The 128,107-nt window shown below is 38.3% G+C and overlaps 3 protein-coding genes and 2 long non-coding RNA genes across 13 annotated transcripts; 2 read left to right on the top strand and 3 right to left on the bottom strand.

The window, feature by feature from the left end:
* The first annotated feature begins 21,584 nt into the window (after positions 1-21,584).
* TEX9 (testis expressed 9) lies at positions 21,585-46,437 on the top strand. The gene is made up of 12 exons (XM_032123442.1): positions 21,585-21,665; positions 21,753-21,838; positions 22,656-22,719; positions 23,895-23,965; positions 27,735-27,783; positions 28,723-28,808; positions 30,302-30,480; positions 34,245-34,327; positions 36,631-36,804; positions 40,623-40,757; positions 41,246-41,380; positions 43,027-46,437. The coding sequence occupies exons 1-12, from the start codon at positions 21,621-21,623 to the stop codon at positions 43,102-43,104; spliced, it is 1,185 nt and encodes a 394-aa protein (XP_031979333.1). The 5' UTR covers positions 21,585-21,620; the 3' UTR covers positions 43,105-46,437.
* MNS1 (meiosis specific nuclear structural 1) lies at positions 41,839-52,199 on the bottom strand. 2 transcript variants are annotated; one of them, XM_032123444.1, is made up of 10 exons: positions 52,039-52,199; positions 51,513-51,602; positions 51,184-51,311; positions 50,600-50,702; positions 49,552-49,781; positions 48,613-48,829; positions 48,427-48,534; positions 47,313-47,570; positions 46,289-46,414; positions 41,839-44,668 (listed from the first exon to the last, which is right to left on the bottom strand). In XM_032123444.1, the coding sequence occupies exons 1-10, from the start codon at positions 52,039-52,041 to the stop codon at positions 44,570-44,572; spliced, it is 1,362 nt and encodes a 453-aa protein (XP_031979335.1). In that variant the 5' UTR covers positions 52,042-52,199; the 3' UTR covers positions 41,839-44,569. The 2 variants fall into 2 exon arrangements, with proteins under 2 accessions (XP_031979335.1, XP_031979334.1); XM_032123443.1 differs by lacking the exon at positions 52,039-52,199 and having other exon boundaries at positions 51,184-51,307.
* LOC116450710 lies at positions 51,197-60,052 on the top strand. The gene is made up of 4 exons (XR_004242924.1): positions 51,197-51,397; positions 52,330-52,433; positions 58,988-59,086; positions 59,959-60,052. It is a non-coding gene; the product is annotated as an uncharacterized LOC116450710 (long non-coding RNA).
* On the bottom strand, positions 54,483-60,063 carry LOC116450711. Its single transcript, XR_004242925.1, has 3 exons — positions 59,979-60,063; positions 58,959-59,186; positions 54,483-57,777 (listed from the first exon to the last, which is right to left on the bottom strand). It is a non-coding gene; the product is annotated as an uncharacterized LOC116450711 (long non-coding RNA).
* Positions 60,064-77,550: 17,487 nt separating this feature from the next.
* ZNF280D (zinc finger protein 280D) lies at positions 77,551-127,577 on the bottom strand. Of its 8 annotated transcripts, none has more exons than XM_032123433.1 (17): positions 122,634-122,709; positions 121,926-122,010; positions 118,810-118,875; positions 118,331-118,704; positions 112,398-112,515; positions 105,256-105,365; positions 104,150-104,379; positions 101,923-102,080; positions 101,373-101,473; positions 101,132-101,278; positions 100,427-100,561; positions 98,654-98,898; positions 97,332-97,472; positions 95,593-95,655; positions 94,917-95,035; positions 94,702-94,738; positions 77,551-80,056 (listed from the first exon to the last, which is right to left on the bottom strand). In XM_032123433.1, exons 1-17 carry the CDS (start codon positions 122,700-122,702, stop codon positions 79,420-79,422), a joined length of 2,835 nt encoding a protein of 944 aa, XP_031979324.1. In that variant the 5' UTR covers positions 122,703-122,709; the 3' UTR covers positions 77,551-79,419. The 8 variants fall into 8 exon arrangements, with proteins under 8 accessions (XP_031979324.1, XP_031979329.1, XP_031979326.1 ...); XM_032123438.1 differs by lacking the exon at positions 121,926-122,010 and adding an exon at positions 127,497-127,577 and having other exon boundaries at positions 79,420-80,056; positions 118,331-118,701; positions 122,634-122,785; XM_032123435.1 differs by lacking the exon at positions 121,926-122,010 and adding an exon at positions 127,497-127,577 and having other exon boundaries at positions 79,420-80,056; positions 122,634-122,785.
* Positions 127,578-128,107: the final 530 nt, after the last annotated feature.

Consider the following 128,107-nt stretch of genomic DNA (forward strand, 5'->3'; position numbering starts at 1 on the left):
AAGCTCAGGGAAAAATATTTTCAGTCAGACCCCTATGTAGATGCCTGATCTTGTAAGTTGTCTCTTGTGCTGACCCAGAGACTCAGTTCTGGGGAGATTTTGACTGAATAATGGCCAAGGAGGGAGAAATATATGCAAGTGACATGTAACAAAGCAACCAACACTTCAGTCTTCCTGGGATTTCTTTCCTTTTGAGATCCAGTAGTAAACTGGAGAGGTACAAGCAAAAAAAAAAAAAAAATCCAACATTGCCTACCTGCAGAACAGTTGGAGTGCAAGGAAGGGGTCAGCTACAGTTCACAGGGGCCTTGCCACCTGCACAAAATCATCACCCAAATTAGCCTGACACAGTAAAGCAGTGGCTCCAGGTATCTGATGGCAGGAAATGGGAGAGCACCAAATCCCCAAACACAGAGCCACGTGGCATGGGAACCATGAATTTTAGCTACATTGGTTCAGTATTTGAATCCCCAGATAAACTATGGATGTCCTCAATCTTACTGACGCCTGAAGGATTTCTGGAAGATTTCCAAGTCATACAGCCTCCTGAGAAACTTGTTTGCATTTTCTCCTGTATGCAAATTGCCAAGGCAGCAATCCAGCAATACTCAAGTGCTTGCGATTATGGCATTGCCCTTTGATTCCCCATCCTGAGAGCAGGTAGCATCTTGAAAGATCAAACCCAGCCTGAGGACATATTAAGGATATTTGTTCTGAGAGAAGTTGCCCCCAGAAATGGGGGAAAGGAAAATGCTCCCTGCATATTTTGACTACAGAGCAGACGGGTAAACCCACACCACAGTAAAGCCTTCCATTCGGACCTTCTTCTTTCAGCTCTCTCCCTGACAAGACAGTGGCGTGCCCTGTCAAAGATCAAAGCAATCACATCTCTTCACTACTGGTTTATGCCCATCTCGTTTTAACACTTCAGTTCCTCTTGGTCAAAAGTCCAGTCCTTCCCCTGCTCATCTTCTGGCTGACAGCTCCACCACTTCTGAGCACCACTTCAGGACCCTCTTTTCCACAAATGCTTTTGCCCCAGGGGCTGCTTCATGGACTCTTCACAACTCTTCTGTCAGCAGCGCCTGCTCTCCAGCCTCGGTGGCTGCTGAAGGCATCAGTGCTGTGCCTGGGAGCGGTGCTATCAGTGCCTCGTCAGGACTCAGCAGGAAACGTCTGGCCTCCTCTCCACGACCATCTGCTAAAACCAGGCCTCCTCTGGCGGGAGTCCAACACAAAGTAAACAGAGTTTCACAGCCAGATTTCAAACAGCAAAATAACTGAGAAATATGGCTCGCTGCTTCTGGTTTTCAAATTCAAAACACTGAAGTCCCTAGAAGCAAAAATCCTTTATGGATCCTAAGACCTCCTGGTTGCCAAATGGATCCATTGCAGCTAACACTACAGAGAAAGTGCAGTGATGTAGCAATTTTAGTTAGTTACACCTAATTAGTTCAATTTATGCATTTGGTAATTTTTAAGATGATTTCTTTCTCAAGATCAGCGATGGAGAAAAATAAATTTGTTAAACTGGAGATTTCAGCTTGAAATATTTGTATGGGTAACAGTACAGAGAGAAGAGTTCTGAATCTTGCTACTGTACAATATTTTTCATGGTATAGGAGAGAGAGGAGGACTCAATGAAGTGTGAAAGATTTTTTAAAAGAACAGATTGCCATGTCTTTTAAAATAGGTCAAGTTTTTGGCCTAGTTTCCTTTAGAGCATCCCTTAAAGCAATGGGGTTGGAATATCCATGATAGTGCCATTGCTTTTTTTTGTTTTTAGCCATGTCTGTGTGTGGGTCTAGTTGTAACACAGAAATGTTCCAGTGTAAAACTCTGATGGCAAAGACCACATATCTCCAGGAGTATTTGTGAACAAGTTACACTGAACAATAAAATCTCAGCAGTGGCTGCATTTCATCCTTATGGGTAATGTTATTCTGAAACAAGCGACTGAGAAAAAACAAACTGTTAAATAAGATCATGGCCAGTGAAGCCAAAACCTGCAGACACAAATCCTGTCAAACCTAATCTATTAACCCTCCAAATTTCAGGAGGGTTTGCAGTGTTGTTTGCTTTCCATCTTTAAATTGATTAAATCAATTGATTAACTTGATTTAAGCAGAACGGAGAACTATAATAATGACAGGCAGACTGAAGATACACAAGATAGCACTTGTAAGAACAAACCAAGGCCACCTATGTTGAATGGAGATAAAATACAACAGTCAGCTGTCAAAACAAAAAGAATCTGTATGTGTACATTTAAATTCTGAAAAAGGATGTTCAAGATATTTAAAGAGGGAGGAAATTCTGCAAGCAATATTAATTAATATGGAATAAATACCATCTGTCTTCTTTGTACAGAGCAGTCTGGTGTGTATTTTAATGGCTGCGTCTTTGCTCTATGAACATAACAGGTATAATACATATGTATTTATTATGTTACATAGACTTAATTATTCCACATAATACACATACCAGTAATTGCAGGTGGCCTTAGTGCAGCTATATGGAGTGAGGCAGGACATGAGGAGGATTTCCTCCACCACAGAGACCTGAAAAAAGGCCAGATACAAATCAAGAGTGGTTGTGTTTGGAGACTACAAGGACAGGACTTGTCACTTTACCTGCTCTCCCCTGAGGCTGAGACGGGTGCTCAGCACATCCCTACTAAGATGCACATTTTTCTCCCCACTAAGCTGATCCATAAGGGATAGTGCCCTTCAGGCACAGCCATTTAGAATGTACCTTGTTGTGGTGAAACTCTGGATTGACCTACTGCACAGCCAATAGTAAACATCAGTTGGCTTACAGTGTTGTACAGTAATAAACACACTGAAGAGCTTGTCAATGCACACTTTGGGAAAGAAGTACAGTCTGGAACAACAGGGCCTGTGCACACACTTGGAATACAAAATTTTTGCAGGCTGTATACTTCATTATGAAAACTGTTTGTGATTCCAGTTAAGCTGTGAGTGAAGGCAATGCAAAGGCTTCTCTGGTATTCATCTCACTATAGTGTGGAAAGATAAATCAACCTTTAATAATGGAGACAGTTTTAAGAATACCTTTCTTTTAATGATTATCATTATTTTGCACAGAGATTTGTAGTTGTAACCACCATCATGAGTGGAACCTTTGTTTTGTACCTGATCCTACTCTACATCCTTTGCTGAGCAACCAGTATGAGCTGTTACACACATGCCTTTGTGTGCACAGTTTGTGACATAAAAAGGCTCAAGAAGGAGAAAGAGGAACTTTCTCCTAGCAGAATATCACAAAATGCAGGAAAAGTCATCTAGAGAGCTCCTAAGGATTCTGACTTGTGAACAACTTTTTTTTCACATACTACTCCCACTACTTCCTGTGAGACAAGAATATTACACACACAGGTTTGGTTTGAGTTTTCACACTGGCAGTTCCTCCCAATGCTGTTCATATATCAAAATCACTTTCACTTCATAAGAAAGCATAAATTCTTCCAATAATAATTCTAAGAATATTATTTTTGTCTGCTACACTTTAAATGATTGACAAAGATGCTGGGCAGATTTGTGATGCACTTGATATAGAGCAGGAAAATGTTAGTGGCTCTGCAATGATTGCACTTCCACTAGCTGGCAAAGACTTATCTTGAAAAGAATCTCACTGAAAAGTTTTCCTCAGCATGAATATGTGACAGCAGAATTACTCAGTAAGGAGTGGTGGACTAAATCTCATTAATTTATAATCTGGATCAAGGTGGGGAAAAGTCATATTATTTATTTGCATGAATTTATAAGCTTCACACAGAGTTTTACTCACCAGCATAGAGCTCAGTGGAGCAGAGACATTATACTCTCTTATCAGGGTGAAATGTAAGAAATGAAAGATGGTTTATTTAGGATACTGTACAAAGGTCCAGATTTTTCATGCCTTCATCTGCCCTCATAAAGCACTGTGGGGTCCTGATGTCAGCAGCACATTCAGATTCCAGGTGCAAAACAGAAGCTGTGAGTGGAATGCCTGTTCTGTGGAAAATGCAGAATAATTACACTGCATGCTAAAGTGAGGGAATTGGCTCAGCTCTCTGAAGGATGGGACTTTATTCTGTTGGGCTAAAGCAATCATCTGTGGGGTTGGAGCCAAGAACGTTGAAAAGAAAATGTTGTTCATAATCCATCTGGCTGAAATCTTATCCTATCTAAGCACTAGATGTAGTTCAGAGCCAAAATTAGACTATCAAGAGAGGTACCAGTCAGATGGGGATGAAGCCAGAAAGCTGTTGAGAGAACCCGGTCCCTGGGCAGATAAGAACATGTGAACAGGGTGACAGGAAAAGGCTGGGGAGCAGCTCCCATGTCAGATGAGCATGGCAGTGAATGAGTCAGCAGTGGTGGTTATGGTCTTCTCAGTACCTGTGGTCTTAACTGTGTTTGGGTTGGATGCTCAACCCAGCAAGAAACCCAGTATCAAATCAGTTCAGATAAGAGAATGGCATCCTTTATCAAGATGCTTTATCAATGTCTTAATTAGTGGAACAGTTCTGTATCACTGCTCTTACAAATCAATACCGCATACAGCCAAGAAAGAAGCTGCTCCCACACTATCAGGTTTCTAACATTGCCCTAACAATTCAAAAGAAGAAAGAAAAAAAGGTATAAAGTTCAATACAAGAAGCACTTCATGTCCTCTGCTGTTTTTAAGTGAACCTAAGGGATGACTCATGTATTTAAATAACTTTTTAAGAAATATGTGTGAAATTATGGAAATTTACATAAAAAGCTGCCACTTTACAACTTATATGATCTGGGGATAGGAGGAAAGTGTGTAGCTTATAATTAATAAAATACTGGACTTTACTATTTGGGATGGTGCTCCGGGTTCTTCAGCATTTCTAATCTGAACAATTTCTAGTGGAGTGGCCCAGTTTACAAACCAGTACACTTTGCAGCTGGATCTTTTATACCACCATGCAAAGAGTAAAATAAATAAATTGGTAGGTCACCTTTAACTTGATTTTCCTGACACAAATAATTTTCTTTCCTTCATGAAGCAAGGAACAAATCTCTTTCAGCATTAAGAAAAAGGATGTAGGGGCAGCTTTCCCTCTGCTCACTTGCCTTAACTTTGAGAATGAATTGATCACATTTTGTTCATAAAAATTTCTCATGTTGGGGCATTTCTTTGTTCACTTCTTTTCTTAGATTTTCCCCTTTCAGTTTTTCAAAAGTCCTCTCCTCAAATTCTAGCAGAACCCAAGCTCAAAAATTTCAACCACAGTTTTAGAATATTGCTATTTACACAATGTTGTAAGGGCCAATTAGCCAAGTGTGACATCAGCCCAGAAGTAAGGCTTGTCTCAGATACAGGCTGTGTTCTGTCCACATGCAGGATGTAGGAAAAATACTGTTTAGTCCTTTTATTAACTTAGCAGGCACCCAACTTAGAGCTGTGCCTGTTCAGGCGTCTAAAAACAGTTTGCACTAACCGTGCCCTCTGGCTTCCTGGCAGGGCTACTCCCATACCAGTAACTTGATACGTTCACTCATGGTCACCATAACACCAGCCAAGCACATGGAAAGAAGATCTTTAGAAAATACTTCAATGGGTTAAAAAAACCAGCAGGTCTCAGCTACCAAAGCCATGTCTGGGATTCTTCCCTCTGCAACACAGAGAGATGGCTTGATACCTTCTGGCTGTTTGCTGCTTGAAGAGGAAAAGGATGATTGTGCAGATGGCAAGTTTGTGCACAGAAAATCTGTTTTCAGATTTGCACAATTGACTAGTTTGAGTTGCTTTATTCCTCCAGCACCAAGGTAAGGGAGGGGGTAGAAAGGTATCAGCTCTCCTAATGGCACATAGTTTGATTAACTAAACGTTACAGGCCTAGATTCTGCCCTCACCGCTGGTGCAGCTTAGAGGAGGTGATGCAGTTGCACAGCCATGTTAGAGGACAAACACTGTCATGGCACAGTTACAGAGCTTTATTACTAGTAATTTAACTGTCAAAAAGGAAACAATATACTGCATAAATGCCTGGTAGGTGGTTAGAAAAGATTCTGGTTTTAACCTTATCCACAGTGTATTTAATCTCAAATTATAGATGTAGATATAGAACACACTGGTGTTACTTTTAAACATTGCAGACCTGCATCTCTGTAAGAGAGTGGGGTTTTTTTTCTGATTTTGTGTTCATTTTGAGGGATTTCTTGAATAGAAATTTCAACAATCACAGCACACAGTTGTCTGTTGCAAAAAAATATTATTCTGCTTTTCAGCAATCTCCTCTCTTTCTGAAAGCATAGACAAATTAATGAAGGATAATCATAGCTTAGTCATAAAAACAATCTGTCAATATTTACATGGTGCTCTTTCATTTCTTGGTCTTTCTTTGCTGGTTTGATACTTCAGCTAAGCCCAGCATGCATCACCAAGCCCTGGATCTAATAACTTGGGAAGATGGTATTTTGAGATGCATTTGCATCAGCAAGAGAAAATCCAAAGGGAGTAAGGAGAAGTGTCCTCAGCATGATTCAAAATAATTGCTGAATGAGAGGTCAGGATATAATAGGATGAAAAAAAAATGCAAAGGAAAATAAAGCAGGCAGCCAGAATCCAACTGGTGAGTCTGGTGAGTTGAGCTGCTATGTGCAGCAATGAGAAGGTCTGTGGGTGCACTGGCAACTTCCTCAGACACTGACTGTAAAACTTTAAATTGATTTATACTTCTTTTCAAAAAAGATGCAGCTAATACATAGCTATGTCAGGTCCATTTAAAACTCCTCTGCTCATCTGGGGTTTTGGTATCACTCTTTAGGGGCCTAAAGAAATTCTCCTGAGAAAGAAAAGGATTGGACCTTGAAAACTCCCAGCTACAACAGCTGGTGCCACAGGCATTGTCTGGAAGAAGAGCAGTTTAAGAGCTATCAGATGGCTTTTCCATCTCACCGGCATTACAGCTTCATAGTTCTGACTTATTAGGGATCAAACACAGATATTGATAGCTATTTGAGCATAAGCATGACTTCTCAGACCAGAAGTGGGGGCTTTCAGTGCGATAGGAGCGGGCCCACTGCTTTAGCAGGGCACTGAAGCAAGGCGAGTGAACGCTCAGACTCTTTTTCGTGGCAAGTACCTGAGTGCTGCTGCTGCTTCTGAAACCCAGCTGCTGTAGTATTGCAAAGAAAACTCAGAGCAAGTATGAAACCAAAAGTACTGCCACACAGACACGGCATATTTCTTTCAGAAGGTTTTTACCCAGAAGTATGGTTGTTAGCTATAAAAGTCTTTCTCATTCATGCTTTTTAGTTTTGGTTGGGGTTTTTTTTTCCATCATTCTTGCAAACCTGCTGCTTGGAGACTAAGCAAATAAATTTTATACATGGAACAGTTTTATCACAACTGATTAAATGAACATCCTCTTTCTTTCTTCACATTGAAAATACTTCTAAAAATTTTTACAGTTACTGGGGCTGGCAATAATTCACAGTCAGAGAAGGCTCTGGAACACAGCATGATGGGGGTGCTTTCAGGGACAGCATACCTGAATTCACTTACTGAACTGGTGTCTGAATCCTCCAGTTCAGGGAACAAAAATATGACACACAGCTTCAAAGATCCCATAAATGGTTCCAAATAGTTTGTTTTCCAAATATTTCCAAGTGGTTTGCTTATTTTGAATTTCTGAGACACTTATGGATGACACAATCTTAGCATCAAATTATTGCCAAGTGTGCACAAGCCTCTTCCCAGAAGATCTGGCCCGGGGGTGAATAATGTGTTTGGTGCATTTGCAACACAATTACAAGGCAGAGGACAGAGCATGCATTGCCCTGCTCTGCAGTTTGCCTCAATTCAGACACTCTCAACTTGAGCTACTCGGGTAGAAGAAGCAGCTTTACAATTTTTCCCACAGTACACTTCCCTCCTAAAAATCTCCCACACAAGCATTCTTACTCCTGCAGCCCCATCAATGCTGGTGCCTGTGGGAGGGCTGGCACTTTTGGTACACGAACATTTGGACCCTCTATAGTGTCTGCTCTGCTCCCTTGAATACATTTGCACTTAATCAGAGCAACGTATGACAAAGGGTGGTCTGCTGTGAAAGGTACCCAGTGCACTTGGACTTAATATCCCCTCATTTCATGTGGATAATGATGCTCTTTCTTCCCCCCAGATTCTCTCTTTTCCTCAAAACTGCTGAGCGAGAAAGACTGGAAGTTCTGTCTGAGGAAACTGAAAACAATAAAAGCTATGGTCTACTTAGGAAAAGTGCTGTAAGAGAGCCAGGCTCTATATTATTATACTGTCCAATATATTGTAATAAAACATCATTAAAACTGAAACAGTTGAGTTCATTTTCAAATGGATAATGTGTGGAGATAAACGTTCTTCAGATTATTCTCATTACTATTTTCACATACACTATACTGGTTTTCATATAAACACTGTATGATCTTATGTAGTATGTAGTCAAATAGCTGGAATCCATTAAAAGCATGCTCCAGTTGTGCAATCACTGTCCTCAAAAAGATGCATTTTTTACGTGTGGTTAATGCCAGAAAGAATCTACAGCTTCAATTATGAGAACATCAAAATATGTTGTTTATTGCAGAAAAAAAGCATTTGCGGCAATTTAAAATATCCAGTCAACACCACACTGCTAAGTCTAGATAATAGAAATCCCAGAGAAATTTGAGCTAAATCTGTCTGGATTATAGCCATGGGATTATCTGAATGCTAAATTACTGTATATGTTTAACTCACAAACATGAGCACAGACAGTATAGGAATATGGATGACTATGCAGATCGCAATAAAACCCATCCCCACGGGACTTTTTCATACACTAGGTAAACAACTCCTCTCAATTTATCAAGCATTCTGGATTGAATTAACGCTGTCATTTACTTTGCTGTTGCTGTGTAGAGGAATATGGTTTAACAGGAACAGCTTTAGCACTAGAAAAATAACAAAGGTTTTCTCTGTGCACCCTTCACAACATAGAGAGAGCAAGAATATTAATTGGCTGTGTTTGTATAACTGAATTAAAGAAAATACAACGGCTGTTTAGTGTATAATCAGAAAACCAAATTATATGCAATATTGAAAGAAAAGATTAACCCTGATTGTCTTATTAAACCTTCCTTTCCCCTCCCCCCTTGTTTACACACCAGTGTTTCTGGCTTTCTAAGGATAAACGGTGAATGAACCTGGACTGACCTGACACACAGCATCTCTCAAACTTTCCCCCGGATGATTCACACATATGTGAGCTGGGACCAAAAAAAGCAAAGAGGAAAAAGGCAGGGTACTGTACAGGCTGAGCAAATTTGGAAGAGGTGAGACTGTCCAAGTGTGCCATGCCCAATTCCCTCCTCCACTGCAAGCGCACAGCTACTGATTACAAACACACGTTCCTTCCCTTGCCAGTTTAGCTCGGTTTGACAACTGCAAGTGAAATTAGCTTCAGTCCTGTTCATGCAGGAATTATTGTCATCCTTATTAATCTATCCCAATGTAGTAGTTTTTCTTGCTCTGTGGTGCTTTATTTGCTATTTTGTGTGGCCATGCTGTGTGCCAATGCACGGTGCAGCTCCGTGGTACGGGAAGCAGTCAGGAGGCCTTTCCTGGGGAAGAAGGCTAGACAGTAATTGCTGCTTCCTGTGAACAGCTACCAGCTGATGTAGATATGGCCACTTTCATTTCCCTCTTTCTCATTCAAATAATATTTGTAGCTCTGTAAACAGATTAAATGTAATTTTGGATCCTGGGAAACCATCAATATAATCCTTTGGTCAAAGTACGAACAAACAAACAGATCAGTCTTAGCCAGGGAGTTCAGTTGAATCCAGATTTTAAGATACATAGTTTTTGGCAGAAAACAAATTCTGGTAAGTCACCAAAACCTCGCTTTTTTACTGAGAAAGAGGGATTATTATGAATAAATGCCATGGAAATTTGGGCATGATAGCTGTTATTGTCAAACCATGCGCATGTGCCAACACATCGCAGTGTCAGCACTCTGGTGTTTGAGATAATGAAACGCCCGTTCCATTCTTCAGTTTTTCTCCCTCTACCAAAGGAGCAATTTCTCACTATTTCTGCCACTATTTTGTCTGCTTTAGTGATGAATGTCTGAAAACCAGCTGACCTACAACACAAAAGTTTGGTTGTTACATGAACTGTCTGTGGACTAAAGCTCTCATGAAGCTGAACCAGCGGTGGCAACAATGAGATATTTTAAGAGTAAAAGCTTAAAGTCACCTGGACACAAATATCACAGCATGACTGCAAAGCTGAGTTAATGAGCTCAGGTCTACCCTGTCTCAATGACTGCAATATGCATTGCAAAGACTCCAGATCACACAGCACCAGTCCCAAAGTGGGTCTCTGCATCTTAGCCTCCGCCACAAAAATTACATACAGAATAGAAAAACTTGACAAATAGATAAGGCAAGTGAAGGAATGCAGGTAGAAAACAGTTAACATAAACACTTTTTTACAAATTGAGCTAAACTCATGTAAAAAAGTAAATTCTAAAAGAACTTGGAAAGAGACCGTACTGTTTCATACTATGTTACTAACTCAAAGGATAAATAATTTGACAAACTGAAACATTACAAACAGATTTAAAGCAAAATAAGAAATATTTTTTAATTTCAAACAGTACAGCATAGCCGTAGTTAAAACAATAAAATAGGGTGCCTCATATTACTTGCAGGAACTAGATATGCTTCTCAGATCTCTTACATATTCATTACGAAATTTGTTCTACTGTAGCCCAGACACAATTTAAACTATTCCCTCTGCCAGGAGAAACCAAACTTTAAAGGCAAATATTAACTCAACTAGCATGGCTTTCTGGAAAAATAAATATATTTTGATTAGCGTGAGCAGTATTTCAGAAGATGGATCAATTTCCAGTCAAAAAGAAATGAAACAAATCTGATTCAGCAACCTAGTTAGGTAACAGCTCACATGCTTATTACTATATAGGAGCTTAACCACTTTCCTGAAACAGAGTTCCAACATTAGAATGAATCTCCAACAAAACTCAAATCTTTGTTAGATGAAATCTAAAAAATATTATGCAAGTTGGGAAAACTATATTTTCAGGTTTACACAAGTATTTCTTTCTTCAGCATAGCCCCTTCAGGTGGACAAATGCCCTTGTCACTCGGGTAGCTTTGTAAAACTCTGCTGACATAAACCTGGGCGCTGCTCTGTGAAACACTGAATGCTCAGACACACAAGCGGTCGGCACTTATCAAAAAGTTGTTCAACACAGCCCAGAAATGAGGAAGTTAATTTTCATTTCCTGTTGGACAGCTGACCACTTAAAGAAAAACATAATTATACATAGCATGGAATAACATTACATGCAGCTTCATGGTTAATGTCAACACAGTCGGAAAGGCTGGAAATTAAACTACAGCCTTAGTGGAGGTGGTTTCTCTCCTACAGGCCAGCACTTGCTCATGGTGCTAGAGGAGCACAGAGAAAGGATGCATGATTGCTGTTAATGCTGTACTGACTTCAAAAATAAAAAGGAAAAATGAACTTATTTTTTACTGCCATTACCTGCTTTTTTCTTCTTTCACAAGCAATACGTTACAAAGATTTTTGAAGGCCTTAATTTTCCACTATGTGCTGGTTAAGTGATTTCTTCTCTTCATGTGCTTGATTTGAAAGAGTCATCAAGCAAACTTCCACTAACTCTGCTCATTGCTACTCACAACTTGGGTGCTCAACTCTTAACAGCTCTCTCTTTGCTGTCCCAGCCTGGCTTTGGAGACCCTTTCTTTAGATCATTCACCAAGGCTAAATGAGCTCTGACAACCCTTTCTGGGGATCTGTTTTCCTTTTGCTCAGTTCGTGTGATCTCTAGCATCATCTCCCAAATCAGCCAGAGAAAGTTCGTTCTCTGATTTCCTCTGCACATGGGACAGACAGTATTGTACGGTGCCTCAGGCCAGTGAATGGAGCAGAAGAACACAGGAGTAACTCAGGCCTGCTGCAGAGTTGTTAGACAGCAAGAGAACAGAAACCAGGCACACTGTGAGCAAGCCCCTGAGAGTCTGATACTGTCTCAGAAACTCCTCTGCTAGACTGGGTTGTACAAAATAATACGATGATTTTATTGTATTCAGTATCTCCTTAACCTGATTTTAGTTTAAAACTACTCCACTTCTACTTGAACTACTAATCTTCTAATATTTAAAAAGAGGAGAAAGATTAATTAATAGACTTCAGCAACTTTCCATGACCAGCATCACACTTTTAACACATTACTTTTAACTAGATAGTTCCTAGGAAAAGTCTTGATGTTTGTTGCCACTGAATGCATTAAAATTCATGTCAGAGATAATGACTTCCTCTATAAACAGTGCATTTACAGTGAGTACAGTAGCTTTTCATGCTTCACAGTATCAGCTGTGGGGGTTTTTAGTGCACTTTTGGACTAATTTTGCATTAAGGCTATCTTCTGCTATACAGCTGTTAGTTCAGCCTGGTTAAGAAATGATAGGCAGGTGATCCTCACAGAAGTGAAATCGTCATTCTGGAGGTATCAGTTTATGACAATCTCAGTCCAGAATTTATAATTTTAAGTTTTAATTCTACTTAAGTATCTTTTAAGACTCATTTTACAATGAAAATATGTACTACAGAATTATGCTTATAACCAGAGCTGTTCAATATGCATTAAAAATTATTAAATGCAACTTTACACTTAATGCCAAGTGTCAATTTTTCAATTTATTGATACTAGCAATAATTTTGCAATTAATATTTTCACTCTTCAAGCTATCTCTTTACAGTAAGAATTCAACTTTTCTTTTATCGCAAACATTTGCTTTTATCTCTACATTCCCCTTGCTGCTTCTTATGCAATGGCATGATCTTGCAAAATCTGAGCTGCCAACACTGAAGCAGAATGTCCAAATCTAAGTAAACAAAATAGCTGTTCCAATGGATCTTTTTATTTTCATCAGGTTTTAGGGAAAAGAACCCACCACCTAGTCTTTGAACTTCAACACCTTTGGAGTGCTCTTTTTACTCAGGACAGCAAAAGGTGTAAGAGTTGAATTCATTCAAAATTAACTTCAGCCAGTGTTTTATTCTCTCCTACCTTCTTATCTAAAGGTTCAGAACACTTGAACACAGACATTCACTTAATAATGCTAATAAACCAGCTGACAACAAATTTTAAAGGATTGAAGAGTCATTTATCTGTTACTACAATGTTTGTATATCTGTCCTAAAACACTCAATGAATATACAACACCTAAATTAAGCAGGGATTAATCTTTGTTTGAGAAAGAAAACAGTAAGGAGTGATGGGATGGAAGCAAGGGAATTTTCCCATTTTATTTGCATATGCAACTAATACATTTTGTATTTATGCACTTGTTTTTGTTACAGATTTGAAATCTTAAATACTTTGGTTTTGTTTGGTTTTTTTTCACAGAAGACTTTCTCCATTAACTGTTACCTCATGAGGCACAAATCCTGGGAAAACCTGAGTTGCAATAAGGGAAAAAAACCATTTTGACCACACAACAGAAATCTTTAAAGCTCTGTCAGATAGGTCTAGCCTCGGAATTGAGCTCAATGTTCAGTCTGGGGTTATTTTTGCCATAGATAGTTTCTTCATAGGACAGATGTTTCCCTGTGCCTGAGTGTCCCATAGTGGTTATACTGCAATCTTACCTCTGCATTCCATCCCACAAAGCAATTCCCATTAGAGAAATTCTGCTCTAGTGTAAGCTAACTTGCACCTTACTAAGGCTGACTGCTGAGATGATAACCCGGCAAGTTTAATGAACACATTCAATATATGCATCTCCCAAAAGACTCAGTCCAATTTGTGTTCATGTATAGAAAACAAAGCCTCTGTGCTTTTCCTGGTGACTGTGCTCACATCACAGATGTTCCCTAATGCTGTACTTGGATCTTGAATCTGAGGGACTTCTTAGAGTGCTCTGGGGCATCTGCAGCAAGAGCTGACTTCAATAGAAATTATGGGGCTCAGCATGCCTAAAAACTAGGCCTTGTATTTTTAAAAGCTATCAAACATTCTGTTGTTAAAATAACATCTCTTTTTAGTGTGGCAGTACAACAAAAAGAAACCTCCTATGAATTTCTGCTGGCTCTGCAAAAACAACAATTGCTGTCGGCATTTGTTTATGAAAACAGGCAAAAGATAACAAGCCAGCCTTCTCCCCCAAGCTGACAGGGAGCTGCACATCTTTTCCTCCAGCTAGCGAAAAAGTTCCTACCTCCCATAAGCCAAAAAACTTTTCAGTGCAGTTTAATACACAAACAAGTCATGTGTATGCATACTGGGGGTTTACACAGGGGCACAGTGCTTGACTTTTAATTCCTTTTCTTATACTGGCACAAGTTTTCTCACAGAGAGCAGGCATTATCAGGGACGCCAAGGCCTGAACTGGCACTACAGACTCAACGAGCACTTCTTTTATCAAGCAACACAGTATGCACAAAAACATGTGTGATTCTAGTTTAAGGCTAACATTGGATGCTAACATTGGCACATTGAAAATGTTAGAACTTGTTTGTACTTGATACATAATATTAATTTGCTTGGCCATAGCCCACTATAGTCACTGAATATTTCAGAATATTTCACTGAACGAAAAATTAATAAAAACATGCAATTTGATAGTAAAGGCCAGATCTGTTGTGGTGTTGTCAACACAGCAAAGTAACTTTGAAAGCCCTCACCTGCATTCACCCTTGATATACATACTCAAATATATAACGTGGCAAATCCCATGAAAGCAACAGTATAAAATGCTTTTTCCAAATGAATTTACGCTGTGTAGCAGAACATAATCTTCCAAGTGGAGAGGAACTGGATGCAGGTGATGACACACCTATGCAGATAAAATATTCATAATGAGCACAAGAGTATTTGGCTCTTTCAGTCTCTGGGGTTTTGGTTCTAAATACTCAGTTGAGTTTCTTACTGACAACAGCAGGGACAGAAACAATAAATGCAGCCCAGCAATGAACGCTGTAATGAACAGGAATAGCATGGAGAGATTTGCACTTGCTACTGTTATAACCGCAGGGCCCTGCATCTAGGTGACAAGATTGTTTCTTTTTCCAAATCTACCCTGTTAATTGAAAGCCTCTCTGTTGAAAATCAGTGATTTCTTAAAAGCACCTTGGTAGCTCTCTTTAAGTCAGGAGGGGTTGTCTTCCTTAGACAGAGATCTAAGATGTAAAGTGACAGTCTTTTGGAATTTCAGTGATCAAATATAGTGGGAAAAATTCAGTTTAATTTTGTTTCTAGTTTGCAATAAGTAAAATTAAATTTGTGGAGGAGTCACTGATCTGTTTCAACTCATGTTGCCTTTGTTTAAAACAGGATGAGGAAATGATCTCATTTAGGGAAAAACTGTATACTTCCAGAGCAGACCAATGAACAAAAACTGTCTGGTAGGAGGGTCTAAGAAGTAGATTTTGGTCCATGAGTGACATACAAAATTCTTTCCTTTTTTCTATGTAACTTCACACATGACAGTGTTTCAGGCAGGAAATGGCATAAGATTTCCATTTGCAGTGAAATGAAAGGTCACTCTGTAGCTTTGGGAACAAGCTTGGAAAAGCCTTAGCATATGTTGCAGCAGCCCTCTAAGGGTACCCTCCATTAGAAAGGTTGCCTCTTACACAGTAGGAGGAATTTCCATCATCAGTGAAAGGTATTTCTCCTTTACTTTGACATTGCCACGTTCTCAAATCCTCTGAACCTCTATACTGGAGGACCATCTGCTTTTTTAAAAATTTTCCACGTGGCAGACCATCGCATTGATAAACTAACTTTTTTTTTTTTCCAAAAATACCAGCTACCACAACAACAAAAAAATCATACAATTGTCACAACAACCTGATAATATTACAGTGGCCACTTTGAAGAGTGGTCTGAAGAGTATTTGCCAAACCTTTTGATCCCTAGTAATCAGAACAGAAGTGCCCAAAATCCAGAGATTAAAGGATTAGGCCTCAAGAAAGACTTGTGGTATTTCAAGAAAATGTGACTGATGCTCACCACTTATTTTTTACAGTACTGATGAGATTTAGTGTTTAAGGTCCTTTCCTGTTCAGACATAAAAGCTGCTGTAATCAGAGTATTACTAGGGAAAACTACTCTGGTTGGGGATTCAATATGTTTAAATTGTTGAGCCAAGGTTATTGTTTGGATTAGGTTAGGAAGGATGACACTGAAATAAGTAAGCCCCCATAGTGCAGTGAAGCAGAGAAGAACAAAGAAAAATGTTTATATTTTTAAATAGGAATCTGGATAGCACAAGTATGCTGGTTATAGTTATATAAAAAAAAACCCAAAACATTAGACCAGCCTAGAAACTAGGTATTGTATATGTCTACACAAGTACTAGAAATAGAAAAAAAAAACCCAAACATTTCCATGGCACTGAAATCTATATGAAAGCAAAACTGGAGACACTGGAGATGGAAGAGACTTAATAGGTCAGCCGGCCCATCCCCCAGCTCTGTTGTCCCTCAAAATCTGTGTACCTGGTTCCCACATACCTCCCTGACTTCTGCCACACAAAACTTGGCATACACCACTGACATCCATCAGGGTTATCCTGCCAGGAAACAAAAGATACCAGGGTATAGTGGTGCTAAACCAGCTTAGTGTCTGTAAGTAAGGGCTAAAAAACTTGCACGGACTTCATGTATTCAAACAGCAGCTTTTTTACAGGAGATCCATGCCTATGAATAATACTTGGTCTTCTTCATATTTTAGGGAGCCATTAGAGACGCATGAGAAAATATCAGCACAAAAATATGTTCCAATATATAATCACGCCATTTCAAACACCATTGGATTATTATTACTGATTAGGGGGAAATATCCAACAGCTGTCTGGGGAATTCCCTCGACATCTGGATTATTGATTTAATAGCTATATATTGTCTAGATCCTACCATTCCACTAATGTTTGAAAATACTGTACACAAGTTTTTGGGTTTTTTCCCCTATGATTGCACAATAATAATGTATTTTAGTCTGATTTTTAGGTGAATTCGAGATTAGTTATTATACACTCCACACAACAGAAATATGAAATCGCAATTTTATCTTTTAAAGTAAAAACCAAGATAAGTATTTAAAGCTAACAAGAAAAAAATAATCAAAAAGCAAAACAAACAAACAAACAAAAAACCAACCGCAAACCAAACCAAACCAACCAAAACCCATCCAGGTTTCCAGAAATCTGTTAAGTATTAAATTCCACTTACAATTCATTCCAAAATTCTGCTCTTCCCTCTCTCCCCTCCCGGAAATTGGAACTAGAAAAATGAAGGAGAAATTTAAGGTAGGGAAACTATTCAAGGGTGAAGTGGCTGTAATGGTTACAGTTGCTTAGGTTACAGTGATATGCTTTGGATTTGACATCCTCTGTTGCACACTCAGAATAAATAAGTAAACAAACAACTGCCTGCTAGCTTGACATTATTTGCCTTCATGTGCGAGTGCTGCAGTCAGCCTGTCTCTGGTTTCCTTCCTTGTGGCTGGGCTGAGCCTGCACAGGCTGTGGGGTTTGTGCAGTGTGAAGCTCCCTGTGCATGCCCTTCTTGGAGGAGGATGCTGTGAAGAGCAGCTCACGTCACGCCGACCAGAGACGTGGCAGCGATGCAATGGAGCAGCCCCGTGGCAACACACACCCCTGCGAGGGCTCAGCGCTCTGCTCTGGAGCCCCGTGCCTGGAAACAGGGCTGCTCACTGAGGCAAGCACCAGTGCTCGGGCCTGAGAGAGGAAATATGGTGTGGGAAACAGTCCTTCTGGGGCTGCCTGGCCCGGAGCAGGGTAATCTAAGCAGTAAAAACGGTCCTGGGCAAACAAACTTGCTGACAAGGAAGCATGGAACATTTTGAGTCATACTGCCTCGGTGAAGCATCCCTCTTCCCTAGGATGGAGGTACAGCAGGCAGCAGCAAGTCCTATGAAAGACTTTTTCTTCTAGAAGTGGAATCAACAGTTGTACAAATGAGAGAGGCCTGTAGTAACAGAAGGTTAATCAAATTTAGCTCTACCACATACCAAAGACAATATATAGCCCTTAATGTGATTCGTGGTCTAAAAATAGTATGCATTTGTAGCATCTATATGTGCTATTTATTTGTTTACAACGGGCCTTAAAATAAAAAAAACCACAAAAACAAAGAGCTTGCGCCAGGGTATCAGCTGTTATCTCTTTGGCCTGATACATTTGCAACGATTTTTATGGAAGAAAACACTGTGCCAAACCACTACTGTTCCTCTGTTTCTGACAAGTAAGGTGATATACAGTGAAATCCTGTCATTGTCCCTCCCCATTGATAGTTTTCTAGGTCTCTACTAAGTATCACAACTTTTATGAAAAGAAAGGAAAATTCTGTGTAATGAATCTCTAAGCCAATAAGAAGATATTATGAAGAAAAATTGTGTCTAAAAGCATGAAGATAATAGGCTCATATAAAAATTTCATGCCTTTGTATTTTTGTTGAAGGAGGAAAGAGAGATCACAAAAAGTGTGCCTGTGGAAGGAAGAGGGCCATGGGTAACAACTGAATAATGCATGTGCTGTGGTTTAATCAAAAGTAAACACTGTATATTGATCCTCAGCAGTCCTCTGCAGTAAACTATTCTAACATCCCAGCAGCTACACACACCCTTCTGTCCCAAACCACTCCTAGCAGCTTTACTTTTCTTCTGTTCTCTATCCTATCTCCTCCTTTGCTGGAAGAAAAACAAAGGCAACATAGTGAACAACTTCATTTTGAATCTAACGTTTCTGTTGGAGAAATTTAATTCTGGGATCTTATAATCCTCAGAAAATAAAAATTGAAACACTTGAAAAATACGGAATGATGATGTACTACTCTATGATGTACTACTCTAATCACTACTGTAATCACGAGGTCCCTAGAAAGAGGTCCCAAGTACAGCTCGTTATGATCACAAATATCACTCTGGTCAAAACCTGTCTCTAACCTGCTGTACACTTCACCTCAAAATGACAAAAACATTTTCATTTTACAGTCACTATGTTTGAGTCAACCCTTAAAAATGATTAAACGGAAAATGGGAATTTGCTAACAAATATTGTTGGCTAAATCTAATACCATTTACCAATGCTATGCTTTCAAATGCCTTTTTTTTTTCCCTCCAAATAAATACTGAGATAAATTTTCCTATCTCCGCATGTATCTTCCTATTGGTTGGGGTCTCTAATATAAGCCTATTCTCTACCCAGTTACCAACTATGTATTAGAGAATTAACCACAACTGTTAAGGTTACATCAGGTCAACTTTAAAGTGATAAAACCTTAATGGAGTAAGGGATCAAGAATGTAACGAAATCTCTTATTTTTTCTAATTTTGTTTTCTACATCTCTGGAGAAATGCTTCAAAGTTCACTAAGAAATACATATCCAAATATACTGATCTTATAATATTATTTCAAATATAGGTAGTTGAATTCTAAATCCAATTGATATAATATTTCCAAAAATAAATCATATTAAATAAATCATGCTGTGGATCTTAGAAATATTGTGCAAATCTGCAATCCTAAAATGTACATATGTTATTAATCCCAGGGGGTTTTAAACAAGAAGAACCTTGTTTGCTGTGTTTGTTAACATATTTAATAATTTATGATATAATAAATTACCCCTCTTTTGTTTATTAAGTCTTAGTTAAAAGCTGGCTAGAAAACCTGTTGCTCTAATCCCTCTAATCTCAACCAGTGATTTTGTTTCCTCAGTATCTAACTAGCAGAGATCTTCTAGCTAATACTTTTGGCATTTTAAGGTGTCATGCTTTTGTAGCTATTTCGTACAAGAACTTTAAAACCAGTAAAGACATTAATAAGACAATATTTTAGTTCTGCAAAAAGAAATAGTACTTTTGGGGAAAAAAAGTTCCTGTTTGGAAAGAGCATATTTCTCCTCTTAGCTTTCATCCTGCCAACCTTTGTTTCCTTCTCTAGTTCCCCTGTTTCTCTTAAAATCCCCCAGGATGTCACTAGAGAGGTTTCTAAAATGTGGCTTTGGTTATGATGTGTTAATGTCTCATAGAATCTACAATTTATTTCTTAACAAAATCTGTCTTTTCCCTGTGGAGGTTAAATCTCTACTATTGACCTCATCCTTTTTGTTTTTCCAAACCAAAAGCACAAATTATGGAGTTTAATTCTGGTTTTTTTTTTTTTTTTTTTTAAATGCCACCATTATCCTCTTGCTATTCTTTTTAGTAAAAACACAAAAATTATGGAAATGGACTGACTTCTTGATAGATCACTTTTTTTCAAAATCCCCATAACATTTTTCATAGGCTCACTGTTTTCCCCATGTGTCAATACTTTTGATTCAACATTAGTGTTAAACACTTTCATTTTCTATATTGGTATTTCTATTTTTTGCCTTCCACTAATCACATTTGTCCTTTCATTTCACCTTATTTATCCCATAACATTGCCTGTCTCAATGCTCAAAATCTCCAAGTATTTCTTCTGTCTCGCAAGTAATACTTCTGCAGAAATCCTTCAGCACAGACCTTTTATTTCCAGCCAGCTAAGCCCTTCTGATTTCCCTTGTGCAAATCTCTTAATTAAAATCATATACAGCCCACGTAACTCAGTATTGAACTATGTTATTCTTGCTCTATAGATATCTCGTGCAGGACAGTTGGCCTGCTGTCACATGGAGTAGCACAATCCGCTAGGAACTTGGGAAAGGACATGGCAGTGAATGAGCAGATGAGTGGGCAAGTAACCTGCAACCTCCTTCGTGGTGCTGAGCAATGGGACACGAGGCAACGGGCAGAAACTGACACACAGAAAGTTCCAGCTGAACTGAGGAAGAACTTCTCCGCTGCGCAGTGAGAGAGCACTGGAATAGGCTGCCCAGAGAGGGCGTGGAGTCTCCCTCACTGGAGATATTCCAGAACCATCTGGACTCAATCCTGTGCCACGCGCTCAGGGATGACCCCACTGTGGTCCCTTCCAACCTGACCTGTTCTGTGTCTCTCAGACTTTGTGACAGACCAGAGTGGAAACAGGCTCATGGGTGATTGGAGGAGAAATGTAGCACAATCAAGCTCTGTGGGGGTGAGGGACAAAAATAATGGAGGGATTCAAACCAGTGGTGGAGGACGAGACTAAAACCAGGCGACAATCACAGAAAAGTGGGTACAGGAAATGCAGAGGCATGACAGCACCGTAGAACTATAGAGAGGGTGGCACAGTTGCCGTCATGCCGCAAACAGGAGTTTAATGCACTGAAATGAGGGGACGCTGGCAGGACAACGTCTAGCAAGTCCAGAAGGGCTGTAATAAATATTTATTACACTAACAATCGTAATGGCCCCTCAGCCCTTTTCACCTGCCCCTCACCTGAATCCGTGGCAGCCCAGCACCATGCCGGGTGCCAGCCGGTCCCTGCGCACGATCCTGTCCCCGCGGCTGTCGCTGGGACCCTGATACGGAGGGAAGGGAGGAGAGAGGGAAAGAAGGAGGGAAGGAGCGGGGGAGGGCGGCCGCCGGTTGCCCGGGAGAAGGCGACGCCATAGCGGCTTCAGCGCGGACAAAATGTCGGCGGTCGGCGCGGCCCGGCGGGGCGGGGATTTGCCCGGGGTAAGGCGGCAGCTCGGGCTGGGCTCGGACTCGGGGCAGCGGCGCCGTGCCCGGCCCGCCCCGCTCACTATCGCATCCTCCCCGCAGGTGCGGAGAGCGGCCGGCAGCCCCCCGGCGTTCGCGGGGCTCGGCGCGCTGAGCGGAGCATGGCTGGCCAAGGAGGAGCAGTACAAGTAAGGAGGCCCTGCCCCGCTGGGACCAGCGCACAGTCGGTCCCCTGTACCCGGGTGCCGCGGCTCGGGTCCCGCAGAGGGCGGATGGCACTGCCCGGGGCCGCGGCACAGCGCCCAGCGCCGCTGGACACCGCCGCCCCAGGCAGGCTCTAGGCCCGGACATGAGGTTCTTCTGCACTTTGAACACTGACTTGAGTTCTAAATTATGACTATATAAAAGCTTAAGCCTGTTAAAAACAGCTTAAAAGCATGGAAGCTCTGGCCCTGTTACCTGTTAGTGCTCAGCCCCTGTGAATGGTGAGGGTGTACAGAGAGCTACGTCTCAAACTCTGGCAGTCACAGCACCAGGGGCTGTGTGTGAACATGCAGGAACACCACACTACTGTAATCTGTACATCCATATAGCAACACCTCTTTAATTACATGATAAGCAATGTCATACATGAGTCCTTCCCCAACCCCTGCTGCTGGGTATACTGAAGGGAAGGATTGTGTTAAACGCGGAAAACCTTTAGGAAATAAAGACATACAATGTGTATTAAGAAATGGCATGTCCAAAACCAAAGACATCCTTCACCTCCCACAATTATAGTCTAAACCTTGCTGTTTAATGGGTATATGTTTTATTACTACTGATTTGGCTGAAACACAGGAAATTGTTGAAACATAACTTTGCTAATACCCTGAAGTGTATTTCGGCATTCCTTTGTAGGAATCATTAAAATTTCACTTAGTTCAGGCAAAAATACTGTCATGCTCATATTTATTCCTTTTAAATCTTTCAAAAACTTAGTGACAAACATTCTTACTCTTTCAGGCGACTGAATGCAGAATTAGAAGCCAAAACAGAAAAACTGGTGCGTCAGGCTGAAGAACTAATGGTGAGTAGATTATGCAGACTGTTACATAATTTAGTCTGGATTCGCATGCACACAGGGCTGAGCTTCAAAAGAAATTTAGACCATGACTACTAAAAGCATGTTGCTTTCAAATGCAAGGTAAGCTTTACTTTATTTCTTTTCAAAGTTGTAAACTTCTATTGAAAACACATTCAAAAATAGTTTCTATATAATTTCATCAGGTAGGTATTCACACAGCTGCCTACAGCATTTGTGCAGATACATACATAAAACCTCATAAAAAACTTGTTTAGTTGCTTAAGAAAAGTATCTGTAGGTGGTTTTATGCCTTAAATACTAAAAATTAGTATTTGAAAACCAGATACTGTTACAGTAACCTCCTAGTGAAATAGGATGTACATTGTTCAAGCTGAAAGAGATACAAAGAATAAGCAACATAAATAGGTAACATGAACTTTGTAAGAAGGAAACTTTCTCAAAACAGAAAAAGTTCCTGCTTATTATCAGTATTATCGTTTAACATTGGTGTGGCTGTGTACCAGAGAGAGTCAAGACTTTATATGAAAGTTGGAAAAATGAATAAAAAGGGAACGGGGAAGTTACGGTTTATACCCAAAACAGTTTGGAGAAGGTGTTCTGCATATTAGAAATATTCATTGTAAGTACATTCATTCAAATAAACAAGGCTTAAAAAGCAAATTAGTAAGTATTCTGGAAAGCTGTACTTGTATGTACTTCTCCTACTGTTGAAACTTCAATTTTATGGCCTGTGAAAACATATTCTTCTCTTGAGCAGTGACAAGCTGAGCCTAAATGCTTGGCATTTGTACAGGAGCGGATGAAACAGCCAAAATAGCATCTAGTCTCTTTCCTTTAGAAAACAGCAACAACAAAACCACTGGTTTTTTCTTCTCTAAATATAGCAGAAGATGAAATATTCTTAGGACACTTAATATACCACATGGCACTGCCAGATTGCACAGATATACATTTAACAACAAAATAGCAACAGCATTTTCATTTTTAGACATCTTTTCCTGTGTTTCAAAAGTTCTTTTCCACAGTAGACTATAGCTTCCATTCTTTTCCATAGTAGACTGTAGTTACTGTGATTTGTGATTTACAAATAGGTAATTCATCTTTAATAGATTATATTCCCCCAAAATCAACCAGATTTTTTTCTTTTCATAATGAAGAAAGGCCAACAGAAGATACTATCCCAGCCAGTTTCAGTACAGAGTAAGTCACCTGAAGATGACAGACAAAGGTATGTGCTTTACAACTGCTGTGCATAATTGGTGAGGAACCTCACACTGATTCTGCACACCCTAAATTGTGTCCTAATCATGCTCCTGTTTTATCTGTCTTTGCTGCATACTGCATTGGTGAAGTCTTAAATTTTTTCCTATTATTTAAAAAAAAGTGATCCTAAGCAAGTGTTGTTCCTTGTTATTTCATGGAAGGCTTAATTTTGCTGGAATGTTCTATCTAAGATACTAAGATACTTACTACTTGTAAAAGAGCAAGGTAAGGTAACAGGTTTCACTGCAGTACCAAACAGTAGGCACTTGGCAGTGGATGGTTTTTAACAATTCAGCTGACAAAGTGAAGGAATAGATCCTGGTTCACATTTAACTTGGCCTAAGTGTTCCTGGGACAGGAAATGCCTGATGAATACAAACACAAAACCCTAAGACCCGAAAACATTGAGCTGCCACCCTCTGGAATGTGGATACCATTACAGTGCTGGGGCCCGCATGCCTTTGGCCTGGATGATCACAACCTGAGTGTTCAAACCCCTCAGCTCAGGAGTGGGGACATGGCTGTATTCTCTTAGTCATTCAGGGGCATTATTATTTCTTAGTTGTTCAAGGGTTTGTATATTGGTAGTGTGGGAAATGGGTGAATTTAAGATAGATTAATACACAGTTTATCAAGGATCTGATCTGTAGGTTCCTAAATTTATGATGCCACTAATCGGGATAAGAAGGATACAGGAACAGACTACAAAATGCTTCAAATGTTAAGCTGCAGTTGGGAAACTTTTCAAATAGTGTATATGAAAGTCTGATAAAGATGATCAAATAGTTACTGTTGTGTAGAATAAAAGCAAAGACATTTTTTCTGAAAGTAAAAGGAGTTTTCCGTACACAAAAAGGTGTGACAGCAAGTCAGCTTCTATGATAGAAGCCTGACTACCAGCAAAAGTTTGTTACTACAATTAAAATTATTCCTGACCTATTTTAAAGCCATAGCCGAGGGAGTGATGGGCAAGAAACTTAATGTGTTATCCATCAGTATAATCATGCTCTTTAAACAAATTCTGGATCTCACTTTATGTTCTGTTAGATAGATTTTGAACATTAGACGGAGAATTTTTAAGAACTTCAAACTGGAGTTGAGTTTTAGGGCTGCTTTATTAAGTAATGTGATTGGAAGATTCAGCCGCACAAAGGGAATTACTAGCTTTGATGGTACACATTAGAAATTAAAGTGTTGGAAGAATTTAAAAAAAGAAACAAGAAGGGCAATTAGCATGTCAGAGTATCAACTGGCCTACCAATTACGAACTTAAATTAAAACACCTTAAAACAACCACAGTCTGGTAAACATAGTGTTCTGGTAAACATTTACATGAGAGAAGATTGGAAATCGCATGCTGTTGTGAAAAAAACTGGAAATGTGTGCTAGGAATTAGGCACACTGATTATCCATGAGTGAACACTGAGGCCATTCAATTAGATTAGTTCCAAGCATTTAATATTTAATTAAAAATTCTTTTCTTTCTAAAGTGTGCAAGCAGATGGGCCTTAAATCTAAAGGAAGCACTTGAGGTATTTTTGAAATATCTCCTTGAAATTTCTATTGATTCCTTTAAGGAGAATGAACACTAAAGCAACTGGAAAGAAAGGGAGGAACTGAAGCAAAGAAAGAGGTGGTATCGAGGGGAAAAAAATGACAGGTTGAAAGGAAAAAACAAATGAGTAAGCGAAGTAGAAAAAAAGACAACAAATACTTGAGTCACTCTCCAAGTCAGCGTGTATTTTAAATGAAGTTGTTCTGGAGTTCTTACAGGATATTTTTTGCAGGGAAATTTGATTTACGTAGCAACACAGCAGCGCCGGTGAGAGCGCACTGCACTGAGCTTTTGTTTACACTTTCCCTCTCCAGCCATCGCCCGGCGGGCGCTGGGCCGGGCCGCGCATGGGCAGCCACGGCCCGGGCTGGGGGCTGGGGCGGGCCGGGAGCAGGCGGCGGAAAGGGCTGGATCGGGATGGAGCGGGAGCAGCAGCGCGTGACCCCGGCTGCCAGGGCCTCGGGCTGCTCATCTGTGCGCTTCTGCGGGATTTACACAGCCCGGGCTGCTTGTCTGTGTGCCTCTGTGGGATTTACACAGTCATTTCACCGACCGTACAGCCACACAGCTGGAAAGCAGGCTTTCAAAATGGGGTGTCAGGAGTGGGGAACAGGAAAGAAACCATTAGGGTTAAACAAGCTAGAGGATTTGACAGATACAGTGAGGCTGGGTTTTTTGTTTTGCTTTGTTCGTGTTTGGGTTTTTTCTATTTTGTATTTTTTGAGGCGACCCTAAGACAACAGATACAGTATGAAAAAATTAGTCTATTGGGGGAAAGAACATACTTGTTTTCTTGAGTATAGAGCATGTTGTATTTTCAGGTTTTTTCAGAATAACATATAACTGCTATTTCTGTGGCAGCAAATCCTCACCTTCTGCATGCTCCTAGAGCTAACCAATAGGGAGGAAGCATGAGGAAAATAGGGTAAATAGAGAAAAACTAATCATCCTATTCTTGAAGTCTGTTGCCAGCTACACACAGATGATTTCTCCAGGTTTTTTTTTTTCGGGGGGGGAGGGGTTGGTTTTTGGGGTTTTTTTTTTTTTTTTTTTTTTTTTTTTTTTGGATTAATAAAATATGGAGCTTTGTGCAGATAATTCTTGTTGATGAATGTCTGTGAAATTTTTAAAGGCAAGATCTAAACATTTGCTCAAATCAGCCTGGCAAAAAAATTAGGTGATTTGATGAGCCAGAAATTAAAATTTTATTCAAAATCTTTTATAAGCCAGCATTTTAATTGAAGTAAAAAATTTATAAAGGGTAGTTAAAAAATAGCCTTTCATTGCAATAATATACATTCACGTAACTCATTTTGAAAGCAAAATTTAATGTATTTATCTACATATATATATATATCTATCTATATCTGACAAGGTATTTGACCTGACTAGTAGACAGCATGCTCAATCTTTCTACTTAATTTCAATAGACTTGAAAAATAATAATTTAACCTGAAATTCAGTTACTAAGAAGCACAGTTTTCAGCCAAATAAGCAGATAAGAAAGCTGCTTTTTTTATTCCTGGTTTTATTCCGTGCCTGTAAAATGCATACCATATTTATAATACTTATTTCAGAGAAAATTCTGTGAGGCTTTATTTATAACTTGCTCCACCTCATATTCGTTTGACAGTCCCTGTCAATTGACCTGACAACAGTCAGTCTGACCCTGCTAGGACAGGTGGAGCTACCTGCTCACAGGACGTAGAGGATGCTGGTTTATCTTCACTTCGTTTGTATGAGTTTAGGGGTTTGTGTGTCAGGTAGGTGTTACTCAGTGAGCTGCTGGCAATTTTTGGTACTGGATTGTCCTGGGGAAGCTGTAACTCTCTGCTTCCTGGCTGAGTACTCCCTGGTACAGGGAATCATTGATCTAACAAGCCAGTAGCCTGAATTCCAAGAGACAAGATCAGGATTCTGGTAAATAAGTACTGTTGTATTAGATACCATAGACTCACCAGGTGATTTGGGTCGCAGATGAGGTAGACTGGGCAGACAGCGAATGAGACTGAATTTATGCTTGACCTCAGTATGTTCCTACCTTAGCTGTATTGTTTATTCTAGACATATAAAATGTTATTCTCCTGATTCTGAGAGGGGGGGTTGTATTTTAACTGCAAAGTGTTTTTACAGTATTATAGATGTTCAGTGAATTAATTTTTTTTTTTTTTTAATGCAGAGATCCACTCTGTCCCACAGTTTCATCTCTTACACACTCACTTGCCAAGGTACCAAAACTATCCTGGTTAATTTATTTTCTAGCATAATTTCAATATATAATAACTAGTGATTTTGAGGCTACACTGGGGCTTATGTGGGTGGCAAGACAAAGGGAAGTGATGCAGGGACAATGTTACCAGGGCTCCTCACTGCCACTGGTGGTCAAGGGAACTTACATCATGCTTAATGTTTATATTTTGTTGTCTCTTCAGCTGAGAGAGAAATACTGTGTTTTGAACATCAGATTAAGAATTCCAAGTGCAAAATATTCGAATATAATTAATTTCTTGCTTTCTTTCCTCCCTCACTTGTATACTACTAAAGGCAGTACTAGTGTCTTCTAGATGTAATAATAAACAGTCAGAGTAACTGAATTTAGAAAATATAATGGAAAAATGAGATTAGGAACAATCTCAATAGTCTCTAACTACAACTATATTGAAGCTTTCATGAGGTGAGCTGAAGCTTCTAAAATACCGTCTGCAGTTATTTATCAGAATACAGTAGAAAACCCTTTTATTTCTTAAGAATATTTGGGTGAAAGTAACAGAAATATTGTTAAGTCTTCCTTCAATGGGGACATTATAAGATTAAAATAATTCATAAAATACCATATTTTTGAAGGTATAATGACGTCCAGTAATTAATACCTTGATAAAAGCTCAGAGCCTTGCTTGTGCATAGATTTATTATGAGTATGTGTGGAAAAACTCTCACAAGCCAATGACTATTGGGTATACTACATTTAGGGCATAGAGACATAGAAGTTGCAAGCTAAAGATGAGTGCAAATAAAACTGAGACGTCATTTTGAAAGTTTGAAAAGCATACTTGGAAAACTATTCTTGAGTATGGATATATGAAGAAGGAAAAAAAACCATAAAAAAACCCTAGAAAAAAGTATTTCAGTAATAATAATGCCCCACTTATTTCTGAAAAAACTTTTAGGTAGAAAACAAGAAGAAATTTCCTTCTGCGCCCACAGCTCAGAACAGACCATGGTCTGCAAGTAAGGGAAAAAGAACAACTTCAAGGTATACCAAACATCTCATTTGGTTTGTCATGAAATCTTGTAGTTGCTATTTTTGTCTATCAAGTTATTTTATACATGTATGCTTTTATATTTATACAAATAAATGTATCAAACTTTTGGTCCTCCTCAGTCAGCTCCACCATGTGGCTATCTTTGTTTACTTGCACCAAAAATTATCAGTGAACGTATGTGATTAATAATACACCAATGAAACTGTTGCTTTCTGCTTTAGCACTTCTCAAGGCTGACAGCTAAATTCTGTAAACTCCTTCAATGAAAGGAAGTCCAACGAGCAAAAATAGAGCACCTGAGGCAACCTGGGAGAGCACACTTGGGTGCTACAGCCTGATTTGTGATCAGACTGGTGCTGGGAAACATGAGGCCTTGAAGGGCCTCCTCTATTGTAGTGAATCTTGGGCTCACAGGACAAGAGGCTCAGTAATACAACACAGCTGTCAGGGGCTCCAAGCTGAGAAGCTTCAGCTCTGTAGGTAGCAAATTCAAGGTTGTAAAACCAAAAAATGGAGATCTGGACAAAGAGAGAAGAGTCAAAAAATCCATAAGATCCTGGGAGCAAATTAAAACTCCCATGGGATATGGCATAATACCAAAATAGGATGAAAATTGTCTTCAAGGTGGCAGGACATGGAATTGACAGAGGCCGAGACTGTCTTACAGGAGTTGGAAATCCCTGGAGGCCCTTCAGACCTCCTTTGGGCAGTTCAGGGGAGGCTGTCATGCTGGCACCCCCCATCATGAGATTTAGAAGTGGAATTGTGCAGATGAAGAGCCTGTGGGGCAACCCCAAATTTGTGGGAGAAAGTTAGGAGCTAGAAGGAGTTTGGAGGCTGCACTGGAATGAGCATATGTTGGAATAAGAAGTTAGGAGCTTCAGATCCTGTGAGAACTAAGATTACCTTTCTATAGGAGAAAGCAGAGGAGATACCCTGTGTAGGTGATGTGTTACCCTGTGTTCTGGTTTTATGAAAATATTGATATGCAACCTCTAGGATCAGTGAAGTTTCCTAGGCTGGGCATAATGATGCAGAAATTGTGGTAGGGTAGGAGTACATCCAGGGGCAACAGAGTTCTACAAGATTATGTGGTGGGGGGTGGAAAGAGCAGAAATTAAAACAGAGGATAGTATCCAAAGCCAATAGAACATTCCTCTGTTTCTTTGCTTTACTCTGATTTAGTTACAGATTTGTTGAGACGAGAAGACCATGCCAGAATCTTCTCAGTTGAAAATGGTAGTGGTTTCTGTGTCTTCTACATTACAGTATGTAAGAATCCTATAATTATTTATGTGGAATATGGTAAAGGTATCTTACAGAAAGAAAATGAGAAATTGCCATTGATGCATCTTTCATATGAATGCAGGTAATGAAATTGCACTATGTAAATAACTTTACACTCTTAAAAATAGCAAATACAAAAAAAATTACAAGAATATAATGTATTATAAATTTAAAATCTAGATTTTTCATTTTTTAGTTCAAAAATAAGAAACATGGAAGTACAAAGTGCTGATGGTGTTGCAGTACTGGAAGACTGCATAGGTTTTTCTTTAACAAAAACAATAAGCAAAGTTGAAGAAAAACTAAAGAAAGGAGTCTTACCAGACTGTCAAGATGATGATATTATTCCAAGGGTTGGAAATGAAATGGGAATGGGTAAGTTTCCTTCCATGGTTACTACCTTTATTCTTGCTTCGTGACTGTTAGAAATGGGTTTTCCTGGGGAGAGACAAAAGGAGTTTCTGTAAAAATTACAGAAATTCTAAAGCCCTTAACTTAAAGGGAAAGAAGGTTTTTCCTCTTTACATAGTCCTAGAGGAAGATCAGGTCACATATGAATGATTATGTGGAAAAGTGAATTATTATCTTCCTTTTCACCTTTGTAGGGGGGTGTTTGGATGGTTATGTATGTTGAATAAATGCATAACATTTGATTTGTTTCACTGGGGAAACAGAAGTACATGATGCTAAGCTTGTATTTCCAAAAAGATGAGCTTCAGTCTCTGCACAGACTCTGCCTTTAGAGGCAAAAGCCTTTCCTCAGACCAGTGCTGTGGATCTTAGCAAGTGGCTGAAACGAGGTAATGTTTCAGCTACAGTGCTTGAATTCGAATCCTCCAGATATTTTCTCACTCCCAATGGTGTGTTAATGTCTGTCCTAGAAACAGAGCAGGGAAGGGATTGCAGCATTTGCCAGCAAGGCTAAAGGCATGACACACATCTGTCTTTGTGGCTCCGGTGTGATAAAAGTGAGTTTGTGTAGTTCCTTACAATGCTAAAGTGAGCATGAAGTCAGAGACTCACTGCAGTAGCACGAAGTGCCCGAGCCCTCTCCTTTTAATCTAACAGCTTGATGTCAACAAGCATGCCAACACAGAGGTAGCTTGGTTTCTAACCTCATATAATTCTGTGCATATCTTCTGTTACCAAGTCTCCCTAACCATACCCTCAGATAACTTTTTTATCGTTCTCTTCCTGAACCAAAAAACAATCATTTTGCCTTGCATTGGAAACTTAAACCAAATTAATTCAAGGCAACTCAAGAAGAGTTATTGCTAGTGCCTTGTAATCAGGGACCAAGGGTATGTATTGGAGTATTGAGGATTGTTTCTGTAACTTTAATGATTAAATAAAAATCCTCTGGATTAATTTTTGCATTTTGAATTTGATATTGACTGTTTAGAACACTCTGAATGTCTCCTTAATGTGATGAATAAGCTATTACAGAGCATTCCAGCAGTGCCAGACTCCTCGAGCAGTTAGAGTGTTCACAAGGAAGCAGACACAGGTATTAACCAGGCCCTGTTACAGAGAGGTATAATCCATAATGGATTCCTTAGGCCTGTGTGCCTGTGCCCATCTATTTAGGCCAACGTGCTGATAAGATTTCATAGCACTGTCCTTTCCCTGAGTTTCTTGCAGCACTCCTCCTAGAATTGGGTTCCCTGTATTTCATGATCACAGGTTAGCACAGTGCAGCCATTTTTCTGCCAACACAGTAGCTCAGACATCATTTTAGTCTGGGACTGTTTTTGTGGGTTATAATTCAAGTCTGCAGTAACCAGCAATGATAGAAGCACACAGACATAAAGAAGGCTGAAACATGAAAGTCTATTTTTATCTAATGATAAAACACGTATGAATAACTATCTGAATTGTTGCACTTCATGTTAATCTTCAGCTTATCTCAAGAATTCAAGACAGCGATTCTTTTTTGTAGGGTATCAGAGTCTCTCAGATGTCCTTTTCTTCTTTACCAGTCCCTAAATCATTGGTTACTTTATAACCTAAGACCATCCTATGAAGTGATACTCCCCCTTATCAGCCTCATCAGGTGATTAAAATTGACCAGTTAGGAAGCTAATTGTTTAATTATCTTTACCCCTTGTCAGAATTCAAATTATCTGGATTATAGGCACCTCCCAAGAGTGATCTGGTTCTAGTTGTGCCCTTGAATTTTCACAAGTTTTACTACGAAGTGCTCTTAATGACACACAGCTGGATAAGACAGTTTTCTGTGGACTAATAGCTGAGTAAAAGAGGAAACAAAATGGTGAAAAACAACCAGTTTTTACAGGTAGTGGTATAGCCCTAGAGGAATCTGTCATGGAGCTTACATTGAGAGCTGGTAAAGAAATTTGTCTGTGAAACAATGATTTTAGGGTAGTTAAAACTGATGCTGAAGTATTGCAAAAGAATCTCATGGTACTGAGTGAGGTGATGGAGTACAAGTTTGTATTCTGTATTAAAGAGTGCTGAGTAACACTGACAGAAAACACAGCTATCCAATCCCACCTACTACACAGCTCCAGTTACACCTACTACTGAGTGGATTTACCTTAATTAGTGATAACTAAACAATCTCCAAAAGCATAAACTTATTGCCTGTTCCCAGTGGAAAAGGCAAATTAAGTTTTAGAAGTCCTTCAGAAGATAACAGAAAACAATATTGTACTGTTACCATTATGCTATTATATAATTGATGCTACCCCATCTTGAGAATGGCACAGAGTTCTGCACACCCCATCTCAAATCCAGGATGTAGAACTAGCAAAGATACAGTTCAGAGTGTACAGTGCAATTAGAAGTGTAGAACAGCTTGAATTTGAATCTTTAGTTTGAAAACAAAACAATTAAAGGCAATATGAAAGATCTGTAATGAAAACAGTAATGGTAAAGGGAAAGCTGTCTTTCTCTAGTGCAAACACTAGTAAATGCCACATTAAATTGGATTTAAAGGGAGCTATACTAAGTGTTTCACATAATGCATAATTAAATTAGCCAGCTCATTGCCAAAGGATATTGTAAATGCCAAACTACAGTATGTTTTATGAAGTAAATCAAACAATTGTATAGAAGTACGTGAAAGGAGATTGTGGGAACATGAAGGCTTCATTATAGTCTCCATCTTGATAGCCACTAGTTACCAGAAGCTAGCAAGGATACAATGGGAGGAACAAAAGTCAGTCTGTATCGTATTTTTTCATGGTGTTTTCCTAAATTGTACTTACTACTGTCCTCTGCAGAGTTAGAGCTTAAGCTGCAATTGATGAGGGAAGGTGAGGGAAAGTAAATGAATTCCTGTTACAGCAAATGAACACATGTACCCATCCATTTCTCCACTCTTAGATCCAGATATTCCTCCTCCACTTTAATCTTTTCCCCTTGTAGCGACTGTGAATAATGGTTATTCCTGTGTTAGTCAACTTGATCCTCAGACTGTTTCCATGCTTTATGCCTGTGGAAGTTCCTTGTGAATGATCTGGGGAATAGGAAGTATGAGAACAGACTGTTCATATACAGCTTGTTTCATCATGCCAGTCCATTTCTTAGCTGTCCAGGAGCAAGAAAGTATTTCATTTGAAAAAACCATCTGATTAAATGGATTTAATTTTAAACTATTAGTTGAAGAATGTTAGCAGTGTACTTTAAAAAAGCATAGACTACTGTGTGGGAGGGATATTTACCTGTTAAGAGGGGTTTGCAGTCTACATCGAGTTCCTTGTTGTGCAGAGTTTAAAATTACTTTGGTTGTAACTACAGAAGTTGCAGCTCCAGCTGGATTGCAAGGTAGGCATGCCCTACAATATAGTTTTGTTGACTTCAAACTCAGTAAGTTCTGTCATGTACAGCATGGTACGATGCAAGTTTCAATTTTGAGAATTATGAGTCTTTTAAAGATGTCAAGTTCAGTCATTAAAAGAAAAAAATCTGTACAAAGCTCTGCCTAAGAGTGAGAAACCCACAACACCTTTTTAGAAATCTGAGTTTTTGTCTATTTCTCTTCAATAATTATAAACAATGTATTGTGTTTTTAAATACAAGATGAAAGTGAGTTCTTGCATCAGTTTTGGTTCTTTTCTGCATTGAATAATGAGTACTTGTATAAATATATTAAATGTAACTTTTTATGTTCACAGAAGCCCAAATCAGATTTCTTAAGGCAAAGTTACGTGTGACACAGGAAGACCTGGCAAGTGTAGTGTTTGAATGCAGAAAAAAGGTAAGAGATGAATTTTTTAATGTAGAAATGGAATAGGTTCCTCTTTAACAAATAAACACAAAACAGAATTCTCTCAACCTTTCCTTTTCAAATATTAAGAGTTAAAAGTTCTATTTTTTTTTAAATACCCTATGAATTTAGGGTCAGGGGTGGTAGTTTCTGTATGTGATCTTGGGCTAAAAGCTTGCAAAAGGCACTTAATGGAAAATAATTTGGGGCCAGAAAGAACCACTGGGAATGAAGATATGCCCCAGCTGTAGGGCCAGTATGGTGCTGCAAAGTCCTAAACCATCACTGCTGGGAAGGAGAGCAGAGCCTGAGAAAAAGAAGGAAGAAACAGTAGCAGTGAAATGCAGAGTGTGGTATGCAGAGAGAAAGAGAGTGGTGCCCAGAGCCAGCTGCTGGGATGAGATGGATGTTTAGGGTAGAATGAGAAATAGAACAACTTGAGAAATACAAAAGCTTGAAAAATACAGTTGGGTGCTTTCGGTGTATTCAGTGGATCAAGTGTGGAAAGAGCTTCCATTTTAAGTGGAGTATTGTAATCAAAACAGAGATGAGTCTCTGTTCTCAAGAGTAGTACAGTTGATGCAGAGGACAATATTTGGAATTACATATTTGGGCAGATTAGACTGAACTTAAGGCATTGTGAAGCTACACATATTTCACAGTTAGAATGTACAAGTGAGTTTTATGATCTGCACTGTCTGGCAATATATTTTAAAGTGATGCTCAAACAGCTCTTGAGCTGTAAAACCTTAAGTAGTTCATATCTGTCTGCCAGAGAGATCACTTCTTATTCATGTATTTGTAATCAAGCAAGGTTTTTGAACAAACTTTCCATTTTACATAACTGGATTATTTTTAGTTGTGGTCTCTTAACTTCAGAATGTTTTTTTCCACCTATTCCCCAGGCCCAAATGTGATTATGACATTAAGAACATATGGCAAAACACCTATATGTTTTCTTACAAGCTTTTAATTTAGCATTAAGGAGCAGGATGATATTAAATGAGTTTTTTGAGATAAGTACATGAAGAAGATCTTCAGAAGTAATTAGATTTTGATATTTTATATCTGTACTTTATTTTTATCAACACAGGTGCTTCTGCATTTCAATACTTTTATGCTGTGATCGGAAGAAAGTTGTTACACTAGATTTTAAAGACATCTTCATTTTCAAATCAAGTATAATTTTGTCAGTAGCTATTGAACTTCATCATTCCATGCCAAAACCACTACAGAATTCAGTTACTGTAGCAGATGACAGACAACCTTGTACTTATTCTTGTCCTGCTCCCTTAGCACTTTGTATGTAAATGTATCATTTTGGGTTCTAGTTTCTCTGGTGTGAAAGTAACTTTATTACATAGAAGGTCTCAAAAATTTCATTTTGACAAAGCCTTGAGATAGATTCTGAGTTTGGTTCCAATTCACAGTCCAGTTGTTATAAGGAAGCAGTAATTCTGTTTAAATATAAAGAGGTGGGAGTTTCTGAGGTGCATGAAGTCATGAGAAGCTTAGGATAAAGCACAGATTTCCCAGGTGGGAAGCTTGTATTCCAAGGGGCTGAGAGAACAGCAGAGACTTTTTTCACATAAGTTCCATTTCTGTACGTGCCTGGTTTCTTTTTCTTAAAGAAAAGCAGGGCATAATGTGTCTCTGAAATAATCTAAATTAGTATTCACTTATAAAGTTTGAAAGGTTATAAAAGAAAAATGCCTTGAATTATAATGCTTAATGTGGGATGTAATTGCCAGTAGGTCATGAATCTAGTACGGGATTCACTTCATGTTAAGAGAATCTTAAATTTGAATACTTGATGTAGCCTGGATCATTAGCTTGCTTTTAAGTCAAAACCAGATAATATCCTAAAACATAATGGATTGGTTTATCAGTAATTACATTCTCTTCCTTTTCCCATAATTTTTCCTAATGTGTGCATTTAGCTATTCTCATGAAATTGCCACAAAATACCTATGTGCCACTGTTATTCATATTACTCTATAACATTTTGATTATTTGCAAAACCTTTGGGCCTATGAGAAATGTTTTACATAGTGCTACAAGACACTTTCAAGTAAAAGACTGCAGAAAATTAAATGAGACAAGTGTTACTGGTTTTTAAAGTATTAGCTTGGTACAACAGTGTTTTGTTTCCTTAGTCTTACTTGTTGCTATTTCTAGATCTACAGCATATATATTCTTACTACCTTTTATTTACAAGACATTATTACTGCATTACCCTTCTGCTTCCTTGCAATAATTTAGCTGGGTTTTTTTTGCTAATTACTGCCATACAGGATGATGAAAATCAGAATTTAGAAACTCGGCTTAAAGATACTGAAGAAGAAAACACAAGACTGCAACGAACAATCAGCCTGCAGCAGTCTCAGACTGAGAAGTACAAAATGTTGTCACAAGAAGCAAACAAAAAAAATGAAGGGTTACAACAAGAGGTCACTGCACTAGAAAAGGTATTGTAGATATTAGTCTCATTTATCTCAAATAAGGGAAAAACCCACATCAAGTTACCCTCTGTTCCCTGATGGATTGGTAAGAGCTGTATCCAATGACCTGATTAGCGTCTCAATGTCTGTTAATAGCTTTATAAATTGTATTTTTAAATGGCCTAATAATTTTTTTTAAAAGGAAGAAATAATATATTTTGCTAACTGCTCATCTTCTGCTTCTACCATCATATATTTCTTTGTTTTAAAATTAAATTCCTGTGTAAAAGACCCACAAGAGACAAAACTACCTTTTCAGAAACTGCTGTCAAATATAAAAAGGAATCCTGAAAAGTGCAAGGAAATTCCATTTTTCGGGTTTTAATTATAATTTTTTAAAAATTGCTTCTGTAAGTTCTATTGTAAGCTGTAGAACCTAATGAACATTTTCTTAAAAAACACCTGCAGCTTATAATAGTATCTTCTGCAGGTAAAGGAAGGGATGTCTTTGTTGTTGCAAATGGACTGTTGGACAAGCAGGCACTCCAGAGTGGCTGAGGCCAAGTGAGCGTGGCTGCTGCTGTCCCACACACGCACAGTGGTGCCCATGCCTGGCACAGCAGATGGCTGCATACACAGCTTTGTTTGTTTGGAACTTAATCTTAAGGACAGCACATATTTTTCTTTAATTCCTCAGAGCTAGAGGGGTTGACTTCAAAACCACGTAATACACATAATGTTGTGTAGTACATGTAATAGAACCAGGAGAATGTTTCAGTTAAAAATTTGGGGGAAATAGAACTCAACTCAGCCCATCAAAGTCTCATACTTCCATTAAATCATATTATGGATTTGTGTGGGTATGCTTGTATCTTACTGTTCCTTAGTTCTGGCATTTTAACACTAACATGGTCTTCGTGTTCTTTTTGTGCAGATACTTGGAGGTTTTAAGTTCCCTTACACTGATTGTGATTCTGTCAGAAAAAATATTCAGTACCAGTATTTATCCTACTCATCAGCTCACAGCAAATAGGGCCTAGAGATTTACAGTCCTTTAGTCCCTTATCTTAAAGCAAGACAGAACAAATTATATTCAAACCATCCTGGACATAAGATTGTTTAACCTGTACTTAAAGCCTTCTGGAATGGCAATTTCAACCATTTCCTTGCACACAGTCACAAAGTATTTAGGAAATGGGATGAAAAGTTTATTCACTTCCAGTGTACTGGTACCATATCCAGAATATGGCCACTTCCCTCACTGGTCTTTGCTTTGGATTTACCATCCTCAGTTGCTTCAATTATTCCTCATAGGTTGTGTTTTCTAGAATTCACCAAAGTTACCCATCAGTCATGATCATGAAAAATAGTGGTAATTCTTTAAAATACTAAGACAGCAAAAAACCCAAATGGATGTAATGAAAGGTTCTCTAATTCAGAAGTTATTTTACATAGTTTTTCTGCTATAATAAATTATCTAACTGCAAAGACCATGCATGTAAAAATAATTTTGCAGTAACTGCTTTTATCTCTTGTGGACTTAGGAGTCTGAAAACTGCTCTATTTTTTAGATATGAAGTATTATTCAACCCTACTTAATTAATGTAGTGTAGTTCAATTCTAGACATTTAAAAGCAATTTCCTGTGAACACAGGCTTGAAATGGTGCTACTGTGCTGCTAAACTCTCACAAATCTTACTTGCGGTCTAAAGAAAGTTTTCTGTATAGCTGAGAGAGCACAAATGTAACCTCTGATTTTGGGGCTTTTATTGCTATTTCTGTTGTTGCAATGTAGATGATAGTAGACCTACACTGTGACACATACGTCCCCATACTCCCTAGATTATCAAGTTTTTGTAACTTCATTAATGCCCCAGGTACTTTTTGTATGTGCCTAAGCAAAGATTCTCACCTGCTTTTCACAATTTACCTGAAACATGGTAACTACTTTGTTATTTTTACATCTCATTTTTTTGGTGTTTGGTCTCTGTAAACATTTCTGCTGCAGCACTCACCTAAGGCAGCAGCTGAATTCTGATGCTCCCAGAAACTTTCATCCATTTCTTTCCAGCATTCAAATTTTTTTCTATCTAGTTGACCTAATAAATGCTATCACCTCTCCCATCTCTTTTTCACCACTGGTCTACAAGAACATTCCTTCCTTTGTGTGTTCAGCTCAGCTCTAACATTAGATAGCAGTCAGGGGAACACCAAAGTTGTTCTCTTACTCTTTTTAGGCCTTTGTGCAGGGGTTTATCACTTGCCTTGAAGAAAGGCTTGATGTTAAGTACATGTTCTCTCTCAACTGTTTTTTGGGGAGGCGTTGGAGAACTTCCTAAAGGTAGCAGTGCTGCCTGCACTGCTGCTGGGAGGATGGACGGCCTGGTGAGGGTTACTCATAGGCCCTGCTGATGTCCCATGATGTGCCTCAGCCCTGTCAGAACAGTGGGGAAAATACAGCAACTGAAATGGGATACAAATTTAAAACAAAGTAGTTTATTCTCTCCCCTCTTAGAGAAACATTATGTGAGAAAACTAATCCAGCTTTGACTTAGGCAGAAACCTTGCCTAGTTACAAAATAAGACACTTATTTCAGGCATTTTTAAGATTAAAAACTTGGAGTTGACTATATTTAACAAGATACCTTCACTGGATGACTTGCAGAAAAGTCCTTGATAAGGTGTTACGTGTGACAGTAAATGACAAAAATCCCTAAAAGAATTCTTAGAATTCTTTCATTAAATGATCTGATTAGTGGATAAGTAATTTGCATTGCATATAGACTATTTTTTTTGGTCATTTAATGCTTTAAAGACTATATTCCAAAGCTTTTCATATTAATGCAGAATAAAATACATAGCACAAAAGATTCAGTTGACTTAATTCACAGCTCCATCATCTTGATACAAGACAAAGAGGTCAATTAGTATGTATTTCTTGGATAAATGATGTCGAAGTCTTAAGTAACCACCAAAGAGCAGGTGTAGAATTGAGAAAATAGAAGAATTACTCAGAAATGAGGCAGTCTGAGGGCTGCCTCATTATCAGGAAGCCCCCTCTCTACCTTGAGTTGGTTAAAAGAAGCTTTCTGTGCCCATTACTATAAGTTTGATAGTTTAAAGAAAAAGTCTTATTTCTTTTTCATAAAACACAGGATGTGCTCTTTCTGCCAGAATTGTTTATTTCTTTTACTTTGTCTGTTATCTATATTCCCTGATCTTTAGTCTCATTATTCTGTTCCTCAACTTGGTCTCTTTCTCTCATTTCCCCACTTACAGCACTATGAAATACTGTCAGCAGAGTCAAGAGACAACTGTTTTGATGGGTGCCATAAGACTTGATGAACTATTTTCTGCCAGATGAAATAGTTACTACCCTCAGCCATCTTCAGTAGGCTGCTTTAACTTCTTGGTGGTAATTGCATGTAGTAATCTCTGGGGCAAAGAGGTTAAAGGAACAGGTGGGAAGAAGCAGCTGGGAACATGAGCCACCATTCCAAAATCTGCCCCAGAGTGGACACAGTGATTTTTTTTCTCTTTTTCTGACTGATCATACAAGGTTTTTCAGTCAGTCCTGTGGTCTTACATGATCAGCTTCACAATTATTCCAAGAGAAGCTTAAAAAAAATAAAGATGAGAAAGATCCTTTTTCAAGATTTCAAAGGAGAAGGGGATGTTTTAACAGTAGAATTGTCTTTGAGACAGATTCTATCTGCAGGCCAAAGAAGTTCACATACTTCAGCTTTCAAGGGTGAGCCTTTTTGTAAGTGTGTTGTTGATACAGGATTCATTAAAACACCATTAATATCATGATGTTTTTATTGGGTTTGTCCTTTCTTAAATAGGAATTGGAGAATCTAAAGCGTGCCCAAAAGCAGGCTGCAGCCACTCAGAGTGCAACAGAGGTTCGTTTAAACAGGGCCTTGGAAGAAGTGGAGAAGTATAAAGTGGAGCTTAATAAACTGAAGCAAAGCAACAAGGTACTGTGGCTTAGGAAAAGAAACTCCAGTCTGTAATCACTCAGTAATGCTAGAATGAGACAAAAAGCTTGATGGGCTTTGGAAGCATCATATCTCTTATAGGCAGCCCCAAAATTAACTCGGAACAAATCACAAAAGGCCCAATAAGTTATCTTAGCTGACACTACTGCAACCTCTGCAGGAGGAGGAAATGTACAGAATGAAGTTAAAGCCTTTCTGATTTTCCTCATTTGTGTGAAAATGAGACATGTTTAGAAAGAGAAGTACACATACATACCTAATACATACAAAGGCAAACCACAGCTCTTACTGCCAAGATTTTCTTTTCTTTTTTAAGCTTTGATGTGGGAGTATTTTGATTAATCCCATTTCTTTTCAGAAGTGTCATGTGTGGCTACTGTTTGTCATTTTCTTATGTAATGCCAGGTTTCATTGATTAAAGCACCACTTTCATAATTAATACATTTCTCCTTTTCTTCCCTTGGTAGGATGTAGTTAACCAAGAACTCAAAACGATTGAAGACTTAAAATCAGAAAACAAGAAACTGCAGAAACAAAAAGGAGAGCTAATTACAGGTTTTAAAAAGCAGTTAAAGTTAATTGATATTTTGAAGAGACAAAAGGTAAGGAGCAGAGTAGGGGTGTATTTCAGTTAACAACCTCTAGCTAAATGTGTCTGTTGTCCAATAAAGTAATATTGAAAACTGTGAGTTTACATGGAAGGAAATTAAAATGAGAGGAAAGTATACTAAGAGATGTTGCCCAAATTGAACAATTTTCCACTTACTAGTTCCATCACAGCTTTCACTTAAAAGCTTGGGATGTGTGCAGCCATTTCTATCAGTTTTCATTCTGAGGCTGCATGAGACATGGAGAGCTATGGGCTGCATAGCTGTCTGGACAGGACCTTAACAGACTGGGTCACCTCCAATTTCTTACTCTGCTGAATCTCATGGGATTCATTTTGTGATGGAGTCAGTGCATTTCTTACACTCTCAAACCAAAGCTGTAAGACAGCTAAAGCAAGCAATGTATGGTGGCTTGTTAAACAGAACCCCCTTTAAGAAAGGCCAGCCTTAGAGATAAGAAAGTAGAACATTTTATTTACCCTTTGAGTACTCAGTGATCACCAGACATTTAGTAAACACTTTCGAAGCTGTTGAGCCCCTAGAGGAAGAATAGTTCTGTATGAAGTGGCAACTTCAGGGAGCGAAATACACACATTTATCCTAAGAACTGGGAATTGCAATATGAAACTACACCCTTGAATCTGGAATACTTCCCCAACACAGGGCAAAGGAGGACAGGTACATGGAATAAAAGGAACCAGGGCTGCTTGTGCATTTCCAGTGCAAGAGAATTTTTCTGGCAGTAACAGGATGCAGAGTAGATCCTGGGGATTCATCTAACAGCAGCAGTACTAGCTCAGCCTTTGACTGGCTCTTCTAGCTCTGCAAGTTTATTTTGAGAATTAAAGCTACACAGCATTCACTCAAAATATGTTCTTATAGATGAGGTAGCTCATTGTCCTCTGGAACGTGAATTCACTGAAATGGGTGTCACAGAGCAGCATTTCTGTTCTGTTCTGACTGGGAACCAAACCCATCGTCTCAGACAAGTGTCACAAACTGCATTAAATACATTTTTAAACAATTACAAATGCTGTATCAGAACTGCAGATAGGAAAGAAAGCCACTTAACTTTTCTTACAAAAAGTGTTACTCACAGATGAAGGATGCTGTGAATTGTCCTTTCTGAAGAGACTGTGACTGGAAGAACGTGGATGAGACTGGGGCTAACCCTGTGCCTTGCAGCTTCTGGCCAAAGGCGCTGGGGAAGGGCAGCTGAAGCTCACATGTGATCGATACTCACAATCAGTGGAAGGACTTCAAGTCTGCTTCAAACAGGCCTTTTGTTGAATGAATTAGAAAAACCTTATTTAGGCTATTTGTGTAGTATTTGTGTGGCAGGTTCAGATGCACAGAGCAGACAGAGCCTGGAGAATGATAGAGGGAAAAAATTCCCTAAAGACATTAAATATCAGGAGTAGGATGATTTGCTTTGTAATAGCTTTAATGTTAAATTGTATATTGATCAGCTTGAAAGAACGTGGACCAGTTTTCTTACACGTGTTCTTTAGAAGTGACAAGAGTTGTCAGATTTTCAGGAATTTCTGTGCTTCATTAAAACACATAAAATATCCCAGTTATCCAGGATTTTGTATTGGTCATTCACACTATTTTACCTTCTGCTCTTTTTTTTTTTCCAGATGCACATTGAAGCTGCCAAGATGCTTTCTTTCACCGAAGAGGAATTCATGAAAGCTCTTGAATGGGGAAATTATTGATCCCATTAAATAGCAACTCCTGTTCGAAAGAGGAGTCAGACAGTACATTATTTTGAGATTGTATATGAGTCCTTGTTAATAGTTAATAACTGTATATCCCACTGAATTGATTTTGTTGATTTTACTTACGTTTAAATTGTTTAACTTTTGTAAGCCTGATAGCTTGTGTTGTAATGTCATATGAAATACAAATTTCTACTTCATTGCCAGGCCAAACTGCCCATTCTGTAAGGAGCAGAGAAGCTCAGACCATGCAAGGAATAGTCCAACAAGTGAACTTGGTTATCAGTTTGCTCTGTTTTAGCATTTAAAACTGTACCTTACCTATGGTAATATTCAGTCCAAGGAAGTCAGGATTTAGTCTCAGAAAATTCCTTGTTGCAACAGAAATAAATTAACCAGTGATCCAGTTGAGAAGAAAATGTCATGTCCTTTTTAAAACACATGGTTGGAAAATTGGCCTTGTCTGTTCTCTGTAACAGATCTCCCCTCAAAGCTAGCTGGTCTGGCATCTAATTTAAGCACCAACAGCTCTTTTATAGAAACGACCATAACTTGTTTTAGCCATTACATCTTAGCCCCTGGCTGGCATAACTATACATGAGACTTGCCTCCACAGTCCCATAGAGCTGTATTGTGTAAAAGTGTTCCTTCAGTCAAGGTGAAAATATTAAACCTTTCCCTGGCCACCAGCTGCTGCTTTGGGATACAGGCAGGAGCGATGACTCCACATTCACAGGTGCTCTACAAGCATTACATCCTTAACAACTTCATTAGTCATCATTGTAATCAATAACTAGAAAACAGATTCAGGGTAGATGAGCTGAGCCTGTTGTGCATACATTAATGAACAGGAGCAATACAAGCCTGTGCTGCTTGCAGGAACTTCTGCCAGACCTCAGCTATTGCAATGGAGTCCTGCCTCAGAGTAAGTGAAAAAGAACATGGGATAAAAATTAGTCAGTTTATGCACTGAAAGAAAGGTATAAACAGTGGTTCTGACCTCAGAATGGAACAACATCTCTGCTTAGAACCTTCCAGTGAAGGACCTCAGACCTACCTCATGGAGATAAGACACTACATTTGGATGAGGATTGTAGTAGTGTAATGTCAGGACAGCCACATGTTCCCAGAAGTAGTGCGTTAGGAGAATCCTTTAGTCCAGACTGGAATACACACGCGAGCTTAGGTTTCTGCTGTGTTGCTGAAGAAAACATTTCTAACATTGCTACATGACTAACTGAGAATAATTGAGAACTCCAGAACAGTTTATTTGTGAAAAATGCAAGTGGAGCACACACTTATGTAAAACTAACTGCTCATCACAGTTTAGAACTTCGGTTTTAAAAGCAAGGCTTTTAATGCTGCTAAAGAGGAATTCCTCACTGTTAACAGCAAATAGAAGTTTTCACTGGGAAGCAGCTGACACCTAGTGGTAAAAGCAGGAGCTGAGCTGGGGGAAGGTTCAGCTCTCTTCTGGAAGTTCATTACCTCTTCTCTGTTGGTACGCCAACCTGAAATCTTCTCCAAGCATGTTAATGTCATTTTCGTCTTTGAGTATTCCCTGCATTAATAGGAAAGAAACACACATCAGAAGGTAAAACAAAGTAGAGAGATTACTATGGATCTCTGAAATCTTCCATGGAAGGAAATACTGCATCCATAATGGTATCCATAATACTGTTATGTTACCTTCAAAACAAACCTGAAAATCAAGCCTGAAAACCATCACAAAACCTGAGCAGATGAGTTACAAATTGGTGCTAACCCAGAGACCCTTTTTGTTTTGCCAAAAGACAACATTTAGCTGCGTTCTCTTGCTCACAGGAGTGACTGCTCACTGAGTGACTGCAGTCAGTACAGCACAGGAGCAGGTTTAGTAAAATCACGCAACTGCAGTGAAAAGAGGCCCTGGCTGGGCTGGGGTTCTGTCTCCACCTTTACCTGTGTTGGTATTAGCTCATACAAAGAAATAACTTGGGAAATCAAGTAATGCAGGACAACTTAATCAAAAACTATGTTTTTGAGAAGAGAAGTGGGGCACCTGGAAATCTAAATTTCTAAAGTAATTTTACAGCTAAAAATATGTATGACCCACAGAACATACCTTGCAGCATTTAAAAAAGAGGAAAAAGTTACAAACTGCATTTATATTGGAAAGTTTTGGATTTGGTAGCACTTTGCTATTTAACCATTTTCAGTGAAGTAATGTGATGTAGGAGCACCCAACTCAGACACAGTGTTGAAGCAGAGAACAGAAAAGTAGAACATCATACATGGCACATATGTGAGCCTTGGACATGGAAATTGCCAAGGCTTCCTACAGCAGCAAATTCAAACCAGAGAAGTATACAAAATGTTGTCACTCTGAGTTATCCTTTAATGAAATCTACATTAGATAACAACTCGCTCCAAGTGTTACAAATTCCTGCACCAATAATTGTATTAATATTTGAATAAAAATGAAACTCTGCTCTACTTAATGTTTTCCAGATTGCAGAATTTCTTTAACCAGCTGGATAGCTCCCTCCCTACTGTAAATGCCTTTTTACATCCCTAAGGCAGCTCTCTGTTTATTTGTGTACTATTAGGAGATCTTCCCAATTATGAAGCACAATACGAAAGAAATTGTAGTTTATTCCTATTGCAATAACTGCTTCCATCTTTTTAACTTTTAAAAATACAGGGACGAACAGAGCAAGCTTAGAAATGCTTCTGTAAATGCTGCAGTTCGTTGCACTACTGCAGAATCCATAGTTATGGAATATTTGGCAGACAAGCCAGAGTTGCAAGAAATTGCTGCCAAAACCCCAGCTGAGAAATTTGGTGGAAACAGGTTTTAAGATGTGGTGGACCCCTTTCTGGCTAGAGAAGCCCTGCTGTAGAACTCACATTCCATATTTCAAACACTGGATGTGCAAAATGCTGTGGAAGCTTTCAGCGAGTTCTGTACAAGGCATCAATAGTGCCAGAGAGCCCAACGCCCCTCAGCAGAAAGAGCAGTACTGTAAATGCGTCCCACCTCAAAAGAAAAAGGAAGAGGTGAGTGCGAGTGAGCTAACACAATAAGGACATCCACTGACTCCAGGAACTTGCACAGTTCTGCACCTTCACCTTGAACTATCCAAGAGAATATCAATTTACAGGACAGATATTAAAGGTGTTTAAAATACAATTCACTTACTCGAGGAAGATAACCCAGCAGTTTCCATGCATGCTCTTTCAAGAGTTTCTGTCTCTCTTCTTCAATAATTGCACGGATACTTGCTTGTCTCCTCTTCTCTAACTCTCTTTCTTCAAGTTCACGCTCCTACAATAAACAAGTTTTCCCAAGTTCTGTTTCAGCTCTTGTGAACATTTGTTTCCACCACTATCCACCACAGCATAAAGACAAAAATTTTAGTGGAGTAAATTTTGAACTTCCACTTACTAATTCCTGGTCACAGGAAATTCTCTTGAAAAGAATGGAAAGTGTATGTAAAAAAACCCCACAAAGCACTGTTTAAACAATACCTGTTTGGCAACTGGAAAACAATCTCATCTAGATAAAACAGAAAACTGAATGGCAAGTCATGGGATGAGTCTGCTGTCCAAGTGTTTGGTGTCAGAAGCCATTTTGAAGGCAGGCAATGTTCAGTTCTGGTGGCTTTTTGGCTCTCAGACAAGTTAGTCTGTTCCTGTCCTACTGCTCTAAACCAGGAAAAGGTGCAATAGGTATGAATTCTCACATTGATGACTGGAAATTGCAATTCACATTACACAGGTGATTTATACCCTATAAACAGTTATGAAAACAGCAGTATGGGATTCTGTGTCTTGCTTTCAGCTATCACCTTTTCTTCCTCAGATCTCAATTCAAGAGACTTAACCTAAAGACTCCTCAGACATCATTATCAGTGCAGCTGACCAGAGATGTGGAACTGGACAGCAGTTGTGTTGCTGATCTCATGGCTCCTGAAGAGGTATTTGCACAGCACATCAGCTACACGGTGGGCCAGGGATGGTGTTGACCCCAGCCTCTTGAGCAACAAGAAACAGTTAGCTCTAAAAATACTTTTCTCTTGTCAGAAACCAAAACAGAGTCCTGCTTCCCCCCCTGCAATTCCCATCACCTTTCCCTAGCAACACCAGCATTGTCCCTTAGGATAGCACAAGTATTCCCATATTAAACACTCTGCTCAAACCAAAGGTGCATATGAAACTCTTACTTTTTCTGCTATACACTGTTTGCGACGGTCCTCGAGAATTTTCTCCACGGCCATTTTGTGTTCAAGCTGTTTCATTCTCCGTTTCTGCGCGTTCAGCTGCTCAATGCGATCGTCCTCGGCAAACTTGGCCAAAATCTGCTGCCGGAGGGCTTCCTCCTCTTCTCTCATAGCTTGTTGTGCTGCTGCCTTCAGAGCAACTTGCTCTTCATATGTTTGCCTTAAGTCTAGGCGCTGCCTTATTCTCTTTTCAATTTCTGCCTATAAAGGAATTTAGTAAAATGCAGTATTACTGAACATTGAAAAATTCTGAGCAGCAGCAGCCAATCTACTCCATTTATCTTGGAATAAATTTACTGTAGTTCTTAACTTCTAGCATAACTAACTGGAGCAAACATTCCATATCTGACAGTGCTCTCCAGTATTAATCAGCTTGGCAAATATCACATGATTCTGAAAATTAAGTCCAAAACAAAAGGAGATTTTTTTTCCCCCGCTATGATGAAGGGAATCAACAAGACAGTCATCCTGAACAACACTCTAAAAATAGCAGTGTTTGGTATCTCAACCTATGTTACGTTTTGTTTTTCACCCACAGCAAGGTAAGACAGAGTGTGGCCGGGCACATAGGAAATGGAAACGCAGAAGAAAAGCAGATAATTATACTACTTTGCTAAAACCTAAACTTCCAAGTTACTGGTATTCTCCTTCACACGATAAGTAAATGTATAAATGGGGCCATAAGGGTATTCAAAACCTTCACTTGTCTTCCTGGTTGAAATTAAAACAAATACATTAGGAATGGAAAAGGAAACTCAAAGTACAAATTTTTCCCTCCAAAACCTAAGCTAATGTACAAACTGCCTGTCTGACTGAGAACATTCAGGAAATAGAGTTGAAAATAAATACTTTGTGCTAGAACAGAATTGGGAACAATTCAAATTCATTTAAGACTCTTAAAACCGTATCAGAATTAAGCCTTTTGCTTTGAGATAGCTCACAGTCCAAAAAGGGCTCAAGGAGTCCCTCAAACACATCCCAAAGTCACAAAAAACACTGCAGACTTAGATATCCAAAGGGTGTAAAAAAAACCCTTCATGTACCTGCCAGCACTTACCATCTCCTTCTTCCTTTCAATCTCTTCTTGTTTTTCCAGATACAGATCTTGGCGGATTTGTTCCTGTTCTTTACGCCTCTGTTCTTCTCTTTCCATAGTCTTGGCAACCTATAACAAAAAGGAAAGGTTTCTAAATGAAAGACAAAAACATACAACAATTTTTTCTACAATTTCAATTTTTGATACCATGTTTTGAACTCTCTGTTTTTTCTCCTCAGTGTCTCGAACTTTAGCCATCCAATCATCTTCTCTTTGTTGTTGCATGTTGGCAAACTCCATAATTTTCCTATTTTCTTCTTCCATCTCTTCCTGTTTCCTTTTCCTCCAGATAGCTTGTTCTTTTATAAACTCTTCAATATATGTCTGAGTTTCTTTTATTTTATCTAACTTCCGTTGTTTTTCCCTGTAGAAGATGGAAAAAAAGAGTTCAAATAGTCATTTAACATACTGCAGAGTAACGTTAAATCAACCAGATGCTCGCCATTAACAATATATTCCAGAAACTAACATTTAAATTACTTTCCTTAACCATTTGGCTAAAAACTAGATAGCTAAATTGAAAATAGTTAGTAATGAATTGCCTGAAGAAGGGAATCTCATATCTAACACCTTTCCAGAGGACAGACTGTACACAAAATTACTCGCTGCTGCTGCATTTTATGCCCCATCAAAGAGAAGAAAAGAAAGCCAAATGGCACCACAACTCCTAAACTTTTTATTTACACAAAACTCTCCCCCCCCGCCAATACCCTGCCCTGAGAAACCTCCTTCCCTGTTCCTAAGACATGCAAACAAAGCATCTGGTGGCAAGGCAGGGACACAAGGCAAGGCAGAAATATGTAATATGCTGTCGTGTCCAGCATGATGGGCCCACTGGAAGCCCTCCTGCAAATAAAGCTGGATTTCATATTTGAGGAACAAGGACACGAGACTGACTGGGACATTCTGATGTTTCAACAGGAAAATTCATGCAAGTCAGTCTCTTATTAGTAAAATGTGACCAAGGAAAACTAAAATGGGCCTTACTGTATATGGAATAGGTGCATACAAATCAGCTTTCTGTGCAGAATTGTATGAGTTGTTATGTTTTAAATTAATAAATAATAAAAATTCGAAGTAACTAACATTTGGTCTTCTTCATAGATCTTTTTTACAATTTCATCAATCATGAGTTTCTCTCTTAGAAACTCTTCATAAGCCTCTTGCTTCTTCTTCTCTTGTTCCTCAACCTGCTTGTCCAGTTCTTGATGGTACATTTTCTTCTCCTGGTTTCGCCTCAGTTCTGCAGACATTTCTTCTTTCAGAAACCTGTTGTACTCTTCCTTCATCTCTTGGGCTACTTCATCCTCCCATTTCTAGGGGGGGAAAAGGCAACACAAGATTTCTTTTCATTCCCTGTACTACAACTTGTAATGAAAAAATGCACAGTATGAAAAGGAATTATGCTGCATTACCAGAAAGGAATGTCTTCCACCTCAGTCTATAAATATAGAGCCTTAACATGCTTAATAGCTTAATCTAGTCAGTAGAACCCTTGAAGGGCACCCTCAAGATTTAACCAACTTGAGGAGCACTAAAAGTACTTAAGGGACAAAGCATTGAGCACAGGTGGGACTTACATCAGCACAGTGACTGGAATGAAGCTGGGCTACAGAGAACACGCTCAATGAGCACATTGCATTGAACCTCAATGAGCTGCCTGCATTGAACTCTGTATAGAGCATTAACATAATCAGAAGCATCTGCCTGATCACCAATATTATTCTATACATAAATACAAATTTGCAAGTCTTTCTGAAGTTACCCAGATCACTGTTTAACAATAGTAACATTGTTTTCAACAACCAGACTCTGAGGTACGGATTCACCACTGTAAAAACTTACTGTACAAAGGGTATCATAGTTTTTACTCAGATAAATGTTACAAAACCAGTAAAATAACAACTATAACCAGTCATACAGCTAATTCATTACTCCTTCAATTGCAATGGCAAAGTAAACCTTTTTCTACATCTAGTTATTACTGGTTAATTAATCCTTCATAACACAAAATATATTTTCAATAACACCGAATGCCTGAACAATATTTTAGATGAAAAATGTCAAAGGAAAAATCTTCTGCACAATCCACACAAAGAGTTACAGGACTCAGGAGCTGGGAAGCACTAATTACCATTTTCTCATCGTATATAGCTTTTTTTTCAGCAATCTGTGCAGCTCGTTCTTTATTCATATAAGCAGATTTCAGCTTTCTTTCTAACTCTCGAAGTTCAAGACTGGAGGGGGAAAAAAATTATCCTATTACAAGGGGGTAGGTATCTAGGGGAAAAAATTAAGTTTCCATCACTATTTAAACAGAGTATTTTTCATCGGGGCAACCCTGATGAAAAGTACTGCTCTAGCTAAAGGGCAAAAAAAGAAAAAAAATCCACTTAAAAACAAGAGTTTCCTATATTCCTACATGTGCTATCAACAGTTCTGCATACTTGACTTCTAACTATATAAGCACAGGTACACATACATACACATGTATGCTCATGGATATGCCTAAATGTACATATACATATCCTCAAAATGAAAATTTTGTGGTTCAACATCTTTTATAGACAAAATTTGCTTAAAACTAACTTTTTATTATACCTGGACATCAAACTAACTTTTCCTTCCAGGTCTGAGTCCTCTCCACTCCTTCTACAACTTTCCCAAATCATGATAACAAGCAGCTAATTTGATATAGCTGGGAAATGTCTGAATTACCTGTTTGCTCTGACTTGTTGCCTTATCTTCTCATCTTTCATTTTCTCGAGGTCCCGCCTCGCCAGCTCAGCCGCCAGCTTTTGCTCTCGCTCCAGCTGCAGTGCTCTCTGCTTTCTGTTCTCTTCTGCCTGATCAGAACAATTTCCTTACCAACTCTCGCACACGCGCATTTGGAAGAAGGCAAGGAGACTGTGCAGTCAGCAAGACTATACAAGTTAGTAAATGATTGTTACTGGGGAAAGGTTTTGACGGGCAAAGGTAAAGCCAGGCGAACACCTCTCCTTGGCCTTCCCACCCCCCTCGAGCGCGGCCGCCCCAGCAGCTCTTACCGCCCGCAGCGCCTCATCCAGCCGCCGCTCCCGCTCCAGTTCGGCCCGCAGCCGGGCCGCCCGTCTGCCCCAGTCCCGCTCCTCGGATGCCTGCGGGCGACAAGGGAGAAGCGGTGGCGCAGGACAGCCGCAGGGACCCGCCCCCGCTCCCCATGCCGTCCCCGATCCCGCTCTCCTCACGGTCCCGCTCCCCATGCCGCCCCCGATCCCGCTCCCCTCACGGTCCCGCTCCCCATGCCGCCCCCGATCCCGCTCTCCTCACGGTCCCGCTCCCCATGCCGCCCCCGATCCCGCTCCCCTCACGGTCCCGCTCCCCATGCCGCCCCCGATCCCGCTCCCCTCACGGTCCCGCTCCCCATGCCGCCCCCGATCCCGCTCCCCTCACGGTCCCGCTCCCCATGCCGCCCCCGATCCCGCTCTCCTCACGGTCCCGCTCCCCATGCCGCCCCCGATCCCGCTCCCCTCACGGTCCCGCTCCCCATGCCGCCCCCGATCCCGCTCCCCTCACGGTCCCGCTCCCCCTCACCATCCTGCCGGCCGTTGCCGTGGCAACGCGTGGCGCCGCCGGCCTGCAGGGCGCGATTTCGCTTCCGGGGGAATTGCCCCCGCTGATTGGCCGAGATGGCGACCCGACCCTGGCACGTGACCCCCGGAGCAGGCGGGGCCAGGGCCGCGTGACGTCATGGCGAGGGGCACCTTTGAAAGTTGCTATTTAAAAGCATTTCTTGAGTAGTGACTTTGAATTAATGCACTTGATTCACCTCTAAACACAAACCCCAGGTGGCAGCGTTTAATTAAGAATTTCTCTCCTTCATAGCTATGACGATGGATCCCCAACAGGTGTGGGAGATACAGGCACAGGGCAGAACACAACAGACAGAACATGAACATCACCAAAACAGATGACTCTACATGATTCTGGTAAGGGTACTTGGTACAGAGTATGCTTTATTCAAGAAAACCCAGCCTTTAATATTCCAGAAAGAGACCTTACACAGACCACAACTGCTCCCTCCAGAGTTTGGCTGGATTGACTGCTCCAGGAAGGAAATCAATCTTGGGGCACCCAACTCCCCAAACTCAAGCCTACCCACTTTCCTCAACTTTATGTTCCTTCCTACACAGTTAAGTAAAACTAAAGACATTTAAGCTTATTTAAAGCAGTATTTCAAACTCATTAATGTCACCTACTTTATAAAATTAATTAAAATTAATAAAGCTTAAGAGAAGGTAAAGAATTAGGTTAGAAGTCTGCTTGTTTCTACTGATGCAGTGCTAGATGTGTCTATATCTATATATTTTTGGGATGAAAACACTATTTTAAACCTTTTAGAAATTTTCCCACAATGGTGGAATTCTTTCTGGAGCTTTGGTTATTCTCTGTCCTCTTAATAAGAAAAGTGTTTTCCCACAATGCTTGGGGAAGGGAGGAATAAACTACAGGAGACCATGTCTTTAAAAGGATACAAGCAGAAAGAGATGAGACAGAAAAAGATCATAAACTTTCCCTAGTTCTTTGCAAGTGGTACTACCACTATACTTCTCTTACAAAAAACCAAAAAAGCAAAAAAAACCAAAAAAAACAAAAAACAAAAAACACAACAAAACAACAAAAAAAACCAAAACAAAAAACAAAAAACCGAAACACCCCAAACATTAAAAAAATCACTTTCTTCACCATTAGGCAAGGAAACAAATAAATGTCAACACCACCCCCACCCCACCCCCCCATTCCCCAGTCGTCCAATGATTCTAAAGCATTGACTTAGAAAGAAGGAATCTTTTAACTACTCTGGCACAGCAGTGACTTTTAGTGCTCAAGGTTTGGAGGTGGCAGGGCTGGGGGGATAAAGGTGCAAAAGGTACTTTTGCTGCCCCTTCTCCTCAGTAAACAGATATGAGCCTCACTGGAAATAAATGGAATTTTCTTTCTTACCAAACAAAAGAACAAAATCAAGTCCCTGCCCTTCATTTTAGGAAATAAGAGCAAATAACCTTGAGACGTAAAATGTCATCTTTGCTCATATGACACCCTCATTTTGGAACAGCAACCCTCTAAAAGGAGAGCACCTTGAGTCAGTCTCCAGGACAGCAAGGTACTCAGAAAAGTGGGAGTAAAAATGCTTGAACAAAATACATATCAAAGACCAATGAGTCAGTTCACAAAGTTATTTTTAAAATTAAGAGGTGGCTTATATTTGCATGTAAACTATTTGCTAGCAGCGTATTTTTCACAGAAGAGACAGACCACAGGACTAATATCCTGAAAAATTCCCAATGGGAAAATATTTTGAGGTTTCCAGTCCTTGGAACCTCACTATTCTTTTATTTCCTATACATTTCACATCTGCTAAAGTGTGCTTAAAATACAAAGAAGAAAAAAAATGCAACCAGAGAATTCCTTTATCCTCAATACCTTATGGCAGTTTGTGCTCAGAAACTCTTACCTTTAATGCCCTGATTGTTTTCCCCAACATAAGTTAAGCCACAGGGACAGCTCAGTAAACGTTCTGTGCCTGCAGATTTCCAAAAGAAGGTAAGTAACCTTTCAGCACACAGTCACCCCACATAGAGAACCAGGAGGGGAAAATAACCCATAAACTCCACAGAAATACCCAATACGCCCTTGTCTTGTTCTTCCATTAAATGGAATACATAAGAGATGGAAAACAATTGTTTCCCTCAATTTAGATGCAACTACTGGTTTCATCTCTTCTTGAGAGCACCCTCAGGAACTGCAGACTCCTGGTCCTAAAGCTTGGGCATCTTAATTTCTTTTTTTTTGTTCCCTCCCTTACATCCAGCCAGAAGTTCCCCTTTTTCAGTTTGCAACCATTGCTGCTCTCCGGCACTGGCTGCATCTCCCTGTTGGCTCTCCACACACCTGCACCTGGCCAAGCACTTCTGTGCCAGGCCCTCTTAGCACATCCCGTTCTCCTCATCAAGGTCACCTCAGTTGGGTGCTCCTCCTCCACCTGAGAGGCAAGCACCTGTTTTTGCTGCTCCTCTTCCCAGCTGTGCAGTCACAGCAAGTGACCCCCCCTCCCTGGAGGGGCCTCCCTCGTACCTTCCTATTTGGGAAGAAATCAAGCACTGTGGTGAAAACAGACCTACCTTCTCCTCATGTCAAAAGCAGAGCTCCTTGATAGCACTGATTAATTTCTCAGTTAAAGACCTACAAATTTCACACATACAGAGCAGAGTTCAGTCCAGGCAGAGTTGCTCTGCTCTTCTGAAGAAGAATAAAAATGCACTGTTAGCAACCAGCTGGGTCAGACTTCTTAGAAATCCAGTGTGTTTATATTTCAGTTTTCTTTCATTACATAGCTTATGAAGTTTTTAGAAAACCAGATAAATGAAATATCTACCTTCCTATAATATGGAAAGGAATGAGTCCCTGCTGCATAATTGCAATCAAACTCTTGTTCCATAGAGCATTTCTTCTTGCAGCAGCCTGGTTACAGCTACAGGTCAGTGACCTGATTCTCATTCCTTTTTCCTAAGAGCATTAAACCCTCCTAGAGCCTGAAAAGCTTTAGGTAATCAGCAGCCAATTGTACAAATGTAGAGTTAAACTCAGCAGTCCTATCTCAGGGTTGACACAGCATCTTAATAAATGAGTCAGTTCTTAAATTCAGTATCAGCACCCACTGATGAACTCCTGACAGCAGAAGGGAAGACTGCTGAGGAAAGCTAATGGCAAAAATGATGAAATGGAGCATTAAAGAGAAAAAGTAAGTTCCCTTTATTTAGCAGTTTCAGTTGAAGGTGGTGGAGGAACACACGGCAGAAAAGGTCATTAAATGAAAACGGTGAAGCCATTTTGCAAGTTTACATCTTTTCTAGGGCATTTTACCAGATAATCATAACATGAGACAGTGACAAATGCATTCCAGCTGAGATATGTGGGTCATGCTGACTTGGCAACATTATAAACCACTATTGGGGATAACACAGCTTCTCTGTGAGGTAGTTTGCCTTCTTTGGATGAAAAGATAAATGCAAATTAACAGGGAAGAGTCTGAAACATCTGAGCTGTGCTATTGATCTACTAAGGACCCAGATAAGTCACAGAGAAACTAATGCTTGCATTGTTTGAGATTAGTGATGGATGGGATAGCAGATTTAGGAGCTAAGGGGCTATCACTGTCAACAAAGTCTTAGTACTAATTTTTTTTTTTTTTAATTATACTGCAGTAGTAGGGAAAACACGTCCCATAGCAGCAGTAGGCAGAAGCAATCTTTTACTCATGACATTACAGACAATAAACAAAAATATTACAAGGAACAAAAATACTCAGTGCTTCTAATGTGTTCACAAAAATACATCTGTTTCCGATGTGACAAATGTGGGTTTAGTAAGTATTTAGTTGTAGAACTTAGTTTTCTTTTCCTGTGAGTTTGGCACCACTTTGCCAGCATTCAGTGATTTGAACCCAATTAGAGAGCCACATCCACCGTGCTTCTTTTAATTCAACTAGCAAACACTGGGGAGCACGCAAGTGCTTTCTGCTGAGCATACCAGGCTTTCTGCTTCACCTCTACGAATTTTTTTTAAACACCTGGTCTAGGTACAGCAATATAGTTCTTCTATAAAGAATGTTGTAAAACATTGCTATAATGACACTTCTGGTTTTTTGCAGCAAGACCTTTATCCACTTACCTATCATAACCAATGAAAGAGAACAGAGATTGTAAATTCAAGCAAAAGGACCGAGTCCTTACTTAGGAAAGTGAATGGAGAAGATTTTTAGTAGAGAATCTGGATGTTTATGAGCATGAAAGTACTGTTTGTAAAAGGTTTTTAAAAGGTGTATATTTACTGAGACTTTGACATGGGACCTCTGATACAAGTGTTTGTCAGAAGTGTCCTTCAAGACAACAAGCTTCATTTGTAGCTTTTAGTTTGAAAGAAAGATTAGATTTTTTCCTATTCTAGTCTATCCTTCTTTTCTGTGCGGGGTGCAGAGGAGGCATTTGAGTAACCAGCCTGCAAGCTTGTCTGCTAAAGTGCCCAACTGAATGGGCAGAGGGAAAACTAAAACCAGACATGGCCTCCACGCAGTGATCATCATCCCCCCAGCAGATTTTGGCTGTCATTAAGCACTGAGCAGATCACAGTTTCCTTTTCAGTATTTTGTATGCAATGCCATCAGAACATACACCTCTGGAAGGAAGATTTATAATTTCCAAAGGTGAACGACATATTGAGAAATAAACTGTTAAGTACTAAGGTTTACTACTCTTCCTATAGCAGCACCCATAAAAAAGTACACACCAAGCAAAAGGGTGAGATGGCATATTCTTCCTGGGGACTGCCTATTTCCTGGGAAGCACCAAGTCCAGGTGTTGGCATGTGTTCTAACTTGAGTGCAGACTTGAAAGCACCAAGAAACGTACTTAGAAGAAAGCAGAACCCCTTTCATTCCTGCAAGATACCACCAAACACAATTAATTCCAAAGAGTTCAGTTCAGCTTTTGTGAATAATTAAAAAACTGAGGAGCTCCAAAGGGGAGCTTAGCAAAGAGCAGAATACTAAGAAAAAAGATGTCATTTGCAAACAACAGAGTATTAAACAAACTAATCCGTAGCCATAACCTCAAGCCAACCAATGGAGAGGGCAACTGAAGGGCAGTAACAGAAAACAAACATCAGTCCCAAAAGGTCAGAGAGCAAGGTGAAAGTCATTCTGCTGCCTGCATCCATCTCTTACACTGGCTCTTCCTCCTGCCCAGCAGCCTTGGCAGAGCCTTGTGATGAGCCCCAGGCTGGTGCAGGCTCTGCTTCCCTGCCCCACACAGGGATATGTCTGGAGGAGTCCTGGGGCATGTTTAGTAAAATCATTGATGTTTTATTCAAGAGCTTTTAGAGAGGAGAAGAGTACACAGTGGTTACCGATACATTTTGCTGCTGACAAAACAGCAATTTTGTGCTCCAACAAAAATTCCTCATGGAAGCGGTGAATTGGCTCTGCATTGCTGTGGGCCAGACAAAGCCCACAGATCTCTGTCCATGAAATGTCCCCGCCACAGTGTTACCCACAGGCTTTGCTATGCATCAGTCCCTGTGTCTGTTTCAAAAAGCGCTCCTGTAAGCCAAGCCTCATGGGTAGTACTGAGATGATCACAGTGTTACTACAGAGAAACCAGCTGATTTTGGTTTCAGAGCTCCTGCAGGAAAGCAAGGCCCTTCTCCATGTCTCCACTGAGATGAGGGAAAAAGTTGTCTCGTTTCACTGGGAAAATTTCAGGTCATCATATAGAACTGTTAAAAGTAAGAAAAGCAGTGATATTATAGAAGGATTTCCACCAGTAAGCAATATTCTCTTCCCCTTTGGTATCCTAGGACAAGTTGCTTCCTTGAAATTAGATAACAGTGTTACACACATGAGTAATGAGTAACTACAGAGTTCAGTGTTGTGCTTATGCCTTGCACAATAAGGAGCCTAGTTTTGTCTCAAGTTATATCTCTAGAATTTAAAAATCAAACCTAATCTAATTTGCTACAGCTGGACACCACCTGCAGAGTACTGTTTAAGTACTCTGAACATTACGTACTTATCTTTTAAATATTGATAATGCCATTTTTCATTTATGTGACATGAAGTCCCACAGGGAATAATTATGCTAATAAACCTTAATGATTCTTGCAAATAAATGATCAAACAAAATTGCTGCTGTTGATTTATATTAATGGATGCCTTTAGGAGAAGATTTGTCAGGATGTGCTGCTTCTTGAATCCCAATTCATCTTATTTAGCAGAAGAATGTACATAGTTTGTAAAACAGATTAAGTGTTTAAAATATAATGTGCTCATGCAGTTTTTGCAGTTCATAACACTCAAGCACTATTATCTTGCCTTATGGCAAATCTGCATTAAAGGCTTCTTTGTATACAACCTTTGTCAGTCCTTTTTTCCTCTGCTTTTGTCCCCTATGGCTAAAAAAGTCCTCCTTCAGAAGATCTCTAACTTAACCTTTCTGTCACTCATGCAAGAATCAGTGATCACTATGCTGTCGTAACAGATAAACACCACTGTTGAACAACTTCACTTTTACTGTAATTAGTCCAGAAACATTCTTGGAGCTTTAATAAGGGCACACAACCTGAACGTGGGTGACCTACAGAATTTTACAGGATATGTTAAGATGAGCAGTTTCTACTTTTCCTCTGCTATCAGATATGCTGGAAATTCTCATTCCCAACCACCCATACTTCTGAAATTTTAACCAAGTTCATTCGGAAAACATTTTACATGGGCTTGCCTTCTAGATAGTATCTATGTTTGAAAGCAATACCAATGGACTTTTTGCTTTAGCTTATAAATAACCATTTCCTGACTCCATATCTATTCAGATGTATATTAGAGAGATACAACTGTAGTTCAAGTACATCATTTTAGTATTTTTGGAGGAATTATCTCTACCCTCTGTCATCTCCATTACCTGTTTAATATTTTCTTCCCATCCCACAGGTCTTTGTACTACAAAGTACTCTTTTGGACACTCCTAATTCCTCAATTTTTCCTCTTGTCATGAAGCATTTTTCAGGCCTTGCCTCACTTCATTTACATGTGAGTACTATTACTCCTCTTCCTTCTCTGTCAGTGGGTTGGGAATGATATCTCTCATCATGTTTCTTCAGGATCCAAAAGCTCTGTTGAGACCTCATTTCTGCAGACAGAAGAAGCAAAAAGTGGGACTAACACAGTATCTATGTTAAATGAGATTTTTCATTGCCCCTCCAACACAAAAACTTTTCTCCTAAACTGCCTCATCTCTTCTTTGCAGGTTGTTTTAATGTGTGGTGCTCGAGTGAACCCCATTGCACATGATTTCTGGTTATTTATTTGAAGTGCAGTCACTTCTTATTCTCACACCATCTGGCCAGAATGTCTGCTTTTATATACTGTAGACATTCTAATTTAAGATACTTGATCCTTAACAGTTAGTTCATGCATTTTAGCTAAAATTTATTTACAATTAGATGATGAAACATTCACTTATACCTTTTTCATGCATGTAAACTGAGATTCCAAATGGATGTCACTACCAATTTGCTAGGAACACATACATATTGCTTAGTGCTTATATGGTGGATTAATTCTGGTTTAATACTCATTCATTTTTATCTTGTGTCTTCTAAATAATTCATGTTTATTGATTACGACTTACAAGTACCACTGCACCAGGACTCTTCACTGGCAGCTGCATAAAACAAAATTGCTTTTACCTAGACTGCAAGATTTACTTTCTAAATATTTTCCTCTTTTAAAAACTGACTTGAAAGGAACAATTCATTCTTATCTGCTTGTTATGCAATGGGCTAGTTTCCTGAAGGACTATATGTTTTTATTTTATTTCCAGTGGGGGGGGGGCTTTCTTCTTCTGAAGTTCAATATTTTGCTATTCAGTATTTGAAAAACTTACTCTCTTTGCCTTCCAGGCAGCAAATACCCACCCTACCTGGCTCCCAAGGTGGCTTAGCAAGTCATGGCAAAGCATCCTGTTACTCTGCACACAACCTAGGATGGGAAAGGTGTCCAGCCAGACTAGACCTAAGGTGTAGAAGGAAGTCCCCCTGCACAAATCCTTCTCTGGACACCTTGAGCTTGAGGACAGAAGCCTGAGTCCTTGTAGCAGTTTGTCCTCAACTGAAAGCAAGAAAACAACCAACCAATAATAATCAAATTGTGCCTTCAAAGTGGTATGTGGAAATGTAGACTATAAAGTGAGATGTATCTTAAATAATAGATAATACTAAATAGCCAGTAGTTTTGGATGTAGAAGATCCATCTTCCATGCCTTCAACTGCATCAGATAGAGAATTTGTCCCATTTTCCTCAAGAAGCTGTGAAAAAAAAATTAAGATGATTTTCATCCCAAAATGTATGGAAACCCTCCCTAAATAGTAATTTTCTGGCCAGTCCTAGTCAGTGATAAACAAATGTTAAGGTTATATCTATAGGCTCTACTAAGCTGTATTTTATTTTATCTAAGATTTGAACAGTTTAAACTGATCTGAGTAAAACCTGAAAAAAATCCTAGACATTTGCGGACAGTTATTTTCTAAATAATATTGCTAAAAATGGATAATTCAGCAATAAAACAGGCAGAGCTTACAAGCAAATGATATAATAATAATGCTAAGCATAAGCTTAGTCATGTCATACTGTAAGGCAAAGCTCTGTAATGAACTCAAAATGAACTATGGCAGAAACATAAAGAATAGACAAGAATAACAATATCAGTACAGAACAAATACCAAACCCCACATTTTTGTGTCATGTCTACCTACAAGGAAAAGATGTTTACTGTGAATTCTTTTTACGCTCTGCAGATTTCACTTACACAAAGCTTTGAACCTGTTCTAGTTGGTAATCTTCTAAGAGTAAGGAGATGCAGTAACTGAGATGCTTAAATGTAAAGCCATGAAATAACATGACATTCATGACATACACCCAAGCTTTTCTGTAGGTCTCTTTCAGGTATCCTTTTATTTGTTGATACCCTGGAAACAGTGACATTTTTTAAATGGGTCAAGTAAGTTTTAACCTTAATAAATTAGAGAATTAACATATTTATAGCATTCCATAACGTTCTTCAGGTGGAGGAGCTGTCTCTCATATTCCTCTTCAGGACTGACAGAGGAAAAGAAGGTCTCCTCAGGCCACATTTTTGGTGCATATTGCCCAGGGAGTGAAAGTCACAGTACAAACACTGATTTAGCAAGGAAAAGAAAGGGAAAATGAGCTTTGGCACCTATTTGCATCAGACTGTGTCCAGCCCTGGGAGAGGATCCTGGCCTGGGGAGTGTCGTGTGACAGTCGGCGATGGAAGAGACGGGGCAGATTGCTTGGATGCAAGAAGCCGATTTTATTGATACAGAGCTAAGTATTTATACCTTTTGAGCAGTAGCTAAAAATAGATTCTTCTATACGCAGCAATCACTATAACAACCATATCTATGTTTCTTAATAACATTGCAAAACGACAAGCTAGCACTAACTGGCACAGGTACATACCAAGCATGCCATTCCCTTATACTAGCTATTTCCTGGTAGGCCGTACTGCCTGCCATGGTTTGCGGCCCAGCAGCGTTAGCGCGTTCACTTCTGACATGAGTTTAGCAGTGCTCTCACTTCTGCTTTCTAGCTGTATCTCCACAGGGGAGGGCTCTTCTATTGGCACAAACCAGAACCTGAAACAGCACAGCAGAACCACATTCCTGGACACCACCCTCTACACCCTCAATTGTGACTCCAGTTGTGTGTGATGACCTGGTCCCAGGCTTTGTAACCACCTGCTTTTCTCACAGTAACATCATGGGCTATCACAGGCACTTGTCCTTCTTGGACCTGAGAGCAGAAGCTGCACTGATTACAGCTGTCTGAATGCAGTGTTGCCTATGTCTGCCTGAAGATGACCAAAGTCACAGTTTTCCTACATAGTATATCTTTAAAATTCCCAATTAGAAGACATGAAAATACACTCTAGGCCTTGGCTTAATTTAAGAGTTTTGCCGTACCCTGCTCTTCCTTTAACAGAAATGCCTTGTTTCCCTGGACAAGTTTCTGTATGACTCACCATTTCCATAAATTCAGCCTCACATTCATGAATGCACCAAGGCTACTGAATATTTATCAGATTTTGGACTTTTTTTTCCCTGAAAGATTTGCATTTAAATAAATGACAACAAAAGAGAGCTGAAAAGAGCCTTCCAGAACTCCCCCACATCACCTCCTTCAACTTTTGTACCATCATTGCAGCCATTGTCTACCAAATCTTCCCAGGCAGACAGAGAATATATTACTGTTGCAAAAAGCAAGATGCAATTTAGGAACAATAACTGCATGTGATTACATGAGTTTACAACATGCATATTGTTATGATACTTAGGTTAGGTTTTTATTGCTATTATTAAAATGTCTACAATATTTGCTTAATCTTTCATTGAAACTAATGTTGAATTTGCCGTTTGTAACTTTTTTGTTATTTTATTTGATTTCTTTTTCCTGAAAGATGCTCATCTGGAAAATGTGAACTTATCTTCCTTTAATTCATTTAAAATTAACTTCCTCAGCATAATATTTTTCTATCCTCTTCCTGAGTGATAGCCACTCTTCACACAAGAGAGTCTTCTGGCAGCACTCCCTCCCCATTTTTGGTGCAAATGCCACCGGTGAGGACCTGCCACTCTCTTTGGTGCCAAGAGAACTGAGAGGTTTCTGTTGGACTGGCTCCAACAAGGGTGAAAATCAGAGCTTCTGCATGTTCCTTCAAGCAACAAAAAAGAAGCATCAAGATCTCACCTGCCTACTCTTTGCACAAGCTTTTCCTTTCCCACAGGCATCCCTGCAACACCAAACATCCACAGAGCAGTGAATAAGCTCAAGACCAGAGATATGGAGACTTGTGCTGCCAATGGAAATGGCTGCTCAGGACACAGAAAGCTGTGTGGAAAAGCTCTGAATCCATTTTCCCTTCACCCTCACTCAGTAATGCAGAAAAAGGGAAGATGAAAGTGGGGGAGAAAAAAATTATTTAAAAAGCAATTTAAAAGAAGAGCAGCTTTGAGAGCTTGAAGCTGCTTCTGAGGGTCTGCAAAACAGATGCAACCTCTGCTAAACATCTACTAATCTCAGAGCATTAACTGAGCTCATCCTCCTGCCCCTACCACTACCCAAACTCCACAGAGAAACAAAGAGGAGCAACCTGAGCCCCTTTCTCCTCTCCCCATGTCCCACCCTGAGGAAACCTGTACCAGGTAAAGGCAGCACCAGAAGATGGACCAGAGGCATTTGGGTGTGTGATGCCACATAAGTCACGCTCGTAAACAGATTATTTCAAAGGCAGGTTTTGCTTTTGCAAGGGATTTTTTGGCCTTGCTGTTACCATGATGTGTTTAGAGGGTCAAGGACAGAGCAGCAATGACTCACACAATGGCATAGCTGGGGGATAGGATGTCTGTAAGAACCAGAAATCCCCTCCCTTTGCTGGTCATTATACCAGTCCTAATGTACCTGCAGCTGCTAAACTGCATTGCAAGAATATTAAATTTGTATAGCTGCTTCATGCTGGCAATTGCACTAGGTAAGAAAGGTATTACAAAAGCACAGAGAAAGGCTGGATCTATTCAATTCCCAGTGGGGTACCATGAGAAAGTTCAGCAACTTCCAGATCATCACACTGCATCTGTTCTGGTGGCAAGTGCTAACGTTGAGGGTTTTCATTCTATATATTTACTAGAACTACTCCATACCTTTGTAAACTCAGAGTAATTTCTATCCTGAGGAATAGTGTCTTCTCATTCTAAATCCGCTTTAACGATCACGCCTACCCCATTCCACTGAGACCTTTCAGAGGGAAGAGGCTCTAATCTATTTAGCTTCACGAAGGGTTTCTCTCTGACACGTGCTCTCCTAATAGACCATTTATCAGGATGAAGGGTGATCCCCAGAGAGTGCAGACAGCAGGACTGGCCTAGCCTGAGTGACAGTCTGTCCAGCAGAGATTGACTTTAATGAAGCACAGAATAAACAGGAAGATTAAGAGAGTGCAAAAATCAGTGACAAGTTTTGAGTCCACCTGGGCAGCTTACTGTGCAGCACAGATCTGTCACTGAGTTATAAATGTTATATATCTGTTTGGTTGCTAAGGATCAAACACAGCAATCCCACACACATTACAACAGAAAACTTTCCCCTCGAGTCTCACCCTTGAGAAAGGGTACCTGCTTTAAACCCAGAAACACAAGCTGAGGGTGGACTGGACTCTGGCAGTGTTCTAGTCTGACCCTCTGCTCAGAGCTGGGCCAGTTAACAGTACGTTGCTTGGGGATTTTCCAAGTAATTAATTTTCAGTTGACAATCCTTTGTAAATACTCATGATGGAGTTTCTTTCTCTGTGACAGAAATGTAGTGACAGTATGGCTGTATTGTATGGGATCCATCTTAGCAAAGTTCAGACCATAGCATCTCCCGAAATCCTGCTACTGAAGATGGATAGAAGGCAGGTGTGCCGGTCAGTTAGAAACATCTACCGCAGGGTGAGGTCATGTCAGCTCTCTGTACTGGCTGTTAATGGAAAAAGATCAACTCAGACACAGACACCTTTGGACAATGACTTGCATTCACAAACATCAGGCTCTTAGCCCTGAGGTGTAGCCAAGGCTCATTCTTCATTGTGACAACTGTGACTCTTACGCCAGACATCTCTCCAGCATCTTCAAACTTCTTTCTTTTGTTGACTTGGATAGAAATTCATAAATGGAGGCTGAAGCTACAAATAGAGTTTTTCACCTAGTGATAACAAGCTTCAAATGTGACAGGGATTATTACTACTACACCACCTCACAGCTAGAAAAGCCCAATTACAGTGTACATATCTACTACCAGCAAGTAAGAATCATGTTAAATCTTGTCTCTGGATGAGCTGCTGGATGTAAAGACACCACTTTGATAAAGCAAAGAAACTAATCATCTTTCTGCAGAAGCTAGTCTTGAAGAGAGCACACAATACTGGCAAGATACTTTACTCCCCCCAAAAAATGGAGTTTTAGCTCTAGTTTCTAGAGCAGAATTAAGTCCCTATTAACTACTTTCAAACAGTTTTGCTCATGCAGGTCAAACTCTTTACTGAAATAAAGCAAAAGTTTCCAAACAGAAAACTACAATACATACTGTTGCTGCCAAATATCAGGACCACCTAAAGTTTTTGACATAAAGTGGCTATGTAAATCAGCTTTATAGATGCAGTTCTAGAGTCCACACTGTCTAGTTTATTTCCCTGTAAAAAGCCTGTTTTGTCTGTGCCAATATTCACACATGACATCCAGCCCAACAGACAACGGCTGCTCCACTGTATAGACTTCTGTATGTGTTTGTTTTTTCAAAGCACAATACATAAGGTGTGAGCACAAGAAATGAAACTGGATGTGAAACAAGCACAGAAGAAGTATTTCAGGATCCCCATCTGCCCATGCTGCAATTGTACATGGCCAACAGATGATGGCACCAAAATTCAGTCTGTTAGCAAATGCTACTTGGGAATTGACAAAATGTTTGGGCAAATACATCAAAATATATGTACTGACATGTAGCTAATTTAAACTGCATAAAATAGACACAACTTAAGGGAGGATGGAATGCACCTTTTACAGTAAACCATCACTTTTCCCCTGCTCCCTCTTGGCCCACATCTCAAGGACTTTGTCTTTCAAAGTGTGCACAGTCAGGGTCTGACTTCTGAGGGACACTGTGGACAGATACTCGTATCAATGGCGTCATCATACCTTCAGCCTTTGCTAATCTTATGCTATATACAGCAATAAGAATGCTCTTAAAAGCACAGGCTAACTACAGGATCAAATGTACAATCAAGAATGAGAAGCTCAAGGATTGTACTTCCAAATGCATAAATAATTTGGCTGTTAGAAGTCACAAATGTACTACCCCATCATGGATATTTCCATGAGTTTCTTCAATCTTTCTCAATTACTCTGGTTTAAAACACCATCAGTTTTGGCTAGCACTTGAAAAACCATCTGGTATATAAATATTCATAAATTAATTTATGAGAAATACAGTCTCACTGCTTCGCAGGTAAACATCACATGGAGCTTTAAAGAAGCAGCAGCAGCACAGTTTCAAAGTAGCAGGAACTGTATATATGCTTTAAGATTGGACAACCTGATTAGCAATAGTATTTCTAATGCTGATTATACCTAAAAGCAGGAAGGAGGCAGGTGTTAAATAACTAAACAAAGTACAACAAACAAACACTTCAGTGTTTAACAAGTTACTGGGTTTAGTTATTCCAGAGGTTTAATGGAAGCTATGTTGTTTTAATCTATGAAAAGTGTCTTCTGTTTGCCATATGTTTGCAGAGCCATCATTAAAACTGTAATTTATTATTGGAATGAACCTCAAAAATATTATGACCCAGCATCACATCCTGGAACCAAAGGTCAGATCAGCATTTTGTTCATGGTATTAAGCTCTGATATGCCTCAAGCAAGACAAAGAGGTCCATTAATTCTGGAAGGCCAACCCCTCCCCATCAACTATACTTGTTAGAAGTCTAATTAGCAGGTTGAATTCTACAGTCCATAATAATGCTAGCGGCCACACAGTTTGAAAGGGTAGAACTCACTGATATTTCACAATGGGTATTTAAAATTTAAAAAATACTACAAAGCTTAATTATGGAATATAAAGAGTAAGACATTTTTTGACACCTGATACGTTCATATGTTCCTATTGCCAAAATGACTGCATTGAAATTTGAAAGCTTAAAACTGCATCTTCTGTGTTCAGAGATCACCGTGAAAGCAATTTCTATAACCTGTCCATTTATCCCTTCTAGCTCATTCATTTACTGATAGGACTGTCATTTGTTGATAGACAGTAACGAAGGTATTAGTAGCTGGTTTATCCTGCTTTGTACATTTTAGATACCTTCCTTCATTAAAGAATACTTTGACACATTATAACAAGACAACATATTCTTTATGCTTAATGCACAGGTAGTATCTTTATACTACTATGTGCCTATGTTAAAAGAGAGTAAAGATTTTTATTATTAGAAACTGTGCACTCTCTGCTTTTATGTCAGGAAAAGGTTTTAGATGAGATGTCAAAATCTTGCTATTCAAATATGTAAATGAGTTTTACACCATCGAAAATAATAACAAGATTCAAAACCTACCTTCTTTATTCATGCAAAATATGTTGTAGGGATTTTTTTTTTTTTATACCTCTGAAGTTGTCTGTACTGTTCCAAAGTAAATCTTCTGTTCTATATGACTGATGCTTCTGCCTGTATTTGGAGAATTACACCTTGGTCATTTGCTCAGGAACATCCTTGTAAATGAAAACACTGGAATGGAAATTAAGGAAATACTTTGTTTCTACAAAAAGTACTATATATTCTCTGCTTAATCTGATTTTCATTGAGGGCTAATTTTAGAAAGTTGCTTATTCTCCATATTTCAGACTTGGATCCATTAAAATCCTTTCTTTTCTCCAACCTCTCACTGTCAACTTTTTACAGGACTTTTTGTTAACTAGATAAGAAAAGTATATCATATTTATACCATGTATACTGGGTTGGGCTTCTGCATGCAGCTGTGAAGTGAAAAATGACAGTAAGGGTTGGGATTAAAAGGCTGAAGTTGCACAGTTAAAATAGCAGTGTGTAATTACCAGTAGCTAAAATAAAAAGCCAGGACAGACTAGAAGTGATTTTGTACAGATGAAGTATTTTACATCTTGTCCTTGCATTACTTTCTCACAAGACCATAAATCAATTACTAAACTACCAAAATCTATCCCCATCTTTGTCAACATCTAAGTGATTAAGTACCACTTTATCACAAAAAGTGAGCCTTGACTGATGAGAAGGCAGCCAACCTCATATAGGCTGTAAAATCCAATATTATCATGGAATCATAGAATGGTTTGGGTAGGAAGGAACCTTAGGGATCATCTCACTCCAACCCCCCTACATGGGCAGGAACACCTTCCATTAGCCCAGGCTGCCCAAAGCCCCAGCCAACCCAGCCTGTGGCAATAGACAACGCTGCACGGCTTCACAGCTGTGTCTCCGACTGTTCAGCCACCCCTCCCTCAGCTTTACCAGTCACTGGACCCGAGTTATTTTGAGTTCACTCGTGCAAATACAAGGCTGGCATCCTGAGCTGCCTGCTCTGTGGATGAACGAAGGCAGACAAGACTGGTTCAATAGGAATCTCAATCAGACATCAGGTGAAAACACCCATCAGCACATCCATTTACACGTAATTTGCAGAACAAAGGCCCTGGAATTAGTAATCCCTAAAGCAATACAATACTTGCCCAATATCTGCCTAAACCCTCCAGGAAAGTAAAACTAGCAAAGCTGCAATTCCAATGAATATAAACTGAAGGGGCAGGGGAGGAGCCTGTGAGTGGTAGTAAAGCACCAGAAGTATAAATGGAATTAATTTCTCCACTCCTAGAACATAGCTCAGTGATGAAGGGATAGGGAAGATGAAAATCTCAGGAAGAGCCTCAAGAGGCCACACCCTACTGGCCACATAATAAAAAAAGTCTTTTGTTTTAAAGAAATGCACAAGAATTATAGTGCTGTATTTATCTTTGTCCATCTTTTTAATCAAAACCAAAATACCATCCTCTGTTCTTCTGGGACAAACGTATGTGTGTTCATGTATGTGTGTATTTTAGTAATTTATATAGAACTAATCCAGTGGTGTGATGAGAAATGCACATTACATTTAAATGAGCAAAGGGAATAACAAAGAAAAGAGATGAATCCCATTACAGGTGTCTGTGAGGAAGAGAATACTGATGTGAAGCTCCAGTTTGAGAATTTTAACAGCTGTCAACATTAAAATACCCCAGTGGGAATTAGAAGAGTAAAGCCTTTAACAAATCTTCCAGGTTACTGATGTTTGGCCTATGCATCCACAGAGGGTTGAAATTAATGGAGCAAGGTTTAAACACAGTCGGTGGTTTAGGATAATTTTGTATTCTGGTAAAACTCATCTTCACCACCCAGAATGAATGTCTGTCTTTTACCAAGAGAAATCCACTAAATCTAGCATTTTCAACCTTCTGAATGCTCAGACCAATATATGCAACCAGAGGACTAAAAGTACTGTCTTGCTCTTAAGTGTAGCAAGATTTAAGTTGTAAGCTACTGGTAGCTTGCTATTCACTTGCTTTAGTTACCCCCCTAGAAGTGTGAGCAAGCTTCAATAATAGAGCATACAATAATGTTCAATGAACTCAATTTCTGTTAATTACAAAAAAAACCCCAAACAACCAGAGACTCTCCTTAAGAAGAGATATTTGTCTTGGTTACAGAAAGATTTGCCTTATGTTTATCCCCACTGCTATGAAACATCGTTTCTTACCTTCACACAAGTGCTCTCCAAAGTTCCAGCATTTTGTGCCAAGAACTACTGTGTGGCTTTCTGCAATATGAAGCACTATATCAATATTCAAACAGAAAATAAATGCTACAGGATCCAAACTACAGCAGGATTTGGCTTTCAAGATTCATAGATGCTTGGATTTTAATTCAGTATTTGAAACTATACACATGATTCTCAAAACTTCTGTAAATAATGGATGGTTCAGACAGAGTTTCTGTCTGCTCTAGTAACAAACAATTTTCTTTCTAGTCACTTGCTAAAAAAGATTCTGATATTGTGTTTTTCTTCTCTTCATTAATCTACCCAGGTAATTTTCAATTAGTAAATAATTACAGGTCCAAGACGACATAATTCTTATTTACAGTTTTGCAATCCATTAGAATACTCACTGCAGAACAAAATGAGACCCTCCTATGCTCACTTGTCCTTAAAAGAAAAATTATAGAAATAAAAATAATAATAAAAAAATATTTTAAAGCAGTTGATGTTAATGTGTTTGTGAGAGAAGGAAAGAGTAGCTTTCACTTTCCATGCCAAAGGTGATAAACTACTCCACTGGTAAAGTCAAGCCTGTTAATTGTTATTTTGAAGGTTATTCACAACTATTGCAAATGCGGGGCCATTTTCAATCACTTGCAATAAAAGGGATGTCCAAAACACATATCCAGAAATGGGTTAAGAAACATCATACAAATGAAAGGTAATTTGCACACACACAAAATCTCACATTTGAATCCAGAAATATCTGGAATTTAAAGTTCAGCATTTTGAAAACATAATAGAACTTTCGTAAAAGAACATGTTTTTCTAATTGTCAGCCGTCTAAGTGAGCATGAAAGATTGGGTCCAAGAGAGGCTCTCTTCCTAGAGTCTACCTTCTGCGATGAAATCTAAACTATGGTTAAAACCAGGTTTTTAGCTAACTACAATACAACACAGTAGTATTTGGCTAAGCCTACAGATCTCCAGGGATTATTAACCCTTTGCTAGTAAATGTAACCTTTAAATTAATTTTTTGCAGACTGAGGAAAGCAGAAAAGAAAACATCGGATTGAAGATCTAAGGTGAATAGAGCACTGGTCTAATTTCTTAAATGAGCCAAACCTATCCGGTGGCTGGAGCACAGGAAGCATGTGCTACTCATCCCAAAGCTTTCTGAAGGTTAAGTGAAAACAGGCTACATCTTGCAGCACTAACTCATCAACTGCCATGGGGAAATCTGCTTAAGTAGACTGCTGGGGATGGTTTGTAGTGTGTCCTTTTCAGAATGTTGCTAGAGAAATGAGGGAATTACAAGCTTATTTGAAAAAGAAAGGACCTGACTGTAATTAGGGAAGAAGTGTGCACTAGAGGCTTTTAAAATTTAATTTGGATACCAAATTACATCTTATTTCTCTTTCCTTAACAAACAGCAACAAAAATCTTATGACCTAAAATAAGCTTCTTTAAAACCTAGAACAGCAGCTATTACTCAGTGGCTGTATTGTACTATCACCCTGAAAATACCACCCAATGAAGTCTTACTGTACCTGCCCTACAAATATATGAACCAATCCCTGCCCTAAAGAGTTTGTAGTTTGTACGTTACAAAGCCTAATTATAGTGTGAGCATAAACCACAAACCCTCCTACAAGTGGCAAAATTCCGAAAAATCAAGATAATTACAAACCCTTGCTCATCCTGATTTTTGAGGCTATTTTTTAGAACGGTATAGGCTGATGTGCTCTGAGCTTTTTTATATTTGCATTAAGTCCTCTGTGATTCCCCCTCTGAAATGTGTGCATATGCTGAGTCCATGTGAGATGCTACCACTGGCACTTGTCAGAAGAATTAAATCCCTCTCAAGCTTGTTTACAGCTCAGCACTTGTCATACTGCTCCCCTGAGCTTCATGCCTGGTTGGGTTTTTTCTTTCTCTTTGGCTTTGTGAAAGATTTAATTTCTTTTTTTGTTTATGTGTGTACTTACACTTGCAGGTGCAGAAAAGAAAAAAATCACTGTACCCAGATGTTTTGAAGCTGCAGTAGCATACATACAGCTGAAATTAAGGAGAAAAACTGTAGCAGATAAAACCAACTTTCTCATACATTCTACAGCATATTTAATAAACCTATCATGTTTCATTGACAAGAAGACTCTCAAATTCCATTTTAGGAAGACCAGAATATTTTACAGTTGTTTTCTTTGCCCTTTTGCAAAGAGCTTTTTAATATCTGATGATGGTCCAATTACTCCTATTTTCAGTTTCACTAATATCCTCTTGTAAATGGTTACAGGACTCCATCACCCACTACAGCTACTGCAAACCAAGCTATCTTAGCCCATTATGAGTTTGTTGAAGCTCAGAGAGTTTCACCCAAATTTTCACTAATAATTTGCAAATTATATTGTATTGTTAAAACAAACAAAAATAAACAATAAAAAACCCCCCTAAACAACCCTCTTGCTTCTGTAGTAATAGAAGTTGTTGTCTGGATTGCCTGTAGGGACTCCAGTTCTGATCTCTCATATCACATCTAGTCAAGCATGTCTCCATTTCACAACTGTCACTGGTTAACCCTGCAATTCATTTTACCCCACCACATACTGCAAACAGTCCATAAAAGGGTGAAAATACCAGTGGAGGCTGTGGCTTCATAGGCACCTACTGCAGCCATCTCTCTACACACAGAAGCTTGTCTGCTTCACCTTCACAGCAGCTGCAGGCAGAGCCTTTCCCAGGCAGTAGAAGGGCTGCTCATACCTTTGCTCCAGCTCAGCACCTGTATGGAGAACCTTTTCGTATGCATGTTCCCAGTCAATTCAGTTTACTCACACAACTACGTGTGGAACAAAGAATTCTACTGTGAACTTCTTTTAAATCAACTTTTACCTTTTGACTTTTCTAGTCATGCACAATTTGCAACACAGAACTTGCTGATGGATGGGAATAACAAAAATATAAGCATCTGACGCAGAACCCACTGGAATTTTAAAGGGCACTCTTGTGAAACCTAAACAGATGAATCTGCTTTTTTTTTGTAGCTGTTTTCAGCTTCAGTAACTTCCTCTAGAGCTCCACTAGACACTGTGTGGAAGAGCCTGATCAATGGTTCTGTGACATGACCTCTACAATCACAGCATTCTGTCTGCTGGCACAGTAGGGAAGTCAATTTTTTTTACGTTTATACCCAAGTATTTGTTGGGTTTTCTCTGGATTTCCAGCAAGCATGAACATTTCCTGCTCTGCATGTTCAGCAGGGTAAATGAAACATAAGAGACACTAGTGGATAACACAGGTGAGGTGCAGAAAGTGCTTTTCACCTCCCCTGAGCCAGACACTGCAATGATATATACTTCACTTGATGGACAGGAACTGTGTTTGGACCAAGTGACCTTTGTCAATTACTGATCTTTAACTAATTGGTGTACATCATACTCAAGACTATCAGTTTACAGTCAGGTCAAATCTTTGTGCTGTGAAGTGGCTGGTAACAGTTTTGTCAGATGCTGCTCAGAATCTCATGCTTCTTGATAGATATATCTACTCTCATTAACCAAACTCTCACTAAATAAAAGACTAAAAGTAGAAGCATTTTGCTTGTACATGTTCTATATTCCACTCACAGTAAAGTTCCCATTTGCTGCTGCTTCTTATTGATCTTTTATTGCAATGAGACATCTTGATAATCCAATGACACTCTTTGTTAGGTGCTTTGCATTTTCTCTGGAGATTCTGTTCAGAATTCCTATCAGCTTTACCATCGCCTATAAGGAAGAGAATGTGGCTGTTATTGCATGGAGTCAGTTCAGAGTGGATATATTTCACCCACTCTAATTACGGATAAGCAAAAGACTGACCTTCTAAACATTTTTTTCATAGTTTCCTCTCCTTGTTCCATGTATGTTTTGCAGGGTAACATACATATAAAACAGATGTGACCAAGAAATTCTTTTAACAGTGCAAGCAGATTGTAAGCTCTCTCAAACAATACTTTTTTTTGATGGAAAGAACCAACACATTTGTAAGGACTGTGTAAACACATTAAATAAAGAATACATTAATATAAGCCACTAATTATGTGAGAGGACAACAGATATATTTTTATTACTTAGCAAAATACAAATGGCAATAAAGAGGCAGTAATATGTTAAAAGCTTCCAAGATAGCACTGCTGAACACCAGTTCCCCAGTGCACTTAAATCACTCAGTGATAGCTCAGAGTCAGGAAGGGGTCCACTTCTATGCAGAATTATTTTTAATTTATTTCATTTCAACAATGAATAAACCTTCACATATATACCAGTACTCATGAATCAACTGTACTACGAAGGGGCCAGCTTTATCCTGGTGGAAGTGCACAAACCTAGCAACAGTCTGAGAGGCACAGTGGTCCTGGACAGGAACAGGTGCTTCCCAGAGCCCTCAGGGAGCCCTGCTTCCTTACTGCACATCTCACCCTGCTTTTGTGGAGAGTGGAGATGAAATCCCATTTCCCTTCACTGAGTATGTCACCTAGTCAGAAGCGTGCTTGGATTAGCAAGATGCTCTAATTCAAGTATAATGGCAATTTTAGAACAATCTGTTTAGACAACTTTATACTCAAAACAGCCTCAGGACTGCTGCTGAATTCTCCTCATTTTTAACGTGATAAAAAGCAAGATCGCTTTTGTGTTTTATTACTCTGTTCAGGTACATCAGGGAAAATAAAACCAAGTTATATTTTCATTATAGTTGCACATAAACAACTCTGTGTGTGTGTACACAAGAAAAGTAACGGGCAATGCAGGAACAGACCAATGTAGCTAAGACTTCACCTGACTTCCTATACTGCCACCATTTCTCTATCAAGTTCAGTGTTTCTGAAGTTTTCCTTTAAAGGCTGAATTCTTCCTAATTAATTCACAGTTACTGGGGATTCATTTTGACGCCCTCTAGTCTGTCCCACTTAAATGATATCTAACAAATACACTGGATTTCATTAAACAACCTGGGAAATTATATTATGTGCCATCGACTTGCTAGCCCCAAGAAGTAGTGAAGTCTTTCCAAGAAGATTAGGTGGAAAGACAAGTCTCATCTGAAAACCTGAGAAACTGGTACACAAAATTCAATCCTCATTTCAGGCAGTAAACACACAGGTAATTTAAATACATTCAATTTAAAAACTATTAAGCATTCATGTTCCAATTCTACAGCACTAAAAGAGAGGAAAACAAGGGCTTCAATTTGTTGCTAGAATATCATGATGGATCCATATGAAAAACTCACAAGAGGCTGTAAGAACAGACCCACACGTGTTTTTCCTTTAGTCAAAAGGATTAATTCTTAATTACACTATTTATGAGCAGAACATATGAAGGTTATATTTTCCAGGCTACCACACTGTCAGTATGAGACAACTTCCTTCATAAAGAAACCAGTATATTCACAAAAGTTTTTGTGGAAAATAGCTCTTTTGACTTAAATGCCTAACACTAAGACTCTAGTGAACTAATGTATGAAATGCAGTTTCTTTACATTAGATTCATAACATAAGCAACTTAGTAATGCTGCTTAAAAATGGAGAATTGCTTCCTGAAAAGTTACTGGCTTTGATCATGGACTTGATCTTATTTTGGCCAGATTACAGCCCACACATGTAATTTGAGCATTTAGTTTTCTTAATATGAAGATAAATTTGTCCAAACATAAATGCAGATATAGGTGTACATCACAGTATCTTTCTGGTTGTCAGAAAAAACTCAGCCTCTCTGATATAATGGTTTCAACAAAAAGCCCCTCAACAAACCCAGCATATTTTTATGTCAATAAACACATTAGCTTTATAACACCTTGAAGGCACAACTACATTCACCTCCCTCAAAGTAAGTGTTTCACAGATAAACATTTTCCACTTTTTTGTTTTCTTTAATCTGGTGCAAAAAGGAAATATCAGCTTCACAAGGTTAATTTGCGTCAATGAAATGACTGAATAAAAAGTTTTAATTAGTTGTCTTAGAGCTACAACAGTGATCCAAAATTCAAAGGAACTCTCTGCATAGTATCTGTAAACTAGTATGAAATACCAGTCAACATACTTTCCCTTTCAGCACGGAATTAATAAGGAAGATTAGAGTCAAAATCCTGCATAAAAACATAACGTTCAAAGGAGATAACATGCCAGCCTTCATTAAGGAACTGAGAACTGTCCTTTTGAACTACATTGAAACTGGAATTAACATTTTATTAAAAGCAAAAATCATTCAATGTAATCTTGTAACATACTTACCTTTTTTTATTAAGGGCATATGAAGCATACATCAAAATATACAGAATGCAACTAGACAAAGTAAGTTCATAAGCTGCAAAAATCAACACTAATGAAAACAAAAAGAGAACAATTATGTATAAATTTGCCCTACACAAAAATTTCTAAGTGGTCTGTAACAAAATTCTGCTGTGATAGTCTATGGTCACAGTCTTTAGTTGAATATTTGTATACCCAACAACATAAAAAAATAAACTGCTTTCTGCATGCCAGCATATAAATAACAATGCTTAATGCCTGCAGAAAAGCTTTAAGATCTTTTATTTAAGGTTTTGCAGAATACAAGCATTACTCAAGATTCTTTACCCTGACCTTTAGTTTCTGATTCCTTCTAAAAGTAAAGCACCACAGAAATGAGATTTAACATGTATTGTGCAGGGTTCTTCTCTCTCTCACTCTGCCCCAGGAAAAGAAAAATAGACATATATTGTTATAAACTTTCTTGTTTAAAATACATCATTCAATACTTAGAATTCAGTATGTGCTACAACTGGATTTTTTTTTTCCCCCTGTGTTTACTCAGCCATTCCATTTAGCAAAATCTGAACCACAGGTCAACCAAAGCTTCTCTCCCAAGCTGCACAAGGTAAACAGACACTGGCTGCACTTGAGGAAGATCCAAGTGACTGAGCATTCACTGATCATGACTGCTGTTCTCCATTAAATGTCAATAATGTAGACAGCATGCACATGGCACACGACTTCCCTAAAAATAAGCACTATATAAACAATCTGCAATGATAATTCAAGCAAGTATGATAAAGCTCTTGAGATGAGGGGAAAGGGTGATTCTACTAAGGACACCAAGAATTAAGTGACTGTTTTTGGTAAGGCAATGAAAACTGGAACTGAAATGTCTTCCCCAGTACAAAACAGAGGTGACAGAGTGTAAGAACTACTGATGGCTGGATGGAAAAACAACTTTTAAATAACTCAGAAACACCAAAATGAATCATGTGAAGTTATGTTGAATTAACTGAAAATGCATTAATGAAACTTGATCCTCCAGAGCAGCTTCTACCAAAAGTGTGAATTTAACTTATCTCAGGGAAACCTCCCAAATAACATGATGGAAATTAATCCTTGTACTTGTGCAGTTTCCTACAGCATTTAGGGAGCAAATCAATTACTTCATATAGGAAAAAGAGTAATGAATTTTAGTTTTTCTCTTCACAAAAATACTATGCCAGTGTTTTCATTATATACCTTCCTTGCCTATGAAAAGCTATCTGATGCTCTTGCTAGAACAATCGAGTTCTTTCACCTCTTCCTTCAGAAGGACCAGAAGATATTTGAGTGGTTTATCCCTAACACTACCCTTTGCATAAGTATTGTCAACATGGTTTGAAACAAAAAATGCTTGATATAATAAGCATCTGAGATGATCAAGATATAATTCTGCCAAATATGCAGATTTTTAACTTTGAGTTCTATTTTCCACCTTTTCTCAACACCATGTGGCCAAATCCTTCCAAATTCTTATTAAAGTGGTAAATGTTTGAAAAATTTAATTGCATAATAAAAGATAAATGTGAGGAAACTGCAAGTATTGCAACTGGTTCCAGTTGAACTTAATCTTTTCTAACACCACTTATCAAAGCATTATTCAAAATATATAATTTGCATGGAAGATCATCAACTGGATTAAAACTACTACAAATTTCCCTGGCTTTCAACACAGATGCATTCAGGAACTCCCTTGGTAACATACACATCCAGTTTTGTAGCTGAAAAAGTGCTTTAAACTGCATAAAATAAAGCATTGCAATGAGTAATCTTCCATGTGTAAAAGCATGAAGACATCAGACCGGTTAACCAAAGCACTATTTAATGATTTCACTAAAATCTTTAAAAAACAAAAGAATAATGCAACTTATTCTTCTCAGCTTTTTCATCTGTCATGGTATTTGAAGTTCTTAAAGTGGCAGATCTCAAAGAGCTGTGAGTATGTAAACTGTTCCACTTTTCTTTTTTAAAAGTCTTCTACACATGCATGGATGACAATGAAGATGCAGTCCAAAATGTAAATCATACATCTCTTTAGAGCTTGAAGGAACTTTTGAGGCTGTTGAGATCTGGTTTATTTAGAGGCTCCAATAGTAAGCTGGATAGTCTCTGGATTTTAATACTGTTAGACTCACTTAGCAGCTGAGCTCGGTGAACTTAAAGAGGACAGAGGAAACTTCAGTTGCAGGCTGATGGGCCAGAAAAATATCTGTATAGTCTGGAAAGGTTAGCACATCATACCACAATACACAGGTACAAAAAATGTTTATGCATAGGCACTTGCTCATTTAAGTCTAAAATAAAACAAACCAACCAACCGAAAACTAACAAAAATCCCCAATGAAACATACACCTCAAATTCACAATATTGAAGTTACTTATTTTTTGGGAACTGCCACTAATCTTTTTAAAAAATGGGAGAAACCTAAGCCCGAAGTTTCCAGCTGAGCATAAAATTATACACAAAGACAAACTTTTGTTGCAAATATTTACTCAAAAAGTAATAATTTACAGCAGTGTTTCAACAGCTGTTCAAAACATTTAACATTCATTAAAAACAAAACTGTAAGTCAAAAGCACATTCTGAATGTTTCAAATGGAGCAATGAAATCAAAAGAGCAAGCTACTGTTAATCATATGCATTCCTAAATCTAGCTAACTAGAAAACAAAAAAAAACCCCAAAACAAAAAAACCAAACCAAAACCAGCAGCCATCTTTCTGTACATAACTTAGACTACAAAAAGTCCTGAAATTAAACTGTACAATTCTGCTTTATATGCCCTTGTGTTCTATTTTTAAGTTAGCCAGTAGCAGCTGCAAAATGGCAGAACTCATGCCAGGTGGTGTTTCCAGTTTGGAGTTTTCCTTATTTCTGCTTAAAACCATTTTTGCATTAAACCATACTTTGGTGTGACTTACAGACCATTCCTATGGGTCTACGGCTAAGAATAATTAAACCAATAGTAAAAGCCTAACAGCTACAGTACTTTCAGCATTATGTCCTACTTTATACAGTTATGTTCGGTATTTCTGCACAGCCTGCACAGTGAAAACCCCACAAATATATATTTTTATTGTAATAATTTCACTTTCACTGAAAGTTTATTAAGGTAAGTTTACAGCCTGGCAGAATTACACCTGTACAGAGGTGCATAAACTAATATACTTCTGTTTACTTGCTTTTACAGACAGGAATGTGACACCAAGTCCCAAGGTTTATATTTACCTAAGCTATCAGCAGACCAATAACCTTCATTACAAGTGTGCTCCATATCAGCATCAGAAGTTAATTCCTACTCAATCCCCAGTTCAATGATATTCACACTGAAGAATTTAGAAAAATACTTTTTGGGCGAACAATCACCGTATCCTGGGGCTAGTTAACTATAAAAAAATTAGAATTTATCCCTCTTTTCAAGTATCAATCTAATAATATATCACATCCAAGAGACAGAAAGATACATTTGAACGTGTTACCTTTTTGAAGCCTAATGAATTCAGTCATACATACACATACATGCCATCTCCATATGCAAACTTCCCTTTGGTGTCCCTTTCTCTTCTCTTCTCCCTTTTAAACTTTTTAATATTTAGCATCCACGAGCACACTTATCAGGAATGGTCCATGGTGTTCTCACCATAGTTTAAAACAAACAATAAAATTAACACAATTTCAGCTTGCTTCATTTTCATCTGTCTTGTTTACAGTTGTTTCCATTCTGCTGGGATTGCTTTCTCTAGAAGTCTCATCTGTTTGTTCAGCAAGCTGTCCTGCTTTCTTTGATGAAGGTGTGACATTACCTTTTTGGAGAATTTCAGTAGCTTCATGCTCTAGTACTTCTGATGGAGTTAGAGGTTCCAAATGAATACTGCCTTGTTCACTTATGTCTGAACTAACAGATTCAAGTTCATCCCTCTTTCTCAAGAACTGCTCAAAACTGACATCTTCACCCAAAGTCAGCTTTAAGTCCCTCACGTTCATTGCTGAAAGCGTAGTTTCATCCAAGGTACTCGCTTTAGTCTGCTCATTCAGGACAACGTCATCTGAACTTTGGCACGTTTTCATCTCACTTTCATCAGGAATACATTTTTGTCTCTCATCTACTAACTGTTTGTTATTGGCTGAATCACAGTATGCTCTTTTCTGATGCAAAGAATTCTTTGAGCTGTTGCCAGGGAGTTCCAAACTAGGAACATTTTCTGTATTTGACAGTGAGGAGTCGTCTTCACTCTTTTCAATGGATGCAACTTTTTTAGTTTGATTTCTACTGCATTCTTTTGTTTCATCTGAAGAGTCATGCTCTTGTTTGCTGAAAAAAACCAAAACAGGTTATTTTTAGATATGATTTTTATATTTTCATATTATAAATGAAATAAAGCAATGCATGGTTATACTCTGCAAAGTGACACTCAGAGGGGTATTGAAGATTTCCTCTTTGGGATTTGTCATGAGGCTTCATAGCAAGAAAGGCAGAATTTAATTAACAGCTGCATTTTTCTTATCCATTTACAAACTCAGCTTTGTATTTAGCAGTCAATTAGTACTCTAGTTCTTGCATTTCAGCTCCAGAAAGGAAGGTTGCCTTCGTGTGACACACAGAATTTCCCAAAACAATACCTATAGTTGCTCTACCTGCACTGCCTCTTTGACACAGATGCAGATAAAAGTGCTTTATACCACCAACTGACTCTGCAATACTCATGAGAATAAAGCTAACAGCTGGAAAACTAAATTAACAAAACTAAAATTTATTTAGAGCGATCACAATCTGGATTCACTGAAAAAGTGAATCTGTGAAGTAGTATTTTAATTTACCTTTCAGAGTAAAACCATGTGTTTATAAAGAGGAAATACAGAAATAGAGAAGTTCAATTTTTCCTGTAAAGATGAAATCTGGTAAAAGTTTAATATAATTTTCAATCAATCCAAAGTTTTTCAGAATGATAAGCAGATTGAATTACCTAAAATGATGATGACAGACAAAAGAAGGTGTGGGGGACAGGAAAGGGGAAGCTGGAAGAACAGTAATTTGTCTGATTTCAGATATAAATTGTATCTAGAAAGTGAAATTAAGAGCAAAGTCTCCCAAATGAACTATTAAAATTTAAATTGAAAGTAGTCTCTGAACAGTAACACGCAGAAAAAAAGCTGTGAGGAACACAGTTATCACCAAATATCTCATTAATCAAAATGCATTTTTATTTTATTTCTTCAAGAGGTTTTAAAGAGTGGTTTGAAACAATTTTTGGCTAAAGCCATTTAAATTATGTAAGTAACACACAGTTCAGAACTCTTAAAAGGAAGAACCAATTCTTTGCTACTAGGTTTTTTGATATATTTTCAAGCTGAAAACCTACCTGTGTTCTACTCATCCAGGAATTTAATACAATTCAAGTGATTCATTTATATGATAAATGATATTGAGTTCTACAGAAAATGGTTATTCTGGAAAAGGAGCTACAAACATTCAGAAATCTCTTTCCAAGTTTTACTTTCATTTATATAAACTAATCCAAGAATATTCCACTTCCTACTTCTACTCTAGGTCAGAGGAACAATTTGAGCAGGAGTAAGAGACTGTTTGGATATCCTTCAGTGGTAAAATCTTATTGGTCACTGGGGTAGTCATAAGAATCTTTTCATCCTGTTACACCGATTTTTCATTCATAGTAAGGAATGAACTCAAGAGATAGGCCAACCTCTTTAACAAATTACAACCTATATTTGCTACTTTTCTCAAACAGAAGTGTTAGGGCTTGGGGGTTTTTTTCTCATTTAGTGGACTACCTAAAGTGTAGATGACATTCTCGAATACACAGTTTATCTATCCAAGTTCTTTTCTCTCAGACATCTAGAAAGAAAAGGCAAAAAAGGTAACATTGGAGGGAAAACTCAAGACTAAGTTCCAGCATAAAAGCCAATGCTCAGGAGCACCCATCAGCTGTGGCTGACATAACTGGTTTGCCATAATTGTTCCTAATTTCTTTATCTATTCCAGAGAAAGACTTCAGTTATACAGTCATATAAATACTAGTTCAATATTTAGATTTGTTTATATATGAAAATCTAGTCAACTCTTCATCAAACAGTGTATACACATATGACCCCTAGCTGCTATTTTTCAACAAGCAGCTTGAGGGCAAGACCTAGTTGCAGAGCTAACAGGCACAGTATTGTGCTTTATGTGGGAAGTTTTGAACACAGATATACAAAACCCCAAAAAATAGGTTTTAAATAAAGGGATGAGTAATGCCTACTTATCCCACAAAGAGCAGTGCTTCCACACTGAAAAACCCAGATGGATTACACATGTGTATACACACACAGAGACAAGATTCACATCAAGAAACTCCTAAAAGGACAAATATACCCTTAACATATAAAACAAATTCATTGCAATCTTCCTCATCTTCTAGTAACCAAAATCCCACCTTCACCTAAACCCAGCCCCTTATTCTCAGTCATTTTTTGGAAAAACACAGAAAGGGAAGAAGAAGTAAAGTGGCGGGGGAAGAAAAGAAATATATACCCGTATATATATGTAGTTGTGCAACAACCACATCGCAAGAACAATTATCCACAAACAACAGCGATCTTTCAGACTGCCAAGCACAACAGTAAGTTCCTTTAGACGGAACAGCTCTCCAATGAAATAATTTGCCTCTGCTGAGAACTGCAGATGAATCGGCAGACCCTAGTGATTGTGATGCACTAAAATACCACAGTAAAAAGAAAAATCATACAATATTTCAAGAATTAATTCGGTTAGTATGTCAGTAGCTGAAAAAGAAAAGCCTTTTATCCAGTACTAGCAACTGAAAGTACTTCAGTACTCTATGTGCAGATAGGACTGGTTACAGTGTAAGAGAACTAAAAATTCAGGCATCAAAAATACAGAATGCAAGAATATTAACAGCTGTATTATACAGAAAAGAGGATGTCAGCGAACAGTTAGAATGCAAAATCTGACTTCTGTTTAATGAAACCAATGAGTCCAGGTTCATGACCTGACCACCAAGCATGGGGATATGTTAACGAGCTGGCTGTGATAGAGTCATCTAAAATCGGGGCTTACAGTAAGACTACTCCAAGGGAGTCAGCACAAGCCGTAGCTCTGAATCCAAGAGAGGAGTCTACTAAAGTAGAAACATACATCTACATCAGGATACAGAAGCTTAAAAATGAAAGCAACTTAGTTTTCTTTTTTCTCATTGTACAGAAAATGCAAGATTTTGGTGCCAAGTGAGGCTGAAGAAAGTTAGGCTCTTATCACTTGTTTCAAATTCCTACTAGCTCAAGTTTTTTTACTGCACTTTATTTAGAGTATTTTATATTGGTATATCATATTAGGATTTTAAAAATAATTCAGGGAAAAATTCTACAGCAAGCAAGAAAAAAAACCCCAACCCTATAAAATGAATGACATTTACATATCTACAAACAGAGTAGTTGCAAAGTGTGTGCAAACACTCCCTTCAGTCTGCGGAAAAGTATTCCTCCAGGTAACAAAACTTGTATTACAGCTGCATTTACATTAACAGTTTGATGTGATCCATTCCTTATTGTTCCCGACATAACTGGTTTGGTTTTACAAGGCAGTACTGGGACATGCAAACTACATTTCTTTTTTGAGGAAAATGAACTGGAAGCTCTGATCCACAAGTGCTCCAGACCCCTAACGGAGCTGAGTCCTCAAGAGGTCCAAACCAACACAGGATGTCCAGCACAGCTCATGCATGCGTGCACAGCATGAGAACTCTGTCCAGGGATCATGAGTCCTGGTCCAAAATAATGCCTCTGAACCTCAATGCAGTGAAAAGATGCAGCATTTTCAGTGTCAAGTGCTTTCATTTACTGATCTGCTCCTGGAGCACTAATTCCTTGCTACTATCAACATAACTACCTTGGGTTAATAACAGAGAAAAGTGTGAGGACTGAGAATCTCTAGTGCTAGAGCTACAACACTCCAAATGTCCTGTCTTAAAGCCTATGAAATAGCATCAAAGTTTCGTCAGAAAGCACAGATCAGATTTATATATTAAAATTAATTTTTGTCTACTTAGACACAATGATAAGAAGTAGCACATCATATTCAATTAGAATTACAGTGACCATTTACTAATCCGTAGCCTAAAGACAGAGATAACATTCCACACCTGAACCTTTTAGTCTCAATTATTAAGCCAGCATTTTATGGAAAGGGCAGAATTTCAAATAGTTTGACCCCACACTGCATATGGCAGAATAAAAAAGTGATGAAGCAGGACAGAGATACTCTGAAAGCAGTTAGTGGGTTTTTTTATAAGACACTATTAATGACTATATAGCAAATACCACAATAAGTTTTGACTACGTTTTAAAGGTTAAATTTGCACCAACAATTGTGAAAGATCACTAAGTGGGATAATATATTTCAGGCTGTTGAATCTAGAATAACTGTAAGTCTATCCACAATATGTGTCCACTAAAAGGCGTAAAAATTTTAATTCTTTTCCCAGACTGGCATTATTTAAGTGTAGAGCTGTAATTATTAGTTAGCCAAGAATTTCACATATTTGCTCTGCTAAGAATTTGGTTGAGTACGCTTTCCATAAATGACACAGGTCTTTAAAGGCCTAAAGAAATAGACAAGAATTAACATGTTATACTATATTTTAAAATTGTTTCCCAATAGCCCCAGTAATACTGTCAACTCACAGAGAAAAAGATAAAAAAGTTTCTTTTAACCATTTGGTCAATTTATTTACTATCCTATGAATCTTGACTAATTTGCCGTTTAAGCATTTCTTAAAATGTGTTTTGACACTTGGAATCTAAATTCTCCATGTCTTGTTGAGGAAGTACCTTACAACTGCCACTGAAAAATTTCTATCATAGCTAATGTTATGAAAATACTAATCAAACATTTTTTGCCTGATTACCTGATATATAACACAGCATGTGTTATTTTATGCACCTGATTTCAAGATGCAGCTGATCATTGTATTTACCTTTCAAAAGCTGGTGTTTCTGTTTTTCCTTCAGATAAACTAGGTCTTGAAATTTTCTGTAATAATTAATGATATTCCTTTTATTTTACATTCATGAGCAGCTGATGACAATATAAAGTTGTAGAAGTATTTTCACACTGATATTCCCACAAATCTGTTATGTAACAGAGATTAAGCATGGATCTCAGTAAAGATGTCTCCAAATAGTCTTCCAAATTAAAAAAAAAAAAAAAAAAAAAAATCACCAAAACCCACAGAAACAAAGCAAAACTAGAAAGCAACTATTGTAGCTTTTTCCACAAACATGCAATTTAAATTATGCCTTAGTGAATAGGATGAAAACTAAGTCTGGACAGTTTTATATTTGGACAGAAAAAGTTTCTGAACTAAACTTGTGTTCTGCTAGCACAAAAAGGGCAAAAAAAGTCAAAGAACAGCAAGTTGAAGTTAATACATTTTTAAACATTATACAGTGTTTGAGCCCTCCAAATGCTACTACATTAAGTGTAAACATGTTGAAGAGTCAAGAGAAGGCTTGTCACAGAAGAAACTTTTGATTCTCTATTAAAACTTACCCAATGAAATAAACTTTTTAACTCTAAACAACATGAACAAATTCAATTTTCCCTCCATTTTTAGAACAGTAGAAAAGCACTTGAATGAAAACTGCCATTTAGAAACAGCCAACCAGGCTTTTAAAAGCATCTTCTTCTACACTACAGGGCATCTTATATATTATTCTTATTTAGGAAATACAAAGTGCCTAAGTGACAAAATTAATTACTCAGATTTTTTTTTCTGTCTCAATACAACTGCGAGTTAAATTTGGTTCAAAAATAGGAGAGGTCACTGTATATAAAGATGAACATTTAAAATTATTATTTGTATCACCTCTTATTTTAAACTACATAAACAATGCCACATACTTTTAGCATAGTAACTTTTCCCCCACAGAACTGGTATATTTTGTTTCAATGAGGGCAAATTACATGGCAAGTATTTGAAAATTGTATGGCAAAGTTAAGCTTCTTCTATATTATAAAATGCCCTTTGGAATATGGTTCTTGTACTTTGTTCTATTTCTGCCATACAAAACTCAAACACAAATGAGTCATGCTAAGAAACTATTTCCAACTCAAAATTATTGCACTCTATCTTCTCCTACAGAACCTCCTTCTCTACCCACCACTCTCCTCTGCCCTGGCTGACCTATTTGCCCCTGAGAACTATGAGGAAAGAAAGATTTCTTGACTTATCTCTTCAAATTTTAAATGTTATATTTTTAAACTACCTGATTCTTCCATTTGTATTTTTGGTTCTTCAGCACCCTAAGGGTCTGTCCTTTGACCTCCTGCCGTGTATTTCAACAAACATCCAAAATGTCAAGCATCTGGCTGCAGCAAAGTAACAGGCATTCCATGACACCTTGGAAAAAACAACCAAAGGCTCCACATGGCCCAGACCACACCGACAGAGCAGCAACTCACTGTTCTGAAAGGTCTGTCAGATGCTCTGTAAACTCAGTTAACATCAAAGTAGCTTTTTCTGTTCTCTGTTCTCCATCTTTTCCAACTGTAAGAGCTACAGTGTGGGATTTGAGTTTAGTTATGTTTTTATTTGGGTTTAGACAGAAGAGGTTGCATTTTTTACTTTTTAAATGAAAGCCAGTATTATGGAACACAATTTTGTTGAGAAAAAGAAGTGCAAATTTGACATCTATAATGCTGAAAAACTATATGGGATAAAAAAGAAAAACTAAGAGAAAACATAGCAGAAGTGGTAATGGAATTTATGGAAAAGGTGTGACTGTGTAAGACAATCTTTCTTAACACATTGGAATGAAAATGAATGGTCTTCTCATTTCTACAAAACCATTGTTTCTGTTAAAGAAACTCACCAAAATCTTTGCATTTTGGAAAGCTGGCAAGCAATGTTACAAGACAAATCTTTCCCAGGTCTGAGGACTTCTCCCACTCTCTGACCATCTGGGATTTCTGTAACAAGACTGCCCTTTCTGAAGGGCAACTTCTTAAAAAAAAAAATCTGTAAGATCAGAATCCAAAGATGATATTTTCAAAAAATGTTAATATGGACTGTGAGATCATTTAGATTTCTGATAGGCCTCAAAAAATTACAGTTCAGAGTCAATATTATTTCAGATCTCACAGTTACCAATTTCCAGGTTCCCTGAATATGAAGATACACAAGGAAAGGAAACCATTCTTTCATTGGAGTCTGACATTCAACTCAACCAAAGGGACTGACTACAAACTGCACATCTCTGGGGTGGCAGCCCCACCAAAGATATGCCTCTGACACTGCCCAGCTTTCTGCAGTAAAACACAGAGCTGGATTCTTACACCATGCACATCGTCTGAACACCATGATCAGTAATATATATATATATAGTTAAAGAATTGTCTTGGATCTTCACACTAGATACAAAGTTCAGACATACTCTTAGACTGTGTGTAGAAAGGACAAGACATTACCCCCAAGTTAGCTTCTATCTCTCTACTGGAGATTTCGGTGTGGATAACAAATTAAGATTCAATGTCTGAAAACACTGTATGGTTGAAATAGAGATAAGGATGAAAATACTTACAGTTAGAAAGCAATTTGGTAATCTGAATCTGATTTTTAAAGTTGATACTTATGCTGAGCTTAAACATACTTCAGAATTTCGAAGTGTTTTATTGGGTGTACAGAAATTAGAAGATAAACTTGTTTTATGTAACCTCTTCCAGTTATCTTGCCTCAGGAAAACCAGCAAGCAACATTCTTAAGACAGTGAGCATTACTTTTATTCTAATTATACCTGAGGAATGATCTCCTCACCAGAAAGGCCTTTTAAACCATAACTGAAGTATTTTAAAGATCTGAAATGTTAAATTTAGTGCATAAAGCTATCTGACAAAAAAATTCCACAGTATAAGCTCAGTTATCTTTTACTTGTCTACCATAACCCAGATACCCAGAACAGAGCTGTAGTTTACTTTAGGACAACTGTAAAACATTGCAGCTGACCTCCAACTACTATCTAGAGGGGATGCTTCCTGCAAAATACCTTTACAGGCACAGTCCATACATTAGACGAGCTATAAATTATTTAAATTCATTGACTTTTAAAACCACATTAATTAAACAGCTTATCACAACATCACCAAAATTGATTTTCTGTGTTTCTATAAGAAAATGTTATCGCACAGATAGCAAGAAGCATCTCCTACAAAACTTCTTAAGTCATCAGTTCTAACAAAATCTAACCTTTCAAAGGTTTCTTATAGAAGAAAAGCAGAACCAAACAAAGCCCTCAAAATTGCTTATGCCTATATCTTCTTTGTCGATGCTGCATTAAAGCAAATTTAATCTGCTGAAGTACGGTGTCGCCTCTATTATATTTAGATAACATTATTAATCATAAATTAAATTATTCACAACCTCAGCAAGTCTTAATGGTTGTCTACAGGGTGCAAAATACTTGACACAAAAAACAGCTTTACCACTTAAATTTTCTGAAAACTGTATACAAATATTAGATTGATCAACCACATGTACTTTCCTAAATCCAAAAGAGCAGCCTAAATCCACACCTTTTAAAGAATTTAAGCACATAGAAGGTATTCATAATGTGGTGAAACTAACATTAATGCTCTAGGACCTAACCAGCATCTTAAACTGTAGCATAAACAACTACACATTATTATTATATCTTACTCTGCAACAATAGATGGCAATAATATCTACAAAAAAGGGTTGGTTTCAGTAGCACTGTAAAAATACTCTTCTAATTAACAGAAAAATAATCAGGATAAATCAAATGAGAACACATTTTTTGGGGTCAGGACTTAAATACTCTGAGGTATTTAATCATGAGTAGTCCCACCAGTGGAAGACGATGCAACATCAAATACTTAGCTTAGCTTTACTGCTTTAATGATTTCTATGCAAGAACTTAAAACAAGTATGTTGGAAATAGCCATTTGTCATGTAACAGTCACTCCTGAAAGACCAGAACAACTTAGACACAAATATATCAAGTATTGTGCATCCAAGGACAAAACTGTTCTTCTTGTCTCAATAAATTAAAGTTTTGCCACTAAATTAAACGGATGTGAATTGAATCCAGTATCTATTTTATTTTAAATCCATTATAAATGTTACTTCACATGATCCAATTTGAGAGATTTCTGTGTTCATGTTTTATAGCTGATAGAATGGATTCAAACTGGCTAATTGTTTATGCTGGTTTGGAAACGAGCAGAGTTTGTAACATTTTGTAGTAACCATATCTTTGTTATTATGGTTTACCTTGGATACATGATGTATACTCGCAACCTTGATTTTGTTTAGGAATAGTTTTAGAAAGCAGTTCCTTCTAATTTGTAATTGGCAGAAGTTGCATGAATAGACACTAAACCATAGCAAATTATCACCTTGTGATGTTCCCAACACTTTTATGCTACAAGAAGTCTTAAATCCCATAGGTCTCAACACTGACAAAGGCAATACTTTCTTACATCTGTGAAGTTACAGTGCTTCTGGAAAGAACATTATGAAAATGAAGATTTTGACCACCTCCAGTAAGTACAGCCTGTTGGTCCAACAATTTTGAGCAATTCTGAAACCTTTCTAGAACCCTCCAAAGATTCTTCACTCTACAAAAAGTTCTAGTTAAGAACAATGAAAACATGCCCTTTAACTGTCAAGCCTTTAAAAAAATTGCCCATAAAAAAGGAGCACTTGAGCACAAAATTTCACCTTGAGATAGCCAATAGAATGGATCAGCCATAAAACCAAAGAGATTCAGAGCAAAAGTCAAATAAGAAAAATAATTTAGACACCTTGAAGTCTAAATTCAGTTTGATCTGAAACTTTAGTCGAGAGGAGAAGAGCCACCTAGGACTAAAGGAAGAGACCTGGAGTCAGTAACAAAAACTAGACTCTAAAATGCAGTTAAGGACAAATAGGAGTACTCTATGGAAACTCAGTCTCATTGCTTGCCCTGCTCTCACATAACAAAATTCTATATATTTGCCCACACACAGAGCTCAAATCAGGAGGCACTGTCTTCCCAGCAATCTCTCATGTTTTCTTACTAACAAAGGCTCACTGGGTAAGCAGAACAAACTCAGCTGGAACCTTGCCAAATATTTCTCTTTTGTCCACACCTAATCAAAAGTAACCTTTTCTGGGATGACTGTAGCTTCAAGAATTTATAGAAAGCAACTTTGAGTGACTCAAGGTATCTTCCAGACACTCAGTTGAATCATACCCAGCATTAATAAATTTAAATCTATTCACACCCAAAAGAATGAAAAGGTCATTGGGTTTGGGATTCTTGGGTGTTGGCTTTTTTTTTAAAAAATCTCACCATCTAGCAGAACTTGTCTATTTTGACAGATGTAACTTTAAATGCTGCACAATTACACGTAACAATTACGGAAACAAACATTTACTTTGTTTGTAAGACTTTCAAAGCAAATATTAGACATAACTGGCTAGTCAAGCAATGACACTCAATGTCCTAGAAATAACAAAAAGAGAGGTTAAGGTACATACAAATGAAATCTTAAATTCTTGACCATAAGCTAAACTGGTTATATCATGCATATTCATGCTCTGCCCTTGCAGAGATGGTCTAATATGTTGCATTACTCACATAAATTGTTGGGACCGTAAGACAGATTTAACACTAAGGCAGGCAGGTTTATTTGCATGATTTAGAAGTGGTTTTATGAGTTTTCCACATGAGTAACTTTCCCGAGATCCTCACACAAATGGAAACAGGATGTTACAAGGCCAATTGAGTCTACATGAACCATTTCCACAAATCTCTCATATCTGTAAGTAGAAGTAGTCTATAATTTTTCAAAACACAAGTTTGGAATCTTAATTTCTGTATCAAAGCTGCAAAAGAACAGAAGGATAATACTCCAAATAAGCATTCAAAAGATGTATAATTCATATAACTTAAAATCCAAGTGTCTATCTAGTGTAATTTCTGAGAAATTCTTAGAAAATGTTTCTGAAAGCCACAAAAACCTGCAATCACATTCCATTCTTCTTGTTGTCGGAAACCTGAATGAAAGTGAAATACGGATTCAACTTCCTCTGAAATGAACAGCATGTTCACAATGAAAACACAAATCCACTATGCTTTTTTGAATGCTGCTGTGTCAAAACAGAATTAAGTCCTGCAAGAAAAACCTGTAGTAGGTAAGTGATGCTTGAAGCTGAACAGCAGCAATCAAGAAGGAACACAGCTTCTGTCAGAAGGAAAAAAAGTAGCAAAAAGAACAAGACTTTAGAGTACTAAGTGTGCAGACGCTCAGTCACAAAACAAAGAGACAACGGATGACAGGATCCTTGCCATTATTAGCAACACTACGATGGCTGCAGAAGCTCACTATCACCAGACCTGTGACTGTTTGAGTACTAAAAGTCAAGAGGACAAAAAAACTGGTCAAAATGAATTAATCTCAGAGAATTTGATTATTCAGAAAAAGAAAGTGCTGCAAATCAAGAACAGCTTACATTCACCAAAACCAAACTCTTGCAACTAGGAAGTTGTATCAGTGACTTATCCTTGAGTGAGGTAAGCTGTATCTGTTATGTTGCTTGCAGGCTAGAAAATGAGAGATTCAATCAAGATATATCCACTGTAAACAGGAGGCTGAGTTTGGAGGAACATTAGATGTTCATCATGGCAAAAGGAAAGCTCATCACATATCCTGATGGATAAACTTGCCATAGATAATCTAGAATTGCAGATTAAGTCAGAAGCAGTAAAATCAAAAGCAGCAGATGTCTCAGCAGCTTGAGTAGAGCATCCTTGAAGATGAGACATGATACCAAAAGAACAAGGTGTGAATGAACTGGAACTGTAGCTGCTCCACTCTCAGAATCAAGGCTCAATAAATATATGTACTTCCATTAAGTGCTTTCCTCCTCTCACAGTATTTTGGAGCAAAAAGAAGCTTACCTACCAGAGAGCAAAGCAGCTAATAAATTCCTTTGGCCAAGACTCAGTTTATGCAGTTAAATGCAACAGAAGTCATTCAAAGCATATTTTGCCACTATATACCATAAAGTCACTGGCAGGAAAAAAATGCAACTTACTTGAATATTAAATAGATCAGGACTTGTATGCTTTAGTGTACACCCAAAAAGAATGACAAAGCCTTTTAGTTTCAGAAGGTGGGATCAAGTTCAGAACAAAATGGGCTTTGATATCAGCTCATATACATCCCATTTACACACTACTCTAGCTTGGGATGATACTGATAGACTGGAACAGGGAAGAAACACTGCACATGAGCAGCAAAGAAACGCTGCATCACATAAGTGAAACTCCTGGTAAGCCTCTCTTCAACTGGGTACAGCCCCCAAAAAGCTGCAAATCAATGCTGCAAAGCAGAGAACATTATCAAAAAGGGCCTTTGACTACAATATTGGGAGAAAAGACCAGACCTGCTGTCTAAAAGATGCAAGAAGAGAATACCACAGCTTCAATGCATGAAGAAAAAGGAAAAGGTCTGGTCAGATCCTTGTTTGCTTACATACCAAAATAATCCCAAGCTGGACTGGGTTCAATTTTCTGGTCCACAATGATGTATCAGTGAGCCAAGGCAGTATAGGATACCTGCTCACTTTCAACTGCCCTGCAACAAAAATGTCTGCTGTCAGTTCATTTAAAAATATGTTAATGGTTGTGCAAAGCAGAGAGTTGAGCATTAGAAGAGTACTCGCATAGTTATTACATCTTACTCCCTCAGCACAAGGTGGATCACCAAATAAACAAGGAGACTCTCTGTAGATTAAAAATTTAAAAAACAAACTCTTCTGGAACATCCCCAGCTAGGTTATCTGTATTACTAATGGCAGGATTCTGGTCCAAAGACAGGCTCTGTAACAGTACAGAGTTCATGGAACATGTCTGATCATTAGCAATAAAGATGAGTTTTAAAACACATACAGACAATCCAATATATAATAAAAGACACCAAAAGACACCATCAGAGATGCAAGAGAAGATCCAAAAGTGTTCAAGATTGTAATTGTGAGTCATTGTTTCCAGTGATGAAGTGATTCTGAAGAGTCCCATAAACAAGTCATTGAGTTATAGGTCAAAGAATTGGAAGGAACATTCAGAGATCATTGAGAAACTATACAGCAAAAGTTATGAATATTGTCTGCAAGTTCCTCTTCTTCCAAAGCAACCAAAGAGTACCACTAAGAACCAGCCCGCAAAAAGATGAACATTTTTGTTTGTACTCTGTACAGCAAATTATGAATTAAAAATCCGCTACACACGTATACTCATACTCTTCAGTTTAGCAATGATACATTCTTGCCCAAAGTATCAGAGAACTAGTATATGGAAATGGACAAGACTTACTGAAGTTAATGAAGTCTATGAGCCTGACAGTTCCAAAAAACACCATCAAGGATTTTATATCACTTCATGTGGTGCCAGTAACTAATTTTATGTTGGCATCAGAACTCCCAAAAATAATGGCTATCTGCATCTGTCCTAACCTAACATCCTGCAGAAACAAACCTGCATATATTCTTGACTTTACTTCAAATCTTTGCAGTGCTTCCCCATCTGCTTCTGAGTAATACATATATATCCGTATATCCAACATTTTTACATATTTCCATATATCTCTGTAATGTATTCAAGACAGCAAGATCCTTTTGCAGTACTGACAACAGCCTGCCACAGCTGTACATCTTCAACCACCATTCAACACATTTATAACCTTTCCTTCCATGCAGTTCAGCAAATACTAAATTCCCAACACCTAATGCCAGCTCCAAATACAAAAACTAGGATTTCCACTAGTATCATAGCTCAACACTTTATTTTCTCATTGTTTGAGTTGCACTGAAAGATGAACTACTAGAGGACCCCCTTCTTACTAGCCACTTTATGGAAACTAAGAAAATACCTAATAAATATTAAATAAACTATTTGGGATATTCCCAAAGCTCAGTGAAAGCTGATTTATCTTTAGAGGCCTAAGAACTTATCCCTCTGTTGGCAGAGTTCTCACCATACATGAGAATCTAAATTCCTTCTAGAATCCTGCTAAAGGCTAGATGGACTCTACCAGGGTTACACTATTTTCTTGTATCTTTCAAAATAGTTCTTTGCAGTCTAATTGACATTTTTGATTTCTGTGTTCTGAAATGGTTTGAAGAAAACACAAATGTTTGATTTAACTGACCTCTAAACCTTGAATTAAGGCATAAACAGGCTCATAAACTACACTGCAAAGCCTCAGAAACTGTTCCAGGACAATCAGGAAGGGCTTAGCATGTCTGATTCCTCTAAGGTTTAAAAAAACCCAAACTAACACAATCTGAAACAATCTCCACAATACTGCAAGTTCTCTTTCAAATCCTTAAAAAACCCTGATTAATACATACTAATTCTTCTTTGAAAGTCAGAATAAAAAAAACTAATACAAAACAGTATGCCTCTGTCATATAAAGAACATAATTTTGAAAATAATTCCTAAATATTTTTAAATATTAAGACTGAATTTGTCCTATTTCAGTAAAGGACATTCCTTTTTGCATTCATATTCAAATTACATAAAGAACATAAACCAGTAATTTGATAAAGCTAGTATTAAGTAGAAGTAACAGTCTCATTGTGTATAGACAGGTCAGAATTCAGGAGTTCCAACATTGCAACAATTATTTATGTCTCTCCAAACTGAACAAAAGCCTGATTTTGTTTTAGCTGCAATAGGTAATAATTTTATCTCTTCATTCTTGTAATTGTGGACATGGTAAGATGAAAAAGCACTAGTACAGTAAAGGCCTGTGTTCATCCATACATTTCAAATTCTATGGAATTAAAAAAAAAAAACAAGTTCAAAGTGCAAATTTTGGCCATCTATCACTAAATTAATAGAAAAAAAACATTAAACAGTAAAATAAAACTTACTGAGACACTTGTGCAGCAGTTGGGTTATCTGTGGAAACTGAAAATAAAAACAAAGGATTTAATTAAGAATATTTTAAAGTGTGGAAATACAGAAGTACTCACTGTCAAATGCAAGTACAGAAATAATGCAGCTCAAAATAGGACTGCGGTAGCACAAGAGCTATCCACAGGTAAGTATTTATATACTGTATAAAAAAGATACTACATGTACTCACCTCTCTCTATAATAACTTGACACGTATGAGTGTGGTTCTCACTCAGATGTGTGGCCATGCTATCCAAGCCAGAAGCATCAGCCAGGAAATCACAGTTAAGACACACTACAGTCACACCTCTAGGAAATACAAAGTAAAAAGGAACTGTAAATACAACATGGTCAGGGAAACACTTTTCTTAACTTACAGCAACTGGACAGACTATAAAAAAAAAAAAAAAATCATTCAACTTCAGATGAGATGATTCACAAAAACATAATCTTACTTTTTCTACTGCAACTAGTATCAGGAAATTCCCATCAATGAGCAGGGCATCTCCATGCTGGATATAGTACAAAGAACATGACTTTAGACAGAAATTTATCTGTAGAGCATGAGTTTCTCTGTTCGGATGGTTGTTTTATTCTTTCCCTGACCCCCTCCCCATTTGGCACCTTATGAATAACCAAAAAAATAATAATAATAAAAAAATTTCAAGACTGCTCAGAATTAAGTTCATAAACGTGGACAAATAAGTATATGTCACTGACCAGAACACTGCTATTGGAAAAGCTAATGGTTTTATTTCTTTGCTCTAAATTGTGGAAATTCAAGACGTTATAATCTCAACTAAGTTATTAATTCAACATCAGAAAGTAAAAACATCATGATCTGTAACTGAAAAAAGCTGAATTACCGTAGCTCTTCTGAGTGCTTCTTAAAGATCCAAAATCTTTTACTTGGACGAGCACTGTGAAAACTAAATATATGAAAACATTACCACTTAGACCGGTTTTCTTGAATACATTACTCCACATATCCCCTCTGAAAGGCTGTGTTGGTACAGTGACTTTCTTCACCTCACTATTCATGGTACTGCAATTTGCTTATGACAAGACATGAAAACAGAAGCCTAAGTTACTGAACTGCATTATTCTTAAACATTAAATTGCTTAAAGCTTATGGACTTGTGAATCTCAGCTCTAGCTTAAAACATTGTCTCCCTTGTAAATGAGCTTGGGAGGTGAAAAGATTAACTTTATTGGCACAGTCTTGCAAGAACATACTTCTATTGCTTCCATGAGCAGTTCAGCTTTTGAAGAACCATGGCTGTAGTTATGGAGTGCACCACAAAAGAGCTAAAACTTCCTAAAGACATGGCTTTCAACGAGAAATAAAATTTTCAGATAACCTGTAAATTGTCTCTTACGCAGGTTAAGTATGTGCCAACACTGTTCTCTCCCATGGAACAACGTGCAGGCAGCTCAGTACAGGGGCTGCTCCTCCACAAACACCCTCCCTCTAACAGTCCTCTTCCTCACCATTACTTTTTCCTTACACTCACCAAAAAAGAGGTGATGATAGGTGCTGCAAAGGATCAGATAGGAGATACATTAGTGAATCGAGGGGACAAAGGACAAAAGATTGGCCAATTTACTGCATGGATGAATTTGACCTGCCATCCAGACCACTGGCAACAACAGGAACAGTTTACCTTAGATTCCTTTCCCCTTCCAGAGTAAATTTTTTCTTGTACAATTGGAATTAAGCACATTAATTTGGGGGGTTTTTAAGCATGCAAACAATAGATTATACACATAAAAGCATGTAAACTATTTCAGCCTAGGACTTCCATGAGCATTGAAATTAGTGTGCATAGGGTCAATATATATAAAATATATCTAAAGACTTCAGTGACAGATTCAAGAATTCTAGCATTCACAAATGTCAAGGCATTTTCTATGTACATGAATTCAGAAAGAAAATCACATTCAGTATTTTCCACAATACAGTTGGCTTGTTCAGGGCACAGGATTAACAAGTAGGTTTTTAAAATTTTGTTTTACTGTCACTGCTACGTGACCTGTATCTAATTATTGGACAGTATAATTCTATGGTTCTGAAAACTAACGCATTTGTTTTCTTAACAGGCTTTTTTACAGCTGTCATCACTAATGCCCTACGCTGCCCCACAACTGGTGACAAAATGAGATGTTATGTCTATGGATGACCAGAAGTAGTGTAAGAAAAAGTATCCACTTGAGTTTGCTGTTTGAGACATCCTTTAAATCTGAGCACAGATTTCACTAGCAATAGCTGTGGCCCATGTGCATTCAGCACTTGTAAAATCAGATGAGGCATTCAATCTGAAACCCGGAGAACATGCAATCATTAGTCATTATTTGACAAGTCAGGCTGAAGTGATCAAGGAATATCCCACAGAAACTCTGAAGCAAACGTGTAATATTGCCTGAACCACTGATTTTTAAAGCAAAACAGGAGTTTAAGCCTTCATTACAAAGTAAAAAATCCAACCTTACACATTTCCCTGCCAGTCTGAGGACCCACTTCAAAATTCACCTAACAAACACTTCACACCTTACATGAACTTAGGAAGTATATGCTAAGCCACTAAAAACTTCGAAGAGTTCTTACCTCATCATGTGATTCACATAAGCTTTGCTACAGCTGGTGTTGTATCTGCATAAGCTACAGTGGACGTAAGCAGGAAAGTGACTCGCAAAATCTTTTATTTCTGAGAAACACTCAATGCATTTGTGCGTTCCCATACGATGCCTAACAGTAACATGAAAAAGTTATCAGTTAATAGCAACACTTCCAGAAGAGATAACTACTTCAAACTTCTTGCTTTAGGTAAGTAGCAAACTTGCCTACACTAGGGAAAATTGAGAAACTTAAAAATGCATCAGCTAAATACTTTTAAGTTACACTAGCATACATGAACAAAACTTTGCTTTACTTGAACTATGATTTCATTATGATCCTAATAAAAATGTGCAACGCAATGTAAGCATCCATTATTGGCCACTCCTGGAAACAAGAGATAATGCAGTGGATAAGAACCTCCAACTTCAGCTGCTGCTGCTGTCTCTATACACTCGAGAAGTATTTCCAATAATTGTTTCCATCCATCACAATGCACAAAAAAAGTCTTTGGCTTTTCTGTCACCCCAATATTACCCACAAGCTTTGAAACATCTACAAAGCAAGAATGTAATCCTGCTCTTCCCCAGTTTTGCTGACTGTTTTTGGATGTCTCCCAGAGCTGCACACTGAGAAAGTTAGAAACTGGAGGGGTGACATCTACCATCTTTGACAAAGAAAAATGCTAAGTCATCATAACCAATGAAATTACATTCTAGTCCATAAAACACCCATGAAAATAGTAACATAAGGACAGCAAACCCCAATAAATTGTAAAGACCAGGACAGTATTCTCCTAATAGCTTGTTTTTACTTTCCTGATTTCTTTTTTATTAGGTCCCCAAAATGGGGTATCTCCTAGGATAGACAGGATTTAATCTTTTAACTAACAGGTTCAAATAAAACTAAAACAACAACAACAATAGAAAATAGTTTCTCTCCACAAGAAAACTTCCGGAGAACACCCAGGCAGATGCATTCCTCTCCACAGGTAAGGTCTAAACATAAATCTGAATAATGAGTCAGTATTTCAAGAGTCTGTGACTCCAAGCAGAGAAAAGTTCTAAACGTGACACAGAGAAGTTTCCAGAACACTTGTTCTTCCATCATAAAGTAGTCTGCCACCACCAAAATCAGTGAATGAAGATTCAGAATTATAACCACAGTAGCAGTATGTGGAAAGTTTATGCATCTGCTTTCTCAGCAAACCTGAGGTGTCAGATCTTCTGTATTACAGTATTAAAGTTACTGAACCCATCAGATGATTTATATTCAAAGTGTACTTAAAGACAATTTTAATGCTAGTATTTTACCTTAGATTATGAAATGCTATATTTGTAGGTTCTTTTTTTTTTCTGCTGTTCGTCCATGCATTTTGTTTCTTTGATGTAGATTGTTTTGATTTTCCTCTTGACTTACTTGTATTAGATTTGTTATGATTTTTAGTGGTTTCATTTTTAGCTTTAGGTGATAATTGAAATGTGGAACTGCTTGTACTAACAGAAGATGTAGCTGATGATCCTGACTGATGAGATCCCAAAGATGCTCGAATAGTCACCTACAAGTATGAAATAAAAAAAATTTTGTTTAGATTTAAGCTCTCCAAGTTCCCACTTCTATTTGTCTCAAAGTTTAAGCCACTTTACAGCACAAATCATAGCATAAAAAAACTCTCCTGATTAAAGACTACTTTGAAGAATACAAAATACTGAAAATACTGTTGGCCTAGAGTTAACCTCAAATAGCCTACTGGATGCTTAAAAAGCTCATTTTGGTTGAAATGGGAAAACACAGCTTTCTTTTCAGAGCTGCAACTGGCTATACCCTGCTTTCTTAAATGAAAAAAAAAAAGTAGCAGAAGTCTCAGGCCAATCAGCCCTACTAAGATGAATATCAAACCACTCCATCAGTGCCCAGATTTAACAAAAAAGTCCCGTGTCTTGTTGCCTCATGATGAGCCAGTCTACTCCCTTCACGTAATTTTGCTCATCCTAGAACTCCAAGGACTAATTCTGGTTTCTGACCTCTCATCTGGTATTCTCCAACTCCCTTGTCATGCTCTCAAATGTGGTTTTGACTAACAATATGACTCCTAATTATATTTCTTACCCATACTCCTAGTTTAGAAGCACCTTGTCTTCTGAACCTGATTCCAGGTTCTTCAGTATTATCATTTGCATCCTGTCAAGGTCTACTAACATGAGAATTTCAACATAATCTAAGCTTTTATTAGGTCATGAAGACCCTGAAATCTTGAAAAAATTGAGGTATTGTCATAGTGTAAAGAATCAGTGCTTTACATTCCTTCTGCCAAGAAGGACAATGAACAGCAACTGCAGTCACTTTCCCTTCCTGACTCTACAGCAAATGAACTGTGAAGAGCTGATCAAAATGTTAACTTTTCTTCTTCCTTGCAACTAAAAGGACATATATTTAAACAGTCTACTAAAAAACTGTTGGAAAAAGTCCCAAAATCTACAAGAAAATCCTAGTCTAAGTAGCTCCTTCTTGAGAAATGGGAGAATGACTTAAAGACAGCGTAAGTGCTCTGAGAGGATCTAAGTTTCCTTCAGACATCTTCAAATGCTGAACCTAAAGAAGACCTGGTGAACTCAGTTTTAAGCATACATATTCTATGCAGAAGGAGGTCTTGCGATTTTAAATGGTTTTCTGCCACCACCTTCCGTAAGTTGAAAATTTTTCACAAGAAATGATGCAGAAGAAGCTCCCAGCACAAGAAAGCATGAATGGGAGGGGACAAATAAACCATCAACTCAAGAAAGCAGCAGCTCTGGCTGGACTACTAGCATGCATGTAGGTGTATAGAACAATGGGACAGAAAGCAAAACCATGCATCACCAGGAAGAAATCATAAATTGTGCCTGGTAATTCTTGAAACAGGAGCATTTTTTCAGAGTTTTAGTTTTAGAGGTGAGGGGAAAAACCAAAACACAACACACACAAAACAATACAATCCCAAACACTTTGTTCGGGAAAAGAAAGGAGAAAAGCACTTCTTTCATTCTACTCCTTACCAAGGCTTTTTTTCCCTTTGTCCCCTCTAGTTTTCCTGCATGAACGCTCACCTTTGTTCCAGGAGGCAAGCCTTCTAATTGCTTGGGCTTCCTAAATGTTCGGTGATGCTGAGTCTTGTGATCCATTTTTTCTTTGCATGTTAAAAATTGCAGTCTGCATTTAGTGCAACGGTATATTCCCTTTTTCTTTTAAAGATAAATGACAATCTATAGTAAGCATGGATGGCATGACAAACAAAACTCTAGCCCTAGCTTGTCTCAAGCAATGCTTATGCAGTTCCTAAAACATCAACTAAATAAACAAACTCCTAATACTGTACAAAGACAGGATACTCTGTAGGAATTAGATACTTGAAAATGCAAGGCAGTACAACTACTAAAAGGAGGAGGAATCAGATTACCAGTTACAAGACACAGTAGTTCATTATCTTTTTCTTTATTTGAACTAGTAGCAGGTTTGCTATGGTAACCTCAAGAAAAGCAGAATCATATCACTGCAATGTAACGAAGAAACCAAATAGCAATAAGATTCTTTCAAGGACATTCAGAGATTATTTTAAACAGGGAGCTGCTATCACACAAAAACAAGACCAAGTCTAATAATTAAAGACTTCTACAATTCTTCTGAAGTATTCTTATTAACTATTCTTATCCAGTAACAACCATACAAATCAGCTGTGTTTCTTTTTTCAGAGGGAGATTCCTTAGATGTGTTTAGCATTTTTCTAGCATTAATGATTGAAAATACCTGCTTACCTGATGCCTCATGTAATGATGCATATATGGTGCTCCAATTTTAATTACTTTGAGGCAAAACGGGCATAGCAAATGTTTTGTGTTTTCATGAACTGTTCTAAAATGCGTTTCTACATCTGAAAAAGCTGAGGATCTGTAGTTGCACACCTAAAATAGAAAGTTTGACTTTTTTGTTACAAGTTTATTGACAGTGAAGACAGGGGAGTGGTGTCATCTAAATACAAAAGTCACTCTGAGGTACCTGGCAAACATACGGCATTTCACCTGGCTTATGATTGTCCTTCATATGTTGCAAAAGAACTTGCTCTGTTTCAAATGATAATTCACAGATTTTACAAATTGCTAGAAAAAGCGAAAAACAAGAAAAAGGTAAAAATTTGATAGGGGTCATATACAGATAAATTATAATACATATATAATGTGAACTATATAGATCACTAAACATAAAGCAATCTAATGATTATTCTATACTTCAGAAGAAATTCCCTGCACAATTTCAGAAGGCCAGGAAGGCAAGGGCCTTAAACAGGAGTTCTTAAAGTAAAGCTTTCAATTAAAAATAAACAAACAAGCAAACAAAAAACACAAGGAAAAAATCAAAAAGCTTTTTAAAGTACTTTTTTGCACATACATTGCTCTTAAAAACGCTCTGTTCCTATATTAAATCTCAAGATTATTGTTCTTTAAATACAATAGCTTTATTCTGAAATTACAAACCAGGAAATAAAAGTTGGAAAATTTCTAAAAATTTTGGCTTAGGAAAAAATTCATTATGATAGGATCCAACTCACTGGACGACTCATAAGGCGTGTGTGTACTCTCAATGTGGCACTGCAGCTGGAATGGGGTAGGGAACTGTCGGTAACAGTGCTGGCAGGTGGTGTGGCTTTCCCAACTTTCATTGCTTTGCTTCTCAAGCTCCAAGTGATGTTTCATGTGGTTCATAAACCTTTAAATTACAGTGAACAGGTGCAAAAACTACATTTTAACATTCTCTATACATATCACGTGCAAAATGTACAGGACTCTTTAGAAACTTTACTCTGTATGGACTTCTCAATTTCAAAAAGAAAAACCAACTAAGTAATAAGTGCTTGCTAAAAAAAAAGGCAACGAACTTAAAGCTGACTAGAAATCTTTGACTTTAAGGAACACACAGCAAGTCTAAAACATTTTCTAAGACTAAATAATCTATCATTTCTCATGTCTGCTTAGACAAAATTCTTGGAATAAATGGAAGTAAGCAAAGACAACAAGAATACATCAACTGTTCACACTTCATTCGCCATCAGCAATCTCAAAGCCACATTCTGAAACAAGTGTAACTTTAGCTCTGCTGAAAACTATTAAGTAGCAAGAACATATCTGCAATTTGGACATGATAGCTTTATGTGAAACCACGTCCATTCAAAACTGGCAGGGCTCCAGGAGCCTTCTTTGTCTAAAGCATTTAGGCCTGACATTGAATTATGAAGGACAGTTTACAAAATGTCACTGTGCAGCCGATGTCAAAAGAGTCGATGGAGAAACTGGTATGTTGCTGCTTTAAGTTACCAGCTTTTCCTCATTAATCTGTCCACCTGTCTGAAGTAGGAACCTATTCTGGCTGAGAAGTCCAGGCACCCACGACAGCATCAGCAGGTCACTGTTACTGGCAAAGCAGCACAAGGACAGGTTAGCTGCAAATCCATTACTGTTCAATTTCCAAAATTCCTGTTTTGAATGCACTTCATTTCAATACAGCCAGAAGAACTACTAAATGTAGGCCACACTCAGAAAAGGAATGCAGACCTTGGAACTGGAAAAACTAAACGAGCAAGGAGAAAAATCTCTTGAGCTCAAGCTCCTAATATTGCACAGTTGCTTGAAAACCAGAAACAAGAAAACCGGAAAAAGCCAACCGAGTCTATCCAGGTTCCTAAGCAGACAAAAAGAACTGACACTATTACTGCATAATGCCTTAACAGAAAATTACTGTAATGGTATGTTCAATCACAGATCGTTTAAAGAAAGGGGATTACCATGATGAATCGCTTTCTGCTTTTGATTTCGGTCAAAAAACTTATACTTGAACGATGAAGGTAATACGTACTTATTTTGTCTGCTATATATAAAGGTGCAAAATACACCTTGAAATAAAAATTCTTAAGTTACAGAACTATGGAATAAAGCTACAAAGTTACAGCCAAAATTAATATGGTTTAAGTCAACCCTACAGAAATTGAAAAAAAAAAAAAAAAAAGGGCTCATACATTTTTAATGACTTGCTGTGGAACACATAGGCACCAAAGCAGCGATTGCTTACAGTATAATGCTGAGTAAAAAGTAATGCCTATTTAATGATTAATAGCAAATGTCACTGCTTTAATTACAGAAAACTTGGGGTTTTTTTCAATAATACGTTGTCTAATGTTAGCATAAACCTGTTCACTTTAACTTGCAGACTGTGCCCTTTGAAACAATAGTCCATTTTTCAATTTTACATTCTGCTACTTCAGCTTCCCTTCAATAGTGCATGTAAAAAAGTTCAGTGACCTTAACTTCCAAAGGAACGATGACACAAACTTGTCTACCTACTAAAACAGCTTACGGGGGTTTTATCAGCATTTGGAAGTAAAATTACTCCAACAAAATAACAGATGTTACATAAGTGAACGACTGACTATTAGTCCTTGGGTGTCCCTAAAGAGAATTAACACTTGCATCTACCGATATAGCCATCAATCCAGACGGCAAATTGTAAAATACTTTGTGTTGCCCTTTCTAACCCCAAAGTCCTACAACTGCTCTTATCAAAATTCTGTGTTTATGTTAGACACCACTAAAATTTAAACTCTAATCTGTAAAAGGTTTCAAGTTACGGCCATACATGCAAAGCAAAAATTTCTTTTCAGTTATCCAATATTATCAGTTTTCAATATGAAAGGAACTCTACTCCAGAGAGACAAAATTTTAATACATGAGACTACTATGGGTTCTAAATGATTAACAAATAATTAAGAAAGCGAGTTCAAATACCTTATGTTATTTTTCAGAACTTTGAGACAACTGATGCATTTAAATGTCGTATGAGTCTTCTGCTCTTGTTGTACCTGCTGGAGGTCACCTTCATCCTTTCCATAATAAAAGTCATTAACTAACATAATCAATTTTCCTTTCTCAGATTCAGTAGCCTTACTTGTTGTGTTCAAACACTCTGTTTTGATCACTCCTGGGAAAAAGTTATTTACCATATCTGGACAACAATACTGGATGCAAACAGGGAGAAGAGATGAGACAGAGAGAAACAAAGGTATCAGTCTCACCAAACTGCATCAATGAGAAAAGCATTTTAAAAACTGAAGGCACTAATGAGAGATAGATGCAAAGTTTAATTCTCTGACACACTGACCTTAGTCATATTCAATTTTAAACAGTGACTCATCTTTAACTAGTGTTTAAGTAATAAAACACTATATATTATAAAACTGAAAAGAAAGATTCTTAGAGGATCAAGTAAGATAGATTTAATCAAGAAAACAATACTAGTGTCGCCTTACTCTTGAGAAAAATTTCTATTTACATTTAATAACGAACAAAAAGCAGTTTTCATGCAAGTATTTTGCTGACAAGCATAAGTTTATTGAGAACAATGTTTTCAGAAACAGTAATAAGTAGTTTAATAATCAGATGAAGTGATGCTCAGTTTTCAAAAGTTTTGTTTACCACAGTATTTAAGTATGAACTACAAATGAAATTCTTCCCCCCAGCTTAACAACTTTTTTATCTATTAGGTATGAAGTATTTTTATCTTGATGTACTAAGTGATACATCAAGACAAAAAGGTACATTTACACTGTCATCTTTGTGTCAGCTGCAATCTTATACAGATGTGGGTCACCTGGCTGCCTATTACCATAGACACTTACCTTCAGCACATTGGAAAAATGAGGCAAAAAGCAAAAAGATTTAGAGCTCCCCTACTCCTGTTTTGCTTTTCATGACTGCAAGACTTTGAGCATTTGGCTCCGGTTGGTACCAGACAGAAGCGAAACCAGCTTCCTATCAAACCAAAGCACTCTTCCATAACCAAAGAGAAGCCCATAAAGTTTGTTCTAATGCTTACCAGCCCCAAAATATTTTACCTTCATATGATTTTTTAGAGGATCCATAAGATTGAAATGTATATTACACTTTGGACAGGCCCGTGGAAAAGGTCCTCCATTTTTAATGGTGCTGGATGCAGCATTTGTCCCTGTAAAATTTAAAACATATAAAAACTCAGAATTCACAAGCAGAATACTCAATTTAGTAGCAGTAGTAGAATTCTAGCAAAATATGCTATTTCAAATGAAAACTATTACCATCAATGAAGCTGTAGTAACTGTAAGCAAGGCTTTACAAGCATCTTTTAATTACTCTTCCTTTTTCCCCAAACTGACTTGGAGTTTGTTCTATTTGATACAGACTGATAAAACAGATTTTACAAAATCTTATCCACAAACAAGGAGAAAACACATGAGATAAAGGTAGCATGGTAGGGAGGAAGCACTCTTTCTGTGCACTATCAACCCACCCCATCCTGGACAGGGTGGATTTTTGATGCTTTTGTTTTACGAACTTTAATTTTCAAATGAACCCATAAAGCCTGTTTACTGCCATGACCCGATTATCATCACAATAGGGTTCAGATAAGTGGTTTTGGAAAGGAATTTCGCCATTTGGTTCTTAATGATGAGGCTATCTCTCTCTGGATATTTGTTGGAATCCAGGCCTATTCAAATGCATACTTTCTGTTAAGCAAAGGTGTCTTTGGAGAATCCAGAGACTAAATCCGCTAAATTAATAATTACTCCCAGTAATTAAAGGAAATAACATTCTCTTATCAACATAAATGATTAATGCCTTTTGAACAAAAGAGAAGTATTAAAGCTTTGCATTAGTTTAAACTTTAATGAATAAAACCAAGCTTCAAGTTTTCTCCAAACTGCCAAAAAACATCAGGGCAAGAGCTACTTTTCCAGATGAAATTTTCTTGCATTCTCAAGTCATTCACAGATCTGGAGGACTCCATACTAAGTAAGTTGTTTAGAAGTTAAACGCAGAAAAAACATCTCAACAGTAGAGTCCACTGTTCCACAAAATACAAGGCAATGAGTAAATGTATGAGTTAAGAGATGACCATGCAACAGTGCTATACATTTTTACACAAAAATAGTCCTGTCTAGACCATAGGTGGTCAGTAATTTTCCTTAAGATAATAGTCTTGCTAAGAATCATTATTAAGCAGAAAGTCCTTCACATGAGCGGATGGCCACGTAAAAGATGCACCACTAAACAGTGCTGCAAGTCTTCACTATTACAGTTGGTAAAACATTTTGACACATCACAGCTACATGCAAACTGAGTTGAAGAAAACCAGTTCTGCAGCAAAATGTCATGTTCTGCAGTGCTTCAGTGCTGGATTCTGCGACAGATTAGAAATTGCTATGCCAGCATGGGATGGCTTAGAGACAAACTCAGCAAAAGACGGTTTTCAGTGGATATGATCTACTTCTTTTTTTACTGAATTTAGCAAGATCCTTCAGTTATCTTTTATTACAGGCTGCAGCACAGTATCTAATTTACCCAAAACAGGGTGGAGGAAATTTTTTTCCTGCGATGTTCATGTTATAGCCACTTCCTTCTGGTTGCTGGAAAGACCAAACAAGCTCTAAATAAGACATGCAGAAAAACTCAAATCTGAAATTATTCCAAACAATCATTTTAACATTATAGGAGAAAAGATGTCTTGGAAATGTCTCAAAGTCAAGAATAAGTCCTTGCCTATTGCGATCACTAGAAAGCACCTTTTGGCTCAGGAGAAAAAAATGCCCCTAATTGTTAATACTCTGAAACAGCTAGACTAGCTCTCTTCTTGCAGGGAAGGAAAGATCTTTCCAAGAATATTCCCTCTTTGAAATAGACCTTCTCCCCTCGCACTGCTACTTCAAACTGCATCAAAAACTGCTGCTGCTGCAAGAAAAGGGGGAAAACTGCAAAACGCACTTTGCAATAGTTACTCAAAGCACAGAATCACAAAATAATTTAGGCTGGACCTTTGGAGGTGGTTTTGTGCAACCTCCCATTCAAAGCAAGTCCTCTCTTATGCTCAGAGCCATGCCCTGTCAATTTCTGAATATGTCCAAGGATGGGGATTCTACAATCTAAGTCATTACTGCCTTGCCTGGCATTGCTAGAATGACTTTTTTTCCTTCATCTAATCAGAATTAGTTCATAAATTCAGCAGTCACAGAATCAACTCAAGAATTCTTTCTATCTTGACTTTCTGGTTGGTTGTGTTTTGAAGTTTCAACCCCCTACTCGCTTCTTTGACATAGAAAATCTGAACTAAGAGAATGAGGTCAGGGGCATTTATTTTTATCATCTGTCTTCAAGTGACTAATTATTGCTCTACAGAATTCAAACCTACCTACTAAACAAAGGTCTAAAATTTGAATAGGTAATAACCTCAGATGAAATAATTTGTAAAGCTGTATAAATCCTTGCATAGAATAGCTATTTTTATTTTATGGCATAAGAACAGTTACCTACTTACACTGCCTTAAGAGCATTAAAAACACTGACCAACTGAAACACTACAGATGTGTTAGCTTTTTCCACGACACAGAGGCATGGACTGCCAGCCAGACCATTCCATCTTCCTATGGCTTGAAGATACATTTTGTGTCTGTGTAACTGTTGGACAGGTATCTGTAGGTGAAACAGCCGAGTTGCTTCTAGCACCGACCTCATTAAGCTTGGCCTGTTTTGGAGTTACACTGTCACCTTCAGAAGTAGCACGAGGTTTAAATACAAAACCACTCTCATGTAGACCTACGGCACTTTAAAAATAAAGAACCTCGTTTTTTTCCCATAGTAATCAAAACACATTAGTGATACCTGCAATTTAGACTCCACACAAAGCAGTTTTAAGATTTTCCTAAACTAATATGCCATACCGAAGTTAAGAAAACAATATCCAACTCAGACTTGAAGGCCAAGGCCAGTGAAGCAGGAAAGAGTAAATGCAAAGAGATAGACCCACATCTGAAACCCCAGTAAATCATACTATGGCCACCTGAATTTATTTGGCCTACTTTTCACATCTTGACCCACTCTAATCTGAGACAAGGTGAGTTCAGAGTAATAAAGTTAAGCTAAGCAGCTGGTTTCTGCAGCACCCACTATTTGGAACAAGATCTGCACTTGTGATGAAAAACACCTTCTTTTTTGGTTCTGTGTTAATGCTGTTTTAGTTTGTTACTTAACTCTGTAAACTTCAGTTTGCATGCAAAACGAAAACAGTGTTGTAACTTCTAATGACCAAGCACAGCACATCTATCTGCTCTCTTCTGAAAGAACATCACACGTCCTTATCATTTGCAGTATTTCTTCTGAAGAAAATCAATAAAAACAAAACAAACAAAAAAACCACCAAAGCAAAACAAAAAACAACACACCTAAAAAACCCCCACAAACCCCAAAACACCCCACAACAAAAAAATCCCCCAACAACTTTGAAATTGGGAGGGTTCAGTGGCTGATTAACATGCCCATAAACACTTGACTCCATCTTGTCAGAAACCCATGTCTCTGTCACTTGACAATATAAACTCAACACAGACATCAGTCCTCAAGTAGACTTGAAAGACACAGCTACGAACCAAGTAGTCTGAAGTGCCAGCACTAGTCTTGTAAACCTCTCACAATCACAGACTGCAAATAGTCTTAAGACTATAATAAACTATGTCAAGGGCTTCAGTTCTGGACACAATGATCTAAGGACATTTTGGTATATCCCCCACCCAATGGTATAGCTGCTTCAATGATTTCTCAGAGTGTAACAAGAAGCTCAGTACATAGAGATACCTTGTGTCACATAAAATTATTCAAACTTCTGAGAAGAAACTGAACAGCCCCCTGGCACCCACAGTTGTGTGTACTCAGTGGGAACCATCTACACTTAGCCAAGAATATGGAGAATCTCCCCATTCAATGCACATAGGCAGACTCCCAGCAGGGAATGCTGATGAACATCTTGGAGAATTTGCAACACTGTGCCTTACACATGGGAAAACATAATTCACTTGATATATAGATACTTAAACATCCAAACATTCTCCTTTGTAGCACACCTTTCCTTCTTTTTGACATAAATGAACATGTTAAGCTCAAATGTCTCACTCTATGCATTGTTTGCCTAAGGTTCATTCATTCACACATTCACAAAATCATCAAGTTATTAATCAGATGCTACTGCTTCCTAGGGGGTTTTAATTCACTTATACTCACCCTCATAGGTATATGAGCTGCTTACATTGACATATATGTCTTGCTCAGCAAAGGCTTCCAGGGAGCTGTATAACCCTTAGCATTCTTTGTATCACTGAGGCTATTTGAGCATCCGGCCATCAACCTACAGCAGGAACTGCTGCTGTATATTAAACTATGTGTAGCTGTGCACATAGTTTTTACAGGGATCTTCAGTGAAGTATTTTATTTGACTGTAGAAAACCCGATTTGGAAACAAGGACTATTTTCATATGTTAACAAAATTGTTCATAATTCAAATTTTAAAAGCTTAACACATCTGTGATAAAAATTTTGAAGACTTTTATATATTGATAAAGCCAAGTAGTCTTGGTCTATACAACTCTGATTAATAAATTCTCTCAAAAGAACTGTAATACTAGAAGAATACACAGGTTTACATTTTAATTCTGTTGTTGGTTCATGTAAAAAAAATTAGGCCTATTTCGAAAACTAATCACACGAACTCCAAGTATTATTTAATATCTTGCTGGTATAAATCAGATTGACCCCTCTTATCATGAAAATGCCTCTCTCAGCTGGAGTGTGGACACAAGAATTCCTTGTATCACCCACGTTCCAGACTAGTTTGTCCAATCCTCTACACAGCAGACCACGGGCACTCCAAGTACTCAGGACAGCAGGGGAAAGCAGCAGCCAAACAATTCTTGTTTGGTCACTTTGTGCTATTAGTGAACACTTCTGTAGCTACTACCCAGCAGTCGGCTATCCTTATACACACAATATTCCTGTGTACCACATCCACGATGACAAAGCAGCAGCAAAGTATACTGCTGCAGCACCACCTCACAGACAGGTTTCTGAACACACAACACCACTGTAAAAACCTTAATGTTGCTCTGTGCATCTGTGCTGGCTGGGCCTGATTTTATAAATGCTGAAAAAAGACATTAGAAATAGTAACCTGGAATAAAAGCACCAAATGTACCGTGATAACAGAATAGGCACAGGAAAGCCAAATTGCTTCAGGCCTCTAGTGCATTGTCCTGCACCAACACCTCCTGTTAATCAGGAGCTATGAACTCACGGATGCAGTCCAGTCAACTCCACACAACAGATCTTTCAGTTACAGCAATTTCTCATTACTCCAAGTGGGTGAAGTTTGTGGAAGAACATTCTCACAATATTCTCAGAAAGCCAGCTACATTTTACATACATCCCCAGTGCCATCTGACCTGCAGGTAAGAGCTACCAATGCTGTTTACCCAAACACCACCACCTATTTAGCAGTCTAACAAGATGCTTGGTTAGCAACCTGTCATTTCCCTGCTTAGACCTCAAAAATAAATATTTTTTCTATACTGAGCTAAAAAATGTCTTTAGTGATCCATATGCGTAAGTTAAATTGTCCTGCAGAGTATCAAAGGCCAGTTCTCAAAAGGATTTTGTTTTTAAATACCATATTCCAGAATGTCTCGTGCCCACAGTGCTGCATATGAATTAGGGAAGCATAGCACCAACACAGGCAAGTAGGTTTTGGCATACATGAACTTGAATGTAATCTCATTACATGGCCTCACCAAGCAAGCCAAACCACAAAATACACAGACACTTCCTTCTCGCAAAGTAAAATTTATCTTAAATTTGCCTTCTGTGTCATAACAATATTCATGTTTCAATCCACAGTAATAAAACTTCTATTTTAACTTTCAAATCTTATTTCCATCTTACAGAAATAAACATAGACTAAGTATGGCACATTTAAAATGCTTTGAATTGCAATCCTCAATGCTTTTAAGCATTTTATTTTTTTCTCTGTGAGAGACTAATACGAGTAATTTTTAAGTAAGCAAGCAAGTCTCCAAAGTTAAAAAACTTAAACCCACAAACAATTAAACTTTAATAACTATTATTTGGACAACAAGGGCTGGAATACTGAACCATTTGCAAAATACAAACCATTTCCTTACTTGACGAAAAGCTATTTAACCCAAGACAAGAATGACACCAACAGAATGGCTGGACACAAGCAAGAAAATACACTACTAAACCTTCATCAACACATATGTGAAGTGAATAACTAAACTAAAAATGCAAAATCATCACATGAAGCTGAGCAAACTAGCTATCCCTCTGTCCTACGTAACTTCTTAGCATGACCAGTAAGGCCATTCACTGCACTTAGCCAGTCACCTCAGGGAAGAATCAGAAGTCATTGTCACCCATAACTTATAGACAGAATAATGGGATTCTGGCCAGTTATCACAAAAGTACAATCCTTCAAAAAGGAGGAGGGAAGTCCCAAGTTATAGCCTTCTTGAGACTGAATACACGGCATGCTTCACATCTATTTCATCTGCTGTGACACACACACACACAAAAGCAGGTTTTTAAGTAGGTTAAATATTTACTGCTGGAATACAGTTTAGCTAGTTGAAAAAAGAGGGTTTTTTGTCAAATTACATGCTCTCTCCCTTCCCTTCCTTTTCAGGAATGATCCTTTTGATCCCATCTACTCCAACTCCTGCATATAGCAGTCAGAAAACCAAGATCAACATCACAGGGAATCCATCCAGCAGACTCAGTTCTTCAGGTACTGTACAGCCCCTCTTTTGCTAACAGTCTTTCCTATTCCCACTGGCCAAAGAGCAATGAATACATTGAAAACAAACCCTTACCTGTCAATAAAGATACAGTGGATCTGGCAATGCTTTTTCCCACCTAAATGAGCATTATAAGATGACATCAGTTGATTTTATAGTCAGTCTAATGCACTGAAAAGCAAAGTCTGACAACACAAGACTCCAAAGTTTATTTAATTAAACATTATACAGTGTTATGTACAGGGGGAAGAAAAAAGTAGCTATACTATATTCCAGAAATCCTATTTAAAGTTGTAACCCAAAGATCTGCACTAGAGTTAAATGACAGCAGGTTGTTTCTTTCTCTTATCAACTACTACAGTTATACCCACCTGTTACATTCACTGCTGGCCCAGTCTGGTACTGTGGAACTCCCGAGTTCTGTCTCACACCAAACAGTATACCAGATGTATTATCTGGTGCATCTGGTGGAGAATCCATAATATAATCCTAATAAGATATTTTCAAGAGGGAAAAGAAATTTGAGGTTTAATATTTTTTTACTTGCAAGCTTCAAAGGGTTTATTTTAAAAACATATGATTGCTTAAAAGTACTCAGAAGTACTCAACTGAAAATCAAGTTCATTACAATCTCCCCAAAATAGTTTCTTTTGACACTTCACTAAGGTTGCAATTCTCACCAGTGTTTGTTAATTTTTCATAGCTGTGTATTCAGAACAGTTAGAACAATCCTAAGTCCTGTGAAAGACCATTTAATGAAATATCACTAATCTGTTTGAATTGCTAATTGTAAATGCTTTTGTTCAAAAAGTCTGATGACGTTTCAAATTATACTTGATTATCTTTCAAAGAGACAAAATACTTTATTCCTTCAACCTAAACTCAGGCATTTGCCTGTTACTCCTACGTAACACCTAGCTGCATTTTAAAAGATCGAAAACCAGAACTCAAAAAGTAGCACAAACTTGTAGCAAGCAGAAGCTTCTCAAAGCAAGATGATATTAAGATCAAATTCTACTAAGTGCTCAAGCTTTAATGAAAGTAAGGGGTGTCTATAGCATCTTGACTGGGAAGGGCACTCATTCCTGATATCATCAAGGGTTTTTTTCTTTTATGTAGAGTAATTTTGTAAGGATTTATGAAAAGAATATAATCAAACCCTCTTTTCAAAGCCCAGCTAACCTAAAAGCTGGTTCATGTTTCCCAGCACCTTGTTAAATTAAGTTTTGTGCATCTCCAAGTACAGGTATTCTTTTATCCTTCAGTTTAAAAGGTTTGCCCTTCAGTACATATAACCTAAAAAACTAAATAGTCCACATTTCTTGTCTCCAGCACTGGAAACTGTTAAAACTAAACAATTCCACTGATCACCCAATAGGTAACACTTGGAGGAAAAAGAAACATGAAATTTAGCTCTCTTTACAAATATTCAAACTTAAGAGGGTGAGGTAGGAGAAAGAAACATTTTTCAAGATTCATCAATACTAGTGACATTTTAATAGGCCATTCATCCTAGCACAATCTGAAATATGAAATATTTTCAGGAATAGCAATAAGCAGTTAAGGAAAACACAATAGTTAGGTTTAATTTAATACTAAGGTAGAAATGGAAAAGTATTGGCAATTTCAACTCTAAAATAATTCAAATAGTTACACTTCATCAAGCTGTACTGTGAAACAAAAAAATTGACAATAGTGCTATTTTCCTAAAATAAAAAAAAAATAAACAAATGAGGAAAAACACCCAATACACATACAGAGACCATGTCATCAATGGTTTTTAACTACCACCATGTTAACCAAACTGAACGGAAATAAAGCTGAAGGAGCACAAGTACACAATCAGGTATGATAATCTGATTTAGGACTCCTAAATACCAGAACAAAAAGAAAGATGCTGCTCCCCAACCTGCCTTTTTCTTGCACATCTCCTTAACTGAAGACCCTTCAGGACCTTAATAAAGAGCTATTCTTTCTTCTGGTGAGACACCTAATCCACTCAAACCAAATTAAAGATAGATGTTCAGGAGTAGCTGTGGAAAGTTACTAAATGCCTGTGTTGTATTTGCTATGAGTAACAACTACATGAGTTGCAGTCACAATAGAGGTGTTACTGTAGTCACAGCAGTTTCAGAAGAGCCAATGAAAGGACAAGCAAAGCAGCTCAGCCTGCAGGCCACACCTCAAGCACAACTAATGCTCAGGGGATAAACCTGTGGCGGGCTCTGAGTGCAACGCCCTGTGCACACCATTTATATTTGAAATGTGACCAATACAACAGCTACATACAAACTCTGCAACTCTTACTAGTTTGTAGTTTCTTTGTTTTTATTTGCCAACATTTTAATTTTCATCAAGATCATAGTTTGGGTATTTTGATGGCATGGGAACATCTCCCCAGTATATATTAAACATATCCAGCAAGCAAAAAAAGGTAAAAACAGACACACTGAAAACTCCATCCCCTAATTTTCAGAAAGTCCTTTTCTGTTCACAAGTATTATTTTAATGTAATTTGGCTCTGTCATTTTACATACAAACCCCCCCCAATACTGTCCAATGCTTTAGGAAACAAAAATATTTTAAAAAAACCAAAACAAAACAGCCTTACCACGTTGATGAAACAAAAAATAAATCAAGCTAACATGTACAGGTGCTCTCACATGCAGAAAGGCAAAACCCTACATCTTCATAAGTTAATTTCCTAGGGCTCAAGCAAAGTGAAGTAATATACCACTACTTCTAATTTTCTAAAGGACTAGTGAAAATATTGGGTTCATAGTCTGCATCCTAGATTTTCTGACTGTGGAAGCCCATACGGTAACTGATAACCAAACCCACCCTGAAAAATCACAGTGCATAGTACTGGACCTTTGTTCTCTCAAAATTACGTAGGAACAATCAGAACCTGAATCACACTAACTGAAGAAAGTGCCTGTTAAGGGAAAGAGAATTGGCTGTAGCTTAGTGGAGAGCATTCTGAACACTGAATTATGGAACATCTTCACTGCTAAGGACAAATTTTTCTTAAAGAAGAGGATAGTCCTATGCTATGAAATGCAACAGTAGCTCTGACTGAATTAAAACTGCTGTAAACTGTATGACTGAAATAAAAATCATCTCTGAATTTCTGGAACTGCACAGCAGTTAGTACATAGCATGTAGTACAGTAACAACACAAAAAAATAGACTGACTTACTTAGGAAGTCAGCAAATCAAGCTTGTGATTGGAAAGGGGTATTTCAATGATAAAACTGGAATACCAAACATTGACAAGAGCCAAATTATAGATCTGTTGAGAAATTGAGGAGGTGTTTCAACCCAGTAGGCAATCAAAGGCAACCAGTTCCCAAAGAAAAAAATCTTTTGACATCCTAAGATTAAAAAACATTGCAGTGTATTTAGAATGCAAAGGCACTCTGAAGGATGCTCAGCTAAAAAGGGGTCCTGCCAGTGTCTAGTCTGTCATACCTCACAGTGATCTTCACAACATGGTATCTTCAAAGGTAAGTTTCAACACCTGGAAGCTGAAGATCCAAATGACAAACACTCCCCAGAAAAACTTATTTGAAACTTTTGTCACTTGGGAATAACGAAGTTGGGAAGAAACAGAACATGTGTGAACAAAAATGTCACAGAAAGCCCAAGGCAGAAAATCATCATTATAAAACAGCAGCCCCCAGTGAAACAAACACTAGATGGGGAGGGGCTGAGGAATCCAAAAACCCCTAAAGAGCTCTTGAATGAAGAAAATTCAAAGCAAGGACATGAGCCAAAATACAGGTAGTATACACATAACACTAAGAAAGCAAATGACAATACAGCAGGAGTGATTAAAAATCACAGAACTTTGCCCAAGAAACTAAACTATAGTACCTCTCAAGAAAAAGGCACATCAACCAAGCTTCTTCCTCCATAAAAAGTGTAACATCCTCAAGTAGTAATAACAATATAAACAAGAAAACAAATTCTAGATAATGCTGAAAGTGAAAATACAGTTCTGAATCTAGAAAAGTTAAGCTGAAGAGATGGAAGATTTACCACGTCTTAAGCAAGGGAAAAAAAACACAAACAAAACTTCCTAAAGGTACTTAAGAATTTCTTAACATCCAAAACACAGTATGTTACATTTAAGATGCTTTAAAAAAATTAAGAGCTCATGAAAACCATGATCAAAATGTCAGCACTGTAAAGAAACTGTAAAAGACGATAATTTCAACTAACAGCAGAAGTTTTAAGAGACCACAGAATCTGTATGCACTGGTTATCCCAGAAAAGGATGCATTACTTTCTAAAGCGTGTCAGTCTAACCTGGAATAGACAGAACTGATTAATACACAGTTAAAGAACCTTTTCCATGTCCTATTTCAGGCTGCAACTTCTTCAAATAGCTGTTTCTCTACTCTGCCATGGAAAAACAACCTGCAGATTTTGACAAAGTAACACTATAAATACTTAACTAAAGCCTCATCTGTGACATAAATAAACTCAATGAATGAGAAAGAAGTCTCACAAAAAGAAATGCACTCTGCACGCTTTCTTTAAAGGAAATCACTGTCTTAATGAGCTACATGCAGCTTACATATACCCCGTGGAAAAGTTCGGCTTTCCTACCTCTGTTTACTCTGAGGTTTTGGCATAAAAACAATGCAGAAGCCCCTAACCAGTTTTGTCTGTTAGAAGAAAAACATGAGCATGTATGTGTGAGGGAAGTAAAGGAGAGGGCTTTCTTTTGCAGTAAATACTCTGCAGGACATACTAGCACATTTTTAAAGGATTTAAATAAAGCATACGATGTCATCAGTAAACTTGTAAAAAAATTCACAGATTTGAAATATGTGTATACATCATGTAAAGTAGCAATCCTTCCTGTATTAATCTGTCCTGCTTTAAAAAGACAGGTTTAAGAGGACTAAAGAAGCAACCTAGATATCCTACTGATATCTGGACTTTTAATTATATCATTTCTTAGGCCTTCTTAACAGTGACAGACTAATTTAGCTAAGCCACTTCACCAGACACATCCACAATTTCTCTCTGCAAACTATCAATCAACTGCTGAAGACTCAAAATCGGCAAGTATGAGTTTTTTCCTACTGAATTTGCCAAAGATGTAGCTAGCCAGTTGATAGGCAATGATTACATTGCATTGTTTTAATTCTGTTTTTCTTAAAATACAGCCTCTCATCAGCAATTATTCATCCACAAGTCTTAAGAACACCCAATTCCAGTCCGTATGTTTTAATGGCCTAATTAACTCTGTTCATTCAGACTGATCGCCCTGCTCAGCAAATGCAGAATCCATTAGGCTGCATGATTTTTATTTACACCAAAAGACTAACAACTGAAACAACCTCAGGTATGGCTATTTGCATGGACAACTGAGATGGTGTGTACTGTAAGGCTTCATTTTAACCTGACATAGTAGCTAGTATTATAGGCACATTGAACAGTTTCAGCGTAAATTATTTTCAATAAAGGTATTGCATCATAGTTTACCTCATACAAATATGGAATTTTAATCCTCATTCTTTCTCTCACACGTGTCCAATAGATAATGCAACAAAACCAGCATCTAACTCAACTCCTTCATGGCAACATTCTGGGGCTCTGTGGCAAACCAGGAAGGTCTATGATACATGACCTAAGTGCACAATTCCCTTAGGCTTTTCAAGCAAAACAAATACGTTGCCAAATTGTCTCAACTGCTGATCGTGCAACTTTTGGTTGCTTAAACATTTTTACCATACTATTGTTTCACAATGTTTTCATTCCTGTGCCACATGAATGAAAAGCAAAACTCTCTAAGGAGCTACCACTACAGCATGCTCTTTAGAACCAAAAATCCCAAGCAAGGCACTGTAAAAAACAGGTGGAAAACCCACAAAGTTGCTTTACACACTAAATGCAAGCTATTTAAAAATGAAATTATTTTATCAATACAGAGGATCCATCTCTGAGCAAAGAAATCTGCAAAATTTAGAGAATGAATTTGCATCATTTCTCCACAGAACACAAAGAATCTAAACAGTAGTGATTTCTGTAGCATCTAGGATTTTCATTTAATGCCATTTTACTCTTACTAAAGCTATCATCTTTGAGTCTTCCAAATCAGTATTTCCCAATATATATTTTAATTTACCAGTGCAAGGTTATGGTCCTAGCATCTTTGCAGTTTACCTAATGCTAGTCAGTCTATAATCTAGTCCAGATCTCTAAAACACTAGGCTGAGTCAGTATGTTCTTCATTAATTTATTCCAAAAGTAATCATACCTCTTACATTTTAAATGAATAAAGATTTACCTGATTGAGTATCACAGGCTGCGCTGTTGCAGTAGTCTCTGGCCTGGATACAGGTTGAGCCACTACAGGAACTGTGATATTTCTTGATGCTGGCTGTGTTGTTACTGGAATGGTTACAGGTCTGCTACCAGGCTGTGTTATGCCAGAACTTGACCCAGGCATCTGCTGTGTTGACAAACATCCAGCAACTGGTCTCTGCAGTATTTGTGAAGTTCCTGAAACATTCACTGCTACAGCCAACTGCTGAACTCCCACCAAGCCAGTCGCAGGTCTGGGGACAGTTGGAAAGACTGACAGAGCAGGCACGGCACCGGGGCTGGAGGCAGGCGTCGTGTAATGCTGACTCTCAGACTTGAATGTAGTGACTGGACCTGCTGCAAAGGATTCCAAAGTTATCTTTAAATAATTCTGCAATCCAATGTTTCATAAGTGTTGTGGATTTTTTTGGTTTTAATTACCATATTAGGACAATAAAGTACCTCTACTGGGTGCACCATTCTGTATCCCCCTTCGTGGAGAGCTGAGGTTGACTCTGTTCAATATATCTGTCAAAAGTTACATTTATCTTAATTGCAAATAAATTAATAGCTTCATTGCTTTTCAAATTTAAAAGCTGTATTCATATACATTAATTGAGCCAATTAGGATTTGACTTATAAATTAAAATACTATTTCTACAACAAAAACCTGGTAAAACCAAGTGTAATTTGTACAAATTAGGATACGATCTTCCACTCCTCTTTGGTTAAGCTAGTTCGCTTAAGAATCTCAGTGTTCATTTTCTTGGAGACAGATCAACACACACATAAGAGTACAAACAACAACAAAAAAAAGGACATTTCATTAACATTTTAATTTGCTGATTATAGTGCATTTATTTACATCTCTTTCTCACATGTATGTAATGTTTCCCAAATACTAGAACTGCTCTACATTAAAGGATGCATTTTCTCTAAACCAGTAGTAACACAATTTGCTTCTGTATTAGCAAAATACAGCACTTACAAACTGGATTTTAGACTTCATGATAGCCATTTTCCAATGTGAAAGGAAAATCAACAGATCAGCAGCCAAAGGAGTCATACTGGAATTGCATTACAAGAGCACTGATTTTCTTACATATCCTACATGGCAATTTGTGTCCAGAGTTCTAGCTCAGCAGAAGCACATGCAATTTCTTAAATTACATTTACTCCTTAACTAACGCCACTGATAGTCCCTGACATTTTATGACTTAGTCTGAGGTTTCTGACAATTTCAAAACATTACAAAAATACTCATCAAATCAAAATACTTTTCTACTCCCAGATTCTTAATTCCACTAGTGTTGCTGACAAGTTGCTCGCTCTGACCTGTGAAAATATGCATATGAAATTAGATTGATTCTCCAATATCTAACCAGCAAGGCTTGAAGTAACTTCTCAAACCAGGGTCAAATTACATCAGGTTCTCAAACAACACACATTAGAGTATCCACACATTGTGTTTAATAACCTTAAGGCTGTTTCCACCAGCAATGGCTCATTAGTATACATTTCTCAAGTTGATAAATAAATCTAATAGCAGTAGAATTCCGAAGATCACAGCTTTCAACCTGCCACCTGCATTTAGATCACACTAACAAAAAAGCAGCTGCAACCAACATATTTAAACAGGCTTGCATTTTTTAAGATATGATGAAATTTGGTCCTGTAACAGTAATACTATATTTACTTCAACATAACAGTAACTACAAACGATGATTAAATGATTTTGGTATTTAGCTGAACTCATACATTTTGTGATTGTTAACAAATGTATACCTCATATATGAATTCCAGAGTGAAATTAAATTAAAGTATCATTACCTACAAAAGAAAAGCTATCCTGAAAGTTAGGTCTCACAAAGCATAGTCAAGACAGTCTGATGTGGACACATGCTAATTTACTAAGGCAAGTTTTACTGCTTTTAAAAAACATTTCAGGAAACCAGTTATTTGAAATTATAAACTACATTTACACAGCTCAACTAATTCATCACAGGCTTGATGTGCACTTTCCCCTCTTCCATCAAAGAGTTATTTGTCCTGTTCAGGTAAAACACCACTGAAGCATAAGCATGCTGACATGCAGAATTACATTTTAAAGCAGTAACAAATTACAGGTTTGTATCATTATGAAAAAGGAAGCAAGAACAACAAGTGGTAACTGTAGGAATAATGAGCAGTTGCAGAAAAAGGTAAAGGGAACAAAGTGTGAACTACTTTTCATCTCAGCCAAAATAATCCCCCAGTACATCAGGAGGGACACTTGATTCTACACCACTCTCCGCCAGCAGGTGAAAGTTGGAGTTTTAACTATTTCCTTCAAGTTTTCCACACAGTCTGTACAAAAACTAGCAATTGTACTTGCAGGAAAAGGTTAAGAAAATGCAAGCATTGTAGAAACTACACCTTTCAGAAAAATTAAGACCTACACGTGAGTTTCTATTTGTCATCAATATTTCATCTGATCAGGTGCAAACTAAACAGTGATAAGCGAAGCTGAGTTCACGGTATCTTGCCTATCACCAATAACAAACTGAAGCCTGACTAGTGCCAGGTAGTACTACTTACAAGCCAGAGAAGAACTGAGGCCATTCTTCCATAGCTGTTTTTGATAGTGAAGTAGAAGATTAAAAAGAGAAAAGTTGAGGAAAGGGAAGGAAAGAAGATAAAGTAAAAAGTCATACCATAAGTGATTTTACTTGTGTCAGGACCAACAGCACTAGAATAAGAAGCAAATATTTTAAGTCTCTATCTTTTACCAAAGTTCTTGAAGTTCACAGAATCATACCAAAATTATAGTTTTCACCTGAATTATTTCTATCCTTTGACTACAAAAAAATCTTGAGGCAACAATTGCAATCAAACTTGGCATATTTATTGTTACAACACATGCTAGTGCCTTAATAGCTGTCCTATGCCATGACCTACTGCCAATGACCAACAGCAATCAGAGGTCTCTGGACCTTCCAGAAAACAGTTAGAATGTATTTCAGACATCCTAAAAGTTTGTAACTGCAGAAAATGTAGAATAATTTTAAAATATTCTTCACATTTTTCAGGGTATCCAGAGTATTTTTAAAATACTCTTAAAAAATATTTTCAGGTGAGAGAACTTAAGTATCAGATTCAGTATTCTTTTAATATTTAAAATCATGCTTCCACTTTTTTAACCTAATGTAAGAAGCCTTAAACTTACTATCCTAGTGAGCAACAAAGTAATAGATACAAGATGAAAGTATTGTGAAATAAAAGGACTGAACAGCTAATAACAGCTCTGAAATCCATGCAACAGTGTGACAGACAGTCTAGTGTAACATTGTGTCTTGAGATCCTTCACTGCAAATTACAGACCTTCAGAAAACTACTAGGAAATCTTGGATACAAGCATAGCAGAGATGAGGCAGAAACTGCGAGCAGTAAACCTTACCAGGCAAAGTCTTGGGTATGTGACTGCTAAGGAAACCTTAAGTCAAAGCTCTTGAAAATTGATACAAGATGGATACACAGAAATCAAAAATTACTAAAGTTAATTAAAGTAACAACAAAAAGAAATGTTCCTCTTTACTTACCTGCCAAAGCCCAAGCATAGGACAAACGTGGAATCCAGACACATCTCCTGTCATCACAACCACCTAACCTCACTCCCTGCACTGCCTGAATTTAGGAGAAAATTCCAGAACTTGATGAAAAAAACCTCTCTATTTCACAAAGGATGGTAAATTTATCAATTAAAAAAATCTCCTACTTCACAGATGAAGTGAAATTTTCAGAATTTTCATATTAAATCACTTACAGATTCTGCTTTTACTACAGACACTTAACACAGTTACCTTGGTTTTGCCAGAATGATGTTCACCAACATATGAAATGAGGGGTGGAGGGAAAAAAAAAAAAAAGACTGTAACAGGAAGACTTAAATTCATGCATATTCTTTTAGCAGGCAGAGACTCCCAAATATATAACTAAATATTAACTATACCGAGAGCAATTGCATGCATGGTTTCAGCCTTGTATATACTGGCTTCTAAACTCTGTCACTAATGCTAAAACCTTCAAATGTCCTTATTTTGACCTCAGAGATTTACGGTTAGAGGTAACCAGAACCTGGGGTTCAGACAGAATTTCTTAAGAATTCTAATTTTCAGTGAGACAGACGTACAGCTTTAAGATGTGGAATTTCTTAAGTCATACTGTTAAAAATTCTATACTTTCAAACTAAGTTTAACTTTCTATACCTTGAAATTTCTGTTTTAAATTATGGAAAAGTGCTGTCTTACATGTAGTAGCTGGCTTCGAGCTTGAGATTTCCCCAACAAAGATTGGCTCATCATCATCATCCTCATCATCCTCTTCCACTTCTCTCACTCTCTTTTGCCAGGGTTCTAGCTCTTCTTCTTCACATTCCATAAATAATTCTGCCATCTTGAGACTAGACAGTAAAAAAAACCAAAAAACACACATAGGCAAACAATCAGTACTTTCATGAAATGCTTCACTGTTCAGTAAGGAATACTGCAGTTCTCAGTAATTCCCATAGAATGGTCTCCCTCCCTTCCTGTTCTTTATAGATCAAACATGATCTGATACAAGAGATCTTCAAAGATTGATGCCACATCACCATTCTGACAATTACTTGAATGCTCATCTTTCCTATTGAAGAGAAAAGACCAAAGACATCTTCCACAGAATTTAACCTATTTTTGTATAAAACACCAGTAACTATCAGAGGAAGCCTCAGTGGAAGCCACAGTGAAAGGTATCTTCTAAAAAATACTCCTATTCCAGGTAAGTAATTCACAAGAAATGTGAAGGGCCTTCTACAAAGCACATAATTTACCTGGCACAACTGACTTAGTGAAACACTGATCACAGCTTTATTTTCTTTGCATCTTAAAAAACCCAACACAAACAAAACAAAACCCCACCCTAATCCAAAACGTACCACAGCCTCCGGAATTCTCCAAGATTTTGCCTGGGCTTCCCATACGGTCACATTTTCTTTAAAACCCAACAAAACCTACACAAAATTCCCAAAAACCCACAAAACAATATCAACAACAACAAGCAAACTACCCACAAAAAACATTTGAAACAAAAAAACTACACAACAGCAAAATCCCCAAGCCATACCTACAATGCATTGCATACTGCTTTCATTATCAATTAAGACTCTATAAAAATTTCTCATATATCTCATTAGAGTCCCTCATGCCTGTAGACTTTCTGTTGCAGTAAAAATAACTCATGTACAAATACAGTAAAGAAAAATATGCACCTTTTAGAATTAACCAAATTAATACCAGCATCTCCTATCACAACTGGTTTTATTTGTTTTTTAAATGAACAGAGATGGCAAATAAAGTTTTCTTCTTTCTTTTAACATTCTTTAACATAATCTTGAAAGTATTTCTGAACAGAACAATAAATAAGAAACTTTACTATTTCTTTACAGAGTACCAATAATCTAATAAGACTGCAGAAATAATTAGTCTGTAACATCACAGGGAAGCAGACAGAATCATCCTCTACTGGTATGAGAATGGGAATGCTGGTGTTAGCACATCTTGAGATAAAATTAAGTAGCAAAGCTAAACTCCTTCTTTGCTTCCTCCATCAGTTTAGGGCGCTGAAGCTAGACATGGTGCTAGGAAAGAAGAGAACAAGATACTAAACTAAATTCTTATATGGGGAAAAAAGGAAGATTCTGAAGTGAATTTCCACTTGACAGAGATGACATGGCTACATGCCAGGTCTTGGAAAGAGACTCAAAGATTAACTCTATAATTCTTTTCTGTAGGACACTCTTTAGAACATTTTTTTTTTAGTAACACGAAGTTTAAACAGACTTCAAGGCAAAATAAATTACTATTTCAGAGACTTCTTTTATAGAACAGACAACATAAATGAGCAGTTTTTACTTTCGGAATTTAATTTTACTTGACCTCAGGGGAAAAAAGTAATAAATTATAAAATGTGCTTGGAGGATGCAATGCAATTTATATTAAAAACACAAAATAGGCACAAGCAATCTATATGTTAGCCGAATTCTAAAAAGACACATGTGATAACCTCACCTACACTGTAACACAGCTGATTTTTTTCTTAAATACAGTTAAAAGTAATTTGATAACATAGCCATGTGCTTTTAGAAAGTGACACAAAGTAACTGGTGACACCTCTTATAGATACTTCATTTTATGAATCAGGAAAGCGACTCAAAATGCAGAGCAGCTTTTAAAAGGCAAGTATCAAGATTAATTTCACATCTTTTAACCTAATTTTTAAAATTTCAATGCTATAATCTGAAGCCAAGCTTTCCCTGACTACTACTTTCCTGGGAAGAAAGCTGGCCTAATGAGTTCCTGCCCGGCTCCTGCACTGCTTCCTCAGTTGTGCCAGCACGACTTTGCACAAAACTATGGTGTGAAGCAGAGCAGGTTAAAAATAACCTGGCCCAGTAAAAGTTTTATTGGCACAATTGAGAGGTCAAAAATCTGTAGCCTGAACAATCAAAATTGCAGTAGGGGGTAATGGATTTGATTAGAGGAGGTGTGCAGGAACAGCTCCTGCAAGTGGTCTCCATTGCCAAATGAAACATCTACATCCATTTTTAGAGTACAAACAGCTTCCAAATTTTTAGCTTCTTTAACTACATTAACCCACAAAATGTGTTCTAGGAATCCTGCTAGCAGCTGCTCTCAAAGACAAAACCAACCGTGAATCCTTCCCCCATCCTGCTCAAATATTCCCAGCGGAGGTGCAGACACCAGTATAAGAAAAGCAAACCGACTGACAATAGACTTTATCTTCCTCATTTTTTAATATGTATAAGCACATATATATGTTTATACACACATTTCCTTAAAGGTAGTCCATGCATCTGAGAGATCCAAAACTCCAATGCAATGCTGTATGCATAGATTCAAAGAAAGTGTTGAAACCAGTATTGTAAGGTAAAGCATCAAAATCATGAACAAGTCCTTCAAAACATTTTTAAAATATCATTAGGTTATGTCAAGATATTGCTTTAAAAGCAACTGCTCATCTAAAACTAAGCATAGCCATGGAAGTTCATCAGGCAGGTACTAATAACCAACAATCTGCAAAACTGCAAGTCCCTGGAACGCTATTATAGTTACTAGAAAAGTGGTGAACTAAAAACCTGATAAAAGACAAAAAATGAGAGCTCGTTGCACAAAACAGCAGCAAGTTTCTGATAAAGTAATTGTTTTAGAAGCACTAGTTTAGCCATCTTTATGGTGGTAGTTAGGTTCAAAAATACCTAACTTTATTAAAAGCTAGTTGTATTTATAACCTCTTTTTTTAAAGTTAGGACTTAAAAGGTCTCACACAGAAACAACAAAAAAAGATATAATGTTAGTAAATGTATCAAGAGTAACAGCTGTAGTGAAAACAGAATGATCTGTAGAAGAGCACCCTAAGGATGGACAGAAACTGGCACTATAGAAAATCACGGTAGATGCAGCCCCAATGGGACTTAAGAATTATTGGAAAAAAACAGTTATTACTTCAGATGGAAATTTATCTGTTCCACTGTTAAGCTCAAGTGAGCCTTGCAATACTCAAAACTTCCTTGGATTGGCTTAAAATCAAATAACTAATATGAAACTGATAGCGAGCTTAAAGAGTGAGGACATTTACACTAACCACAAATTTTTCAGACTAGCCTTGTCACCCTTCCATAATAGAATCATAGAATATTCTGAGTTGTAAGGGACCCACAAAGATCACAGTGTCCAACTCTTAGTCCTGCACATGACATCTCCAACAATCCCACCATGTGTCTGAGAGCATTGACCAAACTCTTCTGAACTGTGTCAGGTTTGGTGCTGTAATCACTTCCCTAAGGAGGCTATTCCAGTGCCCAACCACTCTCTGGGTGAAGAATCTTTTTCCAATATCTAACCTAAATCTCCCCTGACACAACTTCAAACCATTCCCTTGGGTTCTGTCACTGGTCACCACAGAGAAGAGATCAGCGTCTGCCCCTCCTCTTCCCCTCATGAGGACTGCAATGAGGTCTCCCCTCAGTCTCCTCTTTTGAGGCTGAACAGACCAAGTGACCTCAGCCACGCCTCATAAGACTATCATCTGTTACTCAAGTAATTTTCCCCCCCACTTTAATACCTGCATTTCAAATGCCCAGAGAAGTTATCTTATTTACAACACAGATGATACAATGGACGACTACACGTTGTATTTCTCAGATAACGTCCCATACAGGCACATAAATTTGCACCACATTATTTGATGTGGGTGTGCAATCCACAGCTCCACCGAGACTGGGAACAATTGGCTTTTAATCGAGGGCTGCATTTGTTTAGTAACGAAGAAACAATGACCAAGCTGAAACTGCACCTGAAAATTGTAAAAAACCAAAACATAAACCAACTTTCCTCAAGCACAAACCTCACCAGCCAACGCTGCCCTCGGTGCCATGAGAAGGCACAAGCTCCGCCTAGGGAAGGGCAATAGTCGGCGGTGCCAGCCCGCCAGCAGCTCACGCCGCCGAGCCGCGGTGGTGCCAGGCCGTGGGAGCAGCGGAGTCCCGAGGGCAGCCGAGCAGCTGCCGCTTCAGCCTGACCGCCCTGCGTCCCGCCCCCCGCGCCGGGTGACCGCCGGCACTGGGCTCGGGTTGCGGGCTCGTGTTTGGGCGAGGCCCGCACGGCAGAACCGCAGCAAGCGGGGAGGAGGCCGAGCCAAGCCCCGCCGCCAGCACCGCTCTTGCTGTTAACGCCCGGGGCCCATAGAGAGCCCCGCGCGGCCAACGGCGGGAGGAGCGAGCCCTGCCCGGGCCGCCCTCGAGGGCAGAACCGGCCGGGGCCAGCGGGGCCCGCGGGCGGCTCGCGGGAGCCCTCACAGCGCGGGGGCCCCACTCGGGGACGCCAGGCCGCGCTCCGACCTAAGATGGCGCCGGTCTCGCCGGCGACAATCCCCCCGTGCCCGTCCCCGCCGAGCGCGGCTCCCGCCGCCCAGGGAGCGCGGCAGGGCGGGCCGGGGGCACGGAGCGGGCTGACCTTACCGTGCTGCGCGTCCGTAGGGGCCGCGGCGTGGCCGCCGCTCCCTGCCGCCCGGGTCGGCGGGGGATGGGGCAGCGCCGGCTGAGGCGCCTCACTCACCTCGCCGGGGCGCGGCGCCACCTCAGCAGCAGCAGCAGCAGCGCCGCCGCCGCCGCCGGGAGAGCGCGGGCAGGAGGCGGGGGCGGCCGCGGCCCCGCGCGCTGCCTGACGGGAACCGCGGGTCGGAGACATCGCGGCGCCCGCGATCGGGGCGGAGCCGGGGCGGGGCGGGGCCGGCGCCATGTGCTGGGCCTCACACCCCGGGACGGCCCCGCCGTCGTGTGTCGGGCTTTACACCCCGGTACCCGTCATATGCCGGGCCTCACACCGTGCTCTAGCACCGCCACCATGCGCAGGTTCTCATATCCCCAGTACCAGGAACTGCTGCTGGTTTTGGGCCTCAGGCCCCAGTACTGTACTGCTGCCACGGGCCAGGCCTCATGCCCAGCAGTCCCAGCCCAGTCTTGCACTGGCTGCTCACCGCTTTGGTGAGGGCACACAGGGCCACTGCCATGCTATTAGGGAAACCAGCCAGTATCAAGAGAGGCTGAAGACTGAATGGATCGAGAGCAGCCCTGCCAGGAAGGACTTGGGAGTGCAAGTGGATTCAAGGCTTGACATGAGCTGTCAATGTCAGACAATGTCAGAAAGCCAAACATGGCCTGGGCTGC

This window comes from Corvus moneduloides, chromosome 13 (assembly GCF_009650955.1).
Source record: "Corvus moneduloides isolate bCorMon1 chromosome 13, bCorMon1.pri, whole genome shotgun sequence".
NCBI lineage: Eukaryota > Metazoa > Chordata > Aves > Passeriformes > Corvidae > Corvus > Corvus moneduloides.

Bases quoted from the DNA above. Each gene is read 5' to 3' on its own strand.
- TEX9 (XM_032123442.1), top strand. From the start codon at position 21,621: ATGTCGGCGGTCGGCGCGGCCCGGCGGGGCGGGGATTTGCCCGGG. The intron at 22,720-23,894 runs GTGAGTAGATTA...TTCATAATGAAG, and splicing joins GTCAGGCTGAAGAACTAATG to AAAGGCCAACAGAAGATACT. The intron at 28,809-30,301 runs GTATACCAAACA...TTCATTTTTTAG, and splicing joins GGAAAAAGAACAACTTCAAG to TTCAAAAATAAGAAACATGG.
- MNS1 (XM_032123444.1), bottom strand. The intron at 48,830-49,551 runs GTTAGTTACTTC...CATCTTCTACAG, and splicing joins ATCTATGAAGAAGACCAAAT to GGAAAAACAACGGAAGTTAG. The intron at 47,571-48,426 runs GTAAGTGCTGGC...ATTCCTTTATAG, and splicing joins TTGAAAGGAAGAAGGAGATG to GCAGAAATTGAAAAGAGAAT.
- ZNF280D (XM_032123433.1), bottom strand. From the start codon at position 122,702: ATGATGAGGATGATGATGATGAGCCAATCTTTGTTGGGGAAATCTCAA. The intron at 118,876-121,925 runs GTAAGTAAAGAG...AACTTTTGACAG, and splicing joins CTATGCTTGGGCTTTGGCAG to ATATATTGAACAGAGTCAAC. The intron at 98,899-100,426 runs GTGAGCGTTCAT...TCATACTTGTAG, and splicing joins GCTTGCCTCCTGGAACAAAG to GTGACTATTCGAGCATCTTT.